The sequence below is a fragment of the Melanostigma gelatinosum genome, assembly GCF_949748355.1.
Source record: "Melanostigma gelatinosum genome assembly, chromosome: 8".
In the NCBI taxonomy this organism is placed as follows: domain Eukaryota; kingdom Metazoa; phylum Chordata; class Actinopteri; order Perciformes; family Zoarcidae; genus Melanostigma; species Melanostigma gelatinosum.
The window spans coordinates 14,445,854-14,579,638 of record NC_136641.1 but is presented as its reverse complement, the minus strand read 5'-3'; the positions used below and the strand labels follow the sequence as shown (position 1 = coordinate 14,579,638).

At 43.0% G+C, this 133,785-nt stretch overlaps 8 protein-coding genes across 10 annotated transcripts; 4 read left to right on the top strand and 4 right to left on the bottom strand.

Moving 5' to 3' along the window:
- Nucleotides 1–1,968: 1,968 nt before the first annotated feature.
- On the top strand, nucleotides 1,969–12,260 carry cacnb3b (calcium channel, voltage-dependent, beta 3b; the record flags this gene model as incomplete). Its single annotated transcript, XM_079273121.1, is given in 13 exon segments — nucleotides 1,969–2,013; nucleotides 5,335–5,454; nucleotides 5,734–5,856; nucleotides 5,984–6,091; nucleotides 6,093–6,105; nucleotides 6,984–7,036; nucleotides 7,582–7,662; nucleotides 10,512–10,570; nucleotides 10,796–10,896; nucleotides 11,054–11,205; nucleotides 11,726–11,821; nucleotides 11,960–12,130; nucleotides 12,219–12,260. Coding segments are annotated over 13 exon segments (1,152 nt in total). The 3' UTR covers nucleotides 12,249–12,260.
- A 12,175-nt stretch (nucleotides 12,261–24,435) lies between these two features.
- Nucleotides 24,436–34,692, top strand: rnd1b (Rho family GTPase 1b). The gene is made up of 5 exons (XM_079274157.1): nucleotides 24,436–24,654; nucleotides 25,122–25,209; nucleotides 30,835–30,944; nucleotides 31,127–31,261; nucleotides 31,640–34,692. Exons 1-5 carry the CDS (start codon nucleotides 24,535–24,537, stop codon nucleotides 31,883–31,885), a joined length of 699 nt encoding a protein of 232 aa, XP_079130283.1. The 5' UTR covers nucleotides 24,436–24,534; the 3' UTR covers nucleotides 31,886–34,692.
- An 11,276-nt stretch (nucleotides 34,693–45,968) lies between these two features.
- On the bottom strand, nucleotides 45,969–48,679 carry LOC306780552 (putative E3 ubiquitin-protein ligase DTX3). Its single transcript, XM_079272962.1, has 3 exons — nucleotides 48,360–48,679; nucleotides 47,779–47,996; nucleotides 45,969–47,410 (listed from the first exon to the last, which is right to left on the bottom strand). The coding sequence occupies exons 1-3, from the start codon at nucleotides 48,645–48,647 to the stop codon at nucleotides 47,332–47,334; spliced, it is 585 nt and encodes a 194-aa protein (XP_079129088.1). The 5' UTR covers nucleotides 48,648–48,679; the 3' UTR covers nucleotides 45,969–47,331.
- A 1,455-nt stretch (nucleotides 48,680–50,134) lies between these two features.
- On the bottom strand, nucleotides 50,135–56,076 carry dtx3 (deltex E3 ubiquitin ligase 3). Its single transcript, XM_079273381.1, has 5 exons — nucleotides 55,668–56,076; nucleotides 55,416–55,456; nucleotides 54,069–54,871; nucleotides 52,291–52,508; nucleotides 50,135–52,067 (listed from the first exon to the last, which is right to left on the bottom strand). The coding sequence occupies exons 2-5, from the start codon at nucleotides 55,426–55,428 to the stop codon at nucleotides 51,992–51,994; spliced, it is 1,110 nt and encodes a 369-aa protein (XP_079129507.1). The 5' UTR covers nucleotides 55,429–55,456; nucleotides 55,668–56,076; the 3' UTR covers nucleotides 50,135–51,991.
- Nucleotides 56,077–61,717: 5,641 nt separating this feature from the next.
- Nucleotides 61,718–64,921, top strand: ptges3a (prostaglandin E synthase 3a (cytosolic)). The gene is made up of 8 exons (XM_079274427.1): nucleotides 61,718–61,834; nucleotides 62,725–62,838; nucleotides 62,933–63,002; nucleotides 63,092–63,190; nucleotides 63,430–63,519; nucleotides 63,617–63,673; nucleotides 64,019–64,046; nucleotides 64,353–64,921. Coding segments are annotated over exons 1-8 (480 nt in total). The 5' UTR covers nucleotides 61,718–61,832; the 3' UTR covers nucleotides 64,373–64,921.
- Nucleotides 64,922–68,032: 3,111 nt separating this feature from the next.
- mipa (major intrinsic protein of lens fiber a) lies at nucleotides 68,033–69,420 on the top strand (the record flags this gene model as incomplete). Its single annotated transcript, XM_079273970.1, has 4 exons — nucleotides 68,033–68,392; nucleotides 68,757–68,921; nucleotides 69,041–69,121; nucleotides 69,235–69,420. The coding sequence occupies 4 exons, from the start codon at nucleotides 68,033–68,035 to the stop codon at nucleotides 69,418–69,420; spliced, it is 792 nt and encodes a 263-aa protein (XP_079130096.1).
- Nucleotides 69,421–70,439: 1,019 nt separating this feature from the next.
- stat6 (signal transducer and activator of transcription 6, interleukin-4 induced) lies at nucleotides 70,440–85,982 on the bottom strand. Of its 3 annotated transcripts, none has more exons than XM_079272820.1 (19): nucleotides 85,469–85,982; nucleotides 83,211–83,357; nucleotides 82,880–83,024; nucleotides 82,286–82,366; nucleotides 81,669–81,852; nucleotides 80,240–80,340; nucleotides 79,741–79,889; nucleotides 79,344–79,460; nucleotides 79,053–79,220; nucleotides 77,910–77,997; nucleotides 77,706–77,828; nucleotides 77,370–77,462; nucleotides 75,540–75,743; nucleotides 75,363–75,457; nucleotides 75,144–75,277; nucleotides 74,274–74,423; nucleotides 74,134–74,194; nucleotides 73,950–74,024; nucleotides 70,440–70,891 (listed from the first exon to the last, which is right to left on the bottom strand). In XM_079272820.1, exons 2-19 carry the CDS (start codon nucleotides 83,342–83,344, stop codon nucleotides 70,789–70,791), a joined length of 2,205 nt encoding a protein of 734 aa, XP_079128946.1. In that variant the 5' UTR covers nucleotides 83,345–83,357; nucleotides 85,469–85,982; the 3' UTR covers nucleotides 70,440–70,788. The 3 variants fall into 3 exon arrangements, with proteins under 3 accessions (XP_079128946.1, XP_079128948.1, XP_079128947.1); XM_079272821.1 differs by lacking the exon at nucleotides 70,440–70,891 and adding an exon at nucleotides 70,934–73,614; XM_079272822.1 differs by lacking the exon at nucleotides 77,370–77,462.
- Nucleotides 85,983–93,652: 7,670 nt separating this feature from the next.
- fignl2 (fidgetin like 2) lies at nucleotides 93,653–109,890 on the bottom strand. The gene is made up of 3 exons (XM_079273021.1): nucleotides 109,770–109,890; nucleotides 108,049–108,189; nucleotides 93,653–98,114 (listed from the first exon to the last, which is right to left on the bottom strand). The coding sequence occupies exons 2-3, from the start codon at nucleotides 108,071–108,073 to the stop codon at nucleotides 96,067–96,069; spliced, it is 2,073 nt and encodes a 690-aa protein (XP_079129147.1). The 5' UTR covers nucleotides 108,074–108,189; nucleotides 109,770–109,890; the 3' UTR covers nucleotides 93,653–96,066.
- Nucleotides 109,891–133,785: the final 23,895 nt, after the last annotated feature.

Here is a 133,785-nt window from a genome sequence, read left to right as displayed (position 1 = left end):
GTTGCCTCGATTGTGAAGGCCTGTGTACACTTTGAAGGAAAGTGCTAAAAAAAGAAATATTATGAAGTACACCTGCATCACATTACCAGGAGGATTGAACAACACTCGATGTAATATCATCCTGTTGGAGATTAGAAGAAGAAAAAACACATCATTGCTGCAAAGAATGAATACATGCTGCAGACTGAGCAGAGACAAACCTCAGCGGCTGTCTCTTCTTGTTCTCCATATCGGCAGCTCACATTCAGATGGGCTATCTGGCACCAGTGAATATAGCTGAGCCAGTCTCAAATCTGCTTTGCTCTTTCTTGAGGGAATTCATCAAAACTCAGTGAACTTTGACAATCCCCCACTATCCTCTCCCCACTGCCAACCCCAGTGTGTGATGTGAGGAGGGGAAGGAGAGGAGAGCTATATTTAGCCCGACTGAACAGCAACAAATAATAAAAAAGAAAAGATGCTTCTGTTAATCTCTGGTCCTATTGTTCTAATGTAGTGGCTGTCTTCCTCCCCTGCTTTTTTTTCGTTGTACCTCTGTTTTCTTCACGCTCTTTCACCTTTTCCCCTTGTCTTTATCATTCTGTCTCCCTCTCTTTAATACAAGTTAACGACCTTAAACAGCTAACACAGGACATGATGCTTTATAAAACTCAATGTCCCGGTGTTTAAGTTCTCCCTGTCTTGCTCCATCAATCTAATTTGCTATTCAGGTATGTTTCCTCCTTCTTTCTGTTTCTGGCAGTCTCTTTTTGTTTCTTGTGTTTTCGCTCCCTCTCCATCTTTGCATTCCTCTCCCGCTGGTTGAAAAGCTGTTACTCAATGGCTGCTTCATGCACGACATGATGAAAATAGTCGCCCTATCTTCTCAGCTCCAGAGGCAGCCGAGAATGCTAGTTGCTCTGACTAAAATAACACGTGTGTGCATGTGTTTGTGTGCTTGCTTCCCTTTAATTTCAAAAAGCCATGTAGAAAAATAGCCCTGAGATATTCTTTTGCTGAAAGCCCTGGTGGAGTGCACTTAATTCTTAAGCAGTCAAAGTTGAATGAGGGTGAGAGAGTGCATGCTGCCAACATAATGGATGCTAAAGGGTCCTCAGTGCCTGAGGCAACCTGGAGAGAAGGCATGCTGAACCCGGCTTGCCAGGAACGACAATTCTTGTCTCCTACAATAGAGACCTCTCTGTTGGCTGATTAAGACATCTGATGGACTGTAGATGGCTGCTTGCTGACTCACCGCTGCATTTCTGTTCTGTAGGCTCATGCATCACCTTCCTGTCAGGGGGATGGTGCAGGGCAGGCAGACAGGCAGGCGGGCACAGCCCTTCCTCTCCTCTCCCTCTTTTCATTTCTCCATTCACGTCCTCTTCTCATTCTGTCTCCCGGGTCCTCGGCTAACTTCACACCCTTTTTTGTAGCAGTCACCTTTAAAGGAAAGAGATGGCAGAGGAATGACAATTACAGACTCCGTTGTCTTTAGAAGTTAATACTCTGCAGCGTGAGAGAAAACACCAGACCAGCCTGGTTGATTTTATGACACGTTTCCAGGCTTTCTTAAAGCAGAACATAAGAGAAATAAAAGGAATCTATTAATGTGATGCTGGAAGGGGATACGTGAGATTTGTGGCGTGGTGGGGCGACGGAGAGGAGAGGAGAGGAGAGGAGGGGAGGGGAGAGGAGAGGATGCATGAAACCAGAGAAAAGCTCCTTTTCTTGCCCGGATACTGGCTCGAAGCTGAAGAAACCCACTGTACTGTACCAGTATGCCAGCATGTACACACCGGTGCTGCAGTCGGGGCATCACTTTTGTATAGGGAATGGCTGTTGAGGCAGCGCAGCAAACGTCAGCTGTGAAGCACTTAGGCTGAGTGCGCCTCGCTCTCTCTCTCCCCCCTGTAACCACGGGCTGAGGGGAGGAGGGTTCCGCCTTTTCTGTGCAATGGGGGAGAAGAGAGCGCTGGCAGCAGAATCATGTCTGCCTCCGACTCGAGCGCTACAGGACTCATCTGTAACAAGGTACGCGGTTGATGCTCCCCTCTTTGTTGAATCACTCTGCATGCAAACTCAGTCCCTTCATTCACGAGTCCCCTGTCTGTCTGCTCTGAGACGTCCTCTTTCTGTTTTTCTCTCCCCCTCCCCTCTCACTCTCAGCAGAAGTCTATTCCTGTTCACTCACTTTGCCAGCATTTCTCCACTTCTCTATTTCCTCCCTCTTTCACGTCTTCTCTGGACATCTACAGTACAGCACACATACAGTTTGTCTCTCTATCCCTACTCTCTGTAGGCTACTTTACAGCTTTACATTGAACCTCACTGGGAAGCCCATCTGTTGAATGTCATGGATTGTGACAGTTATTTTGTTCAAGTCCTATCTCCTGTCTTTTTATGAACTCATTTTACTACTATCCGTCCACTGTAGCGCCGCAAGGAAATACTTTGTGTGGAAACACAAATAGCAATTTTTTTTTTGAAAAAGTGAAGCCCTTCAAAAGCTTGCAATAAGCATGACAATTATCATTTGTATGTTGTTGATGAGGAGGATCTGTTTTCCATCTAGTTCTGTTGGCTCTTCAGTGACAAGCATTATAAAAAGCTCACAGGTATACAAACATGTATACATTTGGCTTTCACATTCACATGACTCTGACTGAGAAACAGTAAAGCACAGACGCATGTGTCAGCTTTACTAACGAGTTGACATTCTACATAGTTATTAGCTATAATATGAGAATACCAGGCATTCATCACACAGCTGAAAGTCTCTCAGGAAAAGAGAGAATGAGTAACAGCAGCAGAGGCCTCGTCATCTTGAGATTCTGTAACTTCACAAATCTTTTACACATTTCACAACTCCATTAAATTAAACCACCGACTTTTCCGTCACTCTTTGTATTAAAAGCGCCGACAGTTCATCTTTTAAAATAGGGGCATGTAATGTGAGTAGTGGGGTGAGAGGGAGCGACGCACTACGGTGAGAAAAGTCTTTACATATCAGGTGATGTTATCAATACAGTGATGCCTACACTGCTGTCAGGAGTGGAGGCTGTGATAGCTTTGAGAACATCTTGATTCAAACATGTAAACATGTTGTCCTTAATATCGGATTCCTTGCATCTGCAATTGAAAGTCAAAAGCAAAAATCAGAGAATTGAACTTGTTGGGAATGGCTGCAAAGTTAAAGTAAGCAAAGCGGTGTGACGCTTACAGAGGATTTTGGGATCTGGACAGTAACACAGAGAAAAGGACTTGCCCTCCTGTGCTTGAAGTTTAAGGGACTGGCTTTTATTTTTCTCTTATTGGTCTTTTTGTTATTCATATAGGAATATTCACTTTAGCCCATCAAATCTAAATGTGCAACATTATAGAAGTGTGTTCAGTGTACAGCAGGTGAAGACGATGTATAGATATTTTGCGATAAAGAGACTCTCTGCCCTTCAGAATATAAATCCTCTTAATCCGTTCATCTGCAGAGCTCCACGTGTGCTTTAATTAGGTTTTGTTTCTTCTGCTGGCAGACTCTTCAGATTCTGCTCCATCTCATGGCAGCCTTTGATATTCAAATGAAATCCACAAACTCTGCGCTGGATTCAGCAAAGAAATTGTTGTTTTTTTTGTGGCATGGGATAAAGCAAAAGAGGGATGGAAATGGTGGGCAGGAGTGAAGAGACAGGTAGGGAAAAAAGGTAAGAGAAGGATGACGTTGTTGAGCTATATTTATCTTATGTGGGTGCTCCTGTCTGGTGTGTGAGGAGGCTTCCAGTCCTGCACCCTGCTGGGACTGCAGCCACCGGGGAAGAGCAGGATGCTGATGGAGCGAGAGGACAAATGTAGGACCTGGTGAGGTGAGCCTTGTGAGGGTTTTATCTGCAGGGAAGTTTACATGTTTATTAAAGACGGCAGCAGGTTCTGAGGGTTTGTTATTTTCCATCACAGTGTTCCATAGAATAGAGGCATGCTTCTGCTTTTGTGTTCAGAAATTAGATTTTGTTATTTGATGATTGCTTTCTTGAAGAGTAAGAGTTGTTCAACTGAGCCTCTTTTGGAAAAGAAAAGAAAAACTTTCCAAACATTTTTTTTTTTAAATCCGATAGTGTACAATCGTATGTCTGTTAAAGGAGCCCAGTCTACTGGAGGCTACTGAGGTGTCTTTTCCAGGAGGGACCTGGTTGACGCTGGTTGTAACCCTAAGTTACAATACGTCACCAGTGATGTGCGTTGCGTTAAATACAACATTTACAGACACGCTCTTCTTTGTAAAATTAGAGCCCTTTTATTTAGCTTTGCCGTGCATCAACGTAAACGCAGTCCATTTGCTTACACCGACAATCGAACACTATTTGCAAAATGACATCAAAAACTGTTACCGCCACAGCGGTCAAAACCCTTTGCCCTTCTGGGGTTAAACACCAGACGAAAACAGTGATTTCAGTATATACCTGAGCCCAGGATGTTAGTACAGCGCCATAAAATGTATACAAAGAGAATAACATTTATGGATATTTCCAACCCCATATTTGGCTGACATGTCCACTGAGTGAAAGACAGTTGGTCTGCAACTGATTATCGTTCTTAATAAGGATCCAAATTGACTTTCCATTTTCATTGTTTTTGTGCTGAGTGACACGCAAAACTATTTCAAATTTTGGATTTCAATTCTGTGACTATATCTGAAACTGCTTTGAGGCTGGGCCAATTAACACATTTCTTTTTTTGTATTCTGACGTAAATTACATCATGTGGATTCATTCATACGCAAACAAATTCAGAACACAAAATTTACTCAAAACATAAAATTAGACCTGATTTATGTTGTGACACAACTCCTACACCACATCTTTGATGACACAGACCAATCTGGAGTCCAGAAAATGGATGAAAAGATGGATTTTGTAGCATTATCCTGCATTATCAGTCCTCTTGTCAGAGTTGTGTATTAGTAGGTTTCTTTCTGGAGCTTTGCCAACATTTTGGTGTGCCTGGCTGAGTGGATAAATAGACTACAAGCACTGTGCTGGTTGTTGGTGTTGTTGCAGTACTTACACTCACGTTCCCCTGAGACGGCCGCTTTGGAAAGCTGCAGGAACTTGTCATTGCTAGTGAGATCACATGGCTTCAGGAAAGGACAGGCAGGTTCAGAGACAGGTTGAACAAGGAGAAGGTAATGGGAGACACAGAGGGAGATGTATCTGTTAGGACCTCCATCTGAGATACTTTTACATTTACTACAACATGAGTAATTCTGAGCAAACAGCTGCTACGGTGTTGTGGTTGATTTATCTCCTCTCTGCTTGGACTGCAGCAGTTATTTCTCTCCACTCCCGTCCTCCTTTCTTTCAGGGTTCAGCCGATTCCTACACTAGTCGACCCTCGGATTCCGACCTGTCCCTGGAGGAGGACCAGGAGGCGTCTCGGCGTGAAGCCGAGCGCCAGGCTCAGCTGCAGCTAGAGAGAGCCAAGGTGAGAAATGTCAATGCTCGTCTTTAAATTCACCTTCAGTTCCCGAGGAGCCGCTTTTGAACGGCTGAGTCATGTGAAAACTCAGAGGTTGCTCCATAGACCAATTTAGTCTTAGATTCATAAAGATCTACTGACTCTTGAGGCAATTTTGGGCTTTATAGATAAAATTGACTTATCTTGTCTATAGAACCAAAATGAATCTTCTGATTAAAGATTAAAGGCAATGATACTATTGTCATATCTAATTTGTATATTTTTTACTTTTTTGTCTGTTAACAGTCCAAACCAGTAGCATTTGCAGTGAAAGCCAATGTGAGTTACTGTGGGGCCCTTGATGAAGATTGTCCAGTCCAAGGTGCTGCTATTAACTTTGAATCAAAAGACTTCCTGCACATAAAAGAGGTGAGAGGCGTTCCGCATTAAGATTAGCGTGTCGTATGCAAGACCTTTGTCACTAAACTTGATCCATGTCGACACATGTTGCAGCATTACTCCCGAGTCGTAAAAGCTGTGTTTCACTCTCATGCAGAAATACAACAATGATTGGTGGATTGGTCGACTGGTGAAGGAAGGGGCGGACATCACTTTCATCCCGAGCCCGGTCAAACTAGAAGCCATGAGGATCAAACAAGAGCAGAAAGCAGCAGCAAGGTCAGAAGGTCACACAGCTCTGATTGATCTCTGGCCGAATCCCAACGTCCCCTCTAAGCCCTGAACCCTCAGGGACTTAACTGACGTCACCTGCTAAATGGTGAAGTGTGAGAGGCTGCAAGGGCTTGAAGTGGTATGAATATGAATGGAACAGCACTTTGCTGCGACGTATCACGTTACAATGACAACATCATAACATTTAATGTAAAATGTATTTTATATTTTTCACTCCCTGATTTGAACATCCTCCAGGCCATTTTAAAATAATGTATTCATTTGTTTTTGTCAGTACAGCTTCAACAACAAAATAAAAGAAATAGTTGATGAATAACCCAGGTGTGTAATAGTCCTCTGCTATCATGTGTTTTAATGTATCATCTTTAATCCTTAATGTTTCTGTGTAAATGCAATATGCCAGGATGAACACCCAATGTGCCGTTCTCGTTTACCTTTTTTTTTTTTACGTCTCCGGCCTCCATTGGTAACCCTGTGTTGAATGCAACATTGCTATGAATTGTGGGTAATTCCCAAAGGCAAAGTCTACAGAAATGCAGACTTACAGAAAGTGGTCATAAAGGGCTCAAAATGTCTTCACAAAAGCCTTCAAACACACAACGTGAGCGAGGAGATTGGGATTGGGCCTCTGTTATCACTCCTCTACTTGACTTTGTATCTGTCTTTCTGTCTTTCTGTCTCTCTGCATTGCCCTAATTTCACCAGCTAACTGTCTCACACACTCCTTGAAACTTGTTTATTTTTTGTGTTTTGACGTTACTAGTTCTTGCTCATGTGTTGCTCTGTTTGGGAAGTCGTTCTTCCAAATTTCCCTCCTGAGGGGATTCTCGCATAATGAAGCTTTGCATTATGTTGCTCCACAGGAAAGGAGGGAACGCTTCATCTGGAGGCTGGCGGTCCACCCCGCCATCTGCAGGTAAGTGGGACTGCAGGAGACTGCTGCTGCGTCTGTCTGCTCTGCCTCACGGGCTCAGATTTACATACAGGGCTACTCCTGGGATAAAAGGTTCACTTTTAGAAGAAATGTGTGTGTGTTTGACTTTGGAAACATAGTTTGTTAGTTTCCCTCCAAAATGTACATGCAAATTAAGGAAGGATACTTTTTTGAAGGGCCACAGTGTAACTGTACTTTTCTACTCCTGAAAGTGAAATATTTTCTCCTAAAGGAATTACTTATTACCACTTATTAGCTTTTGTCCTCCTTGTTTAATGATCGTTTTGTTTATTCTGAAAGCCAAACAGAAGCAGAAACAGGTATGTTTTCCATTGGGCCTCTTCCTTATTAATTATTCAAGAACACCATCAATTATACTGCTACACTCGATGCATTTTTATGGCTCTGTACATGCTGAGCAGCTACTATTTGTTAGCAAAATGCATGTGTTATGACAGTAAATTCACTTCAACATGTTATATGTGTATTCCACCTCCAAACCCTGTCTGTGCTTGTGGCATGTGCAGACTGAACATGTTCCTCCGTATGATGTGGTCCCTTCCATGCGGCCAGTGGTGTTGGTGGGGCCTTCGCTGAAAGGCTATGAGGTGAGACAACCTTTAAAACTGCTTTTCCGTTTGGTTCTGGTTATTCAAGTCTTGTCTCGTGTTTGGAGTAATTACAAGGATGTTGTCGGAATTGGAGCAGCTGCATTGGAGCATATTGCTGTCAGCCACAGTGTCTCTTTTCATGCTACTATTCATAGACTGTGCATCTCTGGCTGTAAGTCACTGACCAAGTAAAAATACCACACATCTGGAGCTAATAACATCTGAAAAATGGGCATTTTCTTACCGTAGACCACTTCATACCACTAAATTGATTACTTTCAGGCTATAGTCTTGTGTTTTAGCATGGCTCAAGGGATGGCAATGTGGGTCAGTCAGCCCTGCACTTTGGTTGAGATTGAAATATCTATCAGATAGATGAAATTACATGAAATGGTGTAGAGACATCCATGGTGAAAGTAAATCCTACTGACTTTAGTGGTCCCCTCACATTCATGGTCCTTTTTACTCTAGCGCCAACCTCAGGTCAGGATTTTAACTTGTCTAGTACTTTGGTTTAAGACCAAACACCCTCAATTTTGATATTAGCATTTAGTTCAAAGCACTGCTGTGAATAAGTACATCCTCACAGAGCCACTAGCATGTCGTCTTTTCCGTTTGTTATTAAAACCAAAAAGCAGTTTTAACTTCATGCTGTGGTTTTTAAGATGGGTATTTACCATTATTTTAATAGACTTTGATTACTATTAATACCAGCCATATATAGCTCAGTCGCTAGTCTTTTCTTTGTGCGCCTATTATTGTTTGTTCAAGTTGAATCTGAACTGTAGTGTCTGGTCCAGTATGGACTTGACTGGTTTGATCTAAGGGGAATCACTCACGCCTCCATTATCCCATTAACACTGATACTAAACACCACAGTAACATCCTGATGAAATTACAGCACACACAACAGGAATCTTAGATCCATTTCGAGGGATGCAGGACAGCATGCATGCCCCTTTACATTAGCTACTGTCTGTGATAGTCTCCTGAACTCTCTGTAACACATATGGGATGAGATAAATGAAAACACATCGCAGTTAAACTCGATTCATCTTCGAAAATGTCAATTTCTAATGACTCTGCGGATGAATATGCTGAAATGTGATGCGTGTAATTGAACACAATGTCTCTGTGCTTCGACATTTTTGCTCTGCCTCGCTCTCTCCTCTATGATTGCGCAGGCTGTGTGCCAAGCCGTTTGCTTTATGTGTGTGTGTGAAATATTTATGCATCACTCTGGTGATGTGCTTTGGGGATGCTCCAGTGGTGAATGCCAGCATGCCTCCCTTTCTCTTCCACTCTCATTCTCTTTTTCTCTACTTTTTCTCTCTTATGCATAGTATTATTTTCGGTTGCTCACTATTGTTCTCTCTCTCTCTCTCTCTCTCTCTCTCTCTCTCTTTTTCTTTCCTCCATGTCTCTGTGACATCATGGACACCACTGTACACTTCATTCCTTATCCTGAAGGCCATCCATTTTTCAGGATTGTTTGAAAATAGACTTCACTTCCTCGCAGTGCACATGCAAACACACACTATTTCTCTCCATCTCATCCCAAGATATCCCTTACCCATATAATGGAAAACGATAAGCTCTGCTTATCTAACATTGTTTTTCCACAAAAAAAAAAAATGCAAGGCTCTATGAATCTGAAAATATTGTTAATTTCAAAAGTCTAACTACTGGAAAAGGGATGTCTCTTACTTCACCAGTGAGTTCATTCTCAGTGTGTGAGCATTAGGGGCTGTAGTTTCCCCAACACACCGAGTAAATTACATGTAAAGAGGCAATTCCCTCCCCTTCCAGTGTCAACCGTGGGACCCCAATTCAAAAGATAGTTTTGCAAGTTAAGAAAGTTGCAGGAATGGATTTGTTGTAGGACCATTTAGTTTCCTGTGAGCTGAAACCGATCACATCTCTTGTCTCTTACAATGTCACTCACCAACACGGCCGTTAGCCAGCTAGGAAACTTCACCATACTCAATGCACAAATGTAAGATTATCTTACCTGATGTATGCAATGACGTAAGATGTGAGCAAGACTCGTAACTTGTACACATTCTTTTTTGAAATAAGGTACCATGGTGGGGGGCAGGACTTCGCATCTCGAATGGACCATGACTGGCTCCAGACCATGTAGACTAGTTGTTATCTGTACGGTTAAGTCACATATCCTACTGGTACATCCATGTGTAAAAGTGAGAAAACAGCCCTGTAGTGTCAAACTCTGCACATACATCATCCTGTACAGTGAAGATTAAACATCCGAGTGAAGAAACAACAAGCAAATCACATTTCTGAGGAGGACTTGGTCTCCTTTCTATCTGTGCTGACTCACTTCATTTCCCCTTACGAGGAATTGTTTTAACGATGAAAGATACTCTGATACGGTCTTTGCTGTCCAACTGTGCTTAAAAGTGTGTGTTCTCATGTGACTGCATGTTAACGACCGGTATGTAATCGTTTTGGCCGGATGTTTCTTGTAAAATGACAAAATATGAGTATCACAAATATTAGTTCTGCCTAACACTCGACAATCAAGACGACACTTTACACTAGGCCAGTGTTTAGTGTTCTTAAGTCTCATACAAACATTTGATACGTGATTTATAACACTATAATGTGGTTGTATGCAGATACAAGTAAAGACTATATGACTCCTCCTGTGGGCACATAAGTGGAGGCTGCATCCTAAATCAGCGGACTTGAACTAAAGTGTTACCAAAATCAAGTGAATGAGAAATATAGGTAATAACGTCGGGCTAATTGTGTGTGCACAGGTATGTGTTTCATAACACCAGTCTCTCTTAACTTCTCTCCCCTCGTCCTTATCTGTTTCCTAGGTAACAGACATGATGCAGAAAGCCTTGTTTGACTTCCTGAAGCACAGATTTGATGGCAGGTGGGTACGTCTGTCTGTGTTGCTCTTCTGCAGCTGCAGCTCAGTGTACAGTAACACTGTGACCGAGCTACAGAGCTGATCGTGGGATTCTGCCTATCACGTTTCATGGTCGATAGGACACGTGGTGATGATGATTTATTTTTAGCCGCAAGAGTCTGCAAGTTCATCTCATCTTTTGAAATGGAACAGTTGTGGACGTGATGTGATAAGACGCTGCTTCTTTAGGATCTCTATTACACGGGTGACTGCTGATCTATCACTGGCGAAGCGCTCGGTGCTGAACAAGAAGGCCATAATGGAGAGATCCAACACGCGCTCCAGTCTGGGTGAGTGCGAGAACGTTGTCTGTGATCCTTTGTTGCTAAATAAAGATCAATACCTGCTAAGAATAGATATGTCCTCTCTCTCTTTAAAGTTAAGTTTGTACTCAACTCAAGTAAGTGATCTGATAAAACTCCTCATCTTTCTTTGGTTTGTTGACAGCTGAGGTCCAGAGTGAGATAGAGAGGATCTTTGAACTGGCCAAGTCTCTCCAGCTGGTCGTCTTGGATGCAGACACCATCAATCACCCGGCACAGCTCCTCAAAACATCTCTGGCTCCCATCATTGTCTACGTCAAAGTCTCCTCGCCTAAAGTAGAGCACCCGCCCAAATATTTATATATATATATATATATATATATATATATATATATATATATATATATATATATATATGTATTATACACATATACATTTAATAATTCATTTTTTGTTGTTAATTCGAGCAACTCAAAACATTTGCTGGTTCCAACTTTTCCAACACAGATTTGCTGCTTGTCTCTGTTTTATGTCACTGTAAACTGAATATATTTGGGTTTTATACCTTTGGTCAGACAAAACAAGATATTTCAAAGTCACATTCTTTGTGGTGTTACACTTTGACCACACAACTAAAATGGTTTTGAAATCTTCTCCACATTAAAAGGAGATTGAAAGAGCGAAGACTATGTTCAGATTTCAGATGTTATGCCACGATGCACTGGCTTCGTACGACTAAATAAAAGAAGAACATTTTGAGAAATTAAATTAGAACCATGCATTTGATAACCTTCACTTCTTGGATTTTGTCTTTTTTTAACGGCTTGACTCTTTTTGTCTCTCTCTCATCTCACAGGTCCTTCACAGGCTGATCAAATCTCGAGGGAAGTCACAAAGCAAACACCTCAACGTCCAGATGATGGCAGGGGACAAGCTAGCACAGTGTCCACCTGTATGCCACTCTGCCTCGATAAATATATGACTAAAATGCTCAGAAAAGGATTTTTGCAAAAAGAGCTGACATGCATACAGTGATCCTTTATGTACACGGAGTGATGTAACTCTCATATTCCTATCTTTGACTCATTAGGAGATGTTTGATGTCATCCTGGATGAGAATCAGCTGGAGGACGCATGTGAACATCTTGCAGAGTACCTGGACATTTACTGGCGTGCTACTCATCTCCCCTGTTCTGCCCCTGTTAACCCCTTACTGGACCAAAGTGTGATTACCCCACCCTCAGCTAACTCCAGCCAACAAGTAAGACAAACACACAGCTGTTGCTTTAATTGACGTTTTGGCTGCATTACTAATCACAACTTTACTGCCTTCTTTGTGTTGTCTTTAGTTTTCTGAGACTCAAGAGTTGATAGAATGATCACCACCACAGACAAAGGTGAGATAGAACAGTGTTTCTCTGTCTTACTCTTGTGAGCTTTACTCTTTTGCAACTCATTTCTGGTCGTGTTTCCTCTCATGAAATGTTCCCCCTGCTCCACTGCAGGAAGCCTGTGCTGTCGGCCGGGGTCAGACTAGGAGGTCATAGAGCACAGGGACCAGGGCGCCACCAGGGGGCAGCAGCAGCCCTCACCTCTCCAAAGCCAGCCAGCACCTTCTCTGGCCACACCTGGGGCGAAGAAGAGAACAAGAGCAGAGTACCGAGAGAGAGAGAGAGAGAGAGAGAGAGAGAGAGAGCGAGAGAGAGAGAGAGATAGGCTGGTGAGCTGGAGGAAGAGGAGACACAGAAACAGGGAGAGGAACAGGAGGAGGAGGAAGATTCAAGAGAGGCGCCTCCACCTCACTGCTGCCCCCTCGGGAAGAGCTCCCTGCTCCCACCGCCACACGACAACTCAGGGCCGCTTTCTACAGCTGCACGCCTACTGGTAACAAAAACCAGTACAGTAGTGCAGTCACTGCACACCACCTCCCCTCACCCTTCCTCCCACCCTGACCTTCTTCCCAACTCCGTGCTTTCACACTGGAAGTCACATTTCCCACCTGCCATTGCTGAGCCAGCCCATGTGTGATCAGCCCCCCCCCCACCCCCACAAGTGGCTGTCCCAGACACACATGGGCTAATTCAGCTCTCATTGTAGACAAATGACACACCTGTGAAGGCAGAGTATGTTAGCATACAGAACTGTAGCATAGCAACGCTATCAGTATAACTTAAAATACAAACATGAGTAGCTTCCCAGGGTTTTTTCTCTGATAACCTGGCTTCCCCCTCTGGCCAAAGAGTGCAGAGAGTGACAGAAAACAAAGTCTGTATATGTCCTCCAACTCTACAGACGTTTGTCAGCTGTCATTCCAGTTCAACCAAATGTTTCCTCAAAGGCACAATTGTTTCTAGCAGAGTCAACATGGTCTCCCAAGGAAAATGAAAACTTGCTTTTTCTCCTTGGTTATCCAGTAGCCTTTTTAAAGTGTTCTTTATTCACTATTATTTTTGACAGAAACTATCTATACTACTATTTATAATTCATATCTTGGCTCTCGGTATAGCTCACATATCTACGCAACAGTGATGCAAAGCTCATGCATGACAAGCACATACTTGCACATCAACTGACTACATGAATCTTTTGTCACAGCTGTGAATGTATAAATGCTGGAAGGATTATTTACAATAACTGGTTTGTTTGCAGACATTTAGGGTCAAATTTGATAACCTTTGATATTAACCCGAAACATTGTTTTTTTTAATCAAATATGATAAAAACATTTTACCCCAAAGAAATTAGTTTAAATTCTTCTTTCTGAAACAATTTGACAAACCTGGACATATAATTTGAAGCATAACCAGATATTAGGAGATTCATTGATATTGAACATATGTAGGTTCCTCCAAAAAAAAAAAGGGCCGATGCATTGCTCCAGTCCCAGGCTGGTACTTATCACCGCTGCTAAACTGCCGCTGGTGATGGTTGACTGTCCATTTTTTGCCGAAACCATACTCTTATAACCAGATGTTGTACATTATGTTTTTAAACCAATAATTACCATTGTCTGTTTAATATATTTTATTTCTTCAAAATGACAATGATAAATTGTGCGAGAATAAACAAACACATCATGTCTTGTTCTTTAGGTTTCCAAGTGGACTGCAAAACATAACAAACACCTAAATTAGTAGCTTTACTGTATGATTTCCAAAGACAACAGATATATAGATTAATAATACAATTAAATGTTACCTCAGCATGTAATTCTGGTTAATATTAGCACAAAAATAAACCACCATAAACTACACAGTCAGGGATATATCTTCTTTTCTTTTCTTTTTTACCACATCAGTGGTGTAATTTACATTTCACACTTCACTGCTACTCAGTGGTGTGTTGGTAACTGAAGAAGTGTGGACTGTATCAATGTTCCTAATAAGCCCAGGAAATGATCTTATCATCTGTTGGCATTAACAGAATAAGCATGTGCATAGCAGGCCTTTGTATCAGTATATGGAGGGGGACCTCTGGTGGTATCGTTAAGTTATGCTTGCATCCACTGCTTGTTTCTCTTTTTTGCAAAGAAACTGACAGATATAAATGACATACGCTACCACATAAATTAGGAATATGTACAACTTCTAGTCATAAGACTAAATAAATGTCTTTGCTGGAAATCCTAAAAGCTTCATCCAAACTTTGCAAAGCTAGAAATTGTCTCTTTTGTGTTGATATAATCTATCAAATGATCTTATATATAATACAGCACTCACAAGAATGAATGCGTCTCAATAATTCACTGACATTGATGCAACCGCTTTTACCATCTAAAACTCTAGAATTCAGCGAACATACCACATGTGTAAATAATCAAATGTATGTGCATGACATGTTGTATTCCTGTTTCATCAGAAGGGCTTTTTAGGACCATCCTCACATGAGCCATTTCCTCTTCAGAGTAAATCAACTTGACCTACATAAGCAGTCACGTGCATCAAGGCTTGATTGTACATACTGTATATTCAATATGCAGATGTTATTGTTATTATTATTATTATCAAATTGCACAGAAACACCACAATGCTGACAGGAGGTGGAAGGGTTTTAGTCACAGTACACAATTCTATACTTAACACCTCAGAAAGCATGTGTTTATAGATATATATGTCTTTTGCTCTCTTTTTACAATGATGCACTGCAATTATTTAGGACCACCGTAAAGTTTGCTGACACCCACATTCATTTCTGAAGGACCAGGATTGAGATACATAACTTCTACTTGATGAAACACAGAGAACACAGTATCTTCTTTCGCTCTAAAAAAACAGGTATCAGCTTCCTCTATTTGCTTAATTTTTATTGCAGGACATTTCTACGAAAGGGGAATTATTCTTTAGGCGTCCAAAGCACAATTTTTTACAATTATCATTTCCTATTACGCTTCACTTCGCCTAAATTCTGTATGCAATACAAAGTCTAGCATTGACGAGACACTAGCTGAGACTATCAAGGTATCTCCTCAGTTACGATGGGGTATAATTGCACTACTATCATTTATATGTCTGCTTTACGATGCAATAAATGCACTAAACGCTATGCTGTACCCACCACCAATTATGAACAAGTTGTCGATGATGATGTCAACATTTCACCTGGTTTCTGCCAAGCCGACAATACAAATGATATCCAACAGTGTCTGATGATGATGTGTACAGGGTGAAACTTTTGTCTACAGCACATTTGAAAGAGGGGGTGAATAAAACACAACATTTAAGTAACATTTCTGTCTGTGGTGTTTTTATTTCTACATGGTGACTCATAACCACCAGCAGAGGGCAGAAGTGGCATGTATGTCACAAAGCAGGTCTATCATAAAAACGTTTTCCCAGTATGGTGTTGAAGAATTTGACTTGTCTGCACAGAGCCCTGACCTCAACCCTATCCAATACCTTTGAGATGAACGAACGCTGGCTGTGATCCAGACCTTCTCGCTCAGCAATGGTGCCCGACCTCACTCGTGCGTTTGTAGCTGAATGGGAGCAAATCCCTGCAGTCAGCTTTCAAAATCATGCTTAAAGCCCTCGAAGAGTGAAAGCAATTAAGCATGTCAACGTCTGGAATGAGATGTTTGACATTAATAGGAATGAGTGTGATGTTTGGAGAGTCCACATACTTCTGGCCTCGGCAAACCTAAACTGGGATGTTGTGTTGGTGCCGCACAGCTTCATCAAATTTAGATGACAAGGAGAGGTTAGAAATAACCGAACACGTACGAGAACTGGAGACCCGTGACATGTTTCAAGTCTCTTTAATCAGTCCAAACATGCAACTTCAATCTGCTCGTTATTCATTACTGCACGCGTGTGCCATTCATTTATATTCAGCTTGCACTCCATTCCGTACAGAGATCCATTACCACCTCTATCTGGACATGATCATCATTTACCATCTGTCTACTCGTAATACCACGTTTCATTCTTTGGTAGCCTAATTTCACTTCCCTCTTTGGTTGATCTCACATGAGTAGTTCTGAGTTGCTGCTACGTGTCTAAGTCTCGAATAGTACGTGTGAAAGTCATGCTACAAATCCAGGATAACAACACCGCCCGATGATGAGTTTGTGGCAGGGAAATAAGGAAGTTTCCCATTTCGCATTTCCAACTGTCTGAGAATCTTGTGAGAAAAATAGTGACTCAGCTTTTGTCTGTTTTCCTGAAGGCCATGTGTAAGCTACAATCACTCTCTCATTGTGTTGATGATAATTACCATCACTGTCACCAAATATATGGAGGTGTGATGGTGTAAGGCGTCAATGCTTCGTCCTGCCAGAAGTCAGCCTCCCCCGTATCCTCCTTCTCATCCTCAAGTATCAGCCATATTGGAAGGTGTCACTTTATGCCTAATGATTATTCACAGCCACCTGTCTCTCCCTGTCCCGAGCTCTGTGGTGGTTACAAAGGCATCCATGCATGCATTGCAGTTATTTTAGACGGGTTAGAGAGAGTTCATCATCTGGAACTTCTCTTCTCAACTGTTTCTGTGTTCCTGTATTGAAGCTTTCTTAATACCACTCAGTAGCATAGCACAAAAGTCTGAGCCTCGTTCATATGAAGTGTTTGGTGTTTGTAATACAGCGATATATTAACTTTAAAATCTCAGCATATTTCAGCCCTCTTTTCACCACATTATGTAATTACTGTGTGAAGCTGTCACTGTAAGGTTTCAGAACATTCTAGAACAGTTTTAGGTCGCCATTGTACCCAGGGCATAAGACAAAGGAGGAAAGCCATCAAATTCTAGAACCTACACTGAGAAAGGATTAATGCATTACTATTTCATGGATAATAACAGAATACAATTTCTGTGAAATCACGTTTTATTTGCTAAATTAAAGTGAATTAGTTTCCTACCAGTTGAAGGCCCAGTTTGTTACAACATAGAAGTGTGAAAACTTTAACAACTGTCTATATATTGTGGCAGCCGGAGGGGCAACCCCAGAGGGGCAGTGATAGAGGGACGATATTGCCTGACATGGAGGCGGAGCCCCCATGTCAGGGAAGGGAAAAGAGCGCCAAACCACCATCAGCCCAACAAGCAACACCGGAGGAGGAGAGACGAGGGAGCGACCACACCCTATCAGAGGAGGAGGAGGGGACTACAAAAGGGCCCAGGCAACAGGAAACCGGGAGAGAGTAGGAGTAGAAGAGGAAGCAGAAGAAGTAGCTAATCAGAGAAACCCTTGGAGAAGACTGCCTTACCCCTGGATCACCCTGGAACGTCTGACTACCCGCCCGGCTCACGACCCCTGCCTGTACGACTACCCTGCTCCTGCCCGCGCCCTGGACCGTCTGAGGAATACCCGTTGTGCACCGACCCGTGGAATTGGACCCCGACCCTCCCTCTGGAAAGCAGACATTGTGTTCTTGAGTGTCTATCCTACCTCTTTCCCCTCTCTACCTTCAGTAAAAACCTCACTTGAACCGTTTATCTGCCGACTGGTTGTGTTTATTGGTCAGTGTTGTCGTGAAACCCCCTGTCCACCCCGGGGGCTGTCACAACTTGGTGGAGAATGTGGGCACAACCCGGTTCTGGCAACGCTGACCGATAGACCAACCGACCCAGTAAGCATGGCCACCCCGGTGCCATTTCAAGAGCTGCTAGCGGGGCTAATCGCTAGCAACCAAGAAACCCAAAAGCGCCACGAACAAGCCATGCAAATACAAATGCAAATCCTCCAATCCCAGCAGCAACAACAATACCAACAGCAAAGCCAAATGGAGAAATATATGGAATTGCAAACAGAACGCGCGGAGGCCATGCAAAGCGAAATCAAGGGCATGTTACAGAACCAACAGGAGCAACATACCGTGGAGAGAGCCAATCCAGCGCGCTTCCTGCTCAAACAAACGGCAGCGGACCATGTTGAAGTTTTTTTCCAAATATTCCAGACAACGGCACTCCGCGAGAAATGGCCAGAAGATCACTGGGCAGAGTTAATAGCCCCCTTTTTGATCAATGAAACGCAGGTAACGTATCAGGACTTAGAGCGCGCTGGAAAAGTTGACTTCCGGGTTTTGAAAGCGGAAGCGTTACAGCGATGCGGGGTCACGCTGTTCTTAAAGGCCCAACGATTTCATGACTGGTCATATGACGCCTCACTTTCTCCGCGAGCCCAGATGCATGAGATAAAAAGGATCACGACGGCCTGGCTACACGCAGAGCCAACCGAGGTGTCGCCCACCGATCGCGTGGTCATGGACAAATACATCAGATCACTCCCGTATGAGGCAAAAAAATTGGCAGGCCAGAGAAACCCCCGAAACATCGAGGACCTGGTGGAAATAATGGAGGGTTACCAAGCCGCACAAGCTTTAGTGCGTGGGGGAAGAAACCAGACATTAGAGGGGCCCACCCGCAAAGAAAAAATTAAAACGGAGGAAAATAAATATGTGTCTCCCTCCTTCCCCCCAGGCTTTCCCCGACGTCGGCCGGCGTTTGGACAGGAAGAGAGGAGGTGCTACCACTGCGGCGAGATCGGGCACATCGCCTGGGGATGCCCTCACCGCCAGGACGCGCCCATGCCCACGGCCAGTGAGGGGAGTCGCCCATGCGGCTTGATTACAGGATGCTGGGCCACTCACGAGGACCACATGCCCCTCACCCCTGTCAAAGTCAACGGCCGCGACGCCTCAGCGATGGTGGACTCCGGGAGCGCCATTACATTGGTGAGACCCACGTATGCTCAGTACCCGCTCCTAACAGGCACCCGAGCGGTCACGTGCATCCATGGGGAGACCCGCGAATACCCCACCACCGCCCTAGAGATCTACACGACGAGGGGTAGATACATCGGCACTGCAGGAGTCGTGGAAGGACTCCCCGTAGAGGTGCTCGTCGGCCGAGACCTGCCCGTGTTCCAGGAGCTTTGGCGCAGCCTGGTGGTGAAACAAGGTACGACCCCTCCCCGAAAGTACAAAAAAAAAGCCATCTGTGGGCTGGGGGAGGAGATCTCCACCTCTCCCCTATCGGAAGGAGTCGCCAGTGCCGTGGCCCGGGCGTTGGTGGAGGCCACCCATCCCAACCCCGAGGACGTCTATGCCACAGCCATCGAGAACGACGGACCCTCCAGCCCCAGTGAGCCCGAAGGAGAGGCGCCGCCCATCCCCGAGGAAGCAGATACCCCCTCCCTCGACGAAGAGGAGCTGGCCGGGCTGTTTCCCCAGGACCCGGAGGAGCCCATCTTACCCGGGCCCCTCACCGGGAGGTTTGGGACGGCCCAGTTGGAGGACCCCAACCTAGCCAACGCCCTTCGGCAGGTGGCCGCCGTAGACGGACGACCACTGGACGGGGTAAGAGACCTCCCTCCCACACATTTCGCCATATATAACGGGCTCCTATACCAGGTAGTAATGAGGGACGGGGCCCCCCTCAGGTTGTTACTGGTGCCACGTCCTTTTATACCCTCTGTCCTACAGTTAGCCCACTCCCATCTCCTAGGTGCCCATCTAGGAGTGGAGAAAACCCTGGAAAGGGTGAGGGCCAGGTTCCACTGGCCCGGAATAAAAAAGGCCATCGAAGATTACTGCCGGAGCTGCCCCGAATGTCAACAAGTGGCCCCACAACCCCATCACAGAAACCCGCTGGTGCCCCTGCCGATCATCACCGTCCCCTTCAGCAGGATCGGGATGGACCTAGTGGGGCCCCTACCCAAGACCAACAGGGGACACAGGTACATCCTGGTTATTGTTGATTACGCCACCCGGTATCCCGAAGCCATCCCCCTACGCTCCATGGCCACCAAGGGCATAGCCAGGGAGCTTGTGATGTTGTTTTCCAGGGTCGGAATACCGGAGGAGATTCTCACCGACCAAGGGACCCCGTTCATGTCTAGGATCATGAAGGACCTGTGTGGCATGCTGAAGGTGACACAACTGAGGACGTCGGTGTATCACCCCCAAACGGACGGCCTAGTAGAGAGATTCAACCAGACACTGAAAAAAATGCTGAAAAAGACCATGGACCAGGACGGTAAGAATTGGGACCAACTGCTGCCATTCCTTATGTTCTCCATTAGAGAGGTGCCCCAGGCGTCTACAGGATTCTCGCCCTTCGAGCTCCTGTACGGTCGACGACCCCGGGGACTACTCGACCTGGCCAAGGAAGCCTGGGAACACCAACCCTCCCCCTACCGCACCATGGTGGACCACGTCGAGGAGATGAGGGTGAGGATGGCATCACTCTGGCCCATAGTCCGAGAACACATGGCCGAGGCACAGGCGGCCCAAGCCCGCGTGTACAACCGGGGAACACAACCCCGAGTGTTTAACCCAGGGGATCGGGTGTTGGTCCTGGTGCCCACGGCGGAATGTAAGTTTTTAGCCCGATGGAGGGGACCGTATGAAATTATGGAAAGATTGGGGCCGGTAAACTACCGAGTCAGGCAACCAGGTCGAAGGCACCCGACGAAGATCTATCATGTTAACCTTCTCAAGAAATGGGTGAGTAGGGATGCCATGCTCTGTTTCTCTCTCTCTACAACCCCAGGAAAAACGGAGCCAGTCGAGGTACCCGTGGGAGAAGAGTTGACCCCCCGGCAGAAGCAGGACGTCCGGGAAATGGTGGATCGGTTCCGAGACGTGTTCTCCCCGGACCCCGGATACACCACACTGGTGCAACACCGGATAATCACCGAGCCCGGGAAGAAGGTAAAACTAAGGCCGTACCGCATCCCCGAAGCCCGCCGGGGGGCGATAGAGAGAGAGGTACAGAGTATGCTGGAGGCAGACATCATCGAACCCTCGACTAGCGAGTGGTGCAGCCCTATAGTGTTGGTTCCGAAACCAGATGGCTCAGTCAGATTCTGCAATGATTTTAGACAGCTCAACGCCATCTCAAAATTTGATGCCTACCCGATGCCCAGGGTGGACGAAATGATAGAGCGCATCGGGAGGGCCAGATACATAACCACCCTCGACTTGACTAAAGGCTACTGGCAAGTGGCAGTGGCCCCCGAAGACAGGGAAAAAACGGCCTTCACTACTCCCATGGGCCTGTACCACTATAAGAGGCTGCCGTTCGGTCTCCACGGAGCCCCCCCCACGTACCAGAGACTGATGGACCAGGTACTTCGTCCCCATCGAGAATACGCGGCAGCCTATCTGGACGACATCGTCGTACACGGGGAGGAATGGGGGGCTCACCTCCAAAGACTGGACGCAGTCCTGAAAGCTCTGCGAGGGGCGGGGCTGACAGCCAACCCCAAGAAATGTCGCCTCGGCCTCCGGGAAGCTGACTACCTGGGGTACACCATCGGCCGCGGCTGCGTCAAGCCCCAGGTAGGAAAAGTCGACGCGATCCGGGAGTGGCCCCGCCCCCGCACAAAGAAACAGGTACGAGCATTTATTGGGCTAGCTAGCTACTACCGACGTTTTGTTCCCCAGTTCTCTGCCCTTGCAGCGCCCCTGACGGACCTAACCAAAAACCGGCTGCCAGATCGGATCGTCTGGACGGCAGAGACCGAGGACGCCTTCGAGAAGCTGAAGGAAGCACTGTGTTCCGAACCAGTGCTGGTGACCCCGGACTTTACCCAACCGTTGGTGGTACAGACGGATGCCTCCGAGACCGGGGTGGGTGCCGTCCTGTCCCAGCTGAGGGATGGAGAGGAGCACCCAATCACGTACGTAAGCAGAAAACTATTACCTAGAGAAACAAGATACGCCACGGTCGAGAAGGAATGTTTGGCCATCAAATGGGCTCTGGGGGAACTGAAGTACTATCTGCTGGGACGGCACTTTACCCTGGTCACGGACCACGCCCCCCTGGTATGGATGTCCCGAGCGAAAGACAATAACGCCAGGGTCACCCGCTGGTTTTTATCCCTTCAGCCGTATGCTTTCTCTGTTGTCCACAGATCCGGGGCCGCTCATGGAAACGCGGACGCCCTGTCAAGACGGGACGCCCTAGGTTCCTGGAGCAGTCCTCCCCCCAGGTCGGATTTAAGGGGGGGGGGTATGTGGCAGCCGGAGGGGCAACCCCAGAGGGGCAGTGATAGAGGGACGATATTGCCTGACATGGAGGCGGAGCCCCCATGTCAGGGAAGGGAAAAGAGCGCCAAACCACCATCAGCCCAACAAGCAACACCGGAGGAGGAGAGACGAGGGAGCGACCACACCCTATCAGAGGAGGAGGAGGGGACTACAAAAGGGCCCAGGCAACAGGAAACCGGGAGAGAGTAGGAGTAGAAGAGGAAGCAGAAGAAGTAGCTAATCAGAGAAACCCTTGGAGAAGACTGCCTTACCCCTGGATCACCCTGGAACGTCTGACTACCCGCCCGGCTCACGACCCCTGCCTGTACGACTACCCTGCTCCTGCCCGCGCCCTGGACCGTCTGAGGAATACCCGTTGTGCACCGACCCGTGGAATTGGACCCCGACCCTCCCTCTGGAAAGCGGACATTGTGTTCTTGAGTGTCTATCCTACCTCTTTCCCCTCTCTACCTTCAGTAAAAACCTCACTTGAACCGTTTATCTGCCGACTGGTTGTGTTTATTGGTCAGTGTTGTCGTGAAACCCCCTGTCCACCCCGGGGGCTGTCACAATATTTACAAAAAAGGTTCTGACAATGTAGGCAATGCTCCTTCATTTATCAGAATGCTAACTAGTATAACATCAAAGGTGCAAAATATGAGACTGGGAGCATTTCGATTGCCTCTCAACGGCTCTCAACAAGGCAACGCCTGATGAGGCGGCAGCTTGTAGCTAACGGTGCTAACAGCGCTAACAGTACAAACTACTGCCAGAGGTTGGGTGAGACGCTTCCACAATGACGCTGTAACCGCCGTATGAGAGCAGAGAAAAATATATATATAGTTCTATTTGTATAAAATTTAGCGTATTCTAAACATTATCATTTCACATCACTCACTTAAAATATTGGTGTAAAAACGTGCTCTTCTCACAACAAAACACTATGAATAAAGAGAGAAAGTGCAATTGGTCAAATCTTTTTGTTGATGGAAATTAAACGCTAACAGCAATACAAAACCTTGTCCCCACTGCATGCACACACAACCTACACAAGTCAGAGCTGTGTATGATGACAACAAGACATATTGGGCTGTAAAACACAGACAGAACCCAGCATGGGAGGTGAATGATATACAGGCTGTTTGAGAACAAAGGCAAATTGCTTTTACCCACCGCGGCAAAAACAACAGCTTTGATTGGCAACAGTAAGTAAATTAGCCAGTAGGCTGCCAGACACAGGGGAAGGAAGCTAATTGACTTTAATCTTAATTGTCCTTTTCCTAACAATGAGATGCTGTTTCCATACAGTAATAACCTTCAGGGTATGAAAGTCACTGTCTGTGTGTCTCTCCAGGGGTTTGACACGCACAAGACCTCTGACTTGACCCTGTGGGCAGCCGATATAGCTGGTCCCCTATCAGGGGGCCTCACACCATCCCACTGCAAGTCAACATGGTTCTATTATACTGAGCACAGGGCACAGATCACATTGCCTTTTGATCAGCAAACAGTCAATGAAACATTCTTTCAATCGTATACGTATCGGTTTTAGAAGACTGTCAGATTGACTGTAACTAGAAATGTTGAATTTAGGAGGAATTTGAACCGTTGTTTGGATTAAATTGACATGACTCTCTAGTGCAGATCAGAGCAAACTAATTAGTCCACTGTGGATTGGTCTATCAGTCCCATTGTCCTCAGCCAGTGTTATGGTATTGATCCAGCCAGTCAACAACCTCATCCATCAATCAGCAGCAGGCCAAGTGACGGAACCCACAGGTGACAAAAACAGAAGTCTGCAGTGACTGACTGCCGCTGGCTGCTGCGTTTCATAAGCCCTGACAACTAAAGTTAAAAGAGTTTTACATTAAATGATGAAACTCCTCTTGCAATGCAATCATGCACTGTACTCAGTGCACAGAATCTTTTATAAAATCACTGTTTATACCGCAGCTGTTCGATCATCCTCGCCTTTGCTCTCTGGGAACAGCACTGAGAAGCCTGTGGAATGGTGAGCTCCTATTGGCTGATGCTCGTCTGTATAAAGACCCGCTGTGGCAAATTAAATCAGATCAACTGCGAGCATCCTCCGAGAATCACCGTCCTTGCTCGACCACACTGGCAGGATTTCTGTGTTGCATTGCTTCTTTATTTCAACATTTTCTGCAACAAACACTGGGTCATCACTGCCACCATGAAGGAAAGGAGAAATACACAGCCGCTGGTGGTGAGGTGTAAACTGGTTCTTGTGGGAGACGTACAATGCGGAAAAACGGCGATGTTGCAAGTCCTGGCGAAGGATTGCTATCCAGAGGTATGTTGTAATGTGGCTCCTGTTCGTGACAAATTAACTCAACGCGTATGCACATACAGCTGTTCTGTAGTAACCAGAGCGCTAAGTTATCTTAAAATGATTAAATGTGGCAGAAAAAAAAACGGTGCGCATGTTGCAGAGTCAGTTTTCATGCGCATTTTTTTTTTATAACATGTGCTCTTGGTTTATTTTGCATGCATTTACCGTAATACCTTAAGGGGCATCAGTTATTTTATCGCATAATCAATGGAATTGTATTCCTTACACATTAATGCTTGTTTCATGTTATACTGCTGTGCGCAATATTTCTTGCAGCTGCAGTGATTAATGTGATTGATTGATTCGAAATGTATTCAAATTGAACGGGGAAACATTTTTTTATTTTTTTATTAGCCGGATTAATTCCAATACCTGTAGCTGACATACGCCTCCACACTAATGGCCCCATGCTGTTTATTGCTCCCCAGACCTACGTGCCCACGGTATTTGAAAACTACACAGCCTGTCTGGAGCTGGAGGAGCAGCGAGTGGAACTCAGTCTGTGGGACACTTCAGGTACCTGATCACATTGTCTCTGTCGATCCGGCCTATCATGGCCTGCCATTCTGCCTGCAGCACGGAGGGAGACTATTAGGCAATGCGCAGTGAATGGGATGAGTGTCTGTCTCAGCTGCGTCTTAGAATATCTTCCGAGATATTCTTCTTTTGGTAGCAAGACATGTAATTGTTATAACCCTGTCCATTTTGGAATAAAGGAGATAATATCATTGTGGTGTTTGATTACATAAAGGCTAATGGGCAGGCCTCGTACTCTTTGTTTTCATCCATCGCTGAGGCACAAAATGTGCACTTGTTGAACTGCAGAGTCTCAGTCATCTTTCATTTCTAAATGTCAGAAGATTAAATGTCCTGAAATATCACCTGATGCTTTTTGCACATGTTAAGATAAAGGGTTGACAGATCTACAAGTACATTTCTGTGCCTAATATGTTTCACTGGAAACTAGAGACAGGGATTATTCCGCTTCACTTGTTGTTAATGCTGACTTTGTGCATCATATGTTAATTTACACTAAGCGTGAAAAAGAGGGTCAATGTGTCAGTGTGGATCTCCCCGGCGATCTGCTGTTCGGTGTATTGACCTGGATACTGTGAACACGGGTCTGCAGCACCTGTTTGATTCCCTTCATGCTCACTGCACAACAATTCCTCTTTCAGCCCATTTATCCCTCTCCATCCACGCTAGAGCCGGACGTATCACTATGTCACTGTGGCTGAGCAAGTTGGCTTGTGTGGCTTTTTCTGCATACGTGTGTCTGTGTGCAACAAATCCTTTATGTAACAGACCCACTTGTGTGAGATGATGCAGTGTTTACCCCCACACACACACACATTATCCAAAAGCGGCAGGGAAAAAGTGAGTGTAATTCCCTCCCCAGACCACAAATCCTGCTTTTTAATCCCAGACTGTGGACTTTTGGTCAGGCCAGAATGGGCCTGGTGCCGGGGTTGATGGGCAAACAGAGAGACATCCTGTTGAGCAGGAAGGTTTTCTGGAGCAGACAGGAGGCAGCTCAGAAACTCTGGTGACCTGCATTTGCCTCCATATGCTGCTGCTCTAAACAGCATGATGCAGGGGATTAAGACTCTGAATCGGTCCACTGGGCCGTCTTGACTTTCTCTTTCTCTCTTTCTTTTCTTCTTCGTTCTTACACTTGTATGTGGAGCTTTTCTGTTTCAGTTTACACTTTTCTCCTGCCCATCTTTCACTGTATTAACTCTTTTCTTCCCTCTGTTGACCCCTTTCTCTGTCTTTTCCTCGTTACCCATGCACATTCCAAAATTGCACTGGTTAGTTTGTGGCTAATTTGCATCACAGGGAAACAATGAATATACACAGTAATAAAGCTAATGTGACTTACATACAGTTGTGAATTACACAGTTAAATTGGCGGCAAAAGGCATCACATAAAGTTATTCATGATTTGAATATTATTATTTGCAACACACTTTAGGTTTGATTTAAATAATGAATTTGCACTCTCTTGTCTCCAGTGAGAATACAACTTCAATCACATCTCCTCCCTATCATTTGTTACAGATGACTCTCGTGTATCTCATGTCAGGCTGCAGGTAATGGACGACACCCACAGGGGCTATTTGTTGGCCACACCATACAGTTTCTTCTTCTTACTGTAATTTGGTCTAATTGCGTGGCGTTGTGCTGCTGCAGCCCTACCCGACTGAGAGGGTCCTCTCATTATCCTGACTCCTGTTCATTGATTGGACTGACCTCATCACTACCTCCACATGGCAGGCAGCTCCTTCTCCCAGCCCAGCCATGGATTTACAGGCCAAAATCAATCCACCGGTTTTAATCAGCCCGGTCCGATCGGACATGTGGGGGGAGAGACAAAGAGGAGAAGGCGAACATCGTCCACTGGGTATAACTCATGAATAGTGAATAATGAAACTCGTTATGGTGTTAGTGGGTAATAAATTTCAGGTTGAATGGTCTTGCTGATAAAGCCTTTGCGTTTTAGAAGATATTGTATTTACACTGTAATTATTTATTGTATGATTAATGAATGAGACACATTTGTAATGAACCCAATATCCATTTAAGCTGATGAAACCATCTGTATGATTGTAAAGGAGAGGCATTGATAAATGACAATAATCATGTGCATGGATTACCATGATAGTTGTCTATCAACAATTAAATGTTAGAATTGAAATTACTGATTGTATATACGCCTAATGGCTTGTTATTAGTAATTTAGGGTTCAGTCTGTTTTAAGGCTGCAACCATTTTGTTGGTTGCAGCCTTAAAGCCGTAAACTCATCTAGGCAGATGAATTCTATCCAACAGGCTGATCGAACTGACAAGACTTACAAATACAAATTTTAACAACTCAATTTCTTTCCTCTGAGGCTCTGATTATGGCTTTATGAAAGATTACTAGCAGAATACACTTTTAATTCAATGCATGTCATGGCTTTACATTTTTCAAACCATCTGCTGTTGGAGCCAACTTCAAAATCCAGAGTGGGATGAGCTTTGACAATGTCAAGTTACAAAGTAAAGCTTGTTACCAGCTCAACGTGGTGATGCTCAGGGACAAAGGGCCGTCCCCCCGTCTCCCTGCAGGGGTCTTCAGAAGTGATTCTGACTGGCTCTGGCATGTGAAACCAGGGAACAACCGTCTGACGCAATGTAGTGTGTTTTTTGGCCTGGCTGTGAAGTCCGTAGTTATCAGCTGCAGCAGCAGCAGCAGCTTGTCGGCCGAGTGTGGGTGGAGGGGCAGGGCTACTCTCATCCCCAAATCTGTGAGTCATCCCATCACTGGATCATTACTCTGTCTGACCCCTGCATTCTCACTGACGAGGAGTGTGCTAATGATGAAGATAGGCTATGTCGCTCAGTTGATTGAGCACACATGCACAAAAATACCCTCACAGTCTCACTCATGCACACACAGAGAAAGCAGATCCTCCCCTCCCCCACCTGTACGCTCAAACACAAGGCCCGTCGTCTAGGCCTGCGAAGCCTGCTTCTGCTCTGGCCCAATTTCCAACCGTGACACTAAGCTCTGGGCACCGCACCATCAATACGGATGGAGTTGAGCTCAGCTGCAGGAGTTTGGTTATGCTCTTTTCTTTTCCTTCCATTCCCCAGTTAGTCAGCCTCACTCTCCATGTTTCATGCCTCAGAAACTCTCCATCTGTTGTCGAGGCATGCTGTTGAGAAAAGGGAAGCATTTGGAGCAGGCTCTGCATGCGTGTTGATCTATCCAAATCTATTCTTTGGGTTGTTGCAATGGAGAGAAGGAGGGAAGCGAGGGAAAGCGACAGAGACTGGTACTCTGTGATATCAGACTGCAGGGGGTGAAGGATTAATGGCATAGGAGGGCTCTTTGTGATCTACCTCAGTAGGCTACACTCCTGCTTTCCCTCCTCTCTCGCTTTTCCTTGACACAATAGAAACAACTGTTTCTTCTAGGATTAGAAACTGGGTCTTGGAGTGTCTGGAGAGTGCCGCTAAGGCTGATGCTGCACCCAAACAGCATGTTGTGGAGCTTCAAATACCAATATTTACACATTCATATCATTTTTTATTGAATTCCTTTGGAGGTAGGATACATATGCCGACGAATCCTGCATCCTTCATACAAAAATAGATTTCTTTGAAGAAGAAAACATCCTCGACATTCCCTCCATCTCCCCTCCCTCTTGACAGGGTAACTCATTTGTCACCTGTAATTTCAAAGGGCCTTGGACCCCCTGTGCAGCTTTCCATCGACTGCTGCATTTAGATCAGTGGCCATTGAATGCAGAATCACACCAGGTTCCTGGCTGCGTGATAACCTCCTGAGGGTGATTGAGAAGATTGATAGAGCACTCTGCCTCTGATTCTCCTATGAGACACCTTAGAGTCCCCACACACATGCACACACTCGTCCTAGTGGTGCTAATTGTTCTGATTTTAATGTGTGTCAATTTTCACAGTCAGCAAACGCAAAGTTGTCTCACAGAGGAGCGTGTCTTTTCAACTCAGCCCGAGGTGTAAACGGTGTTCGGGCAATAATGTAATTTGCATTCTTAAGGTGTTGAAGTCTGTAAAAATACAGCCGTAGTAAATCATTTAGTTTAATCACAATGTCTCAGTTAATTTGCTACTTAACAGTACAGTGTTTTTTCTATCCAAAGGCTTAGAAACAGAGTTTTAATACAACAAGTCCCTTTGTCCCTGAGGAATTTCATCGCAGCTTGTCATTATTCCGCTCACAGCGCCCGGCAGCTGGCAAATTCAGTTCTACCCTTTGATAATGTGGAAAGTCATCAAGTATTCATGAAACTGATCTGAATGCACACATCCATGTTGTGTGTGCTTGTTCATATGTTTCCTTCTGATGCATTGTTTTCTACGCTGTAAATCAATTAGGATGGTTGTGTAATATCGAACGAGTAATTACACAGGCGGCTTTTGTCATCTGTAGCTATAAGAGGAACACTGAATCCCTTTTGGGATTCACACAGAGCCTAAAGTAAACATGTTAATCCCATTGAGCAGTTCCTCGTCTGTTTCATCTGATCACCTCTGGCTGCTGCCAATAGTGAGTCTGCGTGTCACCAGGTGTGGTTTTGTGTCTTTGTGTGTGACGGATGTCTGTCTGTGGTCCCCGACTCTGTTGCAGTGCAGAGGAATGTCCCCAACAGGAGGTGGGTGGGCAGTTTGCGGTGTAAAGTGATTGATTGGCAGTTAAAGCGAGCCTTTATGGTGAGGTGGGAGGAATGCCTGATGTAGATGGTGGATTCCAAGGCTGTTGCTGTGGTAACAGAGGGACTGAAGGTATTGCGCGCTGAGCAGAGGATTTTTGGGGGGTGGTGGGTGGTTTACTTAAGGATTCTGAGCATGAGTGGGAGCGTCTGCCTGCCCCTAGCCCACCGTTCCACTTGCGTAATCTACTGCAAGAGGAGATCAATGAGGATTTAGGGCTCGATTGTCATCTTCTCTCCCTCTGAAATGCCAGCAGAGGATATAGGAGCAGAGGAAAGAGCAGTTTCAGGGACAGCAGAGTGAGGCTCAGCAGGAGAAGCGATGCCGATTGCACGTAATCCCTGCAGCTCCCTCATTCTGCCTCTGCCACTCTGCTGCTCGATCACCCTTTTTGCACAGCAATCAATTCCGGAAACAATCTAGTTAAAATGAATTACTCATTTACTCTTAATTAAGCATTTTACAAAGCTAATTTTGTCTCGATCCTTGTGCCTTTGATATGAAAACATGCCTGTTAATGTGGCACCAGAAAAGAGCGGTGAGCTGCAAGTCTGACCTCAAAGTTTTAAAAATATCAAAAGGCCTTTCTCCATCAAACACTCAGGAACAATACAAGTCAAAGAGAAACAAAGAATGGAAGCGTGTTACCATTTCACCATGAAAATGAAAGGAGGACCTTTGGCAGTATTTCAAAATGGCTGCAGTGCAATATTCTTCTGAAACGTTTGTCTCACATAGCAGCAATATTCAGCACTGCACTCATTCTGCTTCAAGTCCCTGTGGTCAAAAGGGGCTGCACTGAAGGCACTGATGGCACATGGAGCAACTTGAAATCAGATGCCTGTGTTTTTATGGTTTGTCTTGTCATTTATCCACGTTTTCTGTTTTCTGCCCTCTAAGGTTCTCCATACTACGACAACGTGAGGCCCCTGTGCTACAGTGATTCAGATGCAGTTTTGCTGTGTTTTGACATCAGCCGTCCTGACACTGTGGACAGCAGTCTGAAGAAGGTAATGTCTTCAGGACTTTACGTTAAAGTGATGTTTCACCGATGTGTACCGTTGTACTTAATATCCGCAATTCCCTCAGATTTAGCCTGCTTTCATCAGAGTATACCTTACGACAGGTGATTATTTACTGTACACTGTGGCAAAATGGAGCCACTGAACTGACCGTCCTTTGCTGTCCACAGTGGAAAACTGAGATCCTGGACTTCTGTCCGAGCACACGGATCCTGCTCATTGGCTGTAAGACCGACCTGCGCACAGATGTCTGCACGCTGATGGAGCTGTCCAATCAGAAACAGACTCCCATTACCTATGAGCAGGTGAGACAAAAGAAGTAACACAAAGAGTTGTTCAGGAATATAATATAGTCAACGTCGGATTAAAAGCAGTCACAGAACAGGTATGACAACCACACTTAAATAGTACACTTGCTTAACTTTTCATGTTGAGGCTTTATTTATGTCAGGAACCTATGGATATATTGATATATATCACATCTTGCATAGCATGTACACTTCCACAGGAGCAGTTATTTCCAGCTGGCATTCTCGTTTTTTTTTATTTCACAGCCATTTTATGAGCTTTCAGGGCATTTCTTTCTGAAGACCACACTACATTGTGACCCTGGTGCAAATAGAAAACAATGAAAATGTATTAAAGGACATTATGAACAGCATCATTCATCACATTTATTGCAGGGTTCTGCTATGGCCAAGCAGCTGGGTGCAGAAGCTTACCTGGAGTGCTCAGCGTTCACCTCGGAGAAAAGCATCCACAGCGTGTTCCGCACCGCAGCGATGGCCTGCATCAACAAGCTGCAGCCTCTCCCGAAGCCAAGCCCCACCCGCCGCCTGTCCAAAAGACTTCTCCACCTGCCCAGCAAGTCGGATTTGCTCTCCTCCACCTTCAAGAAGGAGAAGACCAAGAGCTGCTCTGTCATGTGAGTGGAGACGTCCTGGGTTACAGTCCACACATGCAACCCCCAGCCCCTGCCTCTTTGGTCTCGGGGAAGGGGGGGTGGGCATGATGGTTTCATCAGGGCTTCCTGCTGAATCCTTCCCTCATCCCCCCGAAAACCAAACACCCCTCAGAAGAGGTGGACACTTCCCTGTCCACTTGCTCCTGAACCTTTTAGCGCACATCCATCTTTTTGTTCCACTACTGTTTATCTTGCTTTCAGAGACACAATATCAGTCAAGGTTTGATCATCAAGCTGTCATTTTTTCCACCTGTAAACAGTATGCAACTACAATCTATATGATTTTACTATCTCTAGGCACATGTTGATTTTGTCCAAATTGGAAATGTGCAACGTGTGACGTTTAATCTTGTGATGTAAATGCCTCTCAGACAATTCAATGGATATTTTTCTAAGTACAAAAATAAATCTAGCATGAAACCGTCAGGAATTAGCAGCATCCTGTACCTCCCTCTTAGTAAGGTGTGTGAGGTGTGAAATAGCTTGTTGCTGGTGTCCCCATTTAGGCCTGTGAAAGCACAGAGATGTAGAGGGAGTAGTGGGACAAACCACAGTGAGAGCTATTACATAGAGAGCTGTTCTCGTTGTCTCAGTGGTGATGAGTGCAGGGATGAGAGCTGTGAGCACAGGCTGCTGCGCAGACAGCAGTCTCTAGACCATTTCAACCTCTATGGATTGTTAATGCATGGTTGTGTAGCTCTGGACAGCGCTGCTCCAAAGGCTTTCAGTGCTGAAGAGGGTCTGTGTATACGACACAACTGCAGAAATGAGGAAACGCAAAAAATTTAATTAAAAAGGTGTTTAGTTGGGCTTCCGGTATCTCTGCCGTCACAGCTATAGTCTATTTTGAAATACTGTTTTCGTAATGGGACAGACACATTTTAAATGATGAGAAAGGATGCGTTTATATAAAAAAGCATAAAAGCAGTTCAATGCAGAGCGGTGGAGTGATATGTATGAAGCTGTGGCTGGTTAATGATGCCAGTCAAAGTGTCATGAGGCATTTTTAAAAGCATAGGATGACACTAACTAAGTCAGGCCGACTGCTAATGGGAAAATCTGGTTTGCAGTTTCAAACATTGCTCGGAAAATATTTGTAGCATTGCGTTGTTGACAGTTTTTCAACAATTCACAAATGGTATGCAGTTTTGAAAAAATGCCTTTCATATCCCGGAAGTCAATGAGATATTTTGACTACTGTAATAAGCCTGTGGATTTCTCTCATTTGCAACAATCCAATGTAGCACTCCCAACCTGACTCTACTCTTCCAAGATGACTAGTTTTGTGTCGTACACTCCTGTTAATCCATTTACCTTCAATAAGCAGCACTTACTGTAGGTTACGGCAACTACGAAGCAAAAATTTGGACCCTTTTCAGAGCTTAAATCTTTGGCTTCATGGTTATGTGTGTGCAGCATTGATCTCTGTGCTTCTAACCATAAAGCAATAACGATTTAAGTGTGTGTGATGCAAGACAACCTGTGCGGCAATAAAGATGCAGCTTTGTGATTACTGTCATGCTATAGCTCTCCATGGACATCCATGATATAGACTGGAACCATCTCTGCTGTATAAAGAGGCTGCTGCTCTGTGTTTGCCCCTCCTCCTCCGTGTTAGTAGCCACTGGTATATAGAATAATCAATGACAATGTCCTACTGTGAAATAGATTGGTGTACGTGAATAAGAGGGAACAACACTCTTTGAGTTGGAGATGCTAAAATTTGCTGTCAATTTACATAATCATAATAAAAAAAAGTGTTGAGGCAGCAGGACTTAAATTAACTACTTGAGTGAGTTGACAATATATACTTAAAAAATTGCAAATCTACTTCAAAAGTCTATAAATCATCTTGTAAAAAGGGCTAGTGCGTGGAGGGAAAAAAATAAATGATGTGAGGGGAACAAGTAATTAAAAGGCACAGGCTGGCCCTGTCCAAAGAAAGCTATTTTTCCATTCTTTGTTTATCTGGTTGATGTGTATTTTTCTTCTTTTTTTTTGGTATGTAAAAGCATGATGTGAGTCCCGGTGTTGTTTTAGAAATATCTCTCAGAGATGGTTGTAGCGTTGTCATGGAGCTGTGGACTGTCCCCGGTAGTCGGAGGAACTTAATGTGGTGATTTGCACAAAGGCTTCCAGTTCATGTTCACACACCAAATTCCTCAGCATTGCCTAGCAACAATTCAGCATAGGAAACATAGACTGGCTCTCGGGTTGGTTGTGTGGACAGAGAGGGTTGGCTCACAAGCAGACATCCCCACATCCATTATTACAGCGTCCATTACGCATTTATTGCCGGGCTTGTTTAAAAAAAAAAAAAAAAGCATTTCTTGATATTTTTCTTTGGGTTAGGGAGCTGATGCCAGGCCTTCTGAAGATGGGATAGATGGGCGGCTCACGGACCATGTCAGTTAATATGCAGCCTTTGTGTTGTAGTCAGTGTGTGGTACAATGGTGCAGTCAAACTCCTAAGCATGTCCTATTAAAGTTGTATGATTGTACATACCGTCTCTTGTTTTATAATCATTGTAAGGCAAGGCAAGTTTATTTGTATAGCACATTTCAACAACAATGTATGTTGGATGTAAGACATCTTCAAGGATGTCAAATCAAAATATTGTCGTTGATGTGAATATTTAATTGGTAGCTATTTTTGCCTTTTTTTTATTGACATGTACATTTGTTTAAAATCTATTTTGGAAATTTGACTTTTTTTCCTTTTTGTTTTTGTTTTTTTTGCTGTGTTGAATAAAGCTTGCCCTGTCCGGCACCCATGAATGGTTGTTCTCCTGTCATTTGAAACTTGAATCATTAACAATTCATTACTGAAAAAACTTCACTCTCTGTGATGATATGCTTTACAGTAATATACGTTTCACAGTGTTGACTTAAATAATCTGACTATGAATTAAAATTGTTCCTCAAGATAAACTCCAAATAAAACGGCAAGTGGTGAGATTAATTATGTATTTGGATATCAATTGTTTTCTAAATAAATTCATACATGAAATAAATATTATTTATGTACACCCACTGTTAAGTTAAGTGTTGAGTGATCCCAGAATGCAGCACTCAGACTCTGAAAGCAGATTAAAAGGTTGATTGCAAAACTCTTCTTTCTGAATAGAGATAATGACAAACGAGCAAGGCAGAGAGGTAAGTGGTCCTGGGCTGGTTCTGTGGCTCAACAGACGGGAACGGGGGCTGGGTTTGACAACAGAGAGAGAGAACAAGCAGGCAGCCAGAGATCTTAGTGCAAGGACACAGATGATGAAGTCAAAGACAAAAAAACAAAACAGGGACTCTCACAAGAACTACTTTGGTCCAAGACCGCAGCTTCGACTGTGGTAGACGTAACAATCTGGCCAGGACTGAGAGGAGAAACAGAACTGATATACTGCAGCAGTTGATTAGCTGATTAGACTCAGGTGTGCCAGCTGCCACAGCTCAGGAAAAGGAGTAACCAAACCATCACACAGACACACAGGGAGACCACAACGAGAGGCCAGGGAAAACATGGCATGACACTCGATAAATTCAGAGTAGTATCCCTCTTGTTTCATCTTTTTTCACAGTTTGATTCCATGAAATGTTCAAATACAGTATTTTGCATTTGACTGTTGAGATGCCTCTGACTGAAACATACCTTTGACGTCCATCCAGTTGTCTTACCTTCAGGTGTTTTAAACATTAGTATGAGATACTGATTTTGAAACTTAAATCAAAACTGGCACATTGATCAAAAAGCCTTAAACATAGTTTTAAAATGCAATGATGATGCCCATCTAGTTTAAACCCTCCTGTCATTTATCTGATCACACACTTCTGAAAGTGTTGAAATGAAAGTGAACAGAATTCTCCAGTAGTGTATCACTTCAATCATCTCTGTAGGAAGTGAGGCGCTTATCTTTTCCACTCCATCAGTGCTAATAATTCTTCAACAGGCTCTGTGTCACCGCACGCATGCAGAGCATGTCTCATTAAGGATAGAACTAATTTAAATAAAGATGCATGGGGGATTACTTCATCCCATAACTAAGATCATAGTCGTTGATTATCCGGGAGTTATTATCACAGACTGAGAAAGAAAAATGTGTCATTCGGAGGTGTACCTGGGAAATGATTAACAGCATAATAAGCATAAGGAGGAAAGTTTTGACAGCACCTACAAAGTAAAATACATCCTTTGATCAACAGATGGATCGATAGACAGACAGATAGACAGATAGGAATCATCCTTACAGGTTGTTGGAAATCATCACAGCTTCTCCTTCTCTACTAAAGATGCACATGGCTGCTGCTCTCATCTGTCTTCAAACCCGCCACATCTGGTCGCTGCCATCTGCAGAGGTGTCTAAAACTGGCCTGGTGCCACAGATGTGCCCTCACATTGCCTCGTCTTCGTTATATGGAACAACATTATCGTGCATTTGGAGTCGTGTTTCCGTCCACCTGATGAATTGAAGTCCAATATTCACTCTACTTTTATCTCTATTTTAGTCTCCACCAACTCCTGAGTGAAGTATCGGACTTTTTACCTGTTAAATGCTCCACATGTTCATCAGCTAGTCACTGCGTCTGTCTGTTTTTAGTGATGAGCAGGTAGTGTACAGTGGGTTTTTAGAGTTGTTTATGTTGAAAACAGCTTCCTGCTGTCAGAGGCCAAGAACAGTAACGTTGCTGCAACATTAAAACAATGAGCTGAGAAACATTGAAATGCTCATAGAGCTGAAGGGAACTGCAGTGTTGAGTGACAATTATCTGTAGGGCAAAAGTATTAATAACAGGAGCTTTAATCTTTTTCACCAAAAGAGCTTTCTTTCTTCTGTTTTTGGGGACCATTGCTGCAATTGCAATTGACATTGCAAGAATCCAGCGAGCAGCAAGTTCAGGGTTCTTGCTGCTTATACTGAAAAAAAAGAAAAAATCCTGCTTCTAAAAACAAAATGAATCATGGGATGTCAGTTTGGCGGAGGCTGAAGGACCTGAGGTAGAGGCTGACATTGTACACATGCAGCCACACACACTGGGTGTGAGGACATGTAAATGGCCCACATACGCTGTTAGTCGTAGTAAATTAGGCCAACATCTGGACAGGCACAGAGAGTTCAATTGCCCACTCAGCTGTGGCTTGTACCTCGAGGACTCGGTTAAGGAGAAGTGGCATCATGGCACAGTCCAGTGAGTTCAACCCTGCCATTTTGTTAAGGCTTTGCCATACACAGCCACCTTAGAAAAGTTCTTTGTCTCCTATACAAACAGTGGGTCATTTTGACTGAGGATCACTGTGTTGCCATGGACAAAAGCAGGAGAGGGAGGGTATTTTCCACACAAAGCCAATTTAATGGATGTAAAACACAGTGGATTAATTCTGATTCACACAAATGTCTGACTAATCAGAATATCAATCCACATCACAAAATTAAATTCATAAAAGTGCTAACATCATTATCTCTCTGGTGAAATTAAAAATCGAGATTGATGATGGATGATTCTCCTAGTCGTTGTAGTTATAGTGATTTGTGTTCTAGTTCAAAAGTAGGCGCGACCAAAACACAAATAGGATTGAGACCTGACAACGTAGCACAATGAGTCAGTGTTCAAGCCGGACTGGAGAGTTTTTCTGCGGCTCTGGACGGTGGTGTACAAAGGGTGATCTGAGGCAGCACTGAGGGCTGTGCACTCAGTGCTGTTGTGCACTATTTACAGCATGTTCCGAGTCCTCACAAAGCTCTCTGCAAGGACGCGACATCCCAACAAGCACGTTCCAGAAGTGACCTGTCACTTTATGTTTCTGTTTTTGTGTGCAGGCAGATTCAACTCCTCCCTGTTGTCATCTTGAAAAATATTTAAAAAAAACAGAGCTATTTGTGCAGATGTGTGCTAATCTTTGATTACTGATGAGGTGTGAAGAGGTGTTGAGTCCTGCAGTGTGTGCTTGCTCTCTCTCTCTCTCTCTCTCTCTCTCTCTTTCTCACTCTCTCTCTCTCTCAATGAGACACACACACACCAGATTCTCTGCCTCTGCCGCAGTGCAGGGCAGGGCCAGAATATCTAAACCCATCCATTTCCAATTCAGCCAGTTTGCTCTCAAAAAGTGGTGGTATAGGATGTACCAGGACATGATCACACAGCATCCCTTTTATCCTCACTATCTCTACAGAATATCCTGCTACGACTGGCAATACAATTGAGATTTTTTTTCATATGATATTCTTTTATAGACATATTAGAATTAGGGTTTAAAGATTCTGAGAAACTTCAAATATATTTTTTTCTTATTTTACTTGTTGGTTTCTTTAACAAAATCCTCAGCCTTCAATCACATCGTCTGCATCATCACTTTACGCACACAGCGCCAGTAGCTGTTCACCCGAACAGGTCTTTCTTCTGTTCATTGAGGACTTAACACTATGTTGCAGCTCCTCCACCACCACCCCACCTCTCTGTGTGACCCCTGACCCCAAACTCCCTCCTGTGGTTAAACCTATACGGCTCCCCTAGAGCTCTCTCTTGACCTTGTGTTTCCCTGGCAGCACCACCAATGAGCTCAGTCAAATGTGAGCAATTGTTTAATGTTCCCTGTGGCCACAGTGGCTAAGCACAAGTTGTGCTTCTGAAACTGGACGCTGTTTTTCAAAGGAATCGAGAAATCGCTCTGTTGTTTTTTAGGACACATTTTTGTGCATTAACTGGGATGGACCACAAACATGTCGGTGGCACAAGTAATGCAAATAGAGCAGATGTGGGCTGGATGAGTATTCATCGGTTTATTCTAATCCGTATACGCTGTTTGTGAGTGTGAGCTTTGCCTCTGGTTCATGTTTACTCACTTCTATTTGCCAGAAGAGCACATTTCCTCTATCTTGTTTACATGAAATGGCAGGTATTTGTTGGTAGAAAATAAAAATGCGTCCATTTTTGTCTCACATCATACAAGGGTTGTTATGTTGTGCATGACTTCACACGACGTTTTAGTGCTTTATGTATGTAGCCTATGTTTCAATTTTGATATATAAGGACACTCGATGAAAACGCTGGTGTTGTGTTTGTTTCTAAGGCTGTGTTGGGGCGACCCTGGCTTACTGGGTAGAGAGGGTGGTCTGCCAACCGAAAGGTCACCGGTTCGATCCTCAGCTGCACCGTGTCCTGTGTCGAAGTGTCCCTGAGCAACACACTGTACCCCTAACTGCTCCCCGGGCGCCTGTCATTGGCAGCCCACTGCTCCCTATATATACAGGGATGGGTCAAATGCAGAGAATAATTTCCCCACTGTGGGACTAATAAAGGAATGTTTCTTCTTCTTGGAGACTCTGTTGTGTGTGTTTTATACAGAGGATGTTCCCCACAGTGAGTGTGCCAATCCAAAAACTTACATCCAAAACATAATCACAGTAGACAAACACACGCACACACACACAATATGCACATGCTCTATGCCCTTCTTCGTGATCACTGGGCAACCGCACACAAAGGCGAAGGCGTGCTCTTCTGTGCACAATGTGCCACTGTCTGAGCACGAGAGGATGAGGAGGAGCACCAGGCCGCACACAAACACACACAAACACACACACAGTGGATTTGGCAACGGGCCACATCCTACGTGTGTCTGCACAAGCCAATATAACATGGAGGCATCCAGTACATCACCGATAAGCGCTGTCCTCTCAGCTGTGCCAGTTCAGGGTCCGGTGCTTTGTCCTTCATGCTGATTAAAATGTGAGATTGGGTCAGCTGTGGCAGACTGAGAGCACAGCAGTGATAATTACTCCATAATTACACCATATTGTGTTTCTGCTGTGTTTCACCACCATCATTTTACTTTTTACTCAGTGAGCAAAAGCCCTACATCAAAGTACTCAATCCAAATCTGGCGGCCTAAGCAGATGGATGAACCCGCTGTATAACTGGGAAAACATTAGCAGCCAATAAAAGGACCAGTGCATTCCTGCAAAGAGAGCATGTCTCCATCAGTGATCAGAGTGCATGCATGTGCGTGCATGTGTTTTCCCTTCGGTCCCTGCAGCTACGAGAGAAGTATTAGCAGTGGGGGGAAGGATGGGAGAGAGACAAAGAGGAGGCCGAGGCTACTACAGACAGCACTCTGCTCATTTTTTGTCTTTGCCACTCCTCTTTAGGGAACCATGGCTACCGGCGGGAGCACGTGCCTTTAGTGGTTTGAGAGAGTGCGAGGTGTGTGTGAGGCTTAGTCCGGGATGCACGTGGGTCCAGAGGGCCCTCCCACTGAGCATTAACTCTCCTGCTCCTTCCTGGGGGGGGGGGGGGGGGCTGAAAGAAATGAGGAGCACAGGCCGAGGGGGAGGGTGTGCGGGAAGAGATTGGAGGATATCTTCAATAGCCTAATATCTTTAAGTCTCAACCTAATTTCAATTCTACTTCAACTCGAAGTGGACTTCAAAGAGGGAAATGCTTTATGTTAGCCGTGCTGCAACAAATACGGACACTGGAGTGTTAAAGAGAAACACTACAGCCGAGCAATGACATTGATCCTTAGTGACAGGGGAGCTGTAAAGCACTGACAATACACACAGTCGGGATGTTCTTGCATGTACATACTCAAAGGGGGAGCTGAAGCATCAAGCCAATGCAGATTACATAAGCACTGCATTGGGAAGAGGTCTTTGCTGTCAGGCAGCATCAACAGGAAGCTGAAACGAGCTCAGTTGCAGCTACGATGTGAAGATCAAACGGAGGAAACATACGAGAGGCTTGCTCACTCTTTCTAGCAAAGCTGTGTTTTCAGTGCAATTATTTCAGTGGAATTCGATGTGCTGATCTGCAACAATTTTGTTGTCATGACAACAACAGGTAGCGTTTTTATCTGCGATAAAAGCCTTTTTTTATGAACTAAAGGAAGAGGCAGATGTAAAATGCATGCATTTTTGGGGGGGAAGCAGTTGAGCTGCGCAGGTGCCTTTTCCCAGAAAACGTACCAGTCCTGTTTTACGATCTAACTGCAGTGTGCATCCTCTTGTATTACAGTATAACAGAGGTGTCAAGAGCCTGGAGCAGATTTACAGTGTAAGCCTCAGTCACTGACTCACGGCAGTATTTTCCGCTGCACATGCAGTGCAGATACTGAAGCAACACTATGATACATATGAGACAGCTGATGAACTTAGTAAACATGTCCTGCATGCCAGAGTCTGGTTGGATATGGCTGCCAACCTAAGCATCCATGCAGCCTCCGCCAATCCAACAGTATACAAGACAGAGGCACACACAATTTAGATTATGCCAATTAAATACATAAATGTGTCACAAACTCACACAACAATAACATTTTGCAGATGCACGGGTCAATGTTCACATTTGTCAGACCAGCAGCCTGCAAAGTGCAGCATCACTATCAAGCAGCGTGGGTTAGCACAGCAGTGGTGCATGGTTTCATATTTGAAATCACACGCTAAATGTTTTAGTTCGGCACTATATATTTAACTCGTGGCCCTGTTTGGGAATGCATCATCACCTGGAAAAAGGGGGGAAAAAGAGAAGTTTTCAATCAATGCTTGGTCTCGATACTGGAATGCAGTCTGTTACGAACACATCAGCTCCAAAGATATTCCCGAGGATTTTCATCCGCCCTCTGTCTGTGTCCTCCCTCCCAAAGCTGTTTATTCTTTTTCCTCTGTTTCTTCTTCCCCATCTTTTTGACTCACATATTCCAAGGTTTTTGATTCACAGCTGCTTTGATAAGTAAATATGCATTCCCCCCCCCCCCCCCCCCCAGTTTCTATCCTTCCTGCCTTGATACTGCCTGTAGAAGGCTTAGAGGCACCTTAGTGACAGGAATCCGTATCCCACACTGGCTATGTTTATATTCTCACTCTCTCCCTCTTTCCCTCTCTCTCTCTTTAACAACTGAGATGGCTTTTGATGTAAGAGCTCTTGAGTGGAGATGAAATATTCATAGTTATACATTGCGTTTGATTAAGGTGTTATCATATTACGTTATACACTCATAATTGTTTAGTGATATTTAAAAACCTTTTTTTAAATCTTGCAAATCATGAAATTAAGTTGGCAATCTGGGACTTTAATAGTGTTTGCAGTAGATTTAAATAAATACAGTCAGGAACTGAACTGAATTTTGATTATGAAAATCCTCAAAGATAAAACCCCAGATTCTTTCAAAATGTAGCATATGACTCATTCTGATTTATGTACCAGGACACACTTTAGCAAGAAGGTTATACTCACACAACGTTCTCGACTCCTGCTCTAATTATCTGACATGATTAAGCTTTTTGTTCACTTTTATTATTCGTCTGCTAAACTGCTGAGTGAGCTGTTTGCTGCCATAAGGTGCAGCTGCTCCATTTACTAATTGTAAGAGGTCCTGCTCAGCCCTCTGGAAGTGTGACGTCTTTACATCAACAAACCGCAGGTGAAGCAAGGTACCCACTTCATAACTGCAGCGATTGTCTCGTCTTCGCCGCAGTTAACCTTGAGACACATACAAGCACTGGTTAGAGGTATTACATGTTGTTCTACATGTTTAGCCCGATAGAGGCTCAACCTGAAACATAGTATCAAAAATAGTTTCAACATCATGGGTCAATAAAATCTTTGTGCATCAGCGGGTGCACTCAGCTGCAGCAGAGAATGCTTTTTCAGCCTACACTTTGGCACAGCAATATAAAATATACAGTGTCTTGCAAAAGTATTCACTCCCCTTGGTGTGTTTCCTATGTCGTTGCATTACAACCTGGAATTCATTTATTTCATGTAATGTGATTTAAATCTTTAATTCCAGGTTATAATGCATGAAAAGAGGATAAACGCCAAGTGGGGTGAATACTTTGTGAAGGGACTGTACATTTTATTGTGCTTGAACAAATTCTGGGCATGCTTGTTCACAGGTTTGTGCCTGAGCCCAAATCTTGATATAATAATGATGCTTTCTCTGTGGCGTCTGCAATCTGCCAATTCTTCAGAAAACAACAAATTGCATTTGCCCTTCTGTAGTCTATAGGTTTAAATACATGGGGATGAAATCCAAACACAGGATTTGATATGTAATTTTGACTCCTACTTTTAGATTTATAGAGCAAACTGTACTTTCTATTCACTTGGACATGTATGTCAAGGTACGCCAAACTAGAGAGCTGCTCTATATGAATGAGGTAAAAGGGCTCATTGCTATTCAAGCAGTATCATAACTGGAGCCTCGTTGGGGAACACATACAGTATAGCTGCCGATTCAACCTTCCTAATACACCATCCTGCATCAATACTTGAAATCCGCATTATCACTTACTGATTATGGATACATTACTGTCTGAAGTCTCTTCAGAGGGACACATTTCTGCCAGCATCAGTCTGCTTTTTGTAATAAAAAAAAAGAAACATTTTATCCACTTATGTGAAAAAAGCTCCAGACAGCTGTTGCAGTTGTTCAAAAGAAAGATGGGCTTTGGTTGAGATTCTCGTGACAGAAAGGTCATGCTAGTTGCCATGACAGCCACAGCTAATTGCGCTGACATGAGGCAGTCTGAGAGCGGATGGCCAAGGCCGAGGATGCAGACAGGAAAGACAACAAAAGAGTTTGGCCTTCCTCAATGCACCCAGAAAATATGTCCTAAAATGTATTTGCAGCGGATTTCGTTCAGCTGTTTGATATTTTCAGATAGTTATTGCAGTTTCACACAATTTAGATTATGAGGTTGGGTTTTGTGTTTGATATGAACAAAAACACTTATATAAGCATGTAAACAACTGATTTAAGTTTTGGTAATTACAGGACATTTTAATCTCTCTTACAGAGGGCAGATGATGGAGCTGCTATACTCATATCTCGGCTGTCGCTAATGAAGAACAGCTTGAGCAGAGCATTCAATCTGTGACGTTGACAACCCAGCCAAAGACCCCGATAGTTGCCAGCTCGGCTGTTGTGTCCTGTCTGTAAGGTAAGTCAGTAAATCTGTCAGCGTTACTAAGAAAAGCAGAGGGTCTGTTCTGCTAAATCAGGCAGACAAAAAGCCGTGTAGCCCCGGCTATGAATTAGAGAACAGAATGTAAGAAACTGCCTCGATAAACACACACACAAGTATTCACTAGTGCACATCCGCACTGTATGCACAGATGCAGTCAAGGGCACCAGACAAAAGCCACAGAAGCACAAGCACCCACACACCCACCTTCACTTTGCTGTTCTTAAGCAAACAGCCTCAGGCTCAGTGAATGAGCATGTCAGCGGTGGGCTGACATTCTGTCACACAGAGTGGGGTTTAGAAACAGATGCCTCCTCCTGCCCATTTACATACAAACAGCCTGAAATATCCTTGTACGTCCAAGATTTAGATATGAATACTTTTAATTCAGAGTCGACAGAAAATCTCTATTTCTATCAACTTTTGGAATTAAAACAGGAAACTGTTAAGATATAAAAAAAAACATATACCTTCAAAGGTATGCAACAGTAGGGTACGTCTGGTGGAGTTGATCCTCATTACAGTGCAGGGAGACAAAGAGTAGCGCGCTCTGCACCCAGATAGACAGGTATTTCTGTGATAGGGTGGCTTTACCACCAGAGGATGAGAGGATGAGGAGGCAGGCAGGCAATGTGCCAGGGCTCTCCCCGCAGCCAGAGACACTCTAATTAAGGAGCGCAGTGGGGAGAGGGGGCGAGAACAACAGCTCTGCATTGTCACATAATGATTTTCTTATCATCTCTAGTACAGGAAATGCTGCACATCTCTCGTCTGAAGGGCATGCACGTCTGCGAGCCCCCCGAGTAGCCGTCTATAGTCACACCTAGAAACATGAAATCACCAAAGCCGCGGTGCTATTTCCAGTGCCTGACGGGGAGAATATTAAAGTCATCCTGCCACAACAGAGCAGAGCGACGCTTGATGGAAATGAATGTAAGCAGCTACAGATGCATCGGTCGTAATCCATACACTAAGGGGCTTATTTTCAGTCTGTCGTCAATCCATTTTATAGAGGAGGCTTGCCACTAGCCATTGATGTTGAATCCACCCACAATATTGCTCTGCATAATCAGTGATACATATTTATACCTCTGGTTACACTTGTGTAATTATTTGCATCTATTCAGATGTCCAGATGGACAATGACAGGGAAGGGAAACACCTGCAGAGAAGGGCAAAGAGTCACTCAATTTCAATGTACATTCTGGACGCAAAGTCTTTTTAAGTGAGAGTGCAAACAAAAAGCCAATGCCATTTTCTTGCAGTTTAAACAATATATTTTGCACTTGAACAATAATGCCTGAAGAAATATAGTCAGGTGGGAGGATGTCTTCATTTGGAAAACGTCTTCGGCATGTCACATGGAATATTATGCGTTCAAATGTAGGTTCGATTTCCAGAGAACCTCTCTGTATGTTCACTGCTCAATTTTCCTTTTGTGTCACAATCTGCTCCACTACGTAGAGGCAGTTTTCCAGTCCGCCACTTTCAGTTAATCTTCTGTTAAAATGTCTGAAACATAGTAATAATTCTAAATAAAATATGCAAATATCTAATGGAATAGTCATGAAGTTGTATCAGGTATGTGCTACTACAGCAGAAAGGAAAATAATTAGTAGATTTTAAAAAACAAAACATAGACAACAGTTAATAGAAATCAGGGACGAGAGAGGAAAAAGAATGATTATAAGTAATGAGTGGAGTGGACTGATGAATTATGGGAGAAAAGGCAAGTGTGGGGGGTTAGGTTTGACCAGATGGGTCCTGGTCTGCTTTGTGAGAGCACCAGATGCCCTGAGATCCTGGGCCACAGAAATGCCTCCAGCCGCTCAACACCAGAGTGCTAAAGAGGCCGAGCCCAGTAACTCCGCCTTGTCACATGTGCACTCTTTCTGATATAGAAGTATAGGTTAAAAGGTGTTGTCCTCTTCCCATAACTCTGTACTGTTGCCACTAAGAAGAAGAGCATCTGGATATACTTCATTTCAGTTGTACCTTTGGTCAAATGGAAGTTGGTCAGAGAGCCTGGCGAAAAGCAAAAACAGAGCTTGTGTGTCCTGCGTTGCTGCATTAAAAGAGACGTGAGCCAATACAAATGTTTTTTTTCCTTTTTATTTGTGCTAGTGATGCCGAGGACACTTGTTATACATTTAACATGAAATTCAACAACAGATGAGCCTTGACTTATTTTAGTTTTGTTGACCTTTCAATTGAATTGGCTGCTGTCTGTGCATGTCACTACCACAAGTCATCTCGAGTCTTCAGTACGCTGCTGCTAAAACTCCCCCGAACACCATAGAAACACATGACTCATCATCTATAGCAGATGCTCTGCTCCTCTCACTGACTTTGGGCGATGAGGTTTGGGAGGTGCTGCAGGACGTTGGGTTTGTGATGATGATACAGCTGCATACCAAGCAGACGCCATCACATGGTCTTCCTATGAGAGAGCATCACCCTCTAGTGGAATAGACAGGCAAAAAACAGGACTGAAATATATCAAAGATGTTTTTGGACTCAAACATTTAGGACCGATACATGACTGGACTTCAGAGAACTCCTTTTGTTGGCCACTAATACACTGAATGATGTCATAGAAAGGCACATAATGAATTAAGATGTATTAAAGGTGCCGTATGATGAGACAAATATTCTATATGTTGGTTATTGTCAATCTGTCAATACTTTCTGACTTCCCCTTCCTGTCTGCGTCACTCATCCCTGAGCCAATTCTGTATTACTGGAGATATGAATCTCTAAATCCATTACACTGTATGTATTTCAATTTTAAACACTGGTAAAGTATTCCCTAAAACAGCTGGATACTGCAGTTTTGAGCTAATGTTACTCAAACAGGAGTACATGGTGTATTTGTTGGGGACTATTTTCAGCTGTGGATGTGGCGAGTTAGTAAATATTACCAGCAGCTGAGCTGTGTATGTGGGATCACCTTGATACAAACTCTAGTTTCCGTGTTCATTGTAATGAAGGAACATGTCCTCTATATTTGTAGTAGGTTTTGGACAACAATGGCAGTCTATGATAGAGAAAAATAAGTTACATCTTTGACCACACATCCAAAACAATTGGTTTTCTGTGAGATCTGTGGCAATAAAATAAAAAATACAAAATATCACATGATGCTTGAAACATAATACCCTGACATTGCCAAAAACATTATGATCCCTCATTTCTCTCGGAAACTTAACCGAATAATTTCACAGATGACAAGTGCTTGCACCTGCTCTGTCTCCTATGTCTGCTTTGGTTTTTGCATAGTTGGTTGAACGTTTAAAACGTTTTGTGAATAACCACTAATCTTCATAGAATAAAAACATCTCAGTGATGATGATCCCTGCTTGAGGACTGCAAAACATGCAGAGCTGAAATCAGAGACTTTGTAACAATACAAAGAGTCAAATCTATTTGAAGGATGTCTTCTGATGATCTTCACCCATCAATCATCCTGTGTTACTCCTTTAACACGAAGCTCCTCTTGAACCCTGAACAAATATTCTGGATCTGGATATCCAAAACTCGAATGGAGAAAGACAAACAAACGTAAAAATGTGGTAAGTACATCTCTGGAACAGGGATAAAAAAAGCGTCCTTTTAGTTTACTGAACCTGTATTTTTTATGCATTTAATGACATTACATCCGGAAAGGCTTTGACTATAATTAGATTGTGATAAGACAAACTAAAAATCTTACATTACTGTCTGTACACTTATGGGGAAAATAAATAAATAAATAAATAAATAAATAAATAAATAAATAAATAAATAAATAAATAAATAAATAAATAAATAAATAAATAAATAAATAAATAAAAAAAAAAAAAAAAAAAAAAAAAAAAAAAAAAAAAAAAAATATATATATATATATATATATATATATGCATACCATTGTGGACCACCATCCATGTTGGTCTTGTGGTGAATGTCATTCCAGGTGATGACGTTATTGAGGCCCGTGGTGACAGATTGTCCGATGGTGAAGGTGAGTCTCCTGTCGAAGGCTTTCCTCAGCAGCTTCAGGACCTTTTCACCCTCCTCGCTGGCTGGTAGGAAGCCAGTACGGGAGGTGCTGGTGTACCTCACCCCAGGGTTTGGGTGTTCAGGCTGTAATATGGGAAACAGCAGCATAGATGTCACATACACTGATTTGGAGTTGTAATAACACTTAAATTGTGAGTATACAGATTTACATGACCTAGACATTGATGCATTTTGTAATATGATATCTGTATTATAGCTGATGAGGTAAAGCTTATTCTCACATCTCCCTATAAGGAAATAACAAAGACACATTTTGGGATTGTTTCTACTGTTACAATTGGTAAAAATTAAAAACAGCGCCCTCTGGTGTGCAGCTGTAATATCACAAAAAGATGAAAGATGTAGTCAAACTACGCAAACACGCGCTCTGTTGATATGTTGCCTACTCGCGTGTCTTCCAGCTTCCGTTGAAAGCGTCAGCCTCACCCCTTGTATCCCTGCTGGGAAACTGTACTGTATGACAATAGATCCGCAGTGCTCAAAGCCAGGCAGGCGCTGCCAGCTGCGCGTCACCGTCATCGAGCCCTCGGGCTGGGTCCCCGTGTACTCTCCGTGGTAGGTGTTGCATATCGGACAAGCGGGCTTTAACTTGAAAACCGAGTTGATACACGCAGCGCAGAAAGAGTGAGAGCACTTTAAGGTTTTCTTCTCCTGAATGTTGTCCAAGCAAATGGCGCAGTCGTCCGTACTTCTACGGACTCTTGTGTTTTCCATTATTTCCGGGTATGTGACGAGTGTTTTCTTTTCCATATATGGATGCAAATGGGTTGGTTTATGACCGAGAGATATGTGACGTCAACATAGGAAAAGTAATATACCACTTTCACTTGATGATGCGCGTCCATGTGGCGCAAACAAACACTGACCCCTGATTGGTTTTAATTTGATATTGGTGGGCAGTAGCACATTTTATGAACCAAATGTAAACAAAAAGCTTGCCCCCAGTGGTGGCACCTTTACGATACAATTCTGAGGTATTTGTACATTGCTTTTCTTTTCTTTATAAAAAAGCTTTCAGAGGGATTACCTTGTGAAGAAAAAAAATAGTTCAAAACAAACACAAATGAGTATCCTGCTGATCGGTTTATAACCACTTTGTAATTCTTATTTTTACCCCAAACAAGTGGTATACTCCTAATTCTTAAATCAGTCAAGTATTGACAGTATAAGTGTTGGGCCACAACTGATATTCTTCATAAAGATTATAATTACAGGCACTGATGCTGACATATTGCTGCCTCTGTGTAATTAATTCAATTAGCATTTATAAATAGTTTATATAATCACTTTTGCTTGTGTTCAATATGGCACCCACCGCAAAACTGAGTCTGATTTGTGGCCACACAGGATACCTAACTGACTGGTGACTGGCGTTATTGTGAGTAAATCGTTTGATGTAAGGTAATACCGTGGCACCCTGGCATGTAGTTTGTGCTCTCCTCCTGCACGAGGTTAACGAGTCTTTATTCGTGCCAACCCATTACAGGGATATACGCGACCTGTAGTGTGTTGTTGCATACCAACCAAGATGTTACTGTCTGCGCAAAGCTGATTTTAAGCATGAAATTAATACTTTTGCACGAATACAGATCTATATGTTTAATACAACGCTGCTTCCTGTGTGTACATGCCTTAACAGCATCTGAACCTGTTATCTGGGGATTTGGGGTGCTACAGTTATTTTGATTTATTAAAATAAAATAAAAATAATTTTGCCGTTAGTCGACAGTATGTGGTAGAGAAGCAGACAGTTTGCGTGATATGCATCTTAGCCACTGCGACACCCCATACCGAACAGTTCATAATGATTTAAAGTGATACACCTCATTCACCAGAAAGTTGAACCATTAATATTCATGACTATACCTCAAAAATGTAATCAAATATATCCTACATTACTCACTTGTAAAGGTAGCGTACAAAGGTACAAATGTAGTATACAGTACAAGGTCTTTCTGAGCTCTGTTCACTCTGCATTCACGATCCACTCGAAAGCACAAAGTGCATTTGCAGAGTTCAGTATCGTGAATAAAGAATCTTTGATGTCAAAGGTAAGCAGCTCACATCAAATCTTGATTAGAGGAGACAACCCCAACTCATTCCAAATGGACACAAATTTGATATTCAGTTGCTTACGGAGCACCTGGTTTATTCAGGACCTACATTAAATACCCAAGACGAACCCAAACATAACTTTTTATTCAAGTATTAAAATGTAAAGCACATTATTCTGAATATCAACAAAGTACGAATCAACACAATTAGAAAAAGCAAAACGCCAACCTTTCCTCGACATTCCATTTGTAATACGTGAAATCTCTCCACCTATTCACTCTCCCTGGCTCTTCCTCGGACATGTAATGCATAGAAATGTTTGCACAGTAGCTTTAGTGAAATACAATCCTGTGTCCCAAAAATATTTCAGTTGGTCCCTAACTAAAATACAAAGAGGATGAAAACATAATACAAGAGTATTTGATGTATGGATCCGACTAGTCAAATTAATGACAAATGTCCGACGAGCCAAGCAGGTTACTGCACTTAGCAAAGCACTTTCACACACACACACAGCTTTATCAGTCTGAGGGTCCTTCAGCATTTGGACTCGAGAATGTTTATGAAGGAGAAGTTAATTTAATACACATTAGCATACATATTTTCATGAACTGTGTAGTATTTGTACTTAAAGCCAGATAGTACAGCTACAAACATAATGCTGTTTAGCTATGAAATAACACCGAAATACATCCAAACTGATTACCATTCATTAGTAACATCATGCTTGATATTTTTTTTATCAAAAGTGAATATAGGAAAGGCACAACAAAATGAGATCAACACCCCAATCTAAAGCAGATCAATTGTTCCTGCAACATTTTCTGAAGTTATTTTTGTTCAATGTGGAGCGTAGATTATCTTTTCAAATGAACAAATTCACAACAGTTACATTATTTTTAAAGGAGAACATTAGCAGGCAAAACTCCCAGTTTGACAGGGACAGAGGCATAGATATTTAAAGAGCTTTTGTGCCTTTGATTTGGTTTAAGTGGTCTATATGCCCTTTTATATTTGACATCGTCATAAATCTGGTAATTAGATGAGCTCATTACCAACAACTGAGGTAATGGGCTCAACACCTGGGAGACATCTTGAAATAACAGGAGTGACCAATGAGTGGGAAAAAAAATAATAAAACCCAGGGGAACGTCCTAATGCATGTAAAAAAGTGCTGCAGTGAGCCAGTTTACATTCTTCCTATTTAGATAACATGGAGGAACCAAAAAAAAAAAAAAAAGATTGCACACAAAAGAGTTCCAAGCAATTGACATCAACTTGTAGCCACCAAGCTAATAGCTGACAGCTGCATGAACCCGTTTGCTCTTCCACACAGAGGAAGCAAAACCATGACTCGGACTTCACTGAGGGGAAAAAAGGAAACAACTCCCTTACAAAAGTGCATGTGAGTGCTTTAGATTGCAATAACTTCAGAAAAGTAATACTTTATGTTGAAGCAGTGCTATTTTGCCATCTAACCCAAGTAATATCCTTACTACAGGTAATTAGAAATCAAATTAGAGACTTACTTAAAACATTACTGGGGAGATAAAACCAAAAAATGTGTGCTTCTAAGAACTAAAGTAATCCCCAAAATGGAAATAATCATTAATATAACAAACGGTCTTTATAAGATAGAACTTAGATTTTCCATGAATTGCAACACGATGCTCTTAAATAAGTGCAGCCGATATCTGTCCTGTTGCCAACAGTGACAATAGAGGATTGTGTAATACAAGAATGCACTGCACTCAAAAGTATTTTCCTCCACATATAGCACTGGAATAAGCTGAACTATGCAGGAAAAATGAGCAAACAGAAGAACAAGTAGTGGAGTGAAGTGGGCTCTGCTGCAGCATTAGACGCCCGTCTGCTGAGGGCCTCGTCTTCAGCCATCCCTTAAGGGACGGGGAGTCTCAGAGCACAACCTGGAGCCGAGTCATGTCCACCGCAAGGACACTCGGAAAGTCCTACAAAGTCTTGAAAGAGTTATTTAGATGCCGTCAGTCCGCCGTGATGCCTTTCTCTCTGAGCTCCTCCGTCACTCGCACCAGGTAAGTGGGGTCTGGGTAGCCAAAACTGTCAGGAGAAATCAGAAACGCATCTGTATGAGCTCATGCAGCAATAGTGCCATCTAGTCAAGGACATCAACTGATAGCATTTCCTTGTCAGGAATTTGAATTACAACGGTCGGTCTTTACTGAGCCATTCTCTGAACTACCACACATGTTAGGGAAGTTGTTGAGGCTATTAAATCAAGTCCCAGTGGCTATTTGCCTCCAGCAAAAAAGGCCATACATACCAGCGGGGCCCGCCCCATATTGAGGTCTTGTGGTGAATGTCATTCCAGGTGATGACATTTTGCATGCCCGTAGTCATGGAGGTACCGATGGTGAAGATAAGGCGCTGTTCAAAGGCCCGGCGCAGCAGTCCTAGCACACGGTTCCCCTCAGGGCTGTCAGGGAGGTAGGCCACGCGGTCTGTTCCTGGGTACCGAACACCTGGGCTGGGGTGTTCTGGCTGTAAAGGAGTTCAAACAGGATCTGTTTAAAAAGGGGCATCGATGGGTTTAGAACTATTGTGTCCGTCTACTGGGGCCTGGGACTCTTTGCTACTACACGGATTGTGTTGCCATCTTGGATTTTTAATTGCGATTGTTTGAGTAGTATGTTCGAAAGTGTGTTTTACGTTTATTTATTAAATGTCTTTTATGACATGTCTGAATTAATGCAGCAGTTCCTTCATTTAAAAAATAAAAATAAAAAAAAAGTATCTTAATCTATTTCCTGGTAACGGGGAACTCAGTTTACAGTACTTCTCAAGGGAAAGCCTGTAAAAAGAAGTCTCGTTAGGGAGGAGTGTTGAAAAGTCTGGGGAAACCCTTGATGACGTCAAAAAAAAAATTCTCAGTCTGGATTGCACATTTATAACAGAAAGCCTGCATTACAAACTGGAGTCATGGAGGTCGAAAAATGGCATTTACCATGCAGGGACTAAATAAAAGATACCGTTATACTGTGGGACATGTAGGAGCAAGCAAATGGACAAAAAGTAATGGAAGATGCAATGTTAAAGAACATGGCTGGATACATAGTCCATGCTGATATGACAGTAATGTGCCAAGATATGCTGCAATGTGCCAGACAAAATACTTTATAAAGATCTGCTTTTTATGAGGAAGGAAATTAACTCCACACATTAGTTAGCCTTCAGAGATACACACAGTGCATGTTGGTGCGCAACATTGAAAGTGAATATAGCTTTTGTTTACAAGAAAACTGGAGTATGTTTTTAAAGGTAAAAGTCCCTGTGAAGCAATATTGAGAAAACTTGCTTCCTTAAAGCTCTGAACACACCCACACAGGTGTTTCCAGTTAATCTGAGCAGAGGTCTAATCAACCAGAACAACTGAAAAAACCTGTGTCAAAGTTCTGAGGCTTTAAAAAGGCCCAATCCTTCATTTTTACCTTTTTAAAATTTGGGATGCATTCACTAAATATTTTAGGAGTTTGTTGTAGTCATGAAAAAAGTGACGCATTTTGTGTTTGCCAACTCACAGCTGCAAATACCAGCTTGTTTTACTGCGGTTATAAAAGATTAATACTAACGTGAACACAACAGAGTTAGAAAACAAGTCCAACAGTGTCATTTCCCTCCCTTCATTAAAAGACCCGTCAATGAATTTGAGAGTGACAGCTTCAGGTCATGTGTTTGGAGTTGCCTAATTTGTTTACAATTGGATCAGAAATTGCACCTTTAAATTGATGCATTTAGTTGTTGGATGTAAAAAAGGAAGATTTGCGCAGTGAATCGGAGGGGCCAGATCGTTTGGAAATATCTCAGTTTAATGTAGTAATACTTGCAGACATGATTAGACGAAAGAAGTAAAATGAATTAGATTTTATGCCAAATAAAGTTTTTTTAATTCTATGAAATTCTGATATTTGATCTTTCATGATTTGTATTATTCATCCAAAACCACTGAGTTCAGTTTGATTACACCCCTGGATGGTTATCAACATGATCAGTTATTCCATTAACAATGAGTGTCACATCTGTACATGTTCTTGGTCTACTCACCGCCTGTAGGCCAGGAGGGAAGCTGTAGATGATGCAGACGCACCCATAGCCTTCATGGCCAGGAAGCTCCAGATCAGAATCTCGCTCTACGATCATTGTACCATTAGCAGGCTGGTTCCCGATCAGCTGGCCGTACACTAGCCGACACACTGGACACGCTTTCTTCACCTTAAAGGCTTGCTCCAGACAAGAGCGACAGAATGAATGGCCACATCTCTCCAAGGTAGTCTTCTCCACTATGTCGCCCATGCAGATTGAACAAGTACTGTTGTCCTCTGCCTCACTATGGGAAGCCAAGCTGGAGTCCATGTCCTTCCTCTGGGCTGCCTCGTGGAGCATGGCGCAGGCCTCCTCATCAGCAGGCTTCCTGAACCTCTGCTGCTGTCTCTGGGAGCGCCGAGGCTGGGGAGGTGGAGGCTGAAGCAGGCTCCCCTCTCCGTTTGGCTCCAGGACTCCCACACAGGGCAGCAGAGCCCTCTTCCTCTTGGGTCCCCCGTCCTGTTTGCTCATTTCTTTGCGGGCACAGCGGCATAAGTCAATGAAAGCTTTCCGTGTCTCGCTAGAGATGGGTCCATCCAGCACCCCAGCTCCACCGTTCCTGGAGCTCTCCACCGGCTGCAGCCTCACGGCGCAGCAGCCCCCCCTCTCCCCTCGCCTAATGATACCAGCGCTCATCCCCTGCTTGTGCTGGAAGTCAATGAGCCAGGGCCGCCCAGCTGCAGCCAGGTAATCCCACACTGCCTGCGAAACCAGCACCTCATCACTGCCCTGGCCAGCACGCACACTCATCTCATCAGAGGAAACTGCGTGGGGAGGCAAACAAGAGTCATCAGCACATTATTGTATTAACAACCTCAAACAAACATAATTTGCACTTGTGTGAATGGAAATCCAGTTGGAGAAGTTGCTATGCGCTTGTCCATATTGCTATTTGCAAATGCATGATGAGGAATAATGCCCTCTTTTGCTCAGACGTGGCTACAAGAGTGTTTTTGTTTCAGATGGATGTGGTGGCTTTACTTTTTCTTTTTAATCTGCGTGGCCCAATAGCTCAGGCAATGCGAATGAAAAACATGATACATTTCAGTAGTTTTTAAAGTGCGTCTGTGCATGACAAAGTAAGTCTAACGTCTTAAACATGAGCAGCTCTTTGCGGTGGCTGCAGAAACACACAACAGGCAGTAAGTATCGCGGCATCGCTGAGGACGCATCAGCTGTTCAGAGATTCCGACTGTAAACAAAGGAAAGTAAAGCCCGTCCTCCGCGCACAACGTTAAAGCCCACCGGACAGCCACATGCACGCACACACACACACAACAGTGACACTTCTTTAGGTTGAAATATTACCTTGTGATCCCATAAATCCCTTCAATTGAGTATAAAGCGTCCTGTTGAACAGAAAGAGAGATGAAGGAAAACGGAAGGACTGGAACAAACGTTATCACAGCTGCTCGGCGGTATTGTGACCGAGCCAGTCTCCGCAGGACCAACGGGAAATTCAGCGGTTTAGCAACATTCGCTCAGACTTTTGACACATTTCGCGTCAACATTTAGCCAAGTTTAGCCCCCCCCCCCCCCCCGATCACTTCGGTTCCTCACCCTTTGCCGTATAGCTCGGCGCCGCCTGTCGGGGAGGTTTCTGGCTGGATTAAAGAGCACAGCACTCCATCAGAGGAGGCCTTTATTTCTGACTTGCCGCTGCAGTTTATCCGCGGATAAATCGTCTTCTGTAGTCAAGACATGATACCCAAACGTATTCCCAGCTCATGTCTCTTTAGGTTTTCAACAGCCCTTTCCTGGCTCCCGGTAAAATGCCATCCAAATCCTGCACCTCGTCCCCAGTCTCGCCTGTTTGCCCGCCTCGTACGTCCTTGGGCTAGGCGTATCACAGAGCAAATAGCATTTGGAGTCACTCTTCTTATCTTGCTCCGACCACGCTAGCTGTGTGACAGCTTTCTCCAGGCAGATCCTTTGCTCTTTCTTCTCATTTTGAGTCTGTTTCTCCGCTTACAGACCGCGTCCTCCCTGTTGACTGTGCAGCAGCAAACACAGCCTACCCATTACGAAGAGGACTGGGACCTACGAGAAAGTGTAACCAGGAAGTTCGTCACTAAGCTGCCATGATTGGCTGACAAATGGTGGGTTGTGTTTTTTTTTTCTTCCTCTTCTTCATGCTGTGAGTGAATCATACTTTTGTCGTGATTAACAGCTTTATTGATAACGCAGCGCTCCATACAGTACTACACACAAGAGTCCAGCCTACGCGCCATCGAGGGGACACCCACTCATTCAGTTGTAATGCAAATGAAGCTGTCTCGCAGGGAACACCGACTTATTGACAGCCATTATGTAATTGTTCATACTTTTGAAACAGAATACAATGTTTGGGTTTCAGCTTTTTTTTATGCTAGCACACATATTTCAAATATATTGCACATTTGACCGTGTACACTCAACAGGCTACATGTTGAGTTGGTCCGAGCTTTTATATTACATTCTCATTTTATTTTATTCCAGTTGATGATCTATTATTTATGAATTTTGTTTGTGTTTTGTTTCTTACCTACCTTTACAAGTATTTATTTTGTTTCATGATTTCTGTGACTTTGTCCCATTGGGATTTATAAAGTACTCCATCCATCCATCCATCTCTGAATAAAACTAGCTGGAGATTGTTATCGTTGATTATCGGTTAAATGATAACTGATAATTGAGTCTATAAAACATCAATCCTAATGTCAGTCAGTGTTATACAGTAAGTGTGTTACTGGTGTCAATCAATCATAACAATATTTCTCAACTCCTTATGAAAGCAAGAAGGTCTTAAGCCTCATTCATATGCACTTGTGCAATGAGTAACGTTAAGCCATTATTAATCCTGTAGAAATCAGTGAGTTCTTCTTATACTTGCTTTAGGTGTTTTACGTGTTGATTCGTTTTTCCACTTCTAATTAAAAAACATTGCTGACACAAGTGCATCAGAAAATGTAGAAATGTGTAACAGTCTGCAGCTAGAGCAAAATGTACCAGCAAGGCTTCACTGAAACATGCTCAGATCTGTCTCCCCTTCTATTTTGGGTTGGATTTAGGAGGTGACAGTTGGCCCTGGCTGTCAAGGCCCACAGACGTTGGATCACTCTGCTATAGGAGCTTTAAGCCAGAAACATCATGCAATATAGTTCACACAATATCCCAAAACACATTTCATACTTTCATTTTTCTGTTTATTTCATTTTAATAAAACTTGGCATTTAGCTAAACGTCTTCAGCTAATATCCGGGGGTTTCACTCATCATATAAACATTAGATTAAAACTGCTGAGGCGTTTCAGTCATTTTCCCTGTTGTCCAACTCAACATTAGCTAAAACATAATATCTAAATGCAACCTATTTTTATCAGAGTTAATTGGAGGCTATAATACTTTTCGCCTCATTTTTCTGACAGCAATTCAAATTACTCACGTCTTTCATTGCAGCCATACACACACTAAAATCCATTTCCATGTGCTATTCTATTGATGTTCGTGAATAAAGTCAATATCTTCATACACAGACAACTTTATCTCTGAGCTGGAGATCAAAGCTGGAGAATTAGTGACTGATTATGTCGGTCTTTTTTTAGATATTACGTCAGATGAGTGTTACATGAATGTAGGACATCCAGCTGTGAATCAGACCCCATGGCTGCGGTCATAATGTCCCAGGGGTTGATACATTATTCAGTGTATATGGAGCAGCTCTAGGATTCTGCTGTTTGCGGATTTTAACTTGTCTCTTTGCTGAAGGAAAGGTGTCACAAATGAAACCTTGTGAAGAAAAGAGTTGCAAAGTCTTATAGAAATAATGTTTATTCTATGTTAGGTGGATTTTCTTTTTTTTCTTTTTAAAGGGGAGAATGGAGGATTTTCCTTTCTTTTTCTTTCTCTTTTATTAAAAGATGCAAAAATGATAATCATCAAATCGTGTTATTGTAATTTGTTAGTAATTAGTAAATTCGTTTTTTTATTTTTTAGTTTGAGTTCAGATTTTACAAAATGTACAACCAATACGAGCATGCAAATAAAACCCTCTAAGACTCTGACATATGGCATTATGTGTATCGTCGAATAGTGCAACGTAAAATCTGATATAACAACAATTTCCGTTTGCAGTTATGTTATTCAAAGCTATAAACTCTTTCTTTCCCACAGCCAGAGTTTCAACAGTATGCTCGACTAACTCTTCAAATCGCGTCATTACAATCAGGCCAGTGGGGAGACTTTAGCCAACTGGACCACGGAAGGAAAATAGATTTTAAGATCACAATACTGCATCCAAATGATGGCTTACTGGTAAAGACAGCAGCGCAGCGAACGATTGTTAACTCCCCATTGAAATCACATTGTAGCTGCAGAAAGCTCCTGTAATTCAGGTTTCACTGACGTCTTTATTTTCTTTCATGATGACTCATTCATGAGTTCATTGTTAAGTTACAGTCTTCAGCGGCTTTAAGGAGGTCGAATCATACTGTTCACCTACTGTATCTGAAGGAATGATGCATTATAAGGTAGATAATGATGATATACAACTTCAAATGTGAGATTACTGACGGAAATCAATTTTGAGACTGATGCTGCTAGTAAGGTTTGCTTTACAGAGGTTACATATCTGAGTTATATGGAGATTAAATATCCATAGCTGACATGCCTTATAACCTTGAAAACTTGTATTTTGTTCTCGTCTGGGCTTCATGTTCCCCCCCCCCCCTGCATACAGGCTAAAATTGGAACTGAGCAGTTATACTGTGCGCTTCAACTACAGCATGTCTTGCCAACAAAAACCCCGTCTGCCAACTACCTCCAGCCTCTCATCTCCAAAATGTCTTCCATAAGGCCTGCCATTGTTTTGGCTCCACCTCTTGTCCTTGAATGGTACAAGTCTGGCACAAGGTGGTCAGAGGTGGAAAGAAAGATGGATTTATTTGTCACCAGTAATCCCTATCCACTAAACCATCCTCTGTATGCATAATGTGCCACTCGTATTTAAGTCAAGCACCTATCCTTTCAGATATTTTCATCTCATCCTCTCTGACATCATTGGTTGTGTCCCACGCATTCAGAAACTCCCCAACATTGTTATTCAAGCTGCTCTCTCTTCTCCTGCCTTCCCTCTATTGTTCACTTGCTCTATCGACGGCTGCCAAGCCTCATATTGGTGACACTGCCTCTCCGCCTATCTTCTCTCTCGTCCAAGTCTTTGAAGAGGTTCCCAAAGTGAGCCTGATTGTTTTAAAGTCATCTGTCAGTCTCCATGTCTTTCTCTGCTGCTTGAGTGCTTTGGCCCACTAAGAAAATCCCTTGAAGTCAAACACCACGGCAGCAGGTGCATCTGACAACCTCCACTCCCACGGGGGACCTAAACTGATATCGCTAAGCTTGAGATTTACTCTGATAACATGGCTAAGAGCGAGAAAGGGGATTCTGTTGATAAGCCGGCTGGGAAAGGATTTGCTTTGTCTTTCACCACTGCATCTGTGCAAGTCTCTGTTGGGAAAGTAACCATTAGCAAAAGTCCCATGTGTGTTTCATCCTCTCCAAATGCTGAATTTCCCAAAGTCTTCTGCTGTGCCCATGATACTGTCAATATACGCAACATTTTCTAAATCAGCAGAATCTTGTTGAGGGGGACTGGTGACCTGAAGGAACTCTGAAGCTGTTGACTCGTTTATTTAGTCTTTATGCTGTGTTCATACTACGAGCGACAGAAGCCTCAAAACGGCCAATCAAGGCCAGCTACATTTTCAAAGAGTAATCATCAAAGTGTTTCTCAAGCGCTTGTTAACTTATGTCGTTAAACAGCACTGGGAACTGCCTAACAGCATATTTTTTTTTAGATGGAACGGAACAGAAGGTTTCACAGCGTCATTGGAGCCCTGGAAAATGTTAAGACCAGCTCAACTTTGATTTGTAGCGCATCACGCCCTTCACACAGCGACAAGTGTCGGCCGTCAGTTTGTAGCTTTATGTCACCTACTTCCATTGAAAATGACGTGTAGGCTGTAGCTGTGTCACTCGTAGTATGAACACGGCATCAGTCGCATTGGGGGATCTCAAAAGGGAATCATGGGTATCCTAGGCTCGGAGTCACATTTTACAGGCATCTCTGGAGCTCTGTGGAAGCGCAAGCTTTTCCGCAGAAGTATAAAATAAGCATAAGAGTGCTGGCAAGTCGACAGGGTCTTCAGGTAGATGGTCATCAACAATCCAACCAAGACTTTTTAGCTCCCTTATCCTAGCAAGCAACACCATACACCTCCATCTGTAGCATCATGAGTTAACATTTTAAGTTCTGAATGTACACATTACTAAAAATCCACAGAGCACGTTTAAGTTTAAAGGCAGGGTTGGTCATTTTGAGAAACTAGCAAGAGTAGGCTAAATTTGAAAAATGATCCAACTGAAAAACCCAGCCCAGTGTTGCCAGCTCTTTTCCAATGAAAGTAGCGAGCAGCACTAGCTCGAAAAGTTGCTAAATCTACCAAGAAAGTCCCCAAGTCAGCAACACCGACGGCCAGTCCCTTCAGGCCTCCCTCCAAAGCCATTCCCCCAAAATGATCATCATGAACGTGAACCATCAATGCAGCTATAGGACTCAGCTATAGACTTCGGTTGCAATGAGTGCAAAAACACTCGCAGGCATGGCAGGTAGACAGGTAGGTAGACAGACAGGTAGCCTGTCCAATCATTACATTCAGGCCAAATAAAATGATTGGACGTGTTATTACTGTCCTGCGACAGACACCGATTGTTTTTTGCTGTCAGGATGTAATGAGAATTTCAACATCATCAAAAATGTTTTTGAAGAAGATTACCAATCCTGCCTTTAATTTGAGGTCGTTAATATTTCTGTTAGCTGCCACGTTATCCTTCGACTCCACTAAATTCAGAGGCAAGTATTGTACTTTTTTACTCCACAACATTTCGACGGCTTGTTACTCCTTAACAAATTAAGATTATACATGCAAAACATATGATGCATTGCTTTGCTATGCACTCAATACAAATATATGAAATTAGTTCCCCCTCAACCATGTAATGATCCAATAATATATATTATTATATGGACCCTGAGTCTGAAATAAAGTTTGATTGATTGATTGATGTAGTAGTAGGGTATAACACACACAATGGCCATTTTTCTGCATTGGGTAGCATGCTTTACCGTGATTAGTGCATTTAGCTAATAACACTTTTGAAGGCTGCATTCACATTTTAAAACATGTCAATGCTTCACAGTGTGGTAACCTATTTCTACTTGTATTTAAGGGATCTGATTTGCCCCCACACAACAAGGATTAAAGGACTCAAGGAAGCCTGCTATTGACAACTTATATACATAATTAAATACAGTTATGATTGTATTCATACAACTATCAGGTATTCACCTTCTTAATCATCAGTTGGTGTGAGTTTTCCACTGTCTCGGAGCGAGACTGGTAGTGGCGCGATTGTGCTGCTCTGGAAGACAGTCAGCTCACTCTCGTTCTGGGATTGTCTCTGACGTCTTCGGCCTGTGGCACCCGTGCACGCGCCCGTAGGTGGCGTTACGCCACGTCACGAGAATCGAAATCACGCGATGTTTGGTAAGACACTATCGCATCTATCTTGAACGAGTTAACTGTTTAGGTCTCACTTATCACTTTTTGCCGGGGGCACCACAGCTTTATAACAGTTATCTAGCTAGATCGTGGAACGACGAGGGAATTTAATTGCTGAAACAGTAGAGATGTAAGTCTTCGGGTTTACTATGTTGTCGTATACGGCTATGGCTGAGTAGCTACAAGTCTTCGTAGTGTGTTACTGAGGATCAGCCGCCTAATATAAGCTCATTTAGCTAAACTCACGAGTTAGCCCAAGCGGTACTTGCACGGCTGTCAAGAATATGAGGCGCAGTTAAATCAACCAGCAGCTAACTTTCCCTCAGTCCAAGTGTACATTTACACCACATCGTCCCACTGACACTGTAGTTTATCTAATTGTCATAGACGTTACGCGCTTCAGCTCCTTCATCGTGAGCTAACAGACTAATGTCAAGCAACACCAGGGTAATGTTAATGTCAGCACTGGAAAAGTGTGGTGTCATGATTAGCCTGTAAGATTTTACTTTAGCTAATGTAAGTTGACGCAAATTTACAAACGTTGTCCTCATCCAGTTCCATATTGTTCTACTCACTGTGGTTCAAATAACTACACAGCTTACTATTAAGCTTTCCTTTCAGCATGCTAATCTAATTATTGCTCTGACACACGTATAATAATCTGTAAAGTAATATCAGCAGGTTCACCTTTTTGTTTAAAGGACTTATTCTAAAGTGTTTCCTATAGAAAGCAGGACATGTTAAGCGTATTGCTTTTAGGTAAAGATTTGAAGAATACTAGAGAGGTTCTCGTGCTAATCTAGAATGAATGAGTTACACTTTCTCAACGTGACCTTAGATCTACTGCACCCCTATACTCGTGGGCCACAGATAAGCACCCCTTGGCTGTGAACATGACATGCCCAATTTATATTAGTAAACCGGACACTCAGCGCTTGGTTATTTACTATGTCAGATTAGAATGAAGCATAGGAGACGTTGGATTGTATTAATGTCCTTGTTCCCTCTTTTTGTCATTAGGCAGCCTGCAACAGCCAAGTGGTACGACAGACGAGACTCTGTTTTAGTAGAGTTCTGCGTGGAGGACAGTAAAGATGTGAAAGTACAGTTCAACAAGTCTAAATTAGATTTTAGGTAAGTTGCATTATTACGTTAAATGGTATGGAATGATGACGACACAAATTGTTATGAAGGAAATGTCACCGCCTCTTTTCTCTTTACCTTACAGCTGTCTCAGTGGAACAGATACCATCAAACAAAAGAATACAGTGGACCTTTTCGGGGAGATTGACCCCAAAGTATGTTTGTCATCTGTTGACATAGTTGCAGTTCTACCACATGTTTTATTCCTTTAAAGCTTTCCTCGCACTCTCTTTGTTCCACTCAGGTCTCTAAACACAGACGCACTGACAGGTCTGTATTGGTATATTTACGAAAAGCAGAGGCTGGGAAATCATGGCCGCGACTTACTAAAGACAAGACAAAGGTAATTTTCATTCTTAAAAAAACAAAACAATTTAAGGAAATGAATTAAGATACTTCATGAAACTTGCATCTGTGTGCCTACTCCTGGTACAAATGATTAAACGCATGCAAATTCCTATTTCCAAGAATGATGGTAATAATTCACCCAGCTAGGTTAATAACAGCTAGGTTAATAACAGCATTAGAAAACAGCTGTAAAAACATGTTGCCTTACTTAAACATGAATCTATCTTCTCTCAGTGCAACTGGCTGAGTGTGGACTTCAATAATTGGAAAGACTGGGAGGATGACTCAGATGAGGACTTGTCAAGTTTTGACAAATTCTCAGAGGTAAGCATGTTAAACATGCACAATGCTAGGTTGTGAGTATGTCCAGATACTGTGATAAGTGCTGACATTGATCTTTGTCACCTGTGTATTTCCCCAGATGATGAACACAATTGGAAGGGATGATGTATCTGATGTAGATGGTGCAGGAGAAGAGGTATGATCTCATTCCTCCACTGGCAACATCCGTTGCAGGAGGCTGTATGTTTTCAGGTTGTACGTACGCACGTCCCATGCTCACGAATGTGATATCTCAGCTACTCCTGGAGGGAATGTTTTTTATTTCAAATTTGCCACAAAAGTCCGCTGCACTCAAGGTTGAACTTATTTGATTTTGGTGGTCGGCGGTCAAGGTCTCTTTTGACCGCACAAACACGTTGTTGGCCATAAAATGATGAAGTGATGACATTTTGGACAGACATGGATGTAAACTGCAACATGACTAGTTTGCGGAGGCAAACAAGGGCGAGGTGGTAACTCTAGTTTCTGCTTTCTTTTGCAGCATGAATCTGCAGACAGTGACGATGAACGTGAGTACTGTTCTAAAAGAGCTGTCAAGTAATTTGTTATCAGTAGTCACTGGATCCCATGGGGTGAGGACGGGATGCTAGGCAGTGCTAAGTTCATACAAATATGGCTGTTGAAGATCTGTGAAGAAACCGATACAACGTTTGGGGAAAAGATGATCCCATGTAGTGGTGATGATTGTATAGGTCTGTTATTGAAGTAGAATTCATGTAATTGAATCAGTGGTTAACTCGGTGCGTTCATTTTTTACGATTAAATCGAATCACATTCTCACAAAAGTCACATTTTTCATTTTGTTTCTCTTCCAGAAATGCCCGACCTTGAGTAAATGAACATGGATGCCACCTCAGTAGTAACATATAGCGAGGTAAAGTCAACTGGAGAGACACTAGACACGAGTTGGGCAGCCATGTTGGAGAAGAGACCTCATCTCCACGCAGTTTCCAAAGCGAAACCCCTCGAGGGAGTGACCGTTGAATACAGACGTGCACTGAGATCCATAGCGACATAAAGTGCTGTGCTTTGCTGTTGTGTTCTGCATGGACAATTATGTTCAAATGAAAATGACTTAATTGACTGTGACAGGATGTTCTGATGTCTTACACCTTCTCTCTTTGTTTATGGATTTGAATATTGTGATTTCTAATGAAGAAAAGAAAACTCAAAATGCCTATTTCCAAAAAAGATTTTTTTTAATGAACATTTTCCCCTTTTAATGTTTGTATTGTAAGATGCACTTATTTTGTTTGGTAATTTAAAAAGCAAGAGTTCTGCTTGAAATGTGTTTTATAATGTATGCCAACATCTGCAAATATTTAACAATGCTTTCATTTTTTAAACATATTTCAGCATTTAAAATAAACAGATATGCTTGTGCTTATAATTGACATCTTATGTTGTAATTGTGGTAGAGTGGTACGAACTTAGCATGTTATCATACCTTTGCAAAGGTGAGTTAGTATCTCTATCTAAACATTGTAGCCGGTACAAAGATGAATTGTCCTCCTCTGGCATGCTGAGGTGAGGGCAGATATCACCAAGAGTTTCCCAAAAAGTTTAAATGATAGTTTCTAAATGTTTGTCAATCAGATACGCTAGAACTAAGCTTGTGTGTTTGATTTAACACCTGTTCATCTTTTGATGCTCAGACCGTTAAATGCAAGGCTAGTATTGAAGCATCACTTACAAACAAGTTCAACTCATCAATGAAGTCTTGTATTCACCGAGGAAGGAGTTATTATTCATTATTGTTGACTGGTCTGACAAAATTCTCCATCTTTGTATAAAAAAAACAAATCCCTGTTTCCCCTCGAAGCACTTCTTTGCTGAGCTGCAACAGTAACCCGAAGGACATTTCTCTCCAAAAATACCCATCTAATGTCTGTCTCAGTCTGCTAAAGCCTCATATATTAACTTCGGTTGAATAGATTTTGTCTCATCGTCTACATTGAAACGCGTTCAGGGAGGAATCTCTTCACAGCCAGTATAAGAAGAGGGGACGATTACAAATGAATACTATTGCAGATGGCTCTTTCAATTTACATGTGAGCCTATGAATTAATACTAGATCCAATGAGCATCACAGAATTAGGAAGTGACATCTTTGCTGATTAATTGCAAGGAAAGCATGCACTGCATTAGCCATGTTGTGAAAAATCCCATACAAGAGGAACACAAACTAAAAGGAAATCTACAACTTTAAGGAATTTCAGGCTTTCATTTCCTCATTACGCTCAGTATAGAAGTACAGAGGAGATGGGAATCCCCTGAAGAACCCTGTGACGTGAGAGAGAAGTGAGAGCAGACTGCTGTGAAACATTAGCACTACACGGTTTTTAAAGTTTGTCTTAAGACTATCAGTCTTTAAGGCCATAGAGGATTCATGGAAATAAGACTGTTATGAAAGGTTGTTGTACAAAAGGATCATTTTAATGAAGTAGAACATAATTATTCCCTGCTGAGGATTTTTACCTTTGAAGTCTGGTAAAGTCAATACTTTATGTTTTAGTCCTTCATCTCATGTCCTGCAATACATGGTCTCGCCACTGGGTGGTGAGTACAGGCCAGAGCCTCTGGTGTGAGATGTTTAGAGGCTGCATGTTATTATGTAGGTGTCAGCAGTCTGGACCCAGGGAACAGGAAAACACAATGCAAGCACCTTTTCAACATCCTCCCCTGTAAAACAAAACTGTGGGTTTAACTTAACAAAAGGTGGCTTACCACTGACACGAGAAGGACATAATACTCATCACAATAGAGGTGCACCAACTGGCAAACGAAGAAACTGTCAGAATCAGGACAACATCATCAAAAAAGTTCGTTTTTCCTCCAGCAACAACTATTATTCTTCATCCTCATATGTTGGTGGAACATTTTGCTCACAATGTTTTGAGGTGGAAAAAACGTCCAAATGTCAGACTGATACGAGAAAGCACAACTTTAAAATTGACGTATCTTTTGAGAGATAAAAATGTCTGCTGGCTATATTTGTACATTCTTCATCCAACATACCTCTCTGGAGTGTGAGTGTGAGTGCAGAGGCCAATACATATAGCCGCTCTGGCCCATTGACAAGGGAGCTCACCGATTCAACAGTGATGGCAAGACAAACAGATCATAGAAACCAGCAGAAACTGTTACTGCCAGCGTTTTGTCTCTATGCATGAAAGGAGTAAAGCAGTGAGCTCAGCATAATCCTTTCAGAGGACTGCGGTCGTCCCTCTGACTGCCCTGGTCAGCACGATGCTCCAGTGCAGAAGCTCAATGCCAGGCCTGCTCTCCCCTCTTCCTCTCCAACTGTGGATTTTCGACCGCTTTATCCGACCTGAGCCTCCAAACCCGCCCATCACACACACACAAAGTAAAACTGTGCCAAATCACTTCTGATGCCACGAACCGAATTTGTACCAATCCAGAGCACAAGTGGAGACATTGCCCGTGCTTTGGTGATCCCAGCTTTGATTAGAGTGAATGATAATAGTACAATATAGAGGAGACAACGAAAGGAAAATCATGGAAAAATAGCGAAAGGTGAACACTGTAATGACATTATTCTGTGCTTGTAAGATTTCAAACGTAATGGAAATCAAGCAAAACTCCCACTGCTTCCTGCCACATCCCCACTGCCTCTCTATCATGGTGTTATGAATGATGCATTTGTTTGTATTAATGCTTCAACCACACTGTTGGTGGTACAAGATCTCCACCTCCTCCAGTAAGACAAAACGTTAAAGCCCCAAGCAGAAATAAAAGATGCTCCAAAGTATTATACATTTAGTTTACTTCTCTCCTTGTCCTTCCCACATAGTGTACGTTCAACCTCAAGTCAGGATTTCAAAAGTAACCCTTAATCTGCGGTATATGGGGAGCTTTCCTACGTGAACAAGTTCAAGCTGTTATCAATGACCAGTTTGATTATTTCTGGGCCTTTTAAACTTGCATTAGTCCAGATTCAGAGTGATTTCGACAATGAGCAGACAGAGGCAGGTCAAGGCAGGAAAAGGGTTAAATGATTTTGTTTTGATTTGTACTATTGTTTGCTGGCCCCTCCCTTGGGCCCAGCGGGGCTGCCGTGGCCCCTAGGGTGTTATAAAAAGGCCTCTGAGCTCCCACTGCTCTGGTAAAGAGGCTGAATGTCTGCAGGACATGCTTAACGTTTGTCTATCTATGTTCTTCTACTAACAACCAGCGGGGTTGGCACATAGATGCACAGAGACTGGCCTTTTGCTCCACTAAGGAGCTCTCTATGACAGAAATCCGAATTCAGAGCAGCAGATTGTTCACAGTTGCGTGAGAGTTACATGTTGAGCAGTTTACGTGTTGTTGCATTGAGCTTTAGAGAGGCTTTTTCTGTTTCAGGGCAATTTTTTGGTTTTAAACAGTAATTTACTGTGGAGAAACAGCATCTCATTTTAGTTGCTTAGTTCGTTTTTTTGTTGACTTTTTATCCCTCCATTGTTTAGGAGTTGCTTTTTGACCTTTTGCCACCATGTGGGAGTTCAGGTCCATGTCCTTCTGGAGGGCTGTGTTTGCCGAGTTCTATGGTACCATGTTCTTTGTATTCTTTGGGCTGGGGGCAGCCCTCCGCTGGACCACTGGGCCCCACAACGTTCTCCATGTTGCCTTTTGCTTTGGGCTGGCGGCTGCCACCCTCATCCAGTCCATCGGCCACATCAGTGGAGGACACATCAACCCGGCTGTTACCTTTGCTTACCTGATTGGCTCCCAGATGTCTCTGTTCCGTGCTTTCTTCTACATCGTGGCCCAGTGTCTTGGAGCACTGGCTGGTGCTGCCGTGCTGTACGGGGTCACGCCCACCAACATGAGAGGAAACCTAGCCCTCAACACGGTAAGATTACCTGCCAGACACTGTAATGATCGGTACATTATTAGAAGTACGCTTACTGGCTCTGACTCCTGTATTCTAAGCACTGACTGTTGAATATTTAGATAATCAACTCGAAATGACACAACATACGGATTACGCATTGCATGTACACAGAGCATAGTTACCAATTCTGGTTTGAAAAGCAATATAGATATTAAACCTGACAAGTTTTACATTCAGGAAGGTCATTCACTAGAAAAATCACAATATGTAAGAAAAACTCTGCATTGCAATTTCATTTTGTCTGACAAAACTTAAAACCATGCTGATGTGATTTTAATTTATGCACTCACATCATGAATTTCCTCTGTCTTCCATCTTTCAGCTGCAGCCAGGCATCAGCCTTGGCATGGCCACCACCATGGAGGTCTTCCTCACCCTGCAGCTTGTCGTCTGCATCTTTTCTGTGACTGATGAGAGGCGCAACGGACGCCTGGGCTCTGCTGCCCTAGCCATCGGTTTCTCTGTGCTCATGGGGCATCTTCTCGGGGTAAAAACCAACTGGGGGAATTCTGAAACGGCTCACTGTTAAAAATTCTAGCCATAGTATCATGTCACATATACACATTTACAGTCTTAACCCTGAACTACCCTCTGCCTGTCACACAGATGTACTACACTGGAGCAGGAATGAACCCAGCAAGGTCCTTCGCCCCTGCTGTCCTGGTCAGGAATTTTGTCAACCACTGGGTAAGATGATCAGATCCGTGGATCGTGATACACTTCAAAGTCTTGCAAACCGTAGTAATGTGACATCTTCAAACTCTAACGCATTCTGCCCTTTGTCTTTCTGTTTCTGGCAGGTGTACTGGGTGGGACCCATGATTGGTGGTGCGTTGGGTGCTCTGCTGTATGACTTCATGCTGTTCCCCCGTGCGCGTGGCCTCTCTGAGAGGCTCGCCACACTGAAGGGCATTCGACCCTCAGAGGCTGAGGGCCAGCATGAGACCAGGGGAGAGCCGATCGAGCTCAAGACACAGGCCCTATAAGCCTGGAGACGAAGATTGGCTTTCTGACGCCCCCATCTCCATCCCCCACCCCCTCAATCTGCACCCTCAGTTCCCGGTCCATCATCAACCAACCCAGCATTTCTGTGCACTTACCTCCTCCCCGCATCCACACATGCTAACACAGATCCCAAACACCTTTGCTATCCTTGTTCTGCATCCAGAACTGGACCTACCGAATTACAGAGTAGCGGAAACCAGAGTCCCGACCAACTCGCCTGATTTCACCTCGACCCAACCTTCCTCCTCCACCTCCTCCTTCTCCTCCCCCTTGGACTGCAGGACAAAGATGGAGGGTTAGAAGAAGACTTGCCACTGAAGGAAGCACCCTGTGCCCTGCGGTGTGGGGAGTCAGTCACTCCTGGCTGACCAGGTGGCTATAACTGCTCAGGACAGGGGCCTCTCTCGCTATCTTTCTTTCACTTTCTCTCTCTTTCTGTTTTTCTCCCTAATTTGTAGTCCGCTAGGAGTGAAACTACAGTAGAGCGGTGGACTTCTGCATGCTTTTCCGTTTTCATTCGGTGTGATCTTGCCCGTTGTTTAGTTTTGTTTAATGAACTTTGGGTAAATGACATGTCCGTATTGTATTTCACCAGTATTTATTTGGCTCACATTCATTTGTTTCAGTTGAATGTGTGTGTTTGTGTGAGACTGAGAGTGTGCGTGTCTCTGTGCGTGTGCTTGTTTTAATTGATCATTTTTATTTTTCTCTTTTCATTGACACAATCCCTTGTCTGTATAAGGAGTTTTTTTTTTTTTTAATCATACAAGCATATTTTCGGGAAAGATGTGGCCTTTTCCACGCCCTTACTGATACTGCAACAGTTCAACAGACTATGTTTAGAGTGATCCCTCTTTTATATCAGATGAAAATAATTTATGCCTGCGAGTCAAGTCTTGAAGCCAAATTCATTCAGGTTAGAGATGGTGTCTCACATAGTGAAGCACACACACATTAATATTTATATCAAAATAAACACAAAACACAAAACTATCTGGTCTTTTCTGAGCTCAGTCTTCATTGAAACTACAAACACTTGAATTGGTATATTTGCCACCAAAACTGTTACCCATTGCTTTACAAGTGGGGAATCTGCAGGTTTGTATCACATTTAGACAACTTATACAGTATTTGTGTTGGGTTACATTTTAAATGACTTTTCTGACATGAGCTTCGCTTTTAGAGCAGCGCTTGTCACAGATTTATGTACAGGTGTGTGATAGTTGGTTTGCTTTTAGATTTGCGTGTCTGCCATGGAAAAACAAAGCAAACCTGACAAGCTGTCATGAGGAACAAGCGTTTTCTAGTTGAATTGTGCTGTTTGACACGACTGCAGGGTCTTTGGAACATCAACTCGAGGTTAGAAATGAAAGTGCATGAGGTGTGGTGGCTTGTTGCTGGTGTTGGCAAACACCTGGTGCCTTCTCTTCTCTGCGCTGAGCAAGCCCCTGTCTGATATTTGGGAGAAGAGAGAAGGCCACCGTGAGGTTTAGTGTGTTTGTACAGGGTGATAAATGTACACCTTTATTTTTCATACAATCTACACAAGAGAGAATGAACTTTGAAGTTCTACATTAGCCTGGCGTCCCCTCTCTCTTCCATCCCTCCTTCATCCACCCTACCTCCTCCCTTTGTTTACGAGGCAGCCATTGTGTTCTGCTCTAAAGAGGGGACAGCTAAAGCTGCTGGGATGGAGGGAAGGGGACGGGGCACTGAGATAAGTTAGCATTTCGACAACTTTTACTAGAGCAGTTATTGAACCAGACATGTAAGCTGATTCTCTTCCTGCTTCCTCTACGTAACCTTTTTTTCAGTGTGATTTCCCTGGCAGTGGTTGAGTAGAATTTACATTTTAGTGGCATGTTGAAATTAGAGTTTGTGTTCTAATGGAAAAGCTTTGTGATGTACAGTGTAAAGTTTTCTTTAAAAAAAAAAAAATCATTTTATGATTGTTGAAACTGGATGGATAGGAAATATAATATGCTAGTTATGCAATGTCTCCTCTTTGGCTGATGGATTATGGAAGTGATGCCAATTATGCTGTACACCAATATGCTTTCATTCAATGAACAGCCTTTATGGTACAAGACATACCTTCCCGATCACAATGCCAATGATTTATTATTTTTATATGTCAAAAAAATCAGAAAATTCTTATGTTTCCAATCATTTCTTTGTCTCTTTTCTTTAAGACTGACTGTAGAAAAACATGTGATTTAAATAGATGGTGTTAAACAGGATAGGGACATTTGCATCCATCAAAAAAGCCACGACACCTCCGAGAACTATGCCAGTAACCATTTCCATAAACATTTGCGAATCAGATGGTGTTATTCCTGTGAAAGCACAGGGGCAGTGAAAGTTGCAATCCAATCGAGAGCCGCTTGTAGGACATATTCCTCTATCTGCAGTGTTTAAAATATTGCCACAAACAGTTGTGATATCAGTCAAGGTCGGCTTAAGGAAGATAACTCACTTCTTGTAAATAAATTCACAAACAATATTTTTGATATTTTGATATTTGTCACCACAGTTTAAAGATATTATTGTATTAGTAGCCTCAGGGTGATTCATTCAAAAGATAATCCACAAGATATAAAAGGTTATAAACATACATGTAACATAGTACGTAACCCACCAATATATTTATGCATGCACAACACTGACAGAGATGGTAGTGCAAAGCTTCTCATGAAACCAAAAGTTGGTTAATTAGGAAGATTCATTTTGACATACATGCACCTGTGGACACAAGCTGCTAAAGATTCTGCATCTCCTGCAAGGATGATATTGTTCTTGACCCTTTAAACATTTCTTTTTTCTTTAAACAAAGAACAGAAAATACACATAATTGAGTCTTTAAAGTCGCCTAATAATCTTGAAGATTTTCATTCAACTAAAAGACACAATATGTCGCCGAATGAGGTAACACAATAGTGATTGAGCCTATGGCCCACTGGCAAAAGTATTGCAACATTCATATATTTGCAGTATTAGGAACTGGGTGTCTGTGGCAACATTCCTCGAAAACGTGCTGTATTAAGTTACTGCTATTGCAAACCAAACATTTCTACTGCTGTGGCTTCACATTAAAAGCATTTAACTCGCGCAAAACAAGTTGACTTTTATTATGAAGCAGTTATAGGAAATAAAATGTGTGTTGTCAGTGAGCTTGACACTGACCGCTATCATTCATCAAAAATGCATCTGCAAAACAAGACGATGGTCATTTTGGGGATTTTTTGACAGCATATCAGTTTTAAATAATGCAGTAATGGAAGAAGAAGGAGCAGCCACAGTAAGTTGTTAGACGTGTTAGACGTTGTCAACGTATTCTGGCTCCTGTAGTATTAAACTGCATTTGCTGTTTCCACCAGTTGGGTGTCGCCAAATCAACCAAAAATTGTATTCCTCACAACCATCATCATCACCAGTTCATCTGCTATATCATAAGTGTCGATCAATATGTCATACTTTCACAGTCAATAGTGATGAAAAAGCTTATTGTTCCTTTCATATTCCTAATCTCCACGATGTACAAAAGGCTCATGAACATTGACTGAGTTATGAAGTCTTTACCATGCATACTGTGAGTTACTGTGAGATTGAGTGTATAATACACTATAGCTGAGGCTCAGCAGCATAAGGAAGGGTCATATACAATAGGGGAAAACTACCGGTACTCAGATATGCTTTCCTCTTCATGAAAACATGCAACAAGCACAGAGGACAACATAACCTCAAAAGTAATCTCCGGTGGCTGACTGTCCACTGAGTGGAGAACAACATCAACAACCCTACCACAAGGTGAGACAGTTTCTTTTTAAAGAGGTGCACAACAAGGATGACAGCACTTTTCATTCTTTCCGTTTGTTCTCAGTTTGACTTTGTCCTTAAAATGATTTCCTATTTGACACAGCACCAGGTCAACCAGAAGAATCACAATTATTTTTACTCAAAAGTAGACGAATCTTTAGATGGATGATGAAAGTGGAGGAAAAAAGTCTGTGCAAGCAATGGTGCTCCTTTCATATGAAGGTAAGAGAGACGATTTGGGCTCTGGTCTCTATCAGATGTCTGCTTTGCACTCCGAAGCCAACTTTGGTGGGAAATCTTCCTACTGATTCAGACTCTCGAGGATTTTGTCAATATCTAGATCCATGTCCTCTGACGAACTAGAAGACAGACGCATACACATAATGACCTCTGTGTAAAAACAACATTTACTTTTAATACAATTTAAACAATTGTACAATTTTATACAATTGGTATACTTGCATAGGTGGTACAGTTCTATTCAAATTTGACTTCATCTTACATTTTAGGCCTCATTTCTCTCTAAAAAGTGACAATCAAATATAAATGTGCAGACATAAACACAGTGTAAACGTTGCCAGTGGTAGAGAATTGGTCGCTAGCTGGTAAAGGACAGCGCCAGGGAATATGAATGACAGTGAGTTGGTGGTATGAGAGGAAGTGAAAGAGAGAATTATGTAGATGTAACACTTACGCGTCGAAGCCAACAACACTGTGAGGGCTTTCAGGGAGGGATGTCAGAGGTGGGGGTGTGTCTGAGCTAGCTTGCCTGCAGACACACACACACACAAACACACTCAAACATGACATGTTCCTTCAAAATGATTGTACTTTAAGTGCATCAAAAGACATTGTTTATTTGTAAAATAGTCCCTTACGTGCCGACTTTGGTTTGGAGAGACACAGGGATGTAGCCCCCGATGGGTGACGCTTGAGGCTCTGTATCAAACAATAGCAGTGATTAGTTGTCCATTGTCACTTGAGCTTCAGACTATAAATCTGACATGAAGACAATTACCTGTGTAGAATGTTTTGAAAACTTCATGTTTTGGAAATTCAGGATACAGGTATGTTATGTGGTCTATGTCCCGGATGCGGTCTCCAAGGCTACGGATCTCAAGATCTCTCTTGGTGAAGGGCTGGATGTTCTGGATTTTCTGTCCTCCATCTAGCAGGGAAAACACGTTTGATGTGTCAGTGCATATGTGTGTGTGTGTGTGTGTTTGTGTGTGAGAGAGAGCGAGAGAGAGAGAGATAAGTGAGAGAGTGTCAGTGGCATAATCTGACTCTCCTAATCGTTGAAATGATTACTTTAGTAGCTTCAATAAAACACTCAGCCAGCACAACCATGTCAGTTCACTGCATATACACAAACATGCAACGTGCAGGCATGGCTTCAGTTATAATCCCAGCTACAGCTTGTGTCAATATGCCCTGGCAGCAGTTGGAGAGCGATCTTGTTTAACTTGCTCTGTACGCTGTCTATCTTGCTGCAATATGCAGCTAATTCCAGCTAAGCAGTCATAGCTGAGGGTGCACCCAGTTGCGCTGTGGTCACAACCAGCGGCGGTCAACTTCATTGAACTATATCTTAATACAGCTCAGCCTTTCTCTGTGGATCAGAGGGAATTCAAAACGTATTGCAAAGGAGCGCAAAAATATTTCAGGAAAAAAATCCCATTGTGACCTTTTAGAGGCTAAATAGACATCCATATATACCAACCACCCTACCCCACAACATGGGGTATCAAGTCAAGTCCTGAAATTCATTCACATAAAAATAACAAATGTAAAAGATAGATGCACGATTGCCCTGGTCACCATATCGACACTGACTTTACTGCGTGCACCTTAGCTTCATCACAGTTAAAACCACACCAACACTTACTCTCAGTAGCGGACACATATGCAATTGTGATGCCTCCGATCTCAGAGTCACTAAAGCGAAGCAAGAACGTCCCGTTGGGCCTGTCTTTGAGAATCAGGTGTAGATGCTGCTTCCCAATGAAACCGAATATCAGCCTAGTGGAACAAAACTTGTCGTTATTAACAGACCGTAGCAGGTTGCTAACATTTAATATTAAAATAGCATAGGGAGTCCCCTCACCCTTTGCTCCAGTACTCCCTCAGGTGCTTCTTGGTCAGCTCCATCACTCCCTCAAACCACTGCCAGAAAGTGAAGGGTCGACCCGGGAGCACCTCCTGTAAGATTGAAACGGCACTTTGAGACTTGACTGAATGATCACCTGTGTGTGTCTGCCAGAGGACATACACCTGTGTGCACCTTATTAAACTGGGCCCAGGTAACCAAAATGTTGCTGAAGTCGTCGGCAAAGTCAGGCTTATCGAATATCTTCTGGGCCAAGAAGTGCTGGTTGTATTGGTCCAGATTGTGGCATGTCAAGACCTCGGAGGTGAATTTACTGTTGAGAGTGCCGTACATCATCCGCCACGGCACGCGCTCCGACACCATGAATGGCACTCTGTCCTGATGGCAACAACAAAGAGGCTGACATGATGAGAGCACTGATATGCATTTACACTGATGTCAGAGCCAGAGTGAAGGAAACAAAGAAAGGCATTTCAAAAAAATCAATGTATTTTTATTATAGATCACATCAAACTATTTGCAGTCAACATTAAGATTGACAAAGCAAAGAGAGCAACAAACAGTTAGCCCTTCAAGACCCAAAGAGCTCGAGTGGCCATTAACATAAGTCTGTGGCTCACTTTCAACTCAACGTCGTAAGCTGATAAAGCTGCACACAATATTCTGTCTGGTGAATGAACCAGAAGATATTTGTTCGGACTGATGAAGTGTTATAAATGCGGAACAGGTTTTGTGCAAACTTAAGTCACCAGTAGAGGATGATATTTTGTATTGGTGTTATGGACGTTGTCATGGTCTTGGGTTTTGTTTTGTTTATTTCCTGTTTTATTTTGAAGTTCCCTGCCTCTAGTGTCCATTGTTTGGTTTTACTTCCTTTCTTTGTCTTTTTTCTGCCTATTTTACACCAAACCTGTGTGTCACACTGTGTTGATTGTTTAATGTTATGCACTAGCCGCCATGTCAAATTCCTTGTACATACTCTGGCAAATAAACGGTTCAGATTCAGATTCAGATTAATTTGTTGATTATTTACACGTCTATTTAGTCTGTTTCCTTGTGTCCATTTCTGAGGTTGTCATTCATATCCCTCGTTGGATTTCCTGCCTTTCAGCCTTACAGGATTGTCTTCAGTTTGGTTTTTTCATTTGTGCTCATACTTTCCGCTCCCTGCTCACTCAGTTTTTGTCAGTCTATTTGGTTTCAGCTTAGGTTATTAAAGCTTGCTTTCTGTCTCATTCCACCTGCCTGCGTCTTCTCTGCATTTGGGTCCATCCTTCTAAACTCACACTTGTGACAGCTGTAAACATGACTGTCACCTTGCTCAGTGATTGTTTTCCTATAATATTACCTTCATGGAAAACTCAATTGATTAAAACTTTTCATAGCTTTCTGCGTCTGTAGCTTTTCACGCGGACGGTTTACCTGCATTCAACCACACTGCGATCTGCAGAACAGAGCCGAGGGACAAGAGGAGGTGGACTCTGTGTTTACATCATGATGCTTGGTGCTCAAACATTGTCAAAGTTGATGATTGACAATGTTTTCCAGATGTAAAATGTTTAATGTTAAGACGTCGGCCATATTAACTTGGCCAGAGATTTTTTTTGTTGCTGCTGTTTACATTTCATGCAAATTCCAAAAATGCACTACAGGAATGTACTACTGTTTTTGTTTTTCTTGTGTTCCAAATGGGCTACAACTGCGTTTGTTGTTTGTTGTTAGCTGGTTTATTGGATATATTATTGAGATGTCATAGTTCACTGAATTCAAATTAATATCTAAACAATTGTAGAGAATCCCTCCAAAGATCAGCTGACGACGTTAGAGCCTAGGCACCAAACATCAACCCTGTACATAGACCACATTTCCACAACAATCTATTCCTCATGAGTTCTCTGTGAAGTTGCAGTGTTTACAATAGCACAGACAGACAAACTGCATCGGTGATAGCAGAGACTTAAATGTGAATAGCAACAGCAGAGAAATGAATAATTTGACACTTACTGGTTCAGAAAAAGCACAGTCCCATATGATGGTGGCCAAAGCGTTGTGGTCCTGACTACCATGAACAATGACGACCACCGGCAGTGAGATCATCTATAGTAATGACATCATTTTTAAGTTGTATGACCACGTAGTTGTAAGCCCCAGTGCATCGCTGCTGTTGCCATTTAACAAAGCTTGTGTGCTGACGAATGGTATGCAAGAACAACACAACTGTGTTCAATGTGATAAAGGAGAAAAAAACATCATCATCAAGCCAAAATGAATACCTTTTCATTGGGCAACAGGATACAACAATCGGTTTAAGAACAGGCAGAACAATGAACAGGGCCAAACCTGTATCCTGTAGGGAGTGTCACAGCCTGTGATGGTGATCTCCGTCGAGAACAGGAGAGCAAATTTTTCTTCTGTCACAGACTCTGATCCCTTTCTGTCTGCTCTCTTGATCTTCTTGATGGACTGTTACACCAAAATACATTTAAATTAGTTCAGATTTAACATGAATCTAATCTCGGCTGAGAGATCGAGAGCGGTACATACCATATTCCTGAAGGTGGCACATGTGCTTTTGCTGGATGTGTTGTGTTCTAGGATGGCTGTATTGTTGATCAGTTCCCCGACATTATCGCTGCAGGTTACAAAAGGTTTCAATATCAATTTTTCTCTTGTGTAAGTATACAGTAAGAACCTTAATTGCTCCCATTCTGAAGAGTTATTTGACAATTTTGGCTTATGAGACACTAAACAACAACCAAGATAGTCATTCATGATGTACTGTGTCACAAATTCACAAATAGATATTTTTAGGGAATCAATTTACGGAACGGAAACAAAGCCTCCTGATTCAAGAGCCAGTGTGTATGATTTTGGTGGCATCTGTGGTTGCAGATTGCAACCAACTGAATACTCCGACGCTCAAAATATGCGAAAGCCTCTCTCTACAGTCAGAGTTTGTTTGTACGTTCTGGGCTACTTTTGAAATATGGCGGTGCAAACCGCAAAAATGAAGGGTTCATTTTAAGATATTGAAAACACAATTATTCTTAGTTTCAGGTGATTATACACTTATGAAAACATAGTTTTATCATATTCCATTTCTGACAATAGATCCTCCACACTGCTACGCACAGTTAAAAAGCTACTTTAACACGTTACCTTTGTACAACTAAAACCATCCACGATTATTAAATAGGAAACTTCTTAGTTTGCGGAACATAAAAAAAAATACCACTGAATTAAATTATAGGATAAATTAGGAGGTAGAAATTTCCCACAGTCCTGGCTAATGGTGTAATTAACAATGACCAATCCACGAGGTGGCCCTGTGTCCTCTTTGCTGGCTCTTTGTCTGACACACGCTGGTCGTCTTCAGCTTCACGATCCACACCTGGGCCGGTGTGGTTTGGGGTTGAAAAGCTCACAACTTTAACATGGAGCTCTCTCTTCCTTGGCTGACATTGCTGCTTTTTGAGCCATGCTTACATCACTGAATACTGACTTTCCATGTTTGCTCTGTTATCTTTGGTTAATTCTTGCTGTAGCCTTTGAGCCTGGAGAGATAAGAGACACTCCAGGTGGAAAAAGTACTGAATACCATGAAAACCAGTAAGCGATGTGCACTAATTGCTCTTCCCTTCCCTGACCATGTGCAGTCCTGCATGTTGTGCTGTGTAGATGACTCACCAAGGTACACTGCTCAGGTTCCTGGCCTGAAGTTCATTAATGATTTGCGCCTTCAGCACCACAGGCTTCCCAGGAGCAACTCTTTCCCCCAGCAGATATCGCACTGTTGTGGAGAACTTTGACTGAGTCTTAATGACCTGAGGGGGCTGCCTGTCCACTACAAGAGAGCTGAAGGAAACATCAGTTACATGAGTCAGGAAACACATCTTCCAGCTTTAAAAGATGTATGCCAGTAATAAATAGAAACAAGAAGAATATAAATATATAAAAGAAAACAATGTGCTGTGCTACCTTTGAATCAGAACCTGCAGAAGTTTCCCCAGCCTTTCCTGGAGCTCTGGGATCGGTTCCCCCATCAGCACCAACTCCTGTCTCAGCTTCCCGTTTACACCAAGCAACTGCTCACACCTAACAGAGAAGATATATAAAGACGGTGAGGGCGCAAGAAAGAAAGTGAAAAAGCCAGTACAATATGCCTCTGTAATAACTATCGTGTCATACATTATGATGTTTTTACCAAGGAATACAACTTAATTATTGTATCTACAATCAAACAAATACTTTTAGACTGGTTGCCGAATTCCTCCCGGCCTCATAGCCATGGACTCCCACAGAAAGCTGATCAACAGCAATACAATACAGATGCAGTCAATACAAAAGGTAATAAGTGGAGGGGTGTGCACCTCACCAGGTCTGTAGGGGGTTGAGGTTTTCGTCAAATGGCTGTCCGATGGTGGCCTTCTGCTGATCCCACCTCCACGCCTTCAGCCTGCTGATCAGTCGGGTCTGACATTGGTCCAAACAATCAACACACTCCTTCAGCAGCTGGAAACGCTTCTGCAACGACCAACAGCCAAACATGTTACACTGACACACACACAGATGCATAGAAACATATAAATACTACACACCTCCATACATTCCAAAGACCTCAGGATTTAAAAAACCTGAAGAGATTTCATGTTTAATGATAATAGATACAGAAAAGCTGCACATTCTTATACTAGAGTGGTTGGAGTCTACACGTATTTACCATTTCCATTTGATTGTTGACTGAAAATCTTCAGTGTTTTGATAATGTGCAGCTTTATTTCTTCAGAAATCGATGTGAAAAAAGAACTAATATCCTCCTATGGCCCCAGTAATGTACGGTAGGTAGACGCAGCTGAAGCCTTTGCCAAGCTCACCGTGGCCATTGCTTTCACATTGTACTCCAGCTTCTGGATGTGATTCTGGAGTTTCTGAATTTCCAACTTTGTGTGATCAAGTCCGTTCTGTTGAATTGGCGCTGTTCAAACAAAACATAACATCAAATGTTGAGTCCAAACGAACAGAAATGAACAAGCAGACAAGCAAATTGTGAGTGACAACTTTTGTTAACGCCTGACAAGGAAAGAATAATTACCATCGTTCTGACAAGAAAGCGTAACTAAAAGTGAATCATCCAGTTGACAGGATCGGTGTTATTTTACATTGGGGAACAATGAGGAAAGAAAATGACAACTTCTTAAGAAATCAGATAAAACAGGTCAACATGTGAGCACGTCTGACAAGGCCAGGCAGAAAAGAAAATGACATTGAAAAATAAAGAAAGCTTGGCCATATACAGCTGATATGGATTATAGTTTCGCTGTAAATTGTGAAAGTATTTTTTTTTAAATAGAAAGTCATGCATGTACGGTATGTCTCAAGAACATAGACTGGAATGCAAAGATAGATGCTCTCTGTTGACCTTTTTTAGCCAAACATTTTTTTATTTTTGGATTTCACTGTCCATAAATAGCATGTGGTGGGAGCAAGGGATTTCCAACTGAGCAGAATTCACCTGAAGGGTAGAAGAGTAGGAGAAAGAAAGAAGCACCAAAAAAGGCAGTGGTAGTAGTGGTAGCAGCATTTAACAACACTGATCGCTCACTTTTATTCTGCCATCTAAAAGTTAGTTGGAATCTCACATTAATGTGAATTTATGCAAACTTAAACAAACTATCTGCAAAACAGAAAATGAGCCTTAGTGCTCCTCCATTCTTGGCCCACCACTGTTTACATTATATTAACATGTGACCTCTCTGTCATGCCATTCAGAGGCGTAATGTCAGGCTTCATTCCTACACCAGTGACTCACAGCTGTATCTGTTAATTCATGTCAACAACATTGTTCATCCTGAAACTTTACACAACTGACTTTCTGACATTTAAAGCTGGATGTCACTGAATTTCCTGCATTCTAAATTCAGAAGTCTAAAATCAGAAGTCAATATGAATAAGACTTATTAGGGCTGCAACTAACTAACTATTATTGTCCCTATAGATTAATCTACTGAATATTGTCTCGATTCATCAATAAATAAATAAAAAATATAAACTGCACTACAAAGTTTGCGAGAGAGCTCATAAAAGGAAACTAAATTAAACTGAAAACAAATGAAACTTTAAGTAATCTTGAAAAAGATAAACTAAAATAACCTATTTCTGCAGCTGTGTCACGAGAGATTATTCGCGCCTGCTACAAAGTGGCTGTTCATAATATTTTAGGTATGTGAACGCGAAGCAGGGCGTTACTGAAGAGAATATCTGTGTTCAGTCTACCTTGTGTTTGTGTGTGTTTGTGTCTCATACCTTGTAAAACCTCATAGTTCTGCCTCTCCCAGTTGAGCTCTTCTTGCAGCTGGTGCATCTTTTGTCGGATGTCCTGGACCTCTATCACCTTCAGGACCAGGTGGTCTACATCCTGCATGTTGGGGAAGGAGGACTCTATATTCGGGTACTGTTGGAACTGTGGCGGGTTGGGCATCTGAGCGGGCTAAAAACATGGAACAGCACTTAATACACTTACAGTATTGCTGCTTCTTCTTCTTCTGATCTGAGCGGATCTCAGATCCTTGAACACACATGCCACAAAGGAGATATTTCAAACTGGTGTCTGTTAACACAGCATACTTTAAATTAACTCATAACTTTCTCAGGGCAAGTTTCAACTCGAATGACATGTTTCCCTTAAAAATGTCTCCAAATCTGGAAGTATACCTTTTGAATTTAAAAACCACTGTTATAGCACTTTGTAAGACGATTGCCTGCTCAGTAGTATGCATGCATTTTCCCTGTTTGTCTATGTAATTGTAATGACATCAACTTGTTTCTTTCTTCACCTGTAATTAACACTCTAACTAGGTCATACAAAATGATAAGACAGCTTATTTGGGTACGGGCAGGCAGTATTTGTTGAAAGACCTTACCGTGCCGAGCAGAACCCTCTCCTTTGTGAGGATCTCCCTGACCATCACAGCAAATTGTAGAGAATCTTGCTGAAACATGGTCTGTGAATCAAGAACACATCTTATCACATTTTTAAAACAGTTTATAATGTCACGCAGTGTCTTTTTTCAGTTAATGACAATACATTTATTCTGGCAACAAAGGTATGTAAAGATTGCTATGTTGGTTATTCTGGATTCCTCAGAGAGATTCACTTCTTTCTTTGGTATCTTGTGATCAGAGGAATGTATGTCGGCTTTTATTTTTCATTTGGAAGCGCTTGTAGTTGTGGGCACCTCTCTACAGCTCCACAGACGCTTTACATTACCCATGAGAAGCACAATGTTTTCTTGCATACGAAAACATCATCTTCCTGTCTTTGGTTTCAGTGGTTGCAGTCATTCAACCTGCTGCGACCACTGGCAGCCACTTAGGAATACAATGGCTTGAAGTTACTGCATTTAACTACATTTGAACTCAACTGCGAGCTGCAGGACGAGCGACACTGGCTTATTGAAACCTGTCAGGGATCCAGGGTGGAACTTAAATCCTGTTCTCGAACACAGTTCCCCTACCATGTTCCTGCTGATCTGCATCAGCTTCATCTTGTCCACCACGTTGGAGTTGTGCTGAGCAACCGATTGCAGCATGTTGATTGTCTGGTCCAACAGAGCCCGAGCTTGGCTCACCTGCTCCACATTTCCCAGCGCAAAGTCGTCCCTGTGAGCACACACATACACACACACATACATACATACTTGCCCATGCTCATAAAGTATCTGCATGTAAACATACACATGCATTGATCCATACGCTGCATATATACAAGCAAGTTGGTGTAACTGTTTGTGTGTACATGCATGTGTATGCTTATGTAAAATATGTGCACATGTGTTTGTGTCATACCATCTTTGTCTCTCAATCCACTCGGCTAAAAAGTGTCTGACTTCGATGGGGAAGGCGGATGGGGGATAGAGGTTGTTGACAGTGTCATCAGGCAGGCACTGTAACATCTGGGATATGCGTAACCACTGAGCCATGATCAGAGAAAGACTGCACAAGTAAAAGGAGTAAAAGAAGATTATGTCAGTTATGAACACTGGATTCTTAATTTACAGTTAAAACAAATCCACTCTTTTTGAGGAAACACCACACTGGCAGTTGAGATTAAGGCAGGTGTTATTCTGTTTAATATGCATAAATGAGCTGAAAATTCAAATTGTACCCAGTATTACAGACAAAGATTGAATTTCTACAGATAATATCAACAAGTTGTTCTTTTTCCAAGAGAAAGTCAGAAATGACAGAGGAATACCTTACTCTAGTCTCTCTGAGATTACAGAGAGACTATACTGCTTCTGTTGACATTCAATTCAATTCTGGACAACATATCATCCAACGCAACTTGGAAACAGAAAGCTAAGTTTACACTGGCCGTGTGGAGTCAGCCACGCTGAGAGGCTTCAACAGTAAACAAAGTACTACAAACAAAGTAAGACGAAAAATTGTAAACGCCTGGAGTGTAGACCTGTAACAGATTATTATGCAGGCAAGACATATGCAGGACCACAACGCAACTGGTGAGCAAAACATTCTTGAGGAATATAAATTGCATCTAGTTATCCAGATGTGGCACTATGTCAAGGAAGAATGCCAGTCCCTGCTCCAGTAAGATGAGTTTCTAAAGGGACTCTGGTGCTGGAAACTCTACTGCTTCTATCCACAGCGACTGAATAAATAATCAAAACAATTCAAGTTAATTGTGGTTACTTTAATTATTACCTCTTTTATCAAACAATTACCCCACTATAACCATGTTATTACCGAGATGTAATGTACAGTTCTCCAGACTGTTTGTATTATTGTATAATATTATATCTACCAGAGTATGGAAAACCATACATACGGTTGGTGTAGTTGATGTCACTGCATAATGGAGTCAAACCAACCGCTGGTCAATTTCTGGCATTCACAGAAATCACTGTGGTGCAATTTGACTATTGTCTGGGATGATTTTGAATACTTAATTTGACAAAATACCACGATGACAACTGTAACAAAGAATACAAAATGAATCATTCTGTCATCAGTGACAGGCAAACCTTTTCAAATACCTTCACTTCTACCAGCTTACCCTCACACTGTCTATCACATTATACAGCAAAGAAAGCAACCTCTCATTGAAATACAGCTGCAACTAATGATATCTTCATCGTCGATCGATTTGCCAATTATTTTCCCGAATTGTCAATTAATCATTTCGGTAAAATATCAGAAAATAGAAAAAAAAGACGCCCATCAGGTCAAAAGGTGAAAAAAGCAAAAATGGTTTAAGTTTAATGAGATAAATAATTCATGTCATGAATTATTTAATTTATTTCTGAAGCAATTCATCGATTAATCAATTAGTCAGTCACCAGAACATTTTGACAATCAATGAATTGTTCAAATCATTTTTGAGTGACAACGTGAACAGTTCAATAGGTCCAGTTCCTCAAATGAGGGGAGTTGCTGCTTTTATTTGTCTTATAGAACAGTGAAAAAACAGTGAATATATTTGTTTTGGTAACTGTTGGTTCGACAAAACAAGCAAATTGAAGACTGTAATTAGACTGCTGTAATTAATGATGAGCATTATTCACTATTTTTTGATATTCACTAGCTGTTATATGAAGATCAAATACTGTGGTGTGATATGAGCTGTACTTCTAACAACATTAATATCTAATCAATTCCAATGTGAATGCCACATAAACAGAATCAAGCTCAGAAGTGCATTGCTGTAGCATTGTATTGATGATATCAGGCCACATACTTGTAATAACCTGCCCAAGGACCACAGACGGTACATTTGCTCTCTAGCTAACTCTGAAATGTTGATTCATGTGCAATATCCCCAAATAAATACAAAAGTAAGTAAAGAGCGCAACTTAAGCCTCTTGTTAACAGGTGAAAGTAAATCACTTATGTGGGTTTACATAACTGCAAAAGGATATACGGCTGTATTTCAGGCCCAAATACATCCTGCAACAGTTGTTATTGTGCAACCAAAACATGACAGCGACCCAGACTACCTCACATACTACACACCGTTCTCTCAACTGGCAATGCCTCCTCAGCTTTAACAAAACCATATCTGTACAGTGAAAAACAACAACACTCACCTTCAGTTCAATTTAGATTTGAAACATTGAATACGCTCTGGCGTCCTCTGTGTCACAAGTACTCCGCCAGTCCGAATAAACTACTGAGCATTTCCTGTCTCCATCCCTCACTTAAATATCACGTTTGTCCCTTGAGAGCTGGGTCTTTACTGTCGTTCTAATGTTTCTACCGAGGAGAAATCAACTGAGAGCACCGAGCGGTTCAGCGCGGACAACCTTTTAGCAGCGCAGAAAATAGGTTTGGTTTACTTCCCTGTTACGCACGATGTGCCAGTAGCGCAGGAGCGCGCTTTATTTCCTGTCTTCAACTTCCATCATGCCCAAGATATGATGAGGTCCAGACGTAGGCTACAGGGCTGCCGTTTAGTAGGATTAATATGATAGAGACCGTGCACGGATGGGTGCTCGTGCGCAACAGCTACAGTATGTTTTGCCTCAAAAACTCCACGTTGTCTGGTTTAGCCTACTTTCGGTTTTGTTACAGCGCTTAAAGCATGCAGTGGTCTCAGGACTGTAGATAATAATAATAATATAACGGTAAACAGGGAAGCACATAGGCATTTAAGTGCAACTTTTCGAAACTACAACCGATTCTAGTGGGCCTGGTAAACTCCCACAGAACGAGACGTAGGCGGAGTAGTGTTGAGTCATATTACTCGATGCTGTAACTTCCAGTAAGGCTCTACTGAGACACATGATACCATATCTGCTAATGGCAGTGCCTTCAAGTCGGACATCTTCCCAACGGCAACTATTGCCGGAAAATCATGAGGCATATCCTAATTAATGGCACTCAGGACATTAGCTTTCTGTGACCTCATACTAATGTGTTATGTTACAGTGTGGTGATGGAATGGGTCTATATGTAAATATATGGACATAGAAACATTCATCATCAAGTGTATTCCATTGCTTGAATTAAAATATATTTCAATTTGGGAGCTCACATGAGCACGTGTCAGCATATGCAGGAATAACTAAAACTATTACAGATATATAACATATATGGGGACATATAAATTGAGCATGTCACTTCATATACAGTTTCAATATACATGTTTATTATATACTGCAGGCCCATACTGTATGAACACAATTATAATATAAAGTGTCAATATGAAATATAACAAACCTAGGACTAATAACATGTAGTGTAGGTTTGTTATATGAACATTCTTTGGTATAAAGGAAACATTTCACAAGTGCAAATGTGTCATATATTTCCTTTTCTCACAAACCGGCTTCCTGACAGTTTTATCAACACACAGAATTCACAAAATAGGATTTGAAGTGGGTTTTATAGACCAGCACACATACGTGTAGAATGAAACCATTACTTAGTAAAGAATGCTGAACTTGAGAATAAAATACAGATTGCCCTACACTACGGACGATTAGAATCCATTCAATCATAAACAAGTCAGTAAGCGAAATGTGGCAGAATACATGGGGGAAATACAAAAAGAGCAGGTTTCACTTTAGTTTACGACAGGCTACAGGAATCAGTGGAATGAGCAAAAAGATATTTTGCTTGCAATAAAAAAGAAGTCTTTAGAGGCTGAGGCTTGGGCATTGTGGGAAAACACCAAGGAGTACATGGAAGGCAAATGTGAGTGTGGACATTGAGAGGAAGTAAGACATCCTCAAACCGTGCTACTGCTACTCACTTCAAATTAAGCAAGCTGTTCAGAGACCAGTGAGCAACTGTTTTTACTCTGCACACTTTACTCAAGCTGGAAATAGGCAGTGAAACGAAAAAGGAAACTGATGGAATATCTGCACAGTGTTGGATTAGGCTTTATAAAAATATAAATAACTGTTAAGAGGTTCGTGTATCAAACAGTAGAGGGCAGCAATGCACCATTAAAGCGTCTAGTCTGCCGAAACCAGAGAAGAAGAACGACCTTCTGTGACGCACTTCCTAAAGTTCCGTGAGATCGTTTATTGTTGTATATTTTTTCTCCTTCTGGTGTTCTGTGCTCCTCTTTCAATTCCTTACATATTTACTGTGGTACTCTCCCTGTGTTAAGTTTAACGCTGTCGTACTCTCGACTTATTCATCCTGTAACGTCCAGCATGTTGGTGTTAAATCCTCCCAAAAGGTTGTTTATAGTTCATAAGGCAATCCATCTGAACTTTAAATAAAAATAAATATTATGCCCAGATTTAATTACCACCAAAATGCATCTGGTTTCATTAAATTGAGGGTGGAACAAAATGAAACACCCCCATAGAAATTAGAATCCTGAGAAAAACGAATTTTCCATCCCCACTGATGACACTAGATCAGGGGTCTCAAACTCATTTTCACTCCGGGCCACATCAGCATCATGGTCGCCCACAAAGGGCCAGTTGTAAATGTAACTACTCGTAACATATTGTTAAATAACTGTCTGCATTCACAGTTTAAAGTAGTCTTCAATGTACTCACAATACATTTCCATGTTAAATGTACAGTAACCAGCCAAAGAGCTGCTTCTATGACTGTTTCAGTATCTCATAATTTTGACTTTCAATCTCAAAATTTTGACTGTCAATCTCATAATTTTGACTTTCAATCTCATAATTTTGACTTTCTAATCTCATACTTTTGACTTTCAATCTCAGAATTTTGACTTTCCATCATAGTTATGACTTTCTATCTCATAACTTCGACTTTCTATCTCATAATTTCGACTATGGGGATATTTTTATTATCAAGTCTAACTTAAAACAAAATAAAATCTTTTACTTTTTTTGCTGGCGGATTCGCGGGCCACATAAAATGACGTAGCGGGCCGTCTTCGGCCCGCGGGCCGGGAGTTTGAGACCCCTGCACTAGAACCTTCTTTTGAGGAGGAATGTGTTTCTTGTATTTAAAAAATAGACGTCCTTACTTTGACAGCTCCAAAATATAAAATAAAAACGCTTTTCTTTGAGTTAGTTCTTGTACTCCCTGTACATTAAATATAAATATAACATGTATGCTGGGTTCAACACCAAACAGAGCAAAGATGAACACTGCTTTTCAAAGAGCAGTTGAAGTGAAAGAAACTGGTCTTTTTAAACCTGGCTCGACGTAGCAGTCTTTTACATTATGAAAGTGCTTCATAAAGACTTATGGAGGACGAGTTGTTCGATGAAGGCCAAACAAACAAACACAAAAACATAGTCGCTCTTAGAATCTGCTGCATTGCAGACAACTCAGAACTGGAAAATGTTCGACCTCCTACTAGAACATGCACAACGGAAGAGCACTCAAAGTCGGCGTTCTATTGTGGTTTTTGAATGAAGCTTCAAATGTGTGTTGTCATATTTTATGATGTCACCACTTTAAAAGGGTCGGGGAGGGAATATGGTTTCTTGTTATTGTCGTTCTATACATGTATGTTTGTATACGGTTAGATTGCTGCTTTTGTGTTTTGGATCACAGTGAAAATTTTATTTTTTAAAGGCAAAAAAATATGGATTGAAGCTGAATATTTTGTTATACATTTTGGATCTATTGTTTTTCAATACATTTTGTCTGAGACTCTTCTCTTACAGAGAGGACTGAGTGGCGTGTTGTGTAAACTTCCCAACTGTTATTGTATTATGTTTGCTGGAGCAGAAATTTGACATGTTTGCTAATTTCCTTTGAACCATCGTTTCTCGCTGGGACGCCTCTCTGCAAAAACAAAAATCTGGATTGCGTCCAGAAGTGTAGTAATGTTCGACATTTATATGTATTGTTCCTTTTTTAAATGTATTTTACAATTCTTATCCTGCTAGTAATCCCCACTTTTGTAAAATGTATCCATCTGATTTCGTTTTTTTTTTGTGTAACTGAACCTTTTTTTGCATCCTAATTACATATCGCTGTTCCATGAATTCCGAGCACTAAGTGAAAGCGGAAAGCGTACGGGTGGATGGGCAGGAGGCCAACACAACCCACTTCATTATCGCATTGCTGTGCCAGCTTTAATTACGCATATTGTAGATATATGACTTTTTTGGACATACTATACCATGACTATTTCATGAATTTTTTGAACACACTATATATTATGACTTTTTCACTACTTTTTTCAACATACTATACCATGACATCTCTTTGACATACTATACTGAGACTTTTTATGACTTTTTTCAACATACCATACCACCACATTTTTTCCACATATTCTTTTTGACTTTTTTTTGACATACTATGACTTTTTACGCCATACCATACCATGTCGTGACGCTTTTCGACATACTATACTATGACTTTTTCAGGAAATTATTTGACAAACGATGCTATGACTTTTTTCAGCATACAATCCTAGGATTTTTTCATGACTTTTTTCCATACTATGACACATTTTATGTATCCATTTTTTGTGTTGTGTTTATTGCGTTGTTTATTCCGTCCACACAACATCTGTTGCATGTCTGTCCCTCCTGGGAGAGAGATCTCTCATCAGCTGCTCTTCCCGAGGTTTCTTTTTCCCGGTTGAAGATGTTTTTTTTGGTTAACTTTGTCCTTATCTGCTGCAAGGGTCCAAGCACGGCGGGTGTCTTATGCTGTAAAGATTGTCAGCCACCTGTGATACATTTATGATTTGTTATATTGGCTTATGTGAATATAATTGTTTTGACTTCACATGGAACAGACATTACTGTAACTTTTGTTTTTCCAAGTAGATCCACTGGGGGTCGCTAATGTGTCTAATGTGTTTCAGTTCAGCTACTTTGCTGTGTGAGGTTTTGAAGTTGTAATATTGTATATTTGTAGATATTTTATGGCTGTGAAAATGTGTATTTTATAACATGTATACAACATTTCACACCCTGTTTTATTGCACTTGTTCATTTATGTTATTTACACATAACTTTGGCTAAATCCGTAGATTTTGATGAATTTTACAACAAAATGAATTCCACAAAAAGTCATCTAATTGTAGCCTTATCGCTTGGGGGCTAATATGATTGGATTCATGGCACAATCATGTAATACCTCTGGTTTAATATTTTCTTGGACTGGCCACATGAGGGAGGTATAGACCTGCATTAAATCTGCTTCATCTACAATGAGTTGAATAGTCTGTTTGGAATTAGGTCACACAAGATCACACAAGATCTTCTGCAGACTACCCAACATGAAGGGAATTAAAAAAACATGAAGAGTTTCATGTTAACTCCTTCATCTGCTTCTATACATATCAGATGATGCTGCCATTCTCACAGTGACCCTTCTGTTTTCCTTGTTGTCATATATACCTATTTACTATTTATTTATTCAGTGATCACATTTTAGTCATGTGAGAGGGGGCAGGCCAAGACATTTTACCGGGACATTCCGTCTGTCAAACCCAATTTCCTCAGAGTTTTGATTGACCTGTCCAACACAGAAACAATGCAGCTGCAAAGATTTGACCGTTTCCTTTCAAACAACTTGAGCAGTTTCCATTGTGCCATTCTTTCCTCACTCGATCCGGCTTTCAGATTAGTTTTTCCGTCTGTCTTGGAGCTGCAGACTTCATCTGATGGTTGTGATTCATCTTTTTCGTGTTCTCTCATTAGGTCTTGTGAGTCTGTACAAAACTGCCAAATGTTGCAGAGCCGATGGACTCGGTCTCAATTACCATGGAGATTAAACTCTTTAGTATTCAGGCCAATGTTTGTGATGAAACAGCCAATATCTCATGTTAAATGACATTGATCACATGCAGTCTCTAAAAGCAGTGTGCGGTGGTAGTGTTCCCTCTGAAACAATATGCAGCACCACCTCTGTCAAAGGCGAGAGTTCAACATTATTATTCAAAACCTTTCACTTCAAACTTTAAAGCTTTTTAGCTTCCTGCTGGTTGCAGGTTTAGTGTTGAAACAAATTCTTCAGATCAATTTTTGTGTTACTATTGTTTGCTGCATTATCACTCACTGTGCAGGTCCACCATCATTTTTTGGGGTCCTCTTAGGTGAAGGGCCCTTGCTGCAACTTTTCAACATCTGGAACCAATACAGCTGTGCGCGCTATCTGTGGGACCAGGGGGCTCGGAGGTTGTAGGCTGGGTTGGGGGGGGGGCGAGGGGTTGGGCTAGTTGCTGCTATGGCCCTGGGGGTCCATGTGTCCCTGACTTCAAAATAGACTTGATTGCTAACAGCTGGCAGTCCTAACTCACCCAGTGTCAGAGCTCTCCTCTGATGTCAACCTTGTCAGTATCAAGGCCCGGACAATGTAAGAGCAGCAGCACGGCAAAGGTAGAGAAGAGGACTGCCTGTGTGAAATGAGATTCAGAGAATGACCTTTTGTTGTTGAAAGGTTGTTACCATAAATAACTTCATCACATGAACTCTGTAAAAAACAAAAATTATGGAGAAATTTAAGTTGAATGCATGGGGGGAAAAATATTTTTCAACCCCAATCAGCACAAAGCAAATAGATACACACTAAACATACCAAATAGTCATAAATGCATCCATGAGTACAATGTAGTGACTACAAGCTTTGGCTTCTGTTACAATTACTTTGACATCAAGTTATTTAAAATGTACTATAATGCAAATTATTCTTCTAATCTTGACCAGCTAATAAACCCAACTATATACAGCTAATTATTCTGATCAATATAATTTATTTGAATTATTGTGAAATGTTCTAACACTATCAGTTTTTATTACAGCTGTATCGCAGTGAGGAAAGTGTGGCAGGGCTGTGTCTTGCTATTCACTGCCACAGTATGAGTAAATAGGACAGCAGCTCATTAGCATCTTTTATTATCCAATTACAAACTCTGCTCGCCTAATTACCTCCAATCAGCAGGGAGAAGGACATGATTGACTTCCTGCAGGACAGGAATCACTCAGGACAAAAAGGACAAACTGGTGTTCAGTTGCTTACTGGATGGAAAGTGACTCACAGACTGTGGAAGTATATAGAAGGCAGGAGTTAGTGTGAGCAGTGTCTTTGTCCAACTATTACACATTTTCTTACAGCAATACCACCATGTGGAGGTAAAGCCTTTACAACGTTGTGACTGTTGCAAGTACAAAAACATGAAAAACTCCAGCCGGTGTATTCAATGCTTGATTGTCAAAAATGTTTCCTGTAGTGTGGAGTTAGTATGGAAGATGTAAATGTCCCTCACCTCATATACCAATGTCACATATCAACATGGTCTATTCCACCTTTGCAAGGTTATTTTGTTGTTATTATGTTATTAACAATGAAATATTTTTTAAACAGCTGCAGAAACAATTATCCTTCATCAGAGGATGAAGGGCGGCCTCAGAACAAGGTTGTGCTTATAACAGAGCTATGCATCATTATTAGACGATTAATTACTCTGTCATCAACACCACCAGCATTACTGTTCTGCTGGGATTCAGTCGCAGATGTTTCGCACTCAGCTTTGACACCACTATCCATAACTACGGATCCGGTTTCATGCCTCGACTAAACTTTCAATTCTTGGCACAGGGTTCCTCAGATGTACTTCTTGTCTTAGTTAGTTGAGTCTTTGAAAGATGTCAGGAAAGACCAGAAATAGCACAGGGCGGGCCGCTGGGACGAGCAGTTGTTTACAGACAGTGACAGGGATGGAGGACCTCTGAGCTCTGGCGCTGGGCCTGAAACCTCAGGGTTGTGCTAGCACTGCTTCTGTTGCTGTTCTGGACGCCGCAACACAAAAACACATGCATGTGCAGGCTGGCAAACTGATGTGCATGTAGACACAAAAAACACACATGCATGGCTTTCATTCTAATCTTTCACCCGCACAAATATAAAACGCTCACAACACATGGCCTCAACTGCAAAAATGCTTGTTTCAAATCTAACAGCACACCTTCGCATGAACCCACTATGTATAGTTCTTTTGTCACATTGACTTTACCTGCTAATGTGTGAAGTCAAATCAAAAACCTTTGGCTGTAGTCCTGTGTGTTTCTACGTGAAACGATTTAGCAATCAGTTTAAGTAACTGTGTCGACCTTAACATTGGGGTCAAGCCAGGCTACAGATACAAATGCATGTGGAAAGCACCACCATCATGTAAATTCTGCACTCTGGTCAATTGCAGTCCCTCTACTGCTGAAAGGGGAGAAAGAAAACAAAGAAATAACCGCAATGCAATATGGACAAATTCTGTTTAATATTGTGTGATACTCTTCTCTTAAAATACAGTCTTTTCTGAGGTAGACCATTACAGTTGAAGAACATTATTATCATGTTTAAAACAGACGTCAAAAAAAAGACATGAAATAAATACTTTCATGTACAATATGCCGCAAAAATGAGGTAGAAATGGTTTCAGAAAATGTACAACAACCAAAAACAAAGTTACCGCCAGAACGGATTAAAACATGTGAAAAATAAAAGCTAGTTTTATTGGACAAACTGTCTGGAGTGGTGGGCGTAACAAACATCAAAATGTTAGCTACTTGTACCTTTAAGTCATCATTATTATTTACTTACATGTGAATAATCGCTAGCGTTATCGAGACCATGCCGCTTGAGACAGGGGTTGTTTTGTAAGTTGTAAATGTGTTTTCAGTTTCTGAGACTGTGATCAGTATGCACAGAGGGGGTCACTCTAATTGATCTGGCTGTATGGCATGACTGAAGCCACCAGCTGGAGAGGGACGGCTGCGCTGTGATATAGGGTTGCTGGACATCAATCAGACCACTTCCACTCCAGAGGAATATAAGGTATAAGGGAAGGGGAGGAAGAAGGGGGGGGGGGGGGAGGCTGCAGCGCCACATGGCCACTGGGGCTCGTGGCCAGGGGGCAATCCAATCTAATGAGATTGCACTGGGGAGAGAGAAAAAGAGAAAAATAATGATGAGGGAGGGAGAGACAGAGGGAGGAAGGGGCAGTGGGAAATATTACATCACTGTGTGTGTATACCTCCTCAGGACCATAGCAACAGTCTAACATGAACGACCTCCGTACCAGCATTCCAGTGACCGGCGTTTTCCAGCTTGTTAAAACAGAACTGTGGGACTGGTGGAAAGGGAGAGATTTGTCTGGATTGTCTACATGTTGTGGTCATCCATAATATGTACACGTAAAGTGTGAATTCTTAGACTTTGGGATTTGCTGACAGGTACATAAAGACTTTAATCTTTAAGCAGATTCTTCATCTGTGTTTTCTTTGTTTTCTTATTGTGCTCGGATGTCCACTGTGTGTGCACATTGTATTTACATTCATAAATGGTATTTTGCAGCCGTAAAACTAGCAACAGCAGACATGCATATACAGGATATGTAAACACTAAATAATACAGGGATTAGCAGTGAACAGTTTGTCCAACAAAAAAACAAATATTTTCTGTATACGACATAGCATTTCTTGAAGACAATCATCACTCCACCATAAACTACAATAAAAATAAAAAGGGTTAAAGAACAGAAAGGAAAACATGTTTATATATTCATATATAATAATACATGGATTTATGGCATCAAATATCCTTTGAAATACCTGAATTACATTCAATGTTACTCTTTGTAGCATATTCAAGTTTCTCTCCGAGGTAAAAGCCCAGCGGTGGTGGGTATTACAAGACTGTCAGGTTTCTCCTCGCTATTTTCTCTCGCTCCACGCCACTCTCTACTAAGACCCTAAGATTACATACATTCTTTATTTCATATTTCTGAGGTAAAGAAATTCTTCCTGAGCATTTCAAAACAAGACTACATACTAAGAAAACAAAAAGGAGTAAGTGAAAGAGAAAACAGACACGCTGTAGGTACACATTTTGTTCTGTAGGTGAGATTCTCAGGATAACTGCAGATGATGAGGAATGTGAGATCAATGTGTGTATGCGGAAGTTATGATGTCAGTGAAATGTAGTACTCTTGGCGACTTGAATACAGATATGTGTGAAGTATTTCTACGACCAAAAATGCAGAGTGACTGCAAGGTTTTACTTGAACAACTCAACTCCTGGGTAGGACAGCAGCGTGTTTCGATTTGAGAAAGATGAATTCATTTATTTATTTATTATTATTTTGGGGACCAGTCCGTTTTGAGAAATAGAGCAATACTGTTGATGCATTTGGTTTGAAATATTTTTGGTCAAAACTTGATTTGAAAATTTGGTTTACTTGAATCTTTCTGTCTGATCCCGAGCTCTTCTTACTGAATAATTAGTGACAATCCAATGACTAAATCAACATTAAGATAACATGGAAGTGGACTGGCAATAAATAGGATCCTGAGAGTAGCAGTCAAAGGGGGGATCTTCCAAACCCTGATTATCCATAATCTTGGACCAAGTCACCTCGCAACAAATAATTGATTTTGTCCCGGACCAAATCTAATCAGGATCTCTGAGAGTATCCAAATAGTATATAATCTGATTTTCCCATTGGCCAAAAGACTAATACACTACCCCACTCAACAAGGCCTATTCCTCTTTATTTTCTTTGGGGGAAAAAAAGTATTGTGGATATTCATACGGGAAAAAAACCCCAGCACACCATGGCATGCTTCTGCCAGTAAAACAACGTAGTCAGCTCTCTCGTATCGTTGAGCTTCTCTGGCTCTTTTGGCTGCATAATCTGTAATTACAGAACAACAAGAAAACATTCCCATGGCCTTCCATGTCAAAGCAAAGACGAGGAGTCCAAGTACAGTGACCGGCTGCTTTCTCAGTGGTTATACATCTTGCTCCACTCTATGCAAGTGTCCAGTTCTTTTGTGGTGGTGTGTGGGCGCACCTTGCAGAAGGCATTCTCAAAGTCCGTGAAGGCTGGGGGTTTGGAGGATGAGGGGTGGCCATGCATGGCCCCAGAGGGGGAGGATGCTGAGGAGAGTGCCTGCTGGCAGAGCTGCAGCAGCTCCCACACTGAGAAGCCTTCTGTGCGCTGCAGCACAGCACTCAGCTCCCTCTCGCTTAGGCTGCAGCCCTGGGGCGACAGCGCCTGCAGCAGCACCTGCCTGCGCATACCAACATCTGGCAGCCCAACGTGATATCGTTTGGCAAAGCTCCGATGCACTGCATCTTGCAGCAGATCTGGCCTTCCGGTGGCACATATAAGAATCACCAGACCTGTGGTCCCCACCTGGGCTTTCTCCAGGGTGGTCAGCAGCGTCTGCCTCAGCCCCTCCTCTTCCATGGCCTCCACCTGGCTGAGCAGCACAACTGAGGGCTGTCGTGCCCCTGCCACCTGCAAAAGAGAGCCCAGAATGTGCTCTGCCTCAGCCTTCCCTTTAGAGGCCAGCACGGCTCCACTCAACCGGTAGAAGGAGGCCCCCAACTGTGAGGCCAGAGAACAAGTTAGCGTCGTCTTACCTCCTCCTCGGGGGCCAAAGAGCAGGACGGTTCTCGGAGGCCGCATCACTGGACTGGGCCTCAACACGGGCCACAGCAGGTCCTCCTCCAGGGCAGCCTTGACATGGGTGAGCCCAGCCAGCTCGCCCCAGCCCAGAGCTGGGCTGCAGTCCAGTAACTCCCCATTGACAAGGTCCAACAGTCGGGGGTCTGGGCTCTTCATAGTCTCAACAGTTGGAGCACACAATGGGGGGCGTTTGTGGGCCTGGGAGCGGTGCTGTTGCTGCTGTTGGATGAAGCCCTGCTCTGCCACGCCATTTTCCCCCGTCATGCCTGCAGGGGGGCTGTACTCCCCAGCTGCCCCATATTGAGGAGACACCAGGGGCTGGGAGGATGGCTTACTGGCCTTGAAGGTATGAGGGTCTGTGCTGCCTGAACTACTGAAGCCATTTCCCCGGCACTCTGTTTTGTCATTCACACTGTAGGGTGAGTTTCCCCCAGCCTTCAAGGGGTCATAGCTATATTTCCTGTAACGAGACCCGTCTGCGCTCTCATCCTCTTCTATACTCATCTCAAATGCTTTTCTTTTTAATGTCCCTTCAGAATCAGATGTCCCAAGGTTGGTGATCTGGTAACTATAGCTGCCTCCTACAACTGTGGGCCTTGAGGGACCTGGAGTAGGGGCTGGCAGACCTGAGGGAAGGTAAGTTGCAGAGGGGTGGCTGTAGCTGGGGGCAAGGCTGCTCTGGGGAGGGTATGTGCTAGGGGGGTAGCTATAGACAGGTGTGGTGGGGCTATAGCTGGGCACTAGGGTGGGGGTGGATTGGAGAGTGTGGAGGGAGGCAGGGGGAAGTGCTGCACCGGGTTGGGGACAGTACCCTGAGGAGAGATAGGTGCCATTGTAGCTAGAGGGGTACTCACTGGAGCCACTGCAGGAGCTGCTGCCACTGTAGCCCGAGTCTGAGAGGTTACTGTTCACCACCGAAACACTACTAACCCCTGGAGGGCCTGCGGATGTGGCTATGGCCTTTGAACCGGAGAGGCTGTCATGGCCTCCAGGGGGCACCAGGGAATAGGAGGCATCGGTATTGTGCGTCAGTGGCCAGGGCTCCAGCTCAGCCTTTGGGGTGTTGAGGCCCCCAAAGGCCCCTGGCTCTGGGTAGGCGCCCAGAGTAGGTGCCCGGTCATACGGCGACTCAAGCACGCCAGAATATTTCTCAGCATAGCGCTTCAGCAGGTTGGAGGCTGTGAGAGCAGAGATGTCATCATTGGCCCAGGCGTGGTTGTAGCCGCTGCGACCGCGAGCAGAGTACAGTTCTGACTTGTGGGCTGGAGAGGAGGTGGTGGAGGAGACGTCCAGGTGCTGCTCAGGCCACTGGCTGAGAGGCTGGGCATGCTCTGGGTTCCAGTGCATCTTTAACAGGCCTGTCAAAAGAAACACACAGGGGAACCAGGTCATGATTTTCCTGTAGTTGCAATTATGTCAGAACATAGTCTGTTGGTGGAGTAAGAATGAGGAACTTTGGTGGAAAACTGAGCTGTGCAGCTTTGCAATCATGGATGTAAATACATCTGGGTCAATTTAGCATCTACGATTCCTTTCCTGTGACTAAAAAAATAGAGAAGAGCTTTCCTATAAGATTGTATATATAATATACTGTTATAATAATAGATCATTTTTGTGAAATGACTCTTCCAATGTTACATTTTGAATTGTACACATACTCTGCAATACTTGTGATGCAGCAGAAACTTATTTTATTTGTTCACCATGCTGCGACACCTGTACCCTCTGTTTATTCCTTATTTACTTTCATCCAGAAATAGTCAAAAGAATCGTCTATATTCGGTTTAAAATTAATTAGTAACTCGACGGTGCAAAGCCGTATTAGCAGACATTTGTCAATGACCACTCTCCTGTGCACAGTGACACATGGAAAGAAATAGTGAAAAGAAATTGCCTTTCTTCTGTTTGGAAAATAATCTTTTTCCGTGTTGCCATCATTTATGCTCGCAGAAGGGGCTCACATTTCCCAGAGAGGGATAGGAAGGTTAAGGGGCGGTGAATGGAGAAAGAGAAAGCTGCAGAAAGAGAAAGAGTACAGGCAGATCAGTACGTTGGATGTGTTGTTTTGCAGTTTCCCATGTTGGAGTATCGCAATAAGATCCCCACCACTATTCTCTGTACTGCTAACATCTGCAGGTCTCCCAGAGGACCTATTGTTATCTCCCCGTGCATGTTGCTCTGAATGCCTGCTCTCTCCGCCCTGCACCCCCACCTACCACCCACCCACCGTACACCAGAGCTCCAAAGGCCCAGTGGCCGGCTGGACAGAGGGAGGGAGGGAGGGAAAAAGAGTGTGTGTGTGTGTGTGTGTGTGTGTGTGTGTGTGTGTGTGTGTGTGTGGACAGTGGTGTGGAGAGAGTGAGAAAGACAGAAAGAAAGAAAACGAGAGAAAGCAAGAGGGGGTTGGGTTTGGATTTGCAGCATAGTGTGCTATTCATCAGCACAGTCTCCCATGGAACATTGGGAAAGTGGAATGTCTGTTCCTCTGGCTGACTTCAGCACCGGCTGAGCTCTGATTGATCATGGCTGCTACGCACCGAGCACATCGCTGAGCTAACAGCAGAGAGGGCAGTCGAAAGAGAGATTTTGTTCTATGGATTGTTTTCCCTTCATGTCCCCTCATGCAAAGGTCTTAGTATCCAGTGAAACATTCAACGGACATTGCATCTGAAATGAGCGGAACGTGCATATGTTTGGGGGTCTAACGACTCAAGTAAACAATGCATCTGCTAATCTGTGTTTGCACACTATTCTCTTTATCTTCTCAAGCCCATGTTTGACCGGCCACCATGTTCAACTGTGAATTGTCGCATCTGAAGAATACATGTTTATGCGTGAGTTTTATCACAGTAGGATAGTAATAGAATTGTGTATTTCATGACTCGCGCTACCTCTTGCTGACGCATTAGCTTGACATTCCATACATAGCTTGGCATTATTGAAGTGTCATGATTTACCCTGAGGTGAGCCAGAGACAGGGAGGTAAAAAGGAATAGAGCAGAAAGACGTCATTGCCGGCCTCTCTGCCTTTCCTCCAGTGGACGGCTGTTGATTCATTATTCATGGCTGTCCGCGTGTGTGGAGCCAGGCTTCTTATTGCTATTTAAATCAAATCTCAACATCCACAGCCTGCGATTCTGCTGCTGCCCTCTCTAGCTCACTCCTTAGCTTTGCCCTCTTTCTTTACCCGCTTTCCAAACCTCACCATGTGTGTTTTCAGATTACTCCCGTTATTTATTCAGTCAGATGAGACCAGCAGACCAGATGGCCGTTGGATTATCATGTCCTTCATATTCAAATCCACTGCCTTGAATTCCCAATGGCCAAACCAGTTCAAGTACTTCCCTAAGCTTCGGTCAACCCACACACCCTCCACAGCAAGAGGTAAAGGAACATTCTCACACTCTGTTCACTGTTTTTTACAAACATGCTGAAGACATTTGTCTTGTCCACACCCAGATGACCACATATTTCTGTGGTCTGACTCGCAGGTCTTTGTCCGGGCTGCAGAAACCATATATGTCCTGCAGGCCCTTCCCATCTGCAGCCCAAGCAGTGAGCAGGCCCAATAATGGGGCCTGTGTGTGACAGAGATGGATGAGAGCCCAGGGGAGCTCATAAAACCTGCAGCGGGGAGGTAGGGATGGAAGAGGGAGGGGAAGGAGTGGACAGCAGGCGCTTCGTCCTCTCCAAGCGGACTGGAGCGGACATTAGAGGACTCGGTGAGGCAGGCTAACTGCTGTCCACTCCATCATCAGAGTAGCACCGATACAGAACGGACTTCTCTCACACTACCCCCTTGGCCAGCGTAAGGACCAACTGTGCATAACTGAAGAACCATATTACATCTGAGAGTAATTACTTTCTAAAAAAAGTGCATTCTACGCAATAATTCTTTCTGGATGTACGCAGTGAGTTAGGTGAGCGATAGGCTGCCATTCACTTCCCTGATGAACACAGCAGGGTTGCAGAGCAGTTTAGCCCTTTCCATGTGATTAGATCTTGGCCTCGGCTGGATCGTGGTTTTTCGAGCAGTGGCGCTCCACCATAACCTGAGCAAGCTCTAATCTACACTTCTGCTTAAATCAGAGCAATCATGTAGATTAATTCACTAGAGGGGCAGGAAGAAAGCTAAGATTAGAAGCAGGAAACCAGGACAATGCGGACGCACTGTGGGTCGCAGTGCAATCATTAGTCACTCAAATATAGATTTCACTGCCAGGCTAGATTTTTAATTATCCTATTCAACACAGAAAACACAAACTGCTAAAATGATTTGGTAATTTTGTAATCCAGATGTAATGTTCCAAATTTCACTTGTACAATTTTCATCTCCAAACGCTTTAACATTTCTCTCTCCTGCTACACCCCCATCAACTGCATCTTACTCATATTAGAGGTGGAATATGGATTAATAAAAAAACACATTTACTAAGAATGAATAAGGACCTCAGTACGTTTTAAAATGGCTATCCTGCACTCATTCAATCATTTTGGAGGTCTTTGTTGCTATCAAGTAAAGCTGCGCTGTGATCTAGTCAGAAAGGAGTCTGTTGGAGTATCTAATATATTTGATCATCTGTCAGTTGTGCTGTTGAATTTATGGTAAACAGCAATTGGTTGAAGTATACATAAAATAGTGAGGAGACTACTTTTCTGTTGACCGATGGCTTTACTTGGCTTCAAGGAGCGTGATAAGAACCTTATGTGTGTGCACATGAACCTTCCCACTGTGTGTGGGTGTGTGTGTTCTCGGCCCCAGGAGAGACAGATGTTCTTCTGCTGACCGCCTTACTGTCTTCGCGGCCATTGTCGTGAAAGTTCGTCCAGCAGACGTGCGCGGCTCTGCAATCCAGTTGGCCCTGAGACAAAGCCTAAAGGATCCTATTGTCAGGGGCCTATCTAATTATGGAAATCTTATTAATCTATTCAGCAGCAGTCCACTGACAGCTTTTGTGTCAGCCTGGGATTTATTGAGGGACCTGTGTGAGCTGCATCCTATTGTAGGAGTGCGTGATGAAGACAGTGGCATGGCTCTCTTCAGCAGAAACCAGCTTTACTTTGAAGCCCTAAAAATCTAAATTAGACTACTCATGGCTCAGAGGGAGCATGTTAGGTTCATTTGAGATTTCTGTCTTTAAATGCCACAATCTGCCATCTAGAAAGTCCCCGAATGTCATGTTGACTCGGTGTAACCGGAGCAGTGTTTGGCCTATTTAGGCTGGTAGAACTCTAGACTGTGTTGTGGTTTCCTATAAAAGAAGTATTAGTGGGTGAGTTGAAACGTTATCTTGGCAGGAAGCCTCGAGACGGAGGGCTCCAGTGCAGTTTCACTGCTCCCCTGAGGTTGCTTTCCCCTTCTCCCTTCCCGGCACTTTTGTTTTCCCTGCCCCGAGGAACAAAATGGACACAGATGCAACAACCCTTCTGGGACAGTGCGCTATTAAACTGTGCCGATTGTGAAGAGGGCGCTTGTAAACAAGAGCACTGTGGATCAATCAAATCAGGGCTCTATTCATGGCTGAGATCGACCCCCACCCACCGAGAGAAAACGACCAACATCCACTCCATCGTACAACCTCCACACAGGCACGAATTAGGGAGAGCATTGTGCTTGTACGTAGATCTATAAATCCTGTCATCCTCTCTTTCTAATCTTATATAAAACATTAATAACTAGAGCTTTCATGATGCAGACCTGCTTTGCTGGTCAACTTGACAATTACAAAATATATTGCACCAAGAAAAAGATAAGAATCTACTGCAGGATTAAAGCTGTTTTTGTCTTTTGTTTCCATGTACTTGTCTTCACTCCTTTTGTAATCACATTATTGCACAATATAGAAAAGAAGAAATAAATAAAAAAAGAATCTAAACGTTGTCCTCATATGGAGAAACTGCAGCAGTACCCAGCTCTTTCTGCTCTAAACGAATCTGCGGACCCCAAAGACCTCCACAATGGAAGGGTAATTCTGTCTGGGGTGTGAACTCACTTTGCCAAAAACAAAATTCTTTCAATATTTCTAAACAGAAAGCTGCAGTGTCCAATTGTTTTGTGAATGCTGCTCCGGCTGTTGTGGTAGTATATGTCAGGGATTCAATTTAGAAACATCTCAGAAACACTTTAAAAAGAAAAGCTTCAAATGAATGCAGTTACAATACAAAGAACAGAGCCGTACCGAATGACAATGACAGGCAGAAAGTGGAGAGAAGGGCAGCGTGTGACAGACACTATATTTGTGCTGATAAATCACAAACTCGGTGCTGTGATCACTGCATCAGTTGTTATGTATTCACAAGTGCAAGCTAATCAATGAGTTATAGGATGAAACTCCTGCTTGATGCACATAAATATGTAGAAGAAATGACGTCTTTCTCCAGCATTTTTTAAACACGTCTGTGCTTTTCAGCAAACATATCCAAAACAACTGCTTTGTACAGTCATGAGCTGAGTTTTGTGTGCAAAGGGAGGCGCATTTAGAATCTGTTATTTATTAGTGTTTGTTATCTTGATTTGTTGTTCACTCTTGAAGCCCCTTAACTTGTCTGTTCTCAAGTTCACTGTGATTTATGACACTAATATCAGCCAGGACATTCTCACTCGTCTCCTGCCGTCCTGCCGCTGCATACTGCATACCTGGTCTGTCATAAAAACACCAATCTGAGAGGCCGGCCACAATTCACAGTGTGGCAGGTTGAGACAATGGAGAATTGTCTCTGGATGTTTCTCTCACTTTGGTATGAAATACACATTTCACAGCACAGGAAATATGTATATTGTACAATATTCCCCCCACAGATGCTGAGTAACCTCATCGTGTGGGGTTTTGTCAAAAAACTGTTAAAGGCAGTTTGAGGTCAGTCCTAGAGGCCCTTCCCAAACAACCTTAACACAGGGATAATGCGCACACCGGACAACAGGGATCATAATTCATCAGACATGCATAATTGGGCATTGCTAGGGAAAATTATTATAAATCTGTGTGTTAGTCACAGGGCTACTATCAATCAAAGGAAACACAATCCCGCACTCCCTCTCTGCCTCTCGCTCCCTCTGGCTCATCTGCGCTCTCTTTCATGGCCCTAAAAAGACGTAATAACAGAAGAGTGCGGGAGCTCTGGTGGGGAGTTTTCACACCTGCTGCCCAGTGCACAAGCAGACGCAGCTCTTTTCAAACACGCCTCACCAGTCGAATCCCAGGAGGAAGGAGCCCATCTCCTGCAGTGGCATTGAGGGATGTCCTCTGTGTGTGTCTCTCTCCCCCCCGCCCCCCCATCGCTGTACCTTCCTCTCTCTGTACTCAGATATGACACGTTCACTCACTCTATTTTTTGTTTCGTCCCCCTTTGGGACTGTTGGGATGTCAGAATAGTTTTTGTCAGTGTGTGCACCTAATAGGGTTGTATTGGAAGAAAAGGAGTATTTTTAAGATAATTAAAATCATAGCGCCCTGGTACTACCACTAATATTGATCGAATAAAACATAATTATTGTTCAGAACCAGTCAATAAACGTAATAAAACCGTGTGGTGAATCTCAAATTCATTAGCGGGCGAACGAATATTCGGAGTCATTAAAAGTTGTTGTTTTGCAGAGGAGATGGAGGGGAGCAGCAGCCAAACTACTTGATGGGATTTGTTAAACATTGATTAATTGACAAACGTGTTTAGAATTGCTAATGATAGTGCAGCAAAAAGCAAACTTCCATCTGAGAGCATGCTCATTTTACAGCCCTTTCCTCAGCACTCTCCAAAACTAGAAAGCCTCCAGATTAATTGCTGGATACGTCACTTCATGCTCGTAATTTTAGAAACAACTCCCCCCATCCCCCGTGCCTGCTAACGCACGTCCACAAATGGCAGAACCCTGTCCACCACCACCCCCGTACAACCCGCCTCCCCTTCATGAAAAACAGGGGCCCTATTTTCTGTGACTGCAGGCTGGCTTTAGGTCATTGTGTCCACTAATATATCAGAGAACAGCTGTCCAAAGGCTCTGTGATGACCAATCACCCCTTCCATCTGTCTCACTCGCCCAATCTCTGTTCTATCTCCCCCTCCTCAGCTCTTTTCCTTGCAATCTCCTTCTTGCCCCGATTCTCTGCATCTCCTCCTCCCTTATTCGGCCCCCATTCCCAGTGAGCATGTTGCATTCCCTCCTCTCTGTCCAAATCCCCAGGCCCCTCTGTGTTCCCATCTCATACTCTCAGCACATGGACAGCTCTGGGATTTGTTGTTTTCTGTTCGTACACACCCAAATTATAGGAAGCTCAATATATCAACAAACACATTTCCCTCTGTGGCAGTGCATTTTTTTTTTTTTATCCCTGCACTACAAACACCGCATAACGATTAAAGTACGTTATTTCTCAAGCGTGGTCATTTACTAATTAGCTCTGCTAGTGTGAAAGAAGTTGTCTCTCATTGTCGAGCTCTGAATTCTGCTGCCTCAGGAATCCAGTGAAGTGTTGCCATCCAAATGAGCCTCACCACCTTGCTTCTTAATTGGGCCCTTAACGGGAGCGGAGGTCTCCTTAATGAGCTGATGAACCCGCAGAGAGACAGAGCCCAGGGCCAGTGGACTCACAGGGCCCTGGGTCCCTAAACTTCTTTTCTTGTGGACACAAACGCATGCACAACATACACACAGACACAACCACACACACACTGGGGGCTAATTAGAGCCCATTCACACCCTACACTAATGATCTCGGCGCTTATTCAGACACACACTTTGGCAGGCTGTGTGTTTACTGAAGGGCCTCACGGGCCCCTCCACTGCAGCACTCATACCCCTCTGCCTACAAAACGAATAGACGCTGGCGCAGCCCTCCAGCCTGCTCCTTCAGGATGAGATCAACTTCTTTTTTTTTTCTATACAAACTACTCCATGACTTAGTCGAGTCATTCACAAAGACACTTGCACAAAACATAAAAACAGAGCCAGCGAGAGAAAGGAGAGCGAGAGAGGTCAGTCAGAGGAGAGCTATAAAAACTGCCAGATTTGGACTCCGGTGTGTAGTTGCTCTGTGTGTGTATGTGTGTGTATGTGTGTGTGTGTGTGTTGTTTTAAAAGAAAAGGTATCGCTACACCAGCGGGGGCCCCAGCAACAAGAGTTAGGGCACTCTTGGGTTGGCGGCCTGGGACTGATTTAAGAGTGTGTTTGAAGTGCAGATTACAGATTCTTTGCACCAAATCCCACCAGGAGTATCCATGGCCCCTGGAATCTCTCTCAGGTTTCTTCTCAGGTCCGGCCATGGCTGCTCACCCCAGCTTGAAGTCCTCCGGACTGGCCGGAGACAAGAGCCAAGGGCCGGACACACGGGGGGAACAATGGGACACACACACACACACACTGGCTTAATGCTGGATCCAAATCATTAGGACTCGATGTGTAGGGCAGTCCTGATGTCAAAGAGTGAAGTATGTTGGTGGGTGTACCTGTCCTAACTATTTCTCACCATGTGTGCATTTACACGCTGGGACCCATCTATGTGCAGGGGCAGACGTGCCAACAGCAGGAGTCAGAAATAGCATCGTAAAGTGTGAATGCTCAACATTCCCACAAATCTTTGTTGGGGATTCCAACATGGAGGTGAGAGACTTCGCATGTCCGGCACATGCAAAGACCCTCACAGTTGTATTTTTTACTCAGCGGAATCATGACTACAGTCTTTAAGGAAAAGACAGTGAGCTGCAGTGTCACCAGTGAGCACAGAGGTCTGTTTGTGTGTCACTGGTCTGAGAGTCCACAACAAGACTACATAACACTGCTGTTTGCGCTTATACGTTCCCTCTGTCTACACACACACACACACACACACACACACACACACACACACACACACACACACACACACACACTAGCAGGCTGTTCTGAAACGAGCTGACCGCTGCAGGACAGAGATACTCTCCACATGAAGAACTGCGAAGCTTCTTGACAAAGCAGAGGAAAACCATCATTGTGCATCCCGAACGTAAAAGCAAATCACACACAAAGGCAAGTAGCGTACCAGAAGATTCCCATGAAGGACAAGCCCTGTGCAGGCGCTGAAAGCATGCTAACTATTCTACCAGCAGCTTGTGACATTCTTGGACGTGCTTTCTTCTTCAGCAGCAGGGCGAGTGTGTTCGGTCAGTGTGGACTAGCAGGGTGCAGGGAGCTGAGGGAACAACCACTTAAACAGGCCTTGATGGGAAGCAGAATACGTATATGCATGTTCTTGCAAATTATTGGTCCATCAGTTATATTTGAAGCAAATCCACTGGATTTAAAAAAGGTATAAACATCTTTAAAGGAAGAAAAAAAAACATGACATCAACATCATCAAGAGCCACTTGTGAAAGGACATGTTTTGTAACAACACATATGGTCAACTACTTATTCGGCTGGCAACGATTTGAAATTGCACTCATCTTGTGAGTGAGCGAACAATAACATTCGCTATTTCCAGGGTGACATTTACAAAGCAAAATTTAAAAAGCAAACAAAGTGTCATGGTTACTGTCAAACATCGGCTTTCATCAGGCTGTTTTGTCCAGTATGATTTCTCATTTTTCTCATCTCTTTTCCATCAATTATTAAGTAATACTTTTTAATTGAACCATTCTGTTTGATTTTTCCTTCTTTTCTTTTAACTGTCATGCCAATAATGCTCCTTTGAGGCAAATTAAAGAGCTGGAAAAAAGGGGCTCTGGAGGCCGAGGCCACGGAGGCAGCCCCATGCTGGCCGGCAAACAATGCTGTTTTGGAGAGCCAGAGCACTGGACTCAAATGAAACCTGGTGAGAGGCTGCAAAGGGGAAGGACAAAACTGGACACGTCGGGTATTAGGTCAGCATTGAAGGGAGAAAGGAGAGAACGGGGAAAAGGGGGGAGAGCATTCGGCAGCATGTGTGGTGTTACGTCCTGAGCTGTATTGGTAAACTGACACTGGCAGAACCGAGGGGTTTCTATTGCTTAAAGCATCAGCCCTCAAACCTCCCTCTGTCCCTCTTCCTTCCCCATTGGTGTCTTCTGCCTGTTGATGAAACATTCAGACAGAGTCGGTGTCCGGGGTTTAGCATTTCCACAGTGCACGTCAAGGAAAAAGTCAGGTTTCTGCAATGAGGCTTGCACATTTCCACAGTTACCTGTGCATTTCTTCCTTGTTTGCAAAATACTGAACACAGCGTCTACTCCCACTTATTTTTAGAAGTGGGGGGTTCATTGATTCAGGCAAAGTCCAACTAAGTGAAGTGGAGCTTTTCAATGTGGTAAGGTAGAGAGAAAGAAGGTTGTAGTGTACTCACTATAGGGGACAATAGGACTCAGCATTCTGTGGAGCTGGTCTCAGTAAGGCGGAATGCTGTTTTGTGAAAGCCAGCTAAGGTTAGCGTCCGTCCGGCTGCAGTCCATCACTAGCATGAGCTCGCACTGACAACAGAACAGCCCTAAGAGAGAGGGAGAGAGCGAGAGAGCGAGAGCGAGCGAGAGAGAGAGCGAGAGAGAGGTGAGGCAGTTACAGGCTGCTGCACAATGTCTGGACAAACACTCACATGTCAACCAACCCTTTCGCACAAGCTCACACAGCAACACAAACTTAAACACACACAAACACACAGTCCAGAGTATGATAGAATTACCGACCAACCTGAGAACCCTATCAGTGTAACACAAACAGAATCCACACACACACACACACACACAGTCTGCCAAATTGACACACAGAAGGGTATTCATTATAGGCAGGCATTAAGCTGATTGTGAAGCTGTGTTCAGCCTCTAAAGAGGGCTTTCTAAACCTGCCTCACAAAAAGAGTCATGCATACCATTGCTCTGTGCACTGGGGCAATAAAGACTGCATTCTTAGGAGACCGGACACTTTTGGAGCTGCATAAGCAAAATGCAGAGGAAACAATGTTTCTTATCATTATAAAGTTTAACTTTGCACATTTAAAAAATGAAGACGCCTCTGTTTGAGGTGAATTGACAATTTGAATCATGCAGTTAAAAAAAAAAAGAAAAATGTATTCAACAAACTATGATTGTCCAATTTCAAAATTAAATATACGGTAGTCTATCTCTATTCTGGTTTGTGTTGTAAATGTCATATTTTAATCATGCACAGTTTAATACGGTTTCTCTCTATTTATTCTGATGTGAGGCACCTCTCTGAGCAAACCAAGGAGATTAACAATAATCTGGAAAAGTATTTTTTTTTTCACAACGGCCATTTGGGTGCTTCCTCAATTCTGTGGAAAACAATCTATATTTTTTATCCTCATTGCTGCTATGCTGCTTCAGAGGATATAGTGTAAATCAATAGAGGTGACTGAAATAGTCTTCCAGTATTTAAAACAACAAATAAACCTGTTTCTGTAAATATACCAAGTATAACGAAACATGAAGCTAAAGTATCTACTGAAAAAACAAAATCCCTAGCAAAGCATAATACAAAGTCAAATATATAAAACAACTTTAACAGTATTTAACAGCAGTAATTCAACATTTTGATATTTATTGCTTTACATTATTTCACTGTCACAGAGAATCTCTTTCTTAATATGTATAAAAACAAAACAAGTCATAAAAGCCAGTTCATATTCAATCATACACTGTTTCACATGGAACAGAAATTACGCAATGACTACACGGCTGTCCCTGGACACCAACAGGCTTTACGTACAACACTGCCTCCGAATACGACTCCTTCTGTTGGACAGTCAACTTTTAACACTCAGCCCAGAATAACTAACTGCACACGGGCAGCAAACCGCAACTTCCACTTAAAACAAACACAATTCTGTCCTGTTCAGAGAAAGGCTGAGAGGAGAAGGCAGATTTCAGAGGTTTGGTTTGCTCAGAGAAATGTCTCATGATCAGTGGCCAACGAGGAGAGCTGCTATAACACGCTCAGCACCAGTCCACCTCCAACTTCAGCCAGCCAGCGGAGCCAAGTCAAACAGCAGGGAGAGCAGCAGGCTGTGACAGCAGATCAACACAGAGATGCAGAGAAGACAGGCAGCCTTACCTATTCATGCCTGCATGTCCCCCATCAGATCTGAAAGTGCTACGATAATCCCTGGAGCAGACCAGACTCGTGTGTACACTGCTGCTTTTTTTCCACATATGGGACACAACTCCACTCTTTCTCCCTCCCTCCCTCCCTCTCTCTCTCTCTCCCTCTCTCTCTCGCCAGTGACAACAGAGTGAGTACTCAGCTCCCCTCCCCCATGGATCTCCCATCCCCCTATCCCTCCCTCCCTCCCTCCCTCCCTCTCTCTCGCTCTCTCTCTCTCTATGCTAAAAGCATTTAAGCAGGGAGAGAGAGAGAATGAAGGGAAGGCAGCAGAGAGGGTGGGGGACTGACCAATCCTGCTGTGGAGGAGAGAGAGGGCAATCATGCTGAAGTTTGGACACAGAGGACAGTGGAAAGAAAGAGTTTTCGGTTGGAGGGAAATGACCAGGGTGAATTTGGTTAGCCCCAAGAGGATTAAGAAAGAGCAGAGGGAACAGTGGTGAGATTGTGGTGAGAACATAACAAGGAACAATCTCTTACTTCTTCTCTGACTGACTAAACAGATGATGATCAAGTCAGTTGAAAATGTAATCATTTAGTTATTACACTACTTTACTAAGTTACTGTGAGGAACTTTTAACTGGTTATGAAACAGTCTCAATTTAATACTGATGACTCTCTATGATCTACATAAGAAAACACGACCATCAGCGAGAAGATTAGCTATTTTTAATAGCTTAATACTAATCATTCGATCCCAGCGGAATGTCATGCAGGTTCATCAGAAACGCACTTAGCTCAGACTCCAGCTGCAACCAGCCCACCACGGCCAGACCCAGATCCGACTTTGCTGCTGCCATCGTCCTGCAGTCCAAACCTCCGGCGGTAGGAGGAGAGCTCAGTGCCCGGCAGCAGCGGCTCCACCGGTCCCGGCTGGGAGCCTTCACTGACACCACACTGCTGGAGGCCCGGGCCATATTGCTGGGCCTGCTGGAGGGAAGGGAGGCAGGGTTCAAGGAAACACTTGTATGGGCCCAATGGATGGGGAAGAACGACAGAAGATGTGTGTCATTTTATCTGAATTTTATACTCTGAACTGGAACTTTCTTTGCTACATTCGTCACTGAGCAACTTTCAACTTTTATAATCCTATCGGCTATATAGTATAAAGGGGATATATAATATAGTAGCTAATTCCTATAGGAAATATTGCGGGAAAAAGAGACTGATCATAGACTTTTTATCACCCAAGGGTTCCACCGTCCCAAGCATCAATAGCCTAATTCCCAGCCCGGACTACTCCATGCAGTACACAACAATTGATCGAGCTACATCCCTCATCTGCAACGCAGGTCACCGAGCCTGGTTGTCTTAGGCAGACGTCACCAGCGCCTTTGAAGTCCTTCCCATCAACCCTGACGACTAGTAACTTTTCCGTGTCCTTTGGAAGGGTACATATTAGTATTGTGTCTGACCTTTCGGTACAAGAGCAGCACGAACATTTTCGATTGGTTATCCGAAGCACTCTCCCGGATCCTGACAAACGTCCATAAACTCCTTTACTTCATCCATCTCTTAGACGACTTCCTCACTGTCACGCTACCTTCCTCAAACCAGCACATGGCCTACACACTCTGACTTCTGCACTACAGAAACTCTGTGCTCCTCTTTCATCACAAAAAAACGCAGGTCCTAGCACGTCCTTGAAAATCCTTGGCATCTGCCTAGTCTCCGTGTCACTCCAAGCATCCTAACCTACCAAGAAAATCCATCGGTTCTCATTACTCAGCTCAAATTTCCTCCTGGCCCTCAAATGTACCAAACACCAACTCCTTTCGCTGCTAGCCTTCCTAAACTACGCTACCCGTATCATCCCCCAAGGTCGATCCTTCTTGTCACACCTCCTCTCAGTTGCCGCCTCTGTTCCAAATCTCAACGACCACGGTGGCACTAGTTCCTTTCCTCTTGGAATGGCATCTCCTTCTTTTATGTCAACTATACCATCAAGCCAGAAGACATCCAGCTATTCACAGACGCTGCCCCTTCCATCAGCTTCGCCGGTGGCAAGTGGTTCTCAGCCGAATGGCCACCCGAATTCTCATCCCTCACCTCTTCTTCCACAATCTACGAAATGTATTCCGTAGTCATATCAGCCGTTCTTTAGGGGCAAATCTATTCAGACAACAATCCTTAACACAGGACGGTCACATTGTTTCGCTATAATGCAGTTCATGTGGAGACTCACTTTGGTTTCGGCTCAGCATCCGAACCTTTCACATCCCAGGTCACAAAAACATGATTGCCGACTCACTTTCCTGTTTCTCGTACCAGAAATTCAGACTATTGGCACCAGCCTCCGACCCTCTGTCGACTCCGGTCTCACCGTTTTCAGCAACCATCTTCAACCAACCCCGACCATATCATTAAGGTTCTCGGCCGCTGCTCTTCCCCCGGCATACCTCACATACACCGTTTCAACCTGAACGACATAAGAAACATCCACTCGCATCTGTCTTCATGAAGATAACTTTTTGGGACTCTGAATAATCAGAGCTTCCGAAGAGACAGCCTCCACTCAAGAAACTCCACTTCCCCAGTTCCCAACACCCACCCATTCACTTCCACTTTAACTCAGTTTCAACATCCCTCCCCCTAACCCCCTTTTCTTTCTATATTTCTTCCTTCCTCTTTCTCTCTCTCATTTGATTACAGGAACCACGGGGGACTCTGCATGATCAGATCTTTCGAAGAGACAGCGCCCACTCAAGAGTCTCCACTCCCTCAGTTCCCACCAGTCATCGGATGTCAGCGGTCCATCATTGCTCTCCTCCATCCATCATTTCATGATCCTCTCCACCCTCCTCGTCCCTTTACCCTACATCCCACGACCCTCATCCCACAACCCTCATCCCATGACCCTCATCCCTTCATCCCCTATCCTAGATCCCCTCATCCCACAACTCTCATCCTCCCTTCCTCCCTCAACCACATTTCGCTCCCGAAGTCCATCCCTCTCACTTCAACATTCAATAAACCATTTGAAACTCATATTGTTTTCAGTGTGGTCTTACTATTTTAACAGAGACAAAAGGAGTATAATTCAGAAACCAAATGTATTGGCTCAAAAAGAAGAAGAATTAAATTATTAAAACTTAAAACAGTGTTAGCCAGGGAAAATACAGTTGGAATATATACAGTACCGGTATATACAGTATATATATTTTCAGTGTCATTCATGTTTTGTCATGGTTAGCATCAGGGTAATGGGCGGATCACTTCCGCCGACATGGAACAGGTTACAGATACAAAGTAACAAAGTGGAAACATGTAAGGTCGACTTCTATGGATGTGTGCATTGAGCACTGCCCATCACCAGAAACAAATCCACCATCAAGAGAAGGTTTGGCAATATTGTTCAGAATATGCAAGCAAGCAGAAATGCAACAGAAAAACACTAACCACTGCTCCGCAACACCATGATTCAGAAACTATTTGAGGCGGGTTTTGACATGAGCGAAGTTATGACCATACCTAGCAACAACGGTGAAACTTCTCTCCAGAGCTATTGGCAAACAAAACTCGGAGAGCAGAGAAAGTGGCGCAACATCCTCGACACGTCACGCAACACACCTCCACCGAACGGAAAACTGCAAGCCTGGTTTAAGCAGTTATTGAAGTCATCCTACTGACTGACGTTTTCAGTGGTTGCAAAATGAACGGCAACATACAAAAATTGTAAACAATAAGTAAAATCAATATAACACTAGTCTGTGATGAAAAACTAATTTGGAGGGTTTTCTAATGTAGCTTAAAGGGACTCGCATTATGTTCTGCAAATCTGTGTAGAATGACAATTTACAAGTATTACTGCTTTATTCAGTAGTACTGTAATGTAGATTTCCAGCGACTTGAGCAGCACTCCAGTCTGCTAGCAAGCACATAATTCTACACTTTTGCATTGACTTTCATGGAAGAGAGGTATTTTGGTTGTGGTAATTTGTTTGCCCACTTAAAAGTCTCCAAAAAGGTTGCCTGCCATGTGAAGAGTTTTTTAAAAACATTTTTCCCATAACAAACGGGAGATATCCATCATGACTAGTCCTCACAGTAAAGCTACTGGCTTCACAGCTTCCCAATCCTGAACAAAACCTGAACAAAACCTGGTGATTCCTGAATGAAGGCTTACCAGAGGTTTGCAAGTCACTTAAGAATACAAAACATGCAAATAAGACAACCTTGGACTTCCTTCCTTTTGGGTGGAAGCTAGCCAAGTCAATTCACCTGATAAGATAGTAAACAAGCCGAGCCCCCTAGAGAGTTGCGGTCATGGAACATAACTGGGATTATTGGCTGTTGGGAAATTAATTTCAAGTCACAACCACCTGCTCTCACACTGATGCCAATGATAAATATCACACAAATAAGAAATAAAAGGATTCCAGCCCTTGTACAATAACGTGTTTTCTCTTTTTACCCGAGTAGGTTTCTGGCATTCACAGTAAAACTTTTCAAAGAGAACAAACCCTGAAAGCTAAACATGCAATAGTTCCAGCAAACACTACAATAAATAATGTTAAATATGCATTTATGATCCAATACCTACGTCACTCAGAAATTGAAGCTCCATCTATCTCATGGTCAGGTGCTGTCCCTGTTTAATTTACTCGCTCTTCACTCACAGCTGTCAGGCTGTTTTTAGCGCCACACTCAGGGCCACGTGACCAAGTCATCTCCTCCGGTTACACGGAGCCAGTACTCCGGTCAAACTTCCATGTTGTGCTGCCACACAATTTACAGGACACCACACTTACACACACAGTACACCACAAATATTCCTATACAAGTGAACGCATAGTGGGCGGACCAGCCGAAAATAGCGAGGGACATTTTCATCGTATGTTTGGTGTCCGGAGCATCCCACATACCTCATCATGTGACAGTATTATAAAGGTGTTGCTCTTAAAGCAGGCTGGAGGCCCGCTGACATGAAATTAATGACCCTGTGCTGTAGCTGTTAGTTCATGATGTTGTGTGGTGATGTAACTTTCTCACATTGATCATTAAAAGGATAATTTTTGTTTGTTCGATCTTGTGTCTTATTTTCATATTTTGGGCTATATTTCCAATCAATAATATAAACAAGATCTAGGAACATGCCTACATTTCCAAAAAATAAGTCGGTCGGGATGAGAGACAAGCAGTTTTAAATAAAACCTCTTGTTTTATATGGAAGATAAAAGTCAAGAGAATTATAAAATGATCCCAAACCCAAACTGTCCATTATAAACATCCATTAGTTTGCCCACCAACTTCCTGGTTCTGCTTTGGCCTACCTTGACGTACACAAACACTCAATTTTACTGTGCAGTTTCCTGTGCAATGTGCAATTGTTCCTGTGCTTGTATCCAACCTATGTGATCCTATGACAACTTGTGTATCTTGCTTGTAAGACGTGTTCCCAGGTACTTTAGTGAGTACAGTGTTATAACTGAAAGAATTGACTGCATAAACTACACAAAATAAAATGAAGTTGTAATAAACCACTTGTCTTTTAAACACATGGTCTCTGAAAATGCTAAGACATGTGGGTTGAGCTATTTTAGTAGATACCCCAGTGGTCAGTGGCTTAAACTGGAATGTAGGTCAATAAACCCATTGGAGGAAACACTAACTCATTAGTGTGTTACAAAACTTAGCATACCCAGTGAGTCACAGTTCAGAACCACAATTAGACTCCTTAATGTTTCCCTAATTTGGGATCCTCAATAGATTTGCTAATGGTGTCTCTGTTGGGGGGTTAGCTGAGGGTACGATTGAGTAGGGATGTTGAAAGCAGACCACTCTGGCGCGCTCTCTATCACTCTATTGCCTTATTAGTGCTGAGGCAGCACTGTGTGGACACAGGCAGCCTGCTGAGCCCAGCACTACTGAAGCAAAAAGACTTCTGGGCCCCAGGACATGAGACGAGCCAAAAACTGAGAAAGAATAAGTCCGAAAGAGAGTTTGAATGAGACAGAGCCAGGGCAGGTAAGCCCGCCCAGACTAGTTACCGGGTCACAAGGGATATTGACAAGAAGTGTCCAAAATTAACTTTATGACTCACAGGACCCAGGGTACTGAAAGATGAAAAAATCCACCAAGTGTATTTTTATGACCCAAAGTAATAAATTACTTTTTTTGTGGCAGATGTACATTCATTTCAGTACATTTCATTGGGATAATATTGTATTATGTTGTATACTAGCGACACACAGAACCACTCATCACCTCAGCATCATACTGCTGCCAGCCTCCAAAACACAACTTTCTGTTTGTCTGTGCTTCGTCCTCATTTTGGTCAGTGAGTTTTCATTTTAAAGGGATGGCTTACTCCTTGAAAACATCACCAGTAGCTAGCAGTAGACTAGCGGCAAGTGATAGTTTAGAGGAGTAGCTAATTGTTGGACTTGCCAGGTGTTCATTTCTGACTCTGTTGACAGGTGTCAGTCTCGAAGATCCCGTCCCCTCCTCAGACATGCATTTCTGCACACTTTTAACAGCTCGGGCTCCCCAAACGTTCAGAGGACATTCAGTCCAGTGGACAATGTGGACGTGGGTTAATGTCAGGGCTTGGAGGTTGCGTAGGTGCCTGGTGGTTGGAGGTTAATGGAGAGATATGAGAGGCAGACAAAAGAGCCACGGCAGGCTGAAAATGACTCCTGAATCGACAGAGGGTACAGGTCAACATGCTAGTGTTTGACCTCATACTCCGGGGCATGTCAGCTCAACACCTCCATTCAGCAGGTTGTTCGCCCAATGATGAACTATGTTAGCAGGTCAGCTGGTTTCATCGAGGCAAAATGATGAATCAGGCTTATACTTAATTAGGTTAAATGAAAATCTGCATGCAGCACAGCCCTCTGGGTGATTAGCTAAGCAAAATATCATGCTTAATGGCTGTATAGACAGTTCTTCATCTGAGAGGGAGTTGTGGTTCCTTATGAAAATATAGTACAGTCGACCTCCTGCACACATTCATACCTAACATCAGAAAATTGGCAAAGGCAAAGTTAATAAATAGGAGTGGTGTAGCGATTCATATATGTTCAGCCACTTAACATGCCTCACACCACTGGATAAGCTGTACATACACGGCCCAAAGAATGTAATTACGTATACAGTGGCACGGTTTGCATTTGTAGCATCTTACATAAAAATATGATCTTTATTTTGAAAAATGAAGTAGCTTAACTAACATCAAATCAAGCTGTTAATGTTATTTCTTGTAAAAGTATACAAATATATTCAGTCAGCCAATCAGCTGTTTTTTCAGCTAGCCTAATTTTATAAACAGCTGAAGTGTCTGCTAAGTCTGATCCACAGTATCAGAAATCCACAGAAATGGGGCTTTTAATTGAAATTATCACCCATAGTATGTTTTCACTGTGACTGATATGTTTTTCTACCAAAATCCACACGTATTCAAACACGGGCACTAGAAATAGTCAATAGACTCCATTGCCAGTAGATCAGCAGTATGGTAGAACCTTTCTGCAACATTTAACGTCACAGAAGAGCTGGCCGTTAGTAAACATTGAAAATAATACGGTGGTTACTTCTTGTTTTAATCGGTTATTTATTCCGTTGGTTTTTTTTCAAACTCTCAAACAAGAGCTGATGATTTTTGGAACAGTGGTAAGACTATCAAAGACGATTTTGATGAGTTATATTTTTAATGAAGTGTGTTTTATGACCATTGTTAAGATAGTATTTTTTACCTCATAACAAAGGGGAGGCCGAGCCAGCCATGTGGCCGGCTTTGTGCCGTCGACACACACGCTGCCATAATAACGCTACCCAAACTGGTTTACAATTATAAGGAATTTAATTCCACTGATGTAAGCACGATTACAGTTATACATTGGAGTGTACACTCCTATGACATATTAAAACAATAAAACCCCATTTGCAAAAAACCTCGCTCGGCTCCTCCGGTGGAAACACGTCTGTCGTCCGGGAGCCCTGGCACTGAGAGAGAGCGAGGAAAAAAAGACTTTGAATTACCCCTCCCACCCCTGATTGACACACCTCCCCTTCCGTCTATCTCAATTGCTATTGGCTAACTTCCAGGAGTGTATTCACTTGTCTGGCTCTGAGTTTAATATCACATTCAATGACTGTCAGTTACGTTTTAAACCCTTCTATAATAATCCTTCAAAATAAAAGTTATACTTCTGCACTTGGCAGAAGTTTCATGCTTCTGCATGTTTATGTTTATGCTTATGTTTATCTTAATTATGCATTCTCGAAACCCTTATGATTATGACTAACTATGAATTATTAATTATGAATTATTAAATACTTTTATTATATCTACTAACTACAGTTTTTTACTCAAATTTCTTACAATTCCCCCCTAACTCACAGTTCACTGTGAGTTAGCTACTCAAATGTAGTTAGTTTTTCAAATGTCCCTGGAGACCTCCCCCCTACTCAATCCAGGGAAAGGCTCCCTATCTATCTAAACCGAGGCAAAGAATTCATGCACACAGATATCATTTCAAGTATTTCTGTTCAGTTCGTTTCAAGATAGAGTGCGTTGGAAGTCACTGCCTTCCACGTCTTGGGGCTGGCAGGATCAGGATACAGCCTGTAGGCTAGAGAACACATACTGAGAAGCCTTGACTGTTCTTTTACACGTGACAAAATTACATTTCTTAATCTTTACACCCTAAAATCCCTTTATAACCCAATTAAACAAAAAATTTAATCTCCAAATACTCATCCAAAACAATCCGTCTATTTTCCAAACTTCCAACATCTCACTGGATGTTTTAGAAGTCCATCTGGGCCTTTATCAGGTCCTTCAGGATCTCCGAGAGGATGGTCAGGAACCGCTCGTGAAGTCCCTCTGGTGGCCTCATCTAGACTGTGGCCATCAGAAGCTCCAATTCGTCCTCATCCTCGTCACATAACTGGTTGCCTGGACTGGTGTCTGGCTCATCGGTGAAGCAATAAACCCCTGTAGAGGTCCACGGATGCAAGGGAACCCCCATCCACAGACAACTAGGCGGTCTATGATGACAGCACACAGAATAATTACGATTGCCAAAAATGTATGTTTTCACTGGCCAAGCATACTTCCCAACCAGTCGGTGAATGGATTCGTGACACCAGAGTTGTCTGCTAGCTCTTGGCTGAGTGCTGTCAGTCCCTCCAGAGCCCTGGTCACCGATCCATCAGGAGCTGTGTTATTTGGAATGAAAGTACAGCACGCAGACCCAAACATCTGGCACACGCCACTTTTCTCTGCTAAATCATATCTAATGCCATTCTGTTCTGCAAGGTCATTAAACTAGTCTTCGCCAGCTGTGCATGCAGTCCTGATATGGCGTCACTGGTGAAGTTTACTAAACGCTGTTGGTTATAGTAAATGTAGTTGATCCAATCGACATTTTTATTAATCATCACCCTCTGAGAGAAAACAGATTCTAAATCTGCTGCTATTTGATTTCTGGCTTGAAAGTCATTAGACACCCCCCTTGGCAGTCTTATGACATCTTATGTACACTTGGTCATCAAAGGCTCCCTTCGGGCCACCGGCATCTCTTTTGGATCTTCTGTTAGCATGTGGGCGTGGAGAGATGAGTTCTCCATAAGTTGCATCAGTGACAGGCAGGATATAGAATGACAATACAAGTTGCATCAACGCACATCTACTGGTCCAATCTTTAGGCAGGATTGGATGTATGGTTCTTCCTCCACACCCTTACCATAAATCAGCTCTAGGTGCTGTCTGTCTTAACACACTGTTATATAGATAGTCGCTAGCATTGTGACTGTGGCTACAATTTGCAATAATACTACCTACATTGGGCCCCATAGCTGTATCTGAGACTATACAATCAAATGGACCCTCTGTAACCTTGAACAGAGGTGGGGTATTATATTATACAGGTGGGTAATCTCAGTGTAGCCTCTGACAAGTGTGTTGGAGGGGCAAAGTGTCATCAGTAAACAGAGTTAAAATACAACTAATTCAGGACTTAGGAGTCTGAATCTTGAAGGAACTGGTGTTGCTAGGGGTCTAGATCCTAAACACACAATACAATCTGTACTACTGGCTTGAAGCCGTATATTGTACCCACCATAAATTCCCATCTGCCATTCCGGTTTCCACCCCTTACCTCATTCTCTGCGTCAGTCGTATGTCGAACCTGGTCTTTTTACAGGCTTAACAATAATCCTAATGAGCCCTTGTGGGGCAGGACTATCAGTAGCCTTTCCCTGTATTACGTAAAGTCCTCAGTCAGTCAATTTAGGTAAGTCTTAAAGGATTACATCTACCCACCCCCTTTGTACACATCACAGGCATAATATGATAACAGCTTCCCATACTTATGTGTGGCAGGCCCACACTCGTCAGTTATGATGCACAAGGTTTTGGACATCCACCCGTAGATGTGTTCATACCTGGGACCGGAAACGACTTCACAGAAGTCGAACTGGACCGTTGATGTTGTACCTTCTTTGAACGTAAGAGTGAGAGTTACATTTTCATAGGTGAGTGTCGTCGGAGAAGCCTCTCTACGTGGTCTAAGATCGGTTTGATTAGCTACTGAGGCTAAATGTCGAATCCTGATGTAGTCATGCATGTGTTCTGGCTCCTGTCTGTGGTTAATTCCACATACTAAGAGGGAAGCTACTGAACTCAGGAATAAAATAATTACAGACTTCCATAACCCACTGACCCTAGAGTCTCCTACAGGACGCCCTCGCTTAAACTGTGGGGGAAACGTCATCTTCAGTACTGTCTAACCCCTCTTTTGAGGTGTCTTTGGCTTCAAATTTTCCTGTCTGATGTTCACTCCTGTCTCTGCGAGTGTCACACTCGTTACCTTCGCTGCTGCACAGTGAGTGAGGTGGTGTCAAGTAGCTCCAGTTTTACCTTTCACCTTTACTGCATGTGAGGTTGCCAATACTACCTCCCATGGACCGGTCCACCTTGGTTCACTCCACTTGCGTTTGTGGACTCTTATCCACACCAGACTGCCTGGTGACACATCAGCCTGCTTCCTTTCGTCAGCTGCTGCTTCTGCGTTTGTCACCTGAGAAAACAACACTCGGCTCATGTTAGTTAGAGCTCCCGTATATTTCTCAATTTCTAGAGTTAGCAAGTCTAGTTGTGGTTTATCATGACGTTATTAAATCTCAAAAATTTGTGAGTCCACCTTTACTGAAAACTATTCTAAATGTGGATCTACAAAAAATGTTTGACACCTTACCATAAATGTTTGACACCTTACCATATCCCCCCTTCACCTCGATATCTCTGCTGTAAGGGATCACATGGCAACCATCTATGTATCTTGCTATACACTGAACCTCCTCATGGTCCTGGTGACAGCATGGGCATCTGTTGATGTCTCATGGGAGGAGGTCCAGCTGGACCTGGTCGTAGGTACTGCTGATGTTGTGGTGGGAACGGAGCATGTTGTGGTGGTGCATTGATCTGTCTTCCTCTCCTTTTATGTGGGCAATCCCTCACCCAATGACCCTCTCTCCCACATACGTAGCACTTCCCTCTACCTACAGGTCTTTCATAACCTCCTCTGTAGTTACCTCTCCCTCTGTTGGATGATCGTGCATGTCCTCTGCCTCTATAATGTGGTGGAGGTTCGTAGTACACCACTGTGTGGGCTGGTACTGCTGGATTTGGTTGGTATGAGGTCGGGGGTGCAGCTGGATATTGGGGCTGTTGTGAGGCCTGAGCCTTGGCTACGGCCATCTGTTTCTTGGCCAGATGTTTTCTACTTATTTCTCTGTCAGCCGCCGCTATTTGAAGTTTCAGCAGCCGCCGCTGCATGCTCTTTATATCCTCGTCTTCTTTACTTTCTGCTCGTCTTTCCTCTATCTGCTGTTGCAAATCTTTTCTGATGCATTCTACTTCTCTTACTTCACATTTTAGTCTTCTTACCAGTGCTCCTACTTCCTTACTCTGCTTCTTTAATGTAAACATTATGCAGCCTAGGAGTATTCAAATGCGTGTATTAAATGTGCATGCTTGTCATCACATGAATCAAAGTCAACTCACCCTCTGTGCTGTATGGCGTGTGGCCGCTGACTCCAAAACTGGGATCCGCTGCTCCACTTCCCAGATCTGGACCCACTCAACCACGCACCTTGACTAAAACAAACACAGAACTGCCAAAAGTTCAGCAGTAAATGTTAGCATACGTCTGTAGTGTAAGAGAGGTCAACGATCTCTCAAATATGTTGCGCCGTCCGTGTCAAAATTGATTCTTAGGAACTATGTAAAATAGTAAATGTACCAAAATTAGTCAATACTGGATATGTGAAGGAATCTCGAATCCAAAATTGAAGCTGGAATTCCGAAATCAAACTCAACATCTAAATCAGAATCACAATCACAATCCAGTTCCAAATCAGAATTCGAAAGGTTTAAAATTGGAAGTAAAATGAAATTAAAAAACAATGAATAATTAATCAATTAAATATTAAATTCAACTTTAAAAATCAATAACTGTGTTCAAAGATATTCAATCAGAAATACCAATGTAAGTCAAACTGTTGAACTACACTTACACTCTGGTCTGCACAATGAGTCACAATTAAGTTCAAGAATTGAAGAAACACAACTGAAACCATTAATCTTTGTTAAAATGCTGAACTAAAACCAAAGTCAACGACTAAAGTTATAATGCTTAATTAAAACTAAGGTCAGGATATAAGCTCACAGCTCTTAGACAATGAATCTCTGAAAAATTCAGATTCTAAACACTTCTTTACGGTTGCCTGCAGTTACTCCTTCTTCTGTTTAATTGTTTTTAAATCTCCTTTTCTTTTGCCTTATGTTTTGATGCCTCCAATGGTTTTATGTGAAGCACCTTGAAATGTGCTATACAAATAAACTTGCCTTGCCGTCTGCGCCGAACCGGAAGTTGTTCTGCGCCAAACCGGAAGTTGTCATGAAACCGGCTTTCTTGTAACAGATATGCTAACCGCAATGCTAACGACAAAAACGGCACTTCTAATAAAGCGTACGCACACACAAGTATCACCAAAATCCCACACTTTAATTCCACTCATACGCCTTCTGTCTCCTCTCTCAATCCAGCCGTTATTTTATTTTATAAGCACTTATTTTACATACAGAGTACCGCAACGCCGGAGCTACACGTAGCTAGCGTTAGCTCCCCACAGCGCGGTCATGCAATATCAATCATTTTAAACGTATTTCCACGCTGCTAAAACACAGACTAGTCACACGTATTATCGTTTTATTAACCCTTAAACCTCCGGTTAACGGGCTTTAGCTCATCCGGACCTGAGTTCACTGTTACGTATGTGAAACGCGAGTTATTCACTGCCAACGCCACAAACCACTCACCCAGTCTGTCTAGTTTCACCAAAAGCCCTTATTCTACGTCTTCCGAATCAACCACACGATCCACTAATTATCCATTCACAGCCAAAACAAGCGAGTGTGTCTTTCCTGAAGCCACAGCCTCAGAAGCTAACTCCCGCTAGCCTAGCTCTCTAAGCAGCTTATGCGACGAGACCCGACATTCGTGGACTAAGCCCACAAAGGTTTGCACACCTAAGCCTCTCAAAGCCACAACATCTCAGTTCGCCTCGCTACATAACTGCTTTAAACTAGCTATCTGCAGGCCTAACAATACTTATGTTGGGCCGAAGGAGGCTCCCAGCATGAGCAAAGCAGTTTCGCCCGTACCACAGCTTGTTTGATTCCAATGTGGTGATTTACTTACACAGCGCTGTCCGTCTTTAATTAATTCTTAGGATCCTTATACTCTTGACTAATCCCTTAAGTTCATCATACTTCAGACAGCAAATCGTACTTACCTCAGTGGAACATGGCCTCCCTCGTGGAACGTACCCACCGGCAACGGAGCGCTAGCCGTTAGGCGCTTAGCCAAGCAGAGATTCCCCTAAGGTTCCTAGTAGCTAACTCACAGATTTCATGAAACGGCTCTGCCTACCGATATTGTGGGCCCGGGATTTCTGCTTGACCAACGCCGCCGTCCGCACACACAGCGAGGCCGGCAAGAAAGTCTCCATCTGGGGTGCCAAATTTGTTAAGATAGTATTTTTTACCTCATAACAAAGGGGAGGCCGAGCCAGCCATGTGGCCGGCTTTGTGCCGTCGACACACACGCTGCCATAATAACGCTACCCAAACTGGTTTACAATTATAAGGAATTTAATTCCACTGATGTAAGCACGATTACAGTTATACATTGGAGTGTACACTCCTATGACATATTAAAACAATAAAACCCCATTTGCAAAAAACCTCGCTCGGCTCCTCCGGTGGAAACACGTCTGTCGTCCGGGAGCCCTGGCACTGAGAGAGAGCGAGGAAAAAAAGACTTTGAATTACCCCTCCCACCCCTGATTGACACACCTCCCCTTCCGTCTATCTCAATTGCTATTGGCTAACTTCCAGGAGTGTATTCACTTGTCTGGCTCTGAGTTTAATATCACATTCAATGACTGTCAGTTACGTTTTAAACCCTTCTATAATAATCCTTCAAAATAAAAGTTATACTTCTGCACTTGGCAGAAGTTTCATGCTTCTGCATGTTTATGTTTATGCTTATGTTTATCTTAATTATGCATTCTCGAAACCCTTATGATTATGACTAACTATGAATTATTAATTATGAATTATTAAATACTTTTATTATATCTACTAACTACAGTTTTTTACTCAAATTTCTTACACCATCATCGAGGTAAAATTACTTGTCTCCTCGTGTGGCTTCGAGGAGAGCATATTAATTGTGTGTTTTGTACATTACTAAATTATAATAATTGTCCAAATCCCTTTTGAGTTTATTTGTTACATACTCACTTCAACACATGTCACATAGCATCGCACCGGAAAAGGGACGTGTTATGTTTCCAGTACTGCCGGTTGGAGCTGGAGCCGATAAATACTTGTGAATACTGCAGAGTAAGTTGTTCCTGGAATGAATGCCGATTGTAATCTTTCCCACTGAAGACAAAAGCCAGGTTTTAGTGAGTGTTGGTGGGTTTTTTGTCCAGTGGGAAGGGGCCTATATTTACAAAAACTTCGTAAAAAAACAAAATTGTTCCTTCCAGAAAGAACAAGATTCAGTGAATTAGCAATTATTTGTCTAGCGAACATACATAAAACCAATGCACTTATGTTGTTTAAAAGTCAATAAACACTGTAATTGACATTGTAGATAACCATTGAGGTTGGAGACTTGGGGATCTGGAGGCTGTGAGCAGCTATATGAACTCAGTGGACCAGGTCTCAGGTCTGACACTTAAGGTCTGACCTCGGGAGATAATTGTTCCCAGGACTGTGTGGACTGGCCAGTCCAAATCACTGCTCCAGGGAAACTAAACATCCAAAGTCAAACACGTAGGCCTGTGAGCAGAAAAAGACGTCAACAAATTTAGTAATTTTAGTTTTTTTTAAAGCACACATTAAATGTAATTTCCTACAGTCCCCCTTCCTGTGACAGCATCTAAAAGCTCAATGAAGCACGAGAAACCATAAAAGGAAGAAAGAGCAATCCACGGATACAAAGTGGAGTGTGCACACTGCCTATGCTGAGGAGTGTGTGTAAGGATAGTTCATGCTTTTACGTATCCAGAAACGATCCACAAGTGTGTGTGTTGGTTGTGATAATCAGTTCCAGCTCCTAAGGTCGGCTAATATAATTTCATTAGAGCAGAGGAGTGAGAGCCGGGACTTTGGCCGAGATTAGGGCAAAAGAGTGAGAAACTCTACTCCAGCCCCAGTTGCCCTGAAGAGGGCTGGCCGAGCAGTGGAGGAAGGGAAAAAGTGTGTGTGTGTGTATGTATGTGTGTGTGTAAGAAAGAGATGACGGGGGAGGAGGGGAGTCACCAGGATTATTAGTGGGAGGTTCAGCTGTTTATTATTCCAATTCTATCTGAAAATTGGGGAATTAGGCGGCGGCCCTGAGCAACCTAGGGATCAATGCAGAGGGGTTAAACCCTGTGGCATGGCTCCACACACTGACAGCACTCACAGATACTGACGCAGCACATACACACACCACAGAGGTCATTCACAAAACTTAACAGACACATCAGATTTACCGCTCTGAAGTGATAAGACACTCACAGGCTTCACAGGTCGATGGATAGCTTCACACTTCAGACGTGGGTTGAGTGTTTGAAACCCCGCTGTTAGTTGGCTGCTAAGAGCTTGAGGTTTTTGTTGAAATGCAATTGAAGCATTTACAAACTCTTTTCACTTTGCCTTTATTCTGCTGATCATGACCTCTGACCAGAGAGGAGCCGAATAAACTCTTTAAAAAGACACTTGAGAAACATCAATCCAACTCTCACCACATCTCAACACACATGGACTCTCTCTTTTACATACACTGTTGGCATGAGCCTGTCGTGTCACGTCCATGCATGTTGCTAATCTGGAGAGGGACATGTGACACTGGGAGCTGTGAAACCTGAACTTTCCTCGCCATGCAGGCATGCAGTCTAAGGGGATGGAAACAGGTCTTTGGACATATGGAGGTCCGGGAGTTGAATTTAGATTTTAAACGGGCTTCTAGCAGTTTTTGAATTACAATCTGTGTCGGTGTTTTGTGTTGTTTCAGTGTTAAAAGCATGTTTTCTGTGCTGATGAGGCAGGTAGGGTAACAGGCAGACAAACTAAGGGAGATAAAGGGGAGAAGGTGCTGACAAGACTCAATCCGTATATGCAGTCAAACATTAACTCCAGATGTGGAGATCTTCACATCAGCTCTGTGGATCAGTCCCAGTGTTTGCTGGCATTTGGACTATAGCTCTTAGAAAAGCAATTAGATGTGAGTGCTGCTCTTGGGATTAGTCCTTAATGTTAACACTAGATTTGAAGCCTATTAAACTGTGTTTTGTTGTGTGTGCATCATGTCAGTCTGCCGACTTTAAGATTAAATTGAAGACAGTCAGCTAATCCAGGAACTAACAATAGTTACTATCAATAAGACACTAAACATGGTTTAATCGCAGTGTCCCGCTCCGGATACTGAACTGTGTGTGCGCACACACACTCGTGTAATGCTGCCATTTCCCCCTTGACTCTACAGAGGCATGCTTTTAATGAAATTATAAAAAAGAACTGCTATATCTGATGAGATATACTCAAGGCACACTCCACTTCATGTCCTACAAATAAGGGCAGGTTGATAAAAAATGATAACTGATGCAAAACAGAGCCTTGCTTACTGAGGCAAGTTGTAACTTGATGCTACAAGTCACTGACATTCATTTCCAAAAATGCTTATTGAATGAAGATGATTTACTTAAATAATGGCATGCATTTATTCACTGTGAATAGGTCAGCTGCAAATTGCATGAATGTATTCATTATTTTAAATATCTTCCAACAGATTCCCTCTTTTGGCATGACGCTGTACAACAACTCAACACTGTGCACCTTCAGCCTACTCAGCTGGCTGAAGGAAACTTTATCTTTGGGCTTTATTCACAGTCACAGAAGTGTTGCAAATAGTACAAAGGCAAAGCTGGTACTGACAATCCAAACAGACTGGCTTTAATGACAAGCACCTAGCAGAAAAAAATGATTGCTTGAGATGTTACTACAGTTATACATCAATTCTCACAAGTAAGAACATCTCGCAGTTAACTGTGATACACCTCTGGCTTGTTTTCTGTAAAACCATTTATAGGATATTGATCAAATTAGCTCTATCTGGCCACCAAAGTGCTACAGGTATGTGTGAATAGAATCTCACTTAACTATGGCTCAATCGCCATCCTCTCAAACCAGCAGCTATTGATGGATGCGTTTGTGGCAGAAAAGACTCCACGAAAATTGATTGAAAATTGATTGAAAATTGATTTGATTTTTAAAAGATAATTCACGTATGCAGGGCAGGAATGAGGGAAATCAATGTCTGCCATCTGAATGCAAAGTAGAAAAATGTAAGCGAGTGCATCCATTAACACTGACTCCACTGGGAGGATATACAGGAAATATACATTTTAAAAATAATCATTTGTGCGCGTACATCCTAGTGTGTGGGCATGTACACACTGCATATGCATGCTTTGTTTGAGTGTAATAAAGAGCAGCAATAAAGAGAGGAAAGGGGCTCAACCCAGACCACACAGAGCCTGGCAGAGACATGAACAAATGCTCACACACACATACACAGAGCTCGAGATGAGTGAGGAGCTGTCTGAGATAAATCAGGTAATGTGTAACCACTCCAATTTTCTTTAAACTCTGGCTTCTTACATTTTGTAATGACTGAGGGCCAAGGGGTTGATGTAGTATATTTTCAGCTCAGAACCGGTGGACCAGTCAGGCTCAACTTCCGTTGACGAGATTGTCACAGATTCCAATCGTTCTCGTTGGTCTATTGGTCCCTCGATTTTCTCCTCCATCAACAGAGGTTGGTAGGGAGCTAATGGCCATTCTCCACTCCTTACTAAACCTTTTCTCCAGGGTCTGACTTGTGCCCAGTGTTCAGGGAAAAGGGGGCAACAGAGCGGGGCAAGGCACACCGGGGTGTCTTTTCTAAAGTGTCCAGTCTGTTGGAGAAGACCTGGACAAAGCAGGAGCCTGGTGAAAGCTGCCTGTTGTCCACCTAATCCCAGCTATGGCCCTGTCTCCATTGACAACGCGAACCAGAACAATGGTCTCTTTCAAGACTCGCTCTCTGCACTGACACACTGACATAGAAACAATACACTAAGACACTTTAAGGGATGGAAAACCTTCATCATAAATGTGCTTTCGTCACAAATTATACAGGAAGACAAGTGCATCTGCAAATGACCTTCTAAAATAAATGGCGTTTTCCTCGAAGAAAAAGCTCTGTGAGGCAGAAATGTGAGGCACAGATTGGTCTTCCATAGCTTTACTGGTGAATGCAATAAACAGATGCCTATGACAGCCAGTTGTACCAGACCGAAAGGTGAAAGAGGCTTCACTGTGTCGTCTGGTATAAAATTATTTCTCTTCTTTGAGATCAGCTTTTTCCTGCCTTGCTTTTTCCTTTCAGCACATTTGCTGACCAACAGAAAAAGAAGATGAATGCTTCCATTTCAGATGCCGAGGCCCCCTTCTCTCATCTTCTTCGATCCAGATTTCACATTAAACGTGTAATAGCATACGACCCTGCAAGGCATGATTCTCATTCAGCTGGGCCATGTTATAGGAATGAGATTTGGTGAAATGCCAATATTTATGCACATACATTCGCATTGCCGGCCTTTCTCATCATTGCATCTTCTTCAGTATTAAAAGGAGGAAGAGCAGCTGTCATTTCATGCATCAAATTATACTGAGGAATACACAAACACGTACATGTGCACGCACATGCACAATCGCTAAATCCACCACAAAAGCACAGCCGCAAAACGTACAACCACACCACAATGTCCAGACCCTGGTTGGCCCGTAATAAGCTTCTCCTCACGGTTCTGTGTAGCGTTATCCAGCCAGCTGGCTGCCCAGCTACACCTACAGTTGTCAGGAAGGTCATTTGTCACAGAATGAACTAGGCTGTGGCCGTTTGGCATCCCCAGGAGGTCGGCAGAGAGAGGAGAGACGTCTCTGAAGGACACTTTCCCTCCTCTCCTGTGCTCTAATTCAATCGTTCCGACAGGGTAGCAGAGACCCAGTGTCTGCCAGACCAGTAATGTCTGTGTAATTGAGTTCCCAATCAGCCATCCATCAATAATGCATCTGGTTCCGTGAGGGAAGAGACGACCACACTACTTCGGCCCTCCACAAGGAGGAAGGAGACAGAATTCTGCTCCGACTGGCCGGAGAGATCTATTACTTCCTGGAGATCAGTCACTTGATTCGCTGGCTTGTATCCGTCGCTAACGCAAGCTTCTTTATAAATGGGATTATTATGAAATTTAGCAAAAGATCAACCAGGAAGACTGACCATTTAATGCTCACTCTATTATTTACTCTTTAGTCTCCCTCTCTGTCTCTGTTTGTACCTGCTCCTATAGGTCCAACCAGCTGACATAGGGCGTAGCAATCTGATTCTGCCACAATCTCTGTGAGTCAATTACCTCATTGCTGCAAACGTTTAAAACTGTTCCTTTTTCCCATGCTGTCAGCCATCATTTCAGTGTCAGATCGACACAACCCTTTCCCACCCAATTCACCTACGATCATCACAAACAGACTTCCAGTTGGCCTTCCAGTGAGCTCAACAGAAGTCCTGCTCCACATCACATGAATACTAATCTTCAGCCATTGCTCTTGTGGTGATTTGCAGAACTGAAAAGATTGTTGTTCAAGAAAAACATCAGCCCACGCATCGCTACAAACATCCCAATACAATGAGTCAGCGCTAAAGGCCAAATGTTGTTGTGTTGTTGGATGATAGAAATGATTCAAGGATAATGTCAAGGCACACCAGAGAGATATTAAAGCACTTCTTTGAATCGCCTCCTTTGGTGTTTTGTAAAGCTTTTCCTTTACACGCCAATCCATCAATTAGTGACTAAGACCATTGTCCTCCAAGGTTAAACCGTACAGCTGTCTGAATGATTTTCAATTACACAGCCAGGAAGCCCCCGACAGATCGCTGGCTCCCACCTCCCTCTCTGGTCTCACAGGGTCATTTATAATACGCAACACCCGCCACAGATAATTGTGTATCACCACCTCCACAGTGTTATCTCCCTTTTCCATTTCCGATCTTGGAGCACCTGGTATCTCCTTTTAAAGCCCCTGGTTGCCCCTGCCCTCACGTTACGAACAAACTGCTTTTGATGGAGCATGTTGAGAAATATATCTATCTAGTAGTGATAGAAACCTGCTGTAATTGAGGGGATATTTAGTTTCATGAAAGACCTCTCAATATAGGTTCAATTCCAGTTAAATTATGAAATCACAAATAATTTGTGATCATCTGCAACTGCCCACTTCTTGGTTACATCATGCTCGCATGATCCCTGTTGTGCTGTCCCTTTACCCTTGGGTCTGCCAGATTAATGGCTCATTTAAGTCCCCATTACATTACATTAGCCCTTTCAGCCAGCGCACACTGTGCACTCCCCAGCAAATAAATCACATCATGAAAATATTAATCAATCTTAATAAGTGACTGCACCATAATCTGTTGGATGTTAAAGACTATGACAAAGGTTTATACTCTGAGCAGCAAATTACTGTCACTCACAGGGATAGACTGACTCTAATGGCTCTGGGGCTATTGAAGCTATTGGCTTATCATAGCAATGAGGCGATGAAGCTCCGGGAGGGAGAATGTTCTAGCAGCACTGCTACCGGGTTGCACAACCAGAAAGCAGAGTACGTCAGTGCGAGAGTGTATTACACAGTGGTCTGAGCCGATTCCTTTGGTTGGCTGGTTGGGCCAAAAGTCACAAAATGCCACAAAACAACGCTGCTTGCCCAAGCAATTTCAGAAACCGATTGTGTGCTGCATAATAATGTGGCAGTGTGGGTTCAAGAACAACCCGTGAATTGCAGGCATGGAAAAGGCGTGGGTGCGGTTCACACCACACACCAACACACACAAGAACACCGTTCCCAGCTGGAGGTTAATTCAATCCCAGCACGTTCCATTTTGAGGCTGCTGTCAGGCTCAGGTCTGCAGTGTGACATTGTGAGGGAGAGGTAATTACATTTTGGTCCAGTCCGGCGACTCAGCGTCTATTCAGAAGGTGCTGTCAGTGCCCTCCGCTTATAGAGCACAGCCACCAGAGGAATATCCAGCTCAGGACACTGCGGTGGACAAACAGCGACACTGACTTCACTGCACAGGCTACACAAGAAGGACTTTCATGTTTTAACTAAAAACATTTATCAGCAAACTTCTTATCATTTAGCCACATTTTGTCAACACGCTGACCGTGTGTTTAAAGTTAGATATTAGGGGCTTTACAAGTTACTTCAGGTAATTAACAAGTGGAAAAATATATATAATAATAAGCTCTAAGACCTATCTGTCAACACATAAAGTAGCAACTACATTACAATCATCAAGACTTAAATTTAACATTTCTCTGTTCTCATTCTATGTAACAACAATATAAAATGTAATGACTGCAGGCATATGAGCCTTGAAGGCAGCTCAGTCACACGGTGTGCAACAGATCAGTCTTGTGACAGAGAGTGATGTCATGGTGAGAAAGCTGAAGGTAATTCAAGAGTGTTTACTTTTTTTGAGAAGACCTCCAGTACTGAAAGACTATCCAGAGATGATGTAAACCATGTCAAAACAAAATGAGGGAACACAACATGTAAAGTGTGCTTCTGGCAAACGGTGCATAGATATTTCACAATGAAATGCCACTGTGCTACAAGTCAAGGGCTGTGGACTTTGTAGTAAAAAATGAAACACACCCAACAGCTTTTTATAGTTCCTCTGCAGTGAGTAGGAACACCTGACCACACAACTTTGTGATAGATTTCCAGCTTTGCTGATGCTCTCAGTTCATATGTAGTCATGTTGTACTTGTCCATTGTGTACTATTGATCATGCCCTGGTGAAACTTGTGACTAAAGCTTAGTCCTATCCCAGCAGAATAAATCGCAGTATTGACCCTGTGGTTATCAATAAAGGTAATGACAAACATCTGGCCCCACCTTTAATGGAATCGACAGAGTGTTCCTGGCAGCAGCCCAGCATTGGCCACACATAGATTGCCTTGATCTTTCCAGTGGGAACCCACTCTTGGTATGCAAATCAGAAGGGAGAAATGCAATCACCTTCTAAAGCTTAGCAGTGCTGCTATTGAATTAGAAGCTGAAAATCTCCATAAACACCAAAGGAAAAACCTTAGAGTGTCTGCTGACAATAAGCCTGTTTACACTGACTAAGATTTATTCTGCAAAGGAGCTCTGACACAGTGTATCTATGTCAATGGTGAATAAGTGAGGAGATCAAATCAATGGTCGCTCCGTTGAGGTCCAAAGGTGCTGAGCTGGACTTATGGAGCGGCCTGCAGAGGCAGCACTCTGTCCCGTGTGTGTCTTGGGGGTGCCGGGCTTAGATCAACACCAGATATCTTATTATTAAGGCCAAGGATCGTCTGTGACAATATGCTCCCATATTTGGCAACACCTGACCCTAACTGTGTCCATGGGCTCACACAGGAGTGTGGCTATAGCTTTATTTGTGCAGAGAAGCCACATCGTCCCTCTAACCCTGTGATCGATGCGTGGCTGTAGTAAATGTCTAATATAAATGTTTTCTTTTTCTTGCACACAGAGATGGGGCAGCACAGAAATTCATTATTTTGAAGAGACACCAGCATAACTGGAAACAAGAAGCCGACTGATACCCTGCAGCCCAGTTAGTGTTTCACTGTAGATGACAATCAAAAGGAACATGCTCAGCGGACTAACAGTAAATGACACAGAATGCACTCTATTGACAGTATTTAATTTCTACTGAGGTACTGCAACAGCAAGCAATTACAGCTTTTTATCACATACAATCTAAAATAACATCATTTTGCTCAAATGGAAATGTTACAACTGACATTTTCCTTCAGACAAAATGACAACACAACAGTCTGAGGTGCCACACAAACAGAAAAGTACTGTACTTGGGAGTCATACTGAATTCATGCAAAGCTGAAACACGCAATTAATGCACAGCTGGAACACTCAACGTATTGATGTAGGATTGATTTAAAAACAACAAAAAAGGGGGGGGGGGTGGATGTCTCAAAGGGAAATGAAAGGAAATAAGGCAATAACATGCTTCGATTGTATCATTCCTGAAGTTATCCAATGAGACCCAGTGACATTTTATCAGCGCGTCATAAAATTCAGTCACGTGTCTCCAGGTTTCCATCATCATTTCTTTTGGTTTCCACTTCATTTAGTGGATGGGCCGAGCCCACAGAGCGAGTGACTCATAAAGCAGGGACGTACACACACAACATGCGGGGGGGGGGGGGGGGGGGGGGGGGGGGGGGGGGGGGGGGGGGGGACATAAAGGTTTACTAGAACAATTTCATTATGCGGGGCTTT

Coding starts and splice junctions, on each gene's coding strand:
- rnd1b (XM_079274157.1), top strand. CDS start 24,535: ATGAAGGAAAGGAGAAATACACAGCCGCTGGTGGTGAGGTGTAAACTG. Junction 30,945..31,126: donor TGGACAGCAGTCTGAAGAAG/GTAATGTCTTCA, acceptor TGCTGTCCACAG/TGGAAAACTGAGATCCTGGA. Junction 31,262..31,639: donor CTCCCATTACCTATGAGCAG/GTGAGACAAAAG, acceptor CATTTATTGCAG/GGTTCTGCTATGGCCAAGCA.
- LOC306780552 (XM_079272962.1), bottom strand. CDS start 48,647: ATGGAAAACACAAGAGTCCGTAGAAGTACGGACGACTGCGCCATTTGC. Junction 47,997..48,359: donor TCCCAGCAGGGATACAAGGG/GTGAGGCTGACG, acceptor CCCATATTACAG/CCTGAACACCCAAACCCTGG. Junction 47,411..47,778: donor ATGGATGGTGGTCCACAATG/GTATGCATATAT, acceptor TCTCCATTCGAG/TTTTGGATATCCAGATCCAG.
- dtx3 (XM_079273381.1), bottom strand. Junction 52,509..54,068: donor TCCCTCCTGGCCTACAGGCG/GTGAGTAGACCA, acceptor ACTCCTTTACAG/CCAGAACACCCCAGCCCAGG. Junction 52,068..52,290: donor ATATGGGGCGGGCCCCGCTG/GTATGTATGGCC, acceptor TTCTCCTGACAG/TTTTGGCTACCCAGACCCCA.
- ptges3a (XM_079274427.1), top strand. Junction 62,839..62,932: donor AAGTCTAAATTAGATTTTAG/GTAAGTTGCATT, acceptor TTTACCTTACAG/CTGTCTCAGTGGAACAGATA. Junction 63,674..64,018: donor TAGATGGTGCAGGAGAAGAG/GTATGATCTCAT, acceptor TTTCTTTTGCAG/CATGAATCTGCAGACAGTGA.
- stat6 (XM_079272820.1), bottom strand. CDS start 83,344: ATGGCTCAGTGGTTACGCATATCCCAGATGTTACAGTGCCTGCCTGAT. Junction 77,463..77,705: donor ACACTCCCTACAGGATACAG/GTTTGGCCCTGT, acceptor TCATTACTATAG/ATGATCTCACTGCCGGTGGT. Junction 70,892..73,949: donor AGTGTTGTTGGCTTCGACGC/GTAAGTGTTACA, acceptor CCCAAATATCAG/ACAGGGGCTTGCTCAGCGCA.
- fignl2 (XM_079273021.1), bottom strand. CDS start 108,073: ATGCTGAGTCCTATTGTCCCCTATA. Junction 98,115..108,048: donor GAGTCCTATTGTCCCCTATA/GTGAGTACACTA, acceptor TTCTTTTGACAG/GCCTGTTAAAGATGCACTGG.